The sequence below is a fragment of the Loxodonta africana genome, chromosome 6, assembly GCF_030014295.1.
Source record: "Loxodonta africana isolate mLoxAfr1 chromosome 6, mLoxAfr1.hap2, whole genome shotgun sequence".
In the NCBI taxonomy this organism is placed as follows: domain Eukaryota; kingdom Metazoa; phylum Chordata; class Mammalia; order Proboscidea; family Elephantidae; genus Loxodonta; species Loxodonta africana.
In genome coordinates, this window is record NC_087347.1 from 69,450,798 (window position 1) to 69,594,976 (window position 144,179).

The 144,179-nt window shown below is 39.9% G+C and overlaps 2 protein-coding genes across 8 annotated transcripts; one reads left to right on the forward strand and one right to left on the reverse strand.

Annotated features, from left to right (window-relative positions):
* The first annotated feature begins 14,662 nt into the window (after window positions 1-14,662).
* On the forward strand, window positions 14,663-59,368 carry NFE2L2 (NFE2 like bZIP transcription factor 2). Of its 4 annotated transcripts, XM_064286964.1 has the most exons (6): window positions 14,719-14,829; window positions 47,390-47,477; window positions 50,698-50,964; window positions 51,767-51,856; window positions 52,522-52,713; window positions 57,661-59,368. In XM_064286964.1, the coding sequence occupies exons 2-6, from the start codon at window positions 47,475-47,477 to the stop codon at window positions 58,888-58,890; spliced, it is 1,782 nt and encodes a 593-aa protein (XP_064143034.1). In that variant the 5' UTR covers window positions 14,719-14,829; window positions 47,390-47,474; the 3' UTR covers window positions 58,891-59,368. The 4 variants fall into 4 exon arrangements, with proteins under 4 accessions (XP_003406250.2, XP_010601104.1, XP_064143034.1 ...); XM_003406202.4 differs by lacking the exon at window positions 47,390-47,477 and having other exon boundaries at window positions 14,663-14,829; XM_010602801.3 differs by lacking the exons at window positions 14,719-14,829; window positions 47,390-47,477 and adding an exon at window positions 14,879-15,992.
* HNRNPA3 (heterogeneous nuclear ribonucleoprotein A3) lies at window positions 59,221-74,948 on the reverse strand. 4 transcript variants are annotated; one of them, XR_010322288.1, is made up of 12 exons: window positions 74,806-74,938; window positions 72,400-72,522; window positions 72,167-72,313; window positions 71,877-72,087; window positions 71,457-71,546; window positions 71,279-71,374; window positions 71,106-71,186; window positions 70,163-70,303; window positions 68,845-68,964; window positions 68,694-68,763; window positions 66,012-68,602; window positions 59,221-65,928 (listed from the first exon to the last, which is right to left on the reverse strand). XR_010322288.1 is itself a non-coding variant. In XM_064286968.1 (11 exons), the coding sequence occupies exons 1-10, from the start codon at window positions 74,875-74,877 to the stop codon at window positions 68,711-68,713; spliced, it is 1,068 nt and encodes a 355-aa protein (XP_064143038.1). In that variant the 5' UTR covers window positions 74,878-74,948; the 3' UTR covers window positions 59,221-68,602; window positions 68,694-68,710. The 4 variants fall into 4 exon arrangements, 3 of the variants coding, with proteins under 3 accessions (XP_064143038.1, XP_064143037.1, XP_064143036.1); XM_064286968.1 differs by having other exon boundaries at window positions 59,221-68,602; window positions 74,872-74,948; XM_064286967.1 differs by lacking the exon at window positions 66,012-68,602.
* Between the last annotated feature and the right edge of the window lie 69,231 nt (window positions 74,949-144,179).

The following is a 144,179-nucleotide window of genomic DNA, read 5'->3' on the forward strand; positions in this document are numbered from 1 at the left end:
AGATCTCACCTTAATAGATATTTTTACCTTATAAAATGTTTCGAAAATAATCATCCCTAATCCCACCATCCTAACACAGCGTCACACTTCTTGAGTGTTCTTTTGTGATCAAATTTGGTCCGTATGCAAACATTTTTACATAATCATGTCTAACTAGAGTTAGTAACACCAATCTCACAATTCCCACATAACCCTTAGATTTTTTTTTTTAATACTATTTTTTGAACATTTTATCGTGGATTAGGTGATAGTTTACAAAGCAAATTAGTTTCCCATTTAACGATTTATACACATTTGTTTTGTGACATTGGTTGCTATCTTTTAATAACATTTTGTTGTGTTTTAGGTGAAAGTTTACACAGCAAATTAGGCTCTCATTTAACAATTTCTACACAAATTGTTCGGTAATGTTTTTCACGAGGTATTAGCATTCTCGCATTTTCATTCTTGTTTCATTTCTAGTAATCTAATTTCTCTGCCCCGTTCTCATCTTTGCTTTAGAGTAATTGTTGACCCTTTGGTCTCAGATAGATGATTTTTTAAAGGAGTGCAGTACTCAACAGGTGATACTTTTTATTTTATGAGCCAACCTGTTATTTAGCTAAAAGGTGACCTCAGGGTATAGTTTCAGTCCAAGATTTAAAGGATATCTCAGTGCGATAGTCTCAGGGACTCCCGTAGTCTCAACCATTCCAGTTAGTCAAATTCAAACAGAATTTGAGTTCTGTTCCACATTTTTCTCCCATTTTGTTGGAATCCATGGATTGTGTCCCTGATCAGAAAGGTAGGTAGTGGTAGTCAGGCATTGTGTAGTTCTTCTGGTCGCAGGGTAGCTGAGGCCATGGTCTGTGTAGACTATTAGTTCTATAGACCAGTTCCTTCTCTGAATCTTGGGTTTCCTTCTTTCTCTTTTGCTCCAGATGAGTAGGGACCAATTCTTGTATCTTAAATGGCTGCTTACAAGCTTTTAAGGCCCCAGAAGTTACTCACCAGACTAGGATTTAGAGCATAAACTTTATGAACTATATTGTGTCAGTTGACCAAGTTGTCCCACGAGACTATGACTCTCAGTCTTCAAACCAAGAAAACTAGCCCCATGAAGTGATTGGTTATGTCTAAGAAGTATCAGATTTTGTGATCCTTATTTGTTTTATTATTCATATATATAAATATACACATACCCGTTGCCTTTGAGTGGATTCTGATTTATAGCAACTCTATAGGACACAGTAGAACTGCCCTATAGGGATTCCAAGGAGCAGCTGACGCATTTGAATTGCCGACCTTTTGCTTAGCAGCCAAACACTTAATCACTGCACAGTATACATGTTGTACCACTGTATATACATATATATATATAGAAATATATATATATACACATATGTTCATATATATATATAAAAAACCAAACCCATTGCCATCAAATAAATTCTGACTCATAGTGACCCTATAGGACAAAGTAGAACTGCCCTAAAAGGTTTCCGAGGAGCACCTGCTGGATTCGAACTACCGACCTTTCGCTTAGCAGCTGTAGCACTTAACCACTATACCACTAGGGTTCATATATATATATATGTATGTATGTATGTATATACATATACACACATACACATATATACGCATACCTACCTATTACACATATGTAGTTTGGTTGTTGTTGCAAAATTATGTATAACATAGCATTTACCAAAACAGCTTTGCGTGTGTGCGTGTGTGTGTAAACTAGTGGCATCAGTTGTCTTGGTTAAGCTGTGCACACTTCTCTTCTATGTGGCACTACCTTTCCCATCACCATAAAGTGACTACTGTCTAAAGAATAAATTCCTCTCTTCCTCCCCACCCCTGTCCCTGATAACCACCAATGACCGTTAATCTCTGTATATATAGTTGTTCTTGCAATTTGATATAAGTGAGATCACACATTATTTGTGATTGACTCATCTCACTCAGTATAATGTCTTCTAGGGTTTTCCGTTTTCCAGGAAGTTTCAGGAACTCATCTTTTGTTTTGGCTGTGTATGTTGTGTGTGTGTGTATACATGCATACATAAATACATATATATAAATACATATTGCTTGTCATTCATCTGTTGATGGGGACTTAGGTTGTTTACATCAGTGGATAAGGGTTCCAATCTTCCGACGTCCTCACCAGTTGTTGTTTTCTGTTTTTTTTTTTTTTTTAATTAATGCCATTTTAGCAGAGATGAGATGGTATCTCACTGTAGTTTCAAGTTGCATCTCTCTAACGGCTAATGATCTTGAGCATCTTTTCATGTGTTTCTTGGCTGCTCGAATGTCCTCCTTGAAGAAGTGTCTGTTCATGCTTTTTGCCCATTTTTTAATTGGGTTGTCTTTTTATTGCTGAGCCATTGAAGTTTTATGTATATTTTAGAAGTTAGACCCTTATTGGATATGTTGTACCCAAAGATTTTTTTCCCAGTCTGTAGATTGTCTTTTTACTATTTTGATACAGTCTTTTGATGAGATTAAGTGTTTAATTTTTATGAGGCTCCAGTTAGCTAATTTGGCTTCTGTTGTTTGTGTATTTGTAGTTGTATCTGATAATCTGTCTTTACAAAAAATTAGGTCCCATAGTTTTATCCCTGTCTTTTCTTCCAGAAACTTTAGCTTTAGCATTTAATTCTTTAATCCATTTTGAGTTAGTTCTTGTGTATGGTGTGAGTTATGGGTCCTATTTCATTTTTCTGCAAGTGGATATCCAATTTTGCCAGCACCATTTGTTAAAGAGACTGTTTCTTCCCCATCGAATGGAGTTTGATCCCTTATTGAAAATCAGCTGTCCATAGGTGGGTGGATTTATTTCTGTGCTCTCAATTCTGTTCCACTGGTCAATGTATCTATCAAGTTTTAGGCCATTTTGATTTCTGTACCTGTATAGTTATGTTTTGAGATCAGGGAGTGTGAGGCCTCCTACTTTGTTCTCCCTCTTCAATGTTGCTTTGCCTATTTGGGGCCTCTTTCCTTTCCATATGAAGTTGGTGATGTTTTTCCATTTCAGTAAAGAATGCTGTTGGAATTTTGATCAGGATTTCATTGCATTTATAGATTGCTTTGGGAAATATTGACATTTTCATAATATTAATTCTTCCAGTGCATGAGCATGGCGTGTCCTTTCATTTATGTAGGTCTCTTTTAGTCTCTTGTAGTAGTGTTTTATGGTTTTCATTGTATAAGCATTTTACATCCCTGGTTAGGTTTATTCCTAGGTATTTTATCTTTTTGTGTGCTATCGTAAATGGTATTGCTTTTTCGATTTCCTTTCGGATTTCTCCTTGTTAGTGTAAAAGAATTTAACAGATTTTTGTGTGTTGGTCTTGTACCCTGCAACATTGCAGAATTCTTCTATCAATTGTTTTTTAAATGAATAAACTGCCTGGATGTATTTTGGCAAAACATTTCAGGACAAGGCAAGGTCATGGAAGTTTCATAGACACATCCAAACTCCCTGAGGGACCGAACTACTGGGCTGAGGGCTGGAGACAATGGTCTCGGGGGACATCTAGCTCAACTGGCATAACATAGTTTATAAAGAAAATATTCTACACCCTACTTTGGTGAATAGCGTCTGGGGTCTTAAAAGCTTGTGAGTGGCCATCTAAGATACTCCACTCATCCCGCTCCATCTGGAGCAAGAGAGAATGAAGGAAATCAAAGACACAAGGGAAAGGTTAGTCCAAAGGACTAATGGACCACAACTACCACAGCCTCCACCAGACTGAGTCCAGCACAACTAGATGGTGCCCGGTTACAACCACTGACTGCTCTGACAGGGATCACAGTAGAGGGTCTCAGACAGAGCTGGAGAAGAGTGTAGAACAAAATTCTAACTCACACACACACAAAAAAAACCCAGACTTACTGGTCTGACAGAGACTGGAGAAACTCTTAAGAGTAGGGCCCCTGGACATCCTTTTTTTTTTTTTTTTTCACATACCTTTAAATTTAATCTGCATTATTAACATTTTCTTTGTCACTTTTTAAAAAAATTGTGCTTTAAGTGAAAGTTTACAAATCAAGTCAGTCTCTCATACAAAAACTTAGACACACCTTGCTATGTATTCCTAGCTGTTCACCCCCTAATGAGACAGCACTCTCCTTTTCTCCACCCTGTATTTCCTGTGTCCTTTCAACCAGCTCCTGTTCCCCTCTGCCTTCACATCTCGCCTCCAAACAGGAGTTGCCCACACGGTCTCATGTGTCTACTTGAGCCGAGAAGCTCACTCCTCACCAGTCTCATTTTCTGTCTTACCGTCCAGTCCAATCCCTGTCTGAAGAGTTGGCTTCAGGAATGGTTCCAGGCTAACAAAGGGTCCAGGGACCATGACCTCTGGGGTCCCTCTTGTCTCAGTCAGACCACTAAGTCTGGTCTTTTTTATGAGAATTTGAGGTCTGCATCCCAGTGTTCTCCTGCTCCATCAAGGGTTCTCTGTTGTGTCCCCTGGCAGGGCAGTCATCGGTGGTAGCTGGACACCACCTAGTTCTTCCAGTCTGAAGCTGATGTAGCCTCTGATTTATGTGGCCCTTTCTGTCTCTTGGGCTCTTCTTTACCTTATGTCTTTGGAATTCTTCATTCTCCTTTGCTCCAGGTGGGTTGAGACCAATTGATGCATCTTAGATGACCGCTTGCTAGTATTTAAGACCCCCACCTTTGTTACTTTTTTGGGGCCCTGGCGGCGCAGTGGTTGAACAGTCAGCTGCTAAACAAAAGGTTGGCAGTTTAAGTCCACCAGCCGCTCCTTGGAAACCCTGGGGAGCAGTTCTACTCTGTCCCATAGGGTCACTAGGAGTTGCAATGGGTTTTTTTTGTTTTAGTTGGTCATTTTTTTTTTTTATTGACTTTTATTGAGCTTCAAGTGAACGTTTACAAATCAAGTCAGTCTGTCACATATAAGTTTATATACATCTTACTCCTTACTCCCACTTGCTCTCCCCCTAATGAGTCAGCCCTTCAGTCTCTCCTTTCGTGACAATTTTGCCGGCTTCCAACTCTCTCTATCCTCCATCCCCCCTCCAGACAGGAGATGCCAACACAGTCTAAAGTGTCCACCTGATATAATTAGCTCACTCTTCATCAGCATCTCTCTCCTACCCACTGTCCAGTCCCTTTCATGTCTGATGAGTTGTCTTCGGGAATGGTTCCTGTCCTGTGCTGACAAAAGGTTTGGGGACCATGCCCGCCGGGATTCCTCTAGTCACAGTCAGACCATTAAGTATGGTATTTTTATGAGAATTTGGGGTCTGCATCCCACTGATCTCCTGCTCCCTCAGGGGTTCTCTATTGTGCTCCCTGTCAGGGCAGTCGTCGATTGTGGCCGGGCACCAACTAGTTCTTCTGGTCTCAGGATGATGTAGGTCTCTGGTTCATGTGGCCCTTTCTGTCTCTTGGGCTTTTAGTTGTCGTGTGACCTTGGTGTTCTTCATTCTCCTTTGATCCAGGTGGGTTGAGACCAATTGATGCATCTTAGATGGCCGCTTGTTAGCATTTAAGACCCCAGACGCCACATTTCAAAGTGGGATGCAGAATGTTTTCATAATAGCATTATTTTGCCAATTGACTTAGAAGTCCCCTTAGAGCATGGTTCCCAAACCCCCGCCCTTGCTCCGCTGACCTTTGAAGCATTCATTTTATCCTGGATATTTCTTTTATTTTGGTACAGTCCAATTGGCCTGACCTTCCATGTATTGAGTGTTGTCCTTCCCTTCACCTAAAGCAGTTCTTATCTACTAATTAATCAGTAAAAAACTCTCTCCCTCCCTCTCTCCCTCCCCCCCTCATAACCACAAAAGTATGTGTTCTTCTCAGTTTATACTATTTCTCAAGATCTTATAATAGTGGTCTTATACAATATTTGTCCTTTTGCCTCTGACTGATTTCGCTCAGCATAATGCCTTCCAGGTTCCTCCATGTTATGAAATGTTTCACAGATTCGTCACTATTTTTTATCGATGCGTAGTATTCCATTGTGTGAATATACCACAGTTTATTTACCCATTCATCAGTTGATGGACACCTTGGTTGCTTCCAGCTTTTTGCTATTGTAAACAGAGCTGCAATAAACATGGGTGTGCATATATCTGTTTGTGTGAAGCCTCTTGTTTCTCTAGGGTATATTCCGAGGAGTGGGGTTTCTGGGTTGTATGGTAGTTCTATTTCTAACTGTTTAAGATAACGCCAGATAGATTTCCAAAGTGGTTGTACCATTTTACATTCCCACCAGCAGTGTATAAGAGTGGACATCCTTTTAAATCAGTACTGAAGTCACTCCTAAGGTTCACCCTTCAGCCAAAGATTAGACAGGCACATAAAAGAAAATGGGACTAAATGGGCACAACAGCTCAGGGGCAAGGACGAGAAGCCAGGAGTGGATAGGAAAGCTGGTAGCGGGGAACCCAAGATTGAGAAGGGGAGAGTGTTGACATGTCGTGGGGTTGGCAACCAATGTCACAAAATAATATGTGCATTAATTGTTTAATGAGAAACTAATTTGCTCTGTAAACCTTCATTTAAAGTATGATAAAAATAAAAATTTCAAGAAACATTTCTACCCAAATTCCCTAATTAACCCTCACCATTTTTTTTTGAAACATTGTGAGAAGCAGTTTATCTCCATGCTTAAAAATTTCAAAGTCAGAATAACATGCTCAGCTATTTAGTGTTTGAACTTAGATAAAATTACATACCTTCTGTAAGCCTCAGTTTCCTTATCTGAAAAGTGGGGTAGTAATGAAGTTATGTCATTGATTTTCTGAGGGGACTCAACAAAATAATTCATATAAAGTACATGGCCCATAAACCAAAAACAAAACCAAACCCGTTGCTGTCGATTCCAACTCGTGGTGACCCTACAGGGCAGAGTAGAACTGCCCCATAGGGTTTCCAAGGAGTGCTTGGTGGATTCAAACTGCTAACCTTGTGGTTAGCAGCCGTAGCTTTTAACCACTAGGCAACCAGGGTTTACACATGGCCCATAGTCAGCACTCAGTAAATATTTGTTGTTTTTCTTTTGGTGCTATTGTTATTCATATCCCTAATGTGTTATAGAAGGAACCCTGGCATTGCAGTCATTAAGTACTTGGCTGCTAAGCAAGAGGTCAACTGTTTGAACCCACCCAGCGACCTCATGAGAGAAAAGACCTGGAAACTTGCTCCCATAAAGATTACAGCCTAGGAAACCTATGGGGCAGTTCTACTCTGTCATATAAGGTTGTTAGGAGTTGGAATTAACTCAACAACAAATGTGTTATAGACAAATAAAGAATCTAAAAACTAGGGTTATGATACAACATAATAAATGTTGGAAGGAAAAAAAAGACGAGTGAGTTCATGCATTTACCTTCACGAACTTGAAAATTTATGAACACCAATGAATGAAATATTCTATCTTCCATCAGGAGAGAGAAAATGTGATGAATGGGTGCCTGAGTCTTAAGAGAAAGGATAGCTTTAAACTGGTTCTTAATAAATTCGAGGACTTGTTCACTGCCTTTAAAGTTACCTGCTTGTTTGATTTTTTGGAAGCATATTACTAGAGGAATTTTATTTATTGAAAGAAGTGTGGGGTTGCAATAGCTTATAGTCTTTTCAGTATATTTTATATGTAGTTCATAGACCTTTTCATTAAGGAAAAAAAAAACCCTGCCACTAGATGAAGAGACCAAAGTTGCAAAACAGCCCATTTAGTTTCTCTCCAGCCTTTACTTTGAGTTTTTTTTTTTTAAACAGCGTTACAGGCCTTGAAAACCCTATAGAGTAGTTCTATTCCACACACATGGGGTTGCAATGAGTAAGAATTGACTCAACAGCAACAAACAACAACATTGAGATATAATTCGCATACTATAAAATTCATCCATTTAGAGTGTACAATTCAATGGTTTTCAGTATATTCACAGATACGTGCAACCATACCAAAGTCAATTTTAGAACATTTTCATCACCTCAAAAAGAAACCCTGTACCCTTTAGCTATCACCCTCCTAGTCCTTCATCCTCCCCATCCCCAGCTCTAAGAAACCACTAATCTACTTTCTGTCCCTATAGTTCTCCCTGTTCTCGACATTCCATATAAATGGAATCATATAATATGTGGTCTTTTGTGACTGACTTCTTTCACTTAGTATGGTGTTTTCACAGATCATTCATGTTGTAGCGTGTATTAATACTTCATTCCTTTTCATGGCCAAATAATATTTCATTGTATATATGTACCATGTCTTGTATATCTATTTATCAGTTGATGGACATTTGGTCTGTTTCTACCTTTCAGCTGTTATGAATAATGCTTCTTTAACACCTTGAAGTTCTTATATGTAGAAATCTTGTTCTCATATTTGTTTGCAAGTTTTCTCTCTAGTGAGAAATACTTTATCATTCTCTCTATGGGGAATTAATTAAACAGAATGTGGAAAAACGTAACCTTCCGGGAGCTTTGCTGTGAGTATTCTCAGTACATACAGCACAAGCCAGGGGACTCTACAGAGACCTGACCTAGAGTGGACTGAACATAGACTTTGGAATTGGCCTTTTTCAAATAATAATTTTTTTTTAAGCTTTGAGCAAGTCACTTAATCGTTTTGTAGCTCTCTGATTTATGATATTGGGCCTAATTGTATCACCTTAATTTATAGAAGATGTTTACAAAATACACGCAAAAATTATCATTAATAGACCAGATCACTAATCCCCTCCAAAAATAATGCGCTATTGTGTGAATAAAATTTACACTTGCACCTTTAGGTCTGGCTTAGTGCTATATTTGTGTTTAAAAGCCTGAGTCAATTTGCTGTGTGGGAAAAACATAATACCAGGAGTCAGGAACTGTTAACTCTATTCCTGGTTCTGCCAATAACTAGCTCTGTGATCATTGTAACCACTTTACCTATCTGTTTCCTCAAATATAAAATTAGAGGTTTGGACTAGATCAGGAAGGGAAAACAACTGATGATATATGCTATCACTTCCATAGCTCTGGGCCCAGGGCAGGCATTGGTAGTCAATCACTGAACTTTTTGTATCAAACTGCGCAACTGCTTCTGACTACATCTTAGCAAAGCATTGTATGTAGGTAGCCACTATCAATCAGAATTGGCAATCAAAGTGAAGCCTACTTGTCATCTCTGGGTCAGAAGACCTCTAAGGTTTCTTTTATTTCTAAATATTACTCAAAGAGAAAAATGAGAGCCTGCAGAATAACAAATGTCAGAAGACAACTATCTTGCCAAGTCTTACCTCCCTTTTTTACTTCCAGCCTCAGAGAGTGTTATATATAGACTTTGTCTGCAAGGCCTGTCCAGGAGGATGCTCTGCTCTCCCATTCACTGCATTCTACCTTTTATTTGTCCAAAATGAGAAGAGTTCGTTTGTTTTTTCCAATCGTAAAAATGCTTGCCATAAAAACGTGAATACAAAAAAAGTACAAAGATGAAAGTGAAAATTATCTTCTCTCTCACCCCCCATTATTAATATTTGGTAACCAGCCTTGTAGACACAGGTCTAGGCATAAGTGGTTTTCTGAACCCACGCAGCAATGTTATATATGGACATCTTTGCAAGCACTTAGAAGCTGCAGTTCTTAGGTCGCTATACAATGTGCTCTTAACATTTGGTCTTCATCTGGGGGCTCCTATTCTGCTGAGTGAAACTTTGAAAATACAGAGGATTGAAAGAGAAATGGATCTTCAGACTGTTCTCCCAACCATATTAAAAAGGTGTGGTGAAATTCTCCAGGCTTCACTCAGGTCATGTAAATACAGAATGGAAAGATTTACAAAGCTTGTGGTTAAAATTCAATTGGAAAATGAAATGGAGAAAAGCAAGGGCTCCTCCCTGACCCCTGGCTCCCCCACTTTTTCCCCCTCTTATTATAAAAGTAATATATGTTCATTTAGGAAAATACAGACCAGCAAAAATGAGCAAGATAAAAATCATTGCTAATGCAAATAATCAGAATAATTATGGTTGACATTTTAGAGCCCCTACTTTCCGTCTTTCTATCCTGTGTTTATGTATTTATATAGATATAGATTTATATAGACATACAGCCCATAATTCAAAACCGCTGTTGTAAATCTCTGTTTTTCCCCTTTGCTCATTGTATTGCTGTTCCTGCTGGGCACTATTTCTACCATGAGGAGAATACCGCAAGGGTTAAAACTGGCTTTGTACACATATAGTTCTTCATAGCAGTAGTTTGCATAATGAGGTGTGTACACCAAGGAACCAGGGTTATGGGTGTGTTTTGAAACTAATACACCAATTATTTTGAACACTGCTGAATGGGAGTTCAGTTTCTCTGCTGGGCAGGTCGCTCTTCAAGTTCAAACTCCCTGAGCAGATATTCAGCAAGCATCTGACATAACTGATATAAATGAGGTCATGCTAGGGCCAGAATCTCTATATGCATTTATACCTCCATCTACTTAACTGGTGAAGTGTCTGTGTTCTTTAATTGTATTTTGATAAAGAAAATATTTTTTATCATCTAAGTAATGGCATAGGGAGGAGTGGTAGCTCCGTGGTAGAATTCTCGTCTCGACAGTGCGCTTTAAGCACAGCCACTACCTATCTGTCAGAGGCCTGTGTGTTGCTATCATGCCAAATAGGTTTCAGCAGAGCTTCCAGACTAAGACAGTCTAGGAAGCAAAACTTGGCAATCTGCTTCTGAAAATTAGCCAATGAAAACCCTATGGGTCACAAAATTCCGATCTGCAATTGATTATGGGTATGGCACAGGAAGGACTAAGCAGCATTTTGTTCCATCGTGCGTGGGGTCGCCATGAGTCGGAGAGTCCATACAATGGCAGCTAACAACATGTAATGGTATGGGAGCTGAAGCTTGGTGTGATGAAGTTATTCACTCTGTATGTGGCAACAGAGTTCCTGTCATCATTTCCAGGAAGGCCAGTTAGCTTCTACCTTATCTACTGAAGCACTGTTTCTGTACTTGTGCTCCTGGTGATGGTTAAAAAAACTTAGCCAACAAAAAAGCAGCCAGAAGAAACCTGCCTTTGATATTCAGTATATGCTGTTTTGCTTATCTATTACTGCGAAACAAACCACCCTAATATTTAGTAGCTGAAAACAGTTTGCTATAGTTTCTCACAATTCTTTCGATTGACTGGTTTCAGCCAGGCAGTCTTTTCCAGGTCTTGCTTGAAGTCTCTCATGTGGCTGCAGTTAGACAGCAGCTGAGGTTGGAGTTTTTTGGGAGCTTGACTACCAGTAAATAGTCTGGAAGGGCCAAGATGGTTTCTTCATTCACCAGATGGTGCCTTGGTTCGTGTGGCCTTTCTCCACTTGGAATCTCATCCTCCAAGGCTTCTCCTGTGGCCTCTCTCTTCATGAAGGTAGTCAAACTCTTACATGATGGCTGACTTTCAAGAGTGGAAAATTGAAAGCTACCAGGCCTTCTTAAGGCTCAATCATGGGCCTGGCACAGTGTCACTTGCAGCCTCCTTCCATAAAGTAAAGCAAGTCACAGGGCCAGCCATGACTCAGCATTGGGGGCTGGGGGGTTACACAAGCACATCACTATCAGGAGGGGCAGTTTACCGGGTGCCGTCTTTGGAAACTAGCTACCCCCTATGCTCCAACTAAGCTGAACAAAGTAGAATTTCAACTATAATCCCAAGAGATTCTGAATATTTTTTCTGACTCAAACACTGAGTATAGCTGAGGGAAAGAGAGAAGGGGGAAGAAACCTCAAAGTAAATGTTGGAGGATTTTGAAACAGTTGTTACTTTCTAGGGTTTTGCAAATTGGCAGATGAGAGCATGCAGAAGAAGGTGAAATAAATGGATTAAGGCATCACCATTACCCAAATTTTGTGTACACAGAAAGCTTACTCGAGGAGAGTTTTGGAGCAAGGTACTATTCTGGCACAAACACATATGGAGGTCTGTCTTTCCAAAGTCAGTAAAGAATTCAGACATCAATGGAAATGTACAAAGATCAGTTAAATTTAAAACCAATCGGGGAAAAAATAAAATAATAAGCTAGGAGAGGTTGGCAGTGAGAAGAGCTTCTGGGTTTTTATGGAGCCTGAACAGAGGAGATAACCAGCACCTCTTTTTTCCTGCTCCCCTGGAGTTTCTCGACGTGTCCCATCTGTGCCCCATAGCATAATATATAAATTTGGGAGACAAGGCAATTTAGGAAAGGGCCCAGGCTCAAATGAAGACAATCTATCTCATTTTAGTGTCTTTAAAGACACTCTTTGATATGGGTGATCTCAGATTGAGGTTCCCTTTTCTTGCACTGAACAGCTTTCCCTTGGTGTTTATATTTCTTAAACATGTTCAGACTGTTATCATATTGTTCTCCTCCCTTTGAAAACATGTACTCTGCAGGTACCTGAAACAATACACTCCCAGAAAATTGCAGTTCTGTAAAAGTAAACATTATTTCTATTCAGTCTAAACTCAATGGAAATTTTGTTGCTTAACAATACCAAGTACTTCATAAATTCCTTGAGGGCAACAACCGTGTCATATATGATTTTTGTTATCTCCCACCTGCTGGACTCATCGTCTACCTCCGCCAATGTAGTAGTTTTAATAAGTAACTTGAATCGTTAACAATACACTCTTGTCTCCTTTGAATCAGAAATTTCATTTCATTGTTATGTCTCTGCATGTTTCATGTCCAGTTCTTTGTAAATAATTTCTCCTAAGCTTCTTTTCAAAGTGCAGATCATTTTGCAGGCTTTTTACATAACCGTTGAAAGGGTTTAATTTAGGTTGAAGAAGCTTGCTTCAACTACAATTAATTAATTTAGGCTTCATTTATCTCAAGTATTTGAAGATATTAATTTACAGGTAAATCCTGTGAGTGTCAAATTATGCAACCAAGAGAAAACAGTTCTTTACAGTTTATTTGGCATCGACGTGCTGTAAAAAACCAGACCTGTTGCCATCCAGTAGATGCAGACTCATAGCCATCCTATAGGACAGAGCAGAACTGCCCTTTAGGGTTTCTAAGGCTGTAATCTTTAAAGGAAGCAGACTGCCACATCTTTCTCCCGCAGGGCAGCTGGTAGGTTCTAACTGCCCATCTTTTGGTTAGCAGCCCAGCACTTAACCACTGTGCCACCAGGGCTGCTTTGATGTGCTATAGTCGGCCTTTTTTTTTTTTTTTTGTGGTGAGGTTTTCGAATGAAATAGTAAAACCACAGTGGCACCACTTCACCTGGTTTTGAATAATTCCAAGAAGCTAGAAACCGAAAACCAGATTTGTTAAAGAGTTATTGTTAATACCTAAGTGAAAAAAAAAAGAAATACAATTTCTCTATTTCCTTTTAAATCCTGTAAGACTTTACAATACTGCCGTTTTTAAAAACTTGGAAGTTTTCTGTAGGGAATGATTTTTAAATAATTGTTTTCTAATGGAAAAATGATATATATTCATTGTGGATTTAAAACATACTTAAAATAACCCTACCCCCCCCCCCCAAACAAACAAACAAAAAACCTAACCCGTTGCAAACCAGTCGATTCCAACTCATAGTGACCCTCTGGGACAGGGTAGAACTGCCCCACAGGGTTTCCAAGGAGCGGCTGGTGGATTAGAACTGCCAACCTTTTGGTTAGCTGCCCAGCTCTTAACCACTTAGCCACCAGGGCTCCTAAAATAAAAAAGGAAGGTAAAATTCATTCATGATCCTGCAACTATTAATATTTTGGTATCCTTCCTTTTTGCTTTTCCCCTAGGACTTTTTTTTCAAAGAACGGGCCCATTACTATACATTTTGTAACTTTGTTCTCCCCCCCCCCCCTTAACTATGTCGTGAATAAATGAAAAACTTTTACGGATTATGGCATGTTGTAGTCAAAGGACGCCATCTGTGGTGTGGTGAGTGTGCTTTGGGGAAAAGAAAAAGCTTTTGGGGAAGAGAAAGTCTTTGGTGGACAATATTGACCATTCTGAACAAATGAGACCTCTCCATTTGACCTTGGCGATGTGACCCCAGCGAGAGTGCGAGCGCGTGGGAGTAAATGGAGGGCGTTCAGGGTGACTGTGAGCACGAGTTCCCGGCGCGGTTCCCATGTCCCCTGGGAAGGGCCGACTGGGCCCAGCCCGGAAGAGAACCGAGGGCGAAAGGGCAGTTTGTGGTGTGCACACTGTGGGTCCAAGCCTGTTGCTCCCGCCCCCGGGCTGGCGCCACCCTTGAGCGGTGAGTGAGATAAGCCCGGACAAGGTTCTGCAACTTCAGATCCGGGAGGCGCACCTCCGATATCCGCGCCTTTGCCTAGTCTCCGGGCGTGTTTGTTCCAAGTGTTTAAACTGTCTCAAAGCGCCCGAACCCGAAAGACCCTCTGCAAACAACTCTTTTATCTGTCGGGCGGAGGGCGCTGGTTTTATTTGCGAGGGAAGGCCAGTTGAGCGCGAGGACCGCGGAGCTAAAGGACCCCTCTTCTCTGCATCCCGCCTTCCCGCCTGCGGCCTCCCACTGGGCCCCCCAGTCCGCCGCCCTCCGCGCCCCCGGACCGCAAGCTTCTTGCGTCAGCCGGGGCGGAGGTGGGGGATTTTCCGCTGCTCTGCTCGCGCGGCCAGCGGGAGAAGGAAGGGCCCGTGCTCTTGCCCCGCCCTCGCAGGGCGGGAGGCGGAGCGGGGCAAGAGCACCGCCGGCGACTCCGGTCGGGTTGCCCAGCAGCGAGTGCCGGGGAGCCGGGAGGAGCCGCTGCCAGTGCCGCCCTGTCCGCACTTCGGCAGCCGGGACAGGGCCGCCGTCGGGGAGCCCCAGCGCACAGTCCCCAGCTCAACATGATGGATCTGGAGCTGCCGTCGCCGGAACTACCGTCCCAGCAGGTGCCGTCCCGATCTTCCGAGACCCGCGGTGGCTCCAGGACTGGGGCAGGGTCGTCAGGGGACCGCGGCCCGCTCCTCCTCCAGTCTGTGGCCAGAGTCGGAACTGCAGCGGCCGCGGACTGGAGCCGCTGCGCGTGCGCTGGAGCCGGCGGAGAGGAGGAGCGGGGACCCTAGGGGCCGGGATGGGTGTGGGGACGAGGCCGGGTGGCCAGACCGACTACGAGCCCGCGGCCCCCGAGGGGCACTGTGGGGAGAGTTTCTAAGCTGCCCCCGCGCGGGTGGGGCAGAGAACGTCACCGGCCGCACCCTGGCCGCCGAAGCTGGCACCGGGGAGCCCAAGCCGGCTCCCGGGGTGTGAGGGACGCTGAGGCGGCAGAGCAGGAGGGGGCGGACGGCCGCAGTCGGAGCCGGTCCGACCCGGCCCTTCCGCTGCTGCGCGGTTCCCCCGCCTAGGAAAAGGAGCGGGCAAAAATGTGCCTAGTCACGGGGCTGCTCTCGGGGGAGCTGAGGTCTTCGCTGGGGTGCGTTCCAGAGCCCCTCCTCTGTCGCTGCCCCTCCCCGGGTCCTGCGACCTCCGCGCCGAGGGCCTTTGCGGGGCTTGCAGACCCCACCAGGCCGTCTATGGGTTCTCGGTTACGAAATAATCAGCTGTCAATCCATGAAATCACTCTTTGGTCAGCCTTGAGCTAGAAAGCCCAGCCCCCAGGGGAGGGAGGAAGTCCTGACGGCCCGTCGTGCTTGGAGCCTCGACGTGCGGCTGCCGGGCCGAGGGAGAGGTTGGGGCTCGTGGACCTTGGGCCGGACCCGGCAGCCCCTCGAGGGAGGTGGGAGAGAGGGCAGCGGACACTGAAGTCGGAGTGCGCGGCGCCCGGGGCTTCCCTTTCCGGACGAGGTGCCTCCCGGTGTTGCACGCCGCGTGCGTGGCCTCGGCCGCCTCAGCCTCCGTGACAGTGGCCGGTTGGTTGTCACGGCGGCCCTCGGTTGGCCCTTTCCTGCTTATAGCGTGCAAACCTCGCCGCGCCGGGGCCAAGGGACAAGTTGGAGCTGTTGATCTGTTGCGCAATCGTTATTTTCCCCAGAGCGGCTTTGTCTTTGGATTTAGCGTTTCAGAATTGCAATTCCAAAATGTGTAAGGCAGGATATTCTGTTCTGTGCTGTCAAGGGTAAGAGTTTCGACTGTAGATTAGAATTTCTACTGCTTTTAGGCTGCTATTCAGTTATTTGCTTTCAGCTATTATTCTCCCTTGGGTGCTTACATATTTTTCCTTTTTTGTTTAAGGATTTGCCTCAGTTTCTTACCATGTTGCCTTTTTTTTTTTTTTTGCAAGGGCAGAGGGTGGGACACTTGTGTTTCATAATGCTTTGCTCACAAGTTCTGTAAATTGTCGTAAAAGTGAAAACAAGTTTCTCTTTAAACTTTGTGGGAAAATTTAAAGGAATACGTATTTATATTTGCAGAATTTTTTGTGTGTGTAATTGGGTTTTTAGAAAAATATTTGGTTTAAGGAAATGTGTTACATGATAAAAAAGTAATAGTAAATGTGTTTATGCTTGGAAATGTGAAATTTTAGGCTGACCCTGAAGATCTAATGTAAGCTTTCAAGTTTTTGACGATGATTCATTGTGCTGTTTTTTTTTTTAAGTTGTTTGTGTTGAGCTTCCCCCAGTACTGATTGGGATTGTATCCTCCAGGTTCCCACCAGTAGGAAGAAGTAAAATCCTTCCTATTTAGATGCTGTTCATTAGTAGTCTGTAGGAGCTCTTGTTTGTCCAAGGGATATATGAGCTAATGGACTTTAGTTTTCCTAAATTCAGGAATTGTAGTCGAAAGTCCTCTCTTATTTTTAAATTTTTTTCCTTTATTGTGAACTTTAACATTCCGTATATGAAAGTGCATAAAGCGCATGTACTGCTTTCCCCTTTAAAGTGAATTTTTCAGTTATGTTTGATAAAATTGCTGCTTTTCCATCTTTGTAATTATAAATCAGTTTGCATATTTGAAGACTGTGAAAAGTAAATGGAGTTAAATTTTAGAATGGATTTCATGTCTATAGCTATGAAGTAAATTCATGCAAATTACAATTTGTAGTCCAGAAAGATTTAAACAGAGTCAAAAGTGGATTCTGACCTTTTGTCAGAGAAACTCCAGGTGTGAAGTCATACTGGGGATGCAGTCTTTCACTCTCTGTATAAGAGAAGGTGTTAACAGGACTTATAGCTCTATTATATAGCTCTATTAGAGGAAGGATCCATCCATTACTCTTTTCAAGGGTGTCTTGGAGAAATGAAGTACTTTTGTAGATGAGGGATGGAGTTGATCTTGGACTAGACCAATAAGGCTATTTTTAAAAGTCAAACACAAAGAAGAAAACGGGCCTCTCATCTCCTGAATTAATGTTAAGCAAAGAACGACTTGACTTTTTAGATATGTGAAAAATCTCTGAGATTGTTCAAGCAGCATGTAGGAGGATAAATGCATAACTCAGTCTTTCTGCATTAAAAATAACTTAGGCCATTATAAACTCTTTCTTGCAAACTTGAGTTCTTCTAAACAATGTAGGGGAGAAAAAAATAAACAAACAAAAAACCCGTCTTTCTTTAGGATTACCAGGAATAGTTGAAAGTCCAATACATTACTTTTCCTAGTATTTATTTTTATTCAGGATGAATTATACTTACAAAGATGTATGTGAAAAGGAACTGTCTGTGGTCTACAAGCATATTCCGCCCCCCGCCCCAGGAATTTCCTCTGTCCTGAAAAAACATATTTAAAGAAGGTATTTTTTTTTATTGCATAAATATAAATAATACTTCTTTAATTTCTTCTTGAACCTCGGTTAACGTTTCAGTGTAAACTCTTGGTTGCAGAAAGAATTTGGCACTACGATGATAATAGTTAAGTTATTGGGCATTACCATGATGCCAGGCAGTGTGATAATTGCTTCTCATGCATAAGTTCACAGTAACTCCATGGGAATACAGTTATCTCAGATTTCCAGGTGAGGAAAGGGACAGAAAGGGAGAGAGGCCTGCTTAAAGTGACCCAGCTTATTGAGTGGCAGAGGTAGAATTTAAATGTAGGCAGTCTGTCTCCAAACCAAAAACCCATTGTCGTTGAGTTGATTCCAACTCATAGCAACCCTATAGGACAGAGTAGAACTGCTCTTTAAGGTTTCCAAGGAGCACCTGGTGGATTTGAACTGCCGAACTTTTTGGTTAACAGCTGTAGCTCTTAACCACTGCACTATCAGGGTTTCCAGTCTGTCACCTGTGGCTCTTAATCACTTCAGAACTGGACCGTGCCTTGTTGTGTGCCATCAAGTAGATTCTGACTCATAGTGACCACCCTATAGAACAGGGTAGAACTACTCCGTAGGGTTTCCTAGGCTGTAATCTTTATAGGACCAGATCACCAGGTCTTTTCTCCCTCAGAGCTGCTGGTGGGTTCAAACCACCGACCTTTCAGTTAGCAACTGAGTGTTCAACCACTGCACCCCCATGACTCCTTGACCATGCCTTAAAAAGTGGATAAATTGAGAAAAACTGGGGGGAGGAGATACAGGAATTAAAAAGATTAATGTCTGCACCTTTTTCCAGTTACGAAGAAATTCGATAACTGGGTATGTGATGGAGGAGGTAGGCCTTGTTAGATAATACGGCTTGTCAGTGGAATTACCACACGTAGTCCTTCTAAGGAAGATATAGAGGCCTAACTGGATTTAATTTAGGGAGGCAGGACCATTTCTTAATATAATAATAGTTTTTTAAATGTCTGGAATTCAGCACTGTCCGATATTGCTTCACATTTTCCAGGGGCCATTTTTCTTTTCTTAATTAAATGTCCTAGTTACTGGCGTTTTTGTTTATCTTTGTTCGCCTTGTTAGTTGGTACGTTCTCCTATTCCATTGGCTCTTTTCATTTTGAAGTAGTAATCTAAGATAAGTTTGGTAGTGAGGATATGGTGAAGAGTAGAACAAACTAAACCAAACCCATTGCGGTAGAATTGATTCCAGCTGAAAGCAACCCTGTGTGTTACAGAGTGTAACTGCTTCATAGGGTTTTCTTGGCTGTGATCTTTATGGGAGGAATCCCTGGGTAATGCATACGGTTGGTTAAGTGCTCGATTACTAGCTGAAAGCTTGGTGGCTGGAACCCACCCAGAGGCACCTTGGAAGAAGGGCCTGGCCATCTGCTTCCAAAAGCTCACAGCCTATGAAGCAGTTCTACTCTGCACCCATGGGGTCACCATGAGCTGAAATCAACTCGATGGCAACTAACAAAATCAACAATCTTTATGGAAGCAGATGGCCAGGCCTTTCTTTTTTGGCACCACTGGGTGGGTTCGAACAGCCAACCTTTGGGTTAGTAGTCAAGCACAAACTAGGTTAAACCAGGTTGAAGGAAAGTGGGTGGAATGGGAAGAATTTGAGTTGAATACAGCTAGCAGAAACCTGTTGGCTCAAATTAAACACTAATCCCCTGTTTTGGCACTTCTCAGTTGAAGCAAGTTATAAGGGCTCAAGTCTATCAAATTGAAGCTTATTGGGTTTTTGAGAATAGTACATTTCAAAATTAAATACTTTATTTCTTAGTCCTTATCATTGAACAGTTTGTATTCAGAATTATTGTTTTATTTGTCTGAGTTAAGTATGCTACAGGACATTTAGGATCCAATGGATGAGTTGATCCAGGGTTTTTAGATAAATGCCTGGCTGAGCCACTTCTGAAAGTTTTTTGAAATTTGTTGCACAATAGGATGTAGAACAAATTTACTAAATGGAATATTTAACCTGCTTCTTTTCATCCGTGGCTGTAGAGATGTATGTTGACGTGTACCGTAAGATAGGGAATAGAGTTTATATTTTGATCGTTTGGTATCTAGCAGTTGTTGAAATTGCATTACCACCTGCTTTTAACAAAACCTTCACTATTTATTAGAAGGGTTTTATGATATATACTGAGACTTCCTCACCTGATAACAGTTTCTTTTCTGGAAATGAAAGCACAAATATGTTCAAGAGTATCATACTTATACTCCCATTCAGTATTGGAAGAATGTGGATGGTGTTCTTACATTCACCTCCCTCCCCCCACCCCACCCCCCAAAAGAACAAAACTTGTTACTAGACTGCTAAACAAAATCCTACGCCACCTAAAGCAGGAGTTTTCTACGTGTCAGCCATTGTCGCAGTAACTATTAGTATTAAGAATATTAGGAACTCTAAAGGTGGAAAGCACTCTTAACTAGTTGTTTTCATGATATGTGTATTATAATACCTGTGTGTTTTGAAGTTAGTAGTTGAAAGTCCGTGTGTGTATGTTCATGTGTGCACACTTGGAGTTTATTTGGCTCAAACTCTGGTACTAGTAAAGACCAATCCAGAGCATATGAAGAGTTTAGAGCACCAAGTCCATCTTTCAAAGGCCCTGTTGATATTTGACTCTTTAGAGTCTTTATAATCCATCAGCAGCCTGTATTCTGAAGGATTGAAAAAATTCCCTTGACAATGCTGAGTAGTCATTTCTTTTTCACAAGCTTGGAAATTGAGACTTGGGGGCAGTAGCATTGGCAGTACACTGACGAGATCTAAACTCTCCATTGCTTTTTAACATTGAAGAAGAAAAAATGATTGGGGTAAGAAATGAAAAATACCGGGTCACTTTAGCTTTGATACTTCCTTCTGAGTCTATAATTTTATATTTTGTATTACTGAGGCCAGTCTCTCTAATTGCCTTTTAAAATCTTTATTGCTATTTAGCATTAGAGCATTTTTTCACCATCCCCAAAAGAAATGCCATACTCTGTTAACAGTTAACGTCCAGCCTTCAGCCCTAGACAACCACTAATCCACTTTATGTCTCTAGATTTGCCTATTCTGGACGTTTCATATAAATGGAATCATACAATATGTTGTCTTTTATGACTGACTTCTTTCACTTAGCATAATGTTCTCAAGTTTCATCCATGTAGTAGCATAAGTCAGTACTTACTATGTTAAAACCTATGAAAGACTGAACCTGTGTAAGGCAAAAACCTGTCAGAGAAGGGAAACTCAAACACTTTCCACTAAAACAGGTAGTAGAAAAGTGGTAAGAGTGCAGGCACCCTGTCAAAGACAGAAAACTTGTGAGACCTGGGGAAAACAAGGCAGTCCAGTTTTGAGTTCTGGCTCTCACAGGTTTCACTGTATTGATTTAGAAAATCTAGTAAGGGTGTCTTACCTAAATCATGTAAGGATGTATTTTTTTTTTTTTAATAATTTTTATTGTGCTTTAAGTGAAAGTTTACAAATCAAGTCAGTCTGTCACACAAAAAGTAAGGATGTATTTTTATGTTTGGCTGCTGACTTTCACAACTTTAAGAGTAACACCTACATCTGGGAACTGTGTTTCAAGGTGTCAGGCGCATGTCTCAAATTCAGCAAATATAACTTGAGGTCTTTAATTCCTTTGGAGATTTGGGAAATAACTTTGTGTTCAAAAGGCGTTTCCCCGAGTGAGTCGTAGATTTTTTCCATGTCTTGTTAGGAATGTAGACTGATAATCTGCAACCTAGATTACTTGGGAATAACATAGAAAAGGCAGCAATGACAGAATGCACAGAATGTTCTAGATAGGTGTGCTAGACCCCTGTTCCTCTGAGGCCAACTTTGTTTTCAAGCTAGACAAAGCCTGGAGGCTAGGAAAGAAGACTGACTAGGAAGCTCTGGGCTCTGCACTAACTTCCCTGTAACTTAATTCCCTGCATTCCTAGGTCTCATTAGCTTTCTCCATTAAAAACCAAAACCAAAAAAACCTGTTGGTAGTGAGTTGATTCTGGCTCATAGCTTTTTCATAGCTACCCTATACAACAGAAAGAACTGTTCCACAAGATTTCCGAGGCTATAATCTGTACGGGAGTCCTGGTGACGCAGTGGCTAAAGTGTTTGGCCTCTAACCAAAAGTTTGGTAGTTCGAACCCTCTGGCCACTTCACGAGAGAAAGATGTGGCAGTTTGCTTCTGTAAAGATTTTGTTGGAGTTGCTAGGTGCCATCGAGTCAGTTCCACCTGATAGCAACCCTGTGTAGAACAGAACGAAACACTGCCCGGGCCTGCGCCATCCTCACAGTCATTCTATGTTTGAGCCCATTATTGCAGATACCGTGTCAGTCCATCTCATCAAGGGTCTTCCTGCTTTTCGTTGACCTTCTACTTTACCAAGCACGATGTCCTTGTCCAGGGACCGAACCTCCTGATAACATGTCCCAAGTATGTGAGAAGAAGTCTTGCCATCCTCACTTCTAAAGAGCATTCTGGCTGTACTTCTTGCAAGACAGATTTATTCATTCTTCTGGCAGTCCATGGTATATTTAGTATTCTTTGCCAACACCATAATTCAAAGGCATCAATTCTTCGGTCTTCCTTATTCATTGTCCAGCATTCGTATGCACGTGAGGCGATTGAAAATACCATGGCTTGGGTCAGGTGCATCTTAATCCTCAAAGTGACATCTTTGCTTTTTAACACTTTAAAGAGGTCTTTTGCAGCGGGATTGCCCAATGTGTTATGTAATTTGATATCTTGACTGCTGCTTCCATGGGTGTTGATCATGGATCCAAGTAAAATCCTTAACAACATCAGACTTTTTTTCATTTATCATGATGTTGCTTATTGGTCCAGTTGTAGGGATCTTTATTTTTTTTATGTGAGGTGTAATCTATACTGAAGGCTGTAGTCTTTGATCTTCATCAGTAAGTGCTTCAAAGTCCTCTTAACTTTCAGCAAGCAAGATTGTGTCATCTGGATAATGCCGGTTACTATTGAGTCTGCTAATACTGATGCTGCATTCTTCATACAGCCCACCTTCTGGGCTTGTCAGTGGAATTACCACACGTAGTCCTTCTAAGGAAGATATAGAGGCCTAACTGGATTTAATTTAGGGAGGCAGGACCATTTCTTAATATAATAATAGTTTTTTAAATGTCTGGAATTCAGCACTGTCCGATATTGCTTCACATTTTCCAGGGGCCATTTTTCTTAATTAAATGTCCTAGTTACTGGCGTTTTTGTTTATCTTTGTTTGCCTTGTTAGTTGGTACGTTCTCCTATTCCATTGGCTCTTTTCATTTTGAAGTAGTAATCTAAGATAAGTTTGGTAGTGAGGATATGGTGAAGAGTAGAACAAACTAAACCAGCTTCTGGGATGATTTGCTGAGCATACAGATTGAATAAGTATGGTGAAAGGTTACAACCCTGACACACACCTTTCCTTATTTTAAACCTCTCAGTATCCCCTTGTGCTGTTTGAATGACTGCCTCTTGGGCTATGTATAGGTTCCTCATGTGCCCAATTAAGTGTTCTGGAATTGCCATTCTTTGCAATGTTATCCATAATTTGTTATGATCTACACAGTTGAATGCCTTTGCATAGTTAATAAAACACAGGTAACATCTTTCTGGTATTGTCTGCTTTCATCCAAAATCCATCCGACATCAGCAGTGATATCTGTGGTTCATGTCCTCTTCTGAATCCAGCTTGAATTTCTGGCAGTTCCCTGTCCATGTACTGTGCAACCACTTTTGAATGACCTTCAGCAAAATTTTACTTGCATGTGATATTAATGATATTGTTCAATTCTGTTGGATCACCTTTCTTACAAATATGGATGTCTTCCAGTTGGTTGGCCAGGTAGCTGTCTTCCAAATTTCTTGGCATAGACGAGTGAGCGCTTCCAGCACTGCATCCCTTTGTCAAAACATCTCAGTTGATATTCTGTCAATTCTTGGAGCCTTGCATTTTGCCCACTGCCTTCAGTGCGGCTTGGACTTTTCTTCCTTCAGTACCATTGAATCTCAGTCATATGCTGCCTTCTGAAATGGTTGAATTCTGTTTGGTATAGTGATTCTGTGCATTCCTTCTATCTGCTTTTGAAACTTTCTGTGTTGTTCAGTATTTTGCCAATAGAATTGTTCAGTATTGCAACTCGAGGTTTGAATTTTTTCTTCCGTTCTTTCAGCTTGAGAAATGCCAAGCAGGAGAAAGATGTGGCAGTCTGCATCCGTAAAGATTGACAACCTCGGAAACCTCATGCGGCTGATCTACTCTGTCCTGCAGGGTTGCTGTGAGTCAGAATTGTCTTGATGGAAGTAGGTTTGGTTTGGTTTGGAATTTTTATGGAAGCAGACGGCCACATTTTTCTCCCGTGGAATGGCTGATGGGTTCAAACCACCAACCTTTCAGTTAGCTGAGTGCCTAACCACTGCACCAGCCCAAACCAAACCAGTTGCCATTGAGTTGATCCCAACTTATAGTGACCTTATAGGACAGAACAGAACTGACCCATTGGGTTTCCAAGGCTGTAACTTTTAGGGAAGCAAAATGCCACATCTTTGTTCTGCGGAGTGGCTGGTGGGTTCGAACTGCCGACCTGTGGTTAGCAGCCAAGTGCTTAACCACTGTGCCACCAGGGCTCTGTAACCATTGTGTCACCAGCCCTAAAAACAAAGCATTCAAATCTTGAAGGGGTCTTTTAGTGACTTAATTTTTTGGTTCTCTACACCTGCCTGATAAAGTCCAACTTTATATCCTGACCACCAAATCAAAAACCAAACCAGTTGCCATGGAGTTGATTCTGACTCATGGTGATCCCATGTGTTTCTGAAGAGAGCTGTGCTCCATATGGTTTTAATGGCTGTGATCTTGCGGAAGTAGATCACCAGGCCTTTTCTTCCAGGGTGCCTCTGGGTAGATTCAAGCCTCCAACCTTTTGGCTAGCAGATGAGTACTTAACTGCTTATGCCACCCAGGGACACCATATCCCGACCACAGTGGTTACTATTTGTACTTAACTGTAGGGTTTTCTGGTTTACAAATTTGAATACGGGGCTAGCTTCCAGACTTTTGCAGGATATATGTGTGTCTGTCTGTCTCATAAAAAACAGTAGTCTCGCTTAAGAGACTTGAGGGTGTGGTGGGGGGCCCCTCTGAAGCTGGCTTAGCTCCTGTCCTATAGACCTGCCTGGCAAACAAGGTGGGAACAGGTTCAGGAGGGAGTGGGCACCTCCTTCCCCACCCCGGTCTGCCCACCCAGTGTTGTCAGGTAAAGCATATGTGGCCCCACTCAGACCTGCCCCTACCCTCACTCCTTTGGAAACTGCATGCTTTTCTAACTCAAGTCTTGAGTAGTTTGGAATTCTGTTGTATTAAGATTTAAAAACAATGTCTTATTCATTTACTTGTTCTGAATGATATACATAATATGAGTTTATTTACCTCAAAACAGAAGAGTTTCAGTGTTAACATTTAGGCTACATGCAGTGCATACTTGTTGGTATTTTACTGAATCATTTCATCCATTAGACGGCCTTTCCCTTCTTTATAAGAATGTAGCCAGCATTCAGAGTGGGTTGTACCCATCTCTCACCCCCTTTTGTCTGTGGGAGAGAACGGAACTGACCATTGGGACAGTATTGACTGTGTACCTAGGTGACCTGCTTATAAAGGGTATAGAATTTTGCTTTATTTCAGACCTGATGGTCTTTTGTCTGCTCAGGCTCAGTACAAAATTATAATATTTCACGTGAATACAGAAACCCAACCTAGTCCCAGCCTAAGGGATTACAATAGAGGGAAAACTAAACACAGTGACATGTTGCCTTCTGGGAACAGAAGAGACACAGATATGATACATGGTGCTAGCATGGTGCTACTTCTTCAGGAGGCTGAGGGTCAACTAAGAGCCTGTGTGTTTTCTTTGTTTTGCGGTACTGGAACCAGGGAGCCTTGCTGCTGTGTTTAGTGTGTTGAAGAACTAAGAATTTTTCATCTAAAACAAACAAAAACTTTTTAAACCATTAAGATACTGGTGTAAAAAGCACTAAAAAAGTTTTAAAAAAACTATCATTTTTTACTTGCCATAGGAAAAATTGTCAGTTTCTTTAAGAAGTTGTTTTATTCTTGGTGATTTTCAATGACGAATAATTGAAAAACCAACCCCAAAGGACTGCAATAGGGCTGGTGTACTTTGTGCTAGCTGGGAAAAGCCGCCAGAAGCCAGTTGGGCGTGGAGCCTAGAAACAAAGGGGCAGGATGGGGGATGGATATAGAAGCCACAGGCAAATGACCACCATGGTCACAGAGCTGGCAAGCTGGTGAGCACTGGAGCCAGAATTGGAGCCTCTTTTGCTATCAAAGTCCTTCCACCTTTCTGTAAACCACTATCTCCTTTTTAGAAATCTCAGGCCTGGTGATTTGTCTTAGGGACACATATCACTCCTGCTTTTGAGAGTGAATGTGTTGTGTAGCAGCATGGGATTCACATGTTGCCCCATTTGCAGAAGGAATGAGACCACAACGATGACTTTATTCTGATTTTCACAGAACATTTGATAGTTACATATTCCTTTTAGTTAATGGAGCTCACATATATAATGATAGGCTAATTTAATAATGTAATCCTAGGAATTCCTCCAAAGAGTGGGGTGTAAATGGCTCCATCAGGGGAGTTCCTGATTTAGGTGAGTATTCCTGTCGTTGGTAGGTTCTGTGTACTCCCTAGAGCTGCCCGTTTGGATGCCAGGGTAGGATCGGTTTTATATGGATACATGTGGTGTTAATGAAAGACTAGGGTCTCGGGATTTTGAATTTAGGGTTCAGAAAGGAGGAGAGAGGCATTTTAGACAGAGCTGGGGAAACCTCAGCTCTCACTGATCCTGATAAATAAAGCCTTATCTCCCCAGAGAAATGTGGGTAGCAGTGACTCCCAGAGATAGAAACTCATTCATCTCACTTCCTTTTGCACCTGCCAGACTCTTGGAAGTCTGGGGCTCAGGAAGTATACAGCTCTTGCCCTGTGCCCCACATTTCCAAAGTTCACTTGATAACAGTACAATTGTGCTATAAAGCTTCAATGATGATTGTGTGTGCGCTGGAGAAAATAAAAACGGAGAAAGAGGAAACAATTAGTCTTTCATTTCAGCTCGTGTTACCGACTCACTTCTTAAGTTTTGAAGAGAACTGAACTAGCCTTTTGGTGTCACAAGACATCTAAATACAAACCGAAAAAACAAAACCCATTGTCATCAAGCCGATTCTGACTTACAGAGACCCTATAGGACAGAGTAGCACTGCCCCGTAGAGTTTCCAAGGAGCAGCTGGTGGATTCAAACTGCTGGCCTTTGGGTTAACAGCCAAGCTCTTAACCATTGTGCAGCCAGGGCCCCAAATACAAACAGAACTGTTAATTTCATGGAAGAAAAGGGTAAAGAAACTTAAGATTTACTGAAAACCTGCTCTACTGTGGTAGACCCTTGGCATGTTCCCTTACTTAATTTGACAATCTAGGGCTATGATCTCCATTTTACAAATGAAAAAAACTCATTCATGGAGGTTAAATAACTTGTCCAGGGCCATACTACCTGCAAGTGTAGAACAGAGATAAATTTTGAATGTCTGTAACCCCTATTCTCTCCCATCTCTCCCTCCCTCCTTCCTTCCTGTCATTTTTTATGTTTCTCTTTCCTCCCTCCTCCTTCTTTTCCCTCTCGCCCTTTTCCCCCTTCCCTTCTTCCCTAATGACTGTGGTCATTTTGCTAGATGTTAAAGGCAGACACCTTTACAAAGATTAATAAGTCAGGATCCTTACCTCAAGAAGCTCCCCTTGTTTATCAAAGAGGGTACATTGGCTGGGCTTCTCTGGTGCGGAGGACAGTCATTAATGCCCCATGTCTTGGTGACAGCCAGAATGCTGCCCACCCCAAATATAATTCCAAATGCTCCTGGGTGGTGGTGCCATCCCCAGTGGACTACTGTGATACACAGACTTCTAGAGATAATTTGAAGCCAGGGTATTACTGTTGACCTTGTTCTTTGCAGGGAGGCCCACAATGTCCCCAGATGGCAGCCTGTTTACATCTTTCATTCTAAACTGAAAGAGGTTAATGGAAGAGAGATCATGGAAAGTGATGAAAGCTCTAGAAACCAGAGGGACCAGGTACATTTCATTTACTCAGGTGGTCTAGGCCAGTTCCCTTAACAGAGAGCAACATTATTTGATGCATTCATTGTTGCTGCTAATATTTGCCATTTCTCAGGCCTCCAGCTGCAAGGAAATTGGTCCCAAAAAGATAAACATTATTACTAGTTTTTTAAAAATTTCAAGGAGATGAAGTTAAAAGTTATTTGCCATACCTCTCTGGGTCTTCACTGCCTTTTCTTCTGGGTATTTATTGATGAAGTCTGAAGGCTGAAGTAAGAGAGTAAGGGCAACTGGAGAATAGCTGAAGAGGTTGACATATGATAGTAATAGCTTGATGCTTTAGAAAAAAGTCTAGAAAATGGAGGGAAAGTGAGGCTGCCCACTTCCTTGTCCTTTTTTTGACAGTTAGCCTGGGGGAAATAACTACTACTCTCTAAGAAAATCAACTTAATCAACATTTATATTAATTGTTATATTATCCAGATGGCAAAATTCTTTAATGGATATTTAAGGATACTATCACATTCCTCTTCCTAAAAATCAGTTTTATTGTTAACTGGAAGGTGGGTATGTGCTCATAGTTCTTAAGATAAAATATTTTTTATACAGTGCCCAGTGATTAATTTTGAAGTATTGTTAGTGTGAGTTAGGTTAAATAATTTTCCTATGATGAGTAGTTGGATCTTAAGTGATAAAAACATGATACTTTTTGTTATCTAAGTAATTAGAACTCTTTAACCCCAGTCACCTTAGATAATACGATGAAAATACTGAATTCTGAACCTGAATACTGTACACTTATCCATTCAACAGATATTTATTAGGTGTCTATATAAGCTCGGGAGCTTTCAAGACATGAAGTTGTTTTAATCTTCTAAGATGGCAGCACAGGTGCTGTTCTCCTTGAAGGACATTTGTTTTTCAGATTTGTCTCCTAATTAACCAATCCCTTTGCTCTTTATAAGGTATGTTCCATTATATCAAAATTAATAGAAATTAGTTTACACCTTTGTCTCCTTGGCTTCAGATATGAGTTCTAGGGTTGTTGTTGCTGTGTGCCACTGAGTCAATTCTGACACATAGCGACACTATATGACAGTAGAACTGCCCCATAGTGTTCCCTAGGCTGTAATCTTTACAGGAGCAGATTGCCAGGTCTTTTCTCCTATAGAGCCGGTGATGGGTTCGAACTGCCAACCTTTTGGTTAGCAGCCAAATGCTTAACCATTGCGCTACCAGAGCCCCTTCTCCTTTAGGGTGGGCACTGTAATTTGTTCTTTTTTGTAAGACTATTATCTAGCCCTATGCTTGGTTGGTGCTTACTTTGTAGGAGCTCAGTAAATGTGAGAGTGAGTCAGTAATGGTGCTCAAGGAGATCAGTATTTAATAGAAGAAGCACCTCAGAAGACTGGCCTGGCGATCTGCTTCTGAAAACCCCGTGGAGCAGTCCTGCTCTGTACACGTGGGGTAACCATGAGTTGGAATCGACTTAACAACAACTAACAATACTGTGTGATATGTGACAGTACCCAGGAGAAAATGTCATTTCCAACTGGGGTGTTCGGAGAAGGCATCCTGGAGGAGGTGGCATTTTAACTGGTAGGATTTGGATTGGCCTTGGCTTCAGTTGGAAGCCCAAGAAATGGTGCAGGCATGAGCTGGACTGTTGCAGAGTGCTGAGTCGATAGGGCTGAAAAGGTTAACTTGGGGCTGGACATAGAGGGCCTTTAGTGCCTGTTGGAAGTGTTTCAGTTTTATGCAAGACATCTGGAAACCACAGAAGGTTTTGGAAAGGGAAAGCCCAGGAGCTGTAGGAAGTTGTTGTAGAGGGCGAATGGGAAGAAGGACAAGTTAGAAGCAGGGAGAAAGTGAGGGGGCTCCTGCTGTAGTGTGGGGGTGAGTGGTGGTGTGATGGCTTCGTAGGTGTGGCATCAGCACACGTATTAAGGATCTGTAATTATAACCCTAAGTTATACCTCTGTCGGCCATTTAGAAAGAAATTTTAAAAAGTGGATTTCCTGCCTCTGTTGGCCCCACCATGAAAACATTTGTGCTCAAGCTAATACATTTGTATGTTTTAACAAAACTCATCTACCAGTGTTTTCATTACACTGATGAGAGCAGAGAAAAAAAGCCAGCGAAAAGTTGCTGTTTTGCTTTACGGGTAAATTCTTTACTTCCCCAAGGTGGCACAGAGGGCGTTCTTTCTTGTTGCCCTTCTCTAAGATAGATTTACTGTCTTCAGTCTTCAGTTGTGACAGTCTGACCTTGGCGTCCAGTCAGAATGATTAGCAGCATTCAACTGAGAAAAGAAAAAAACTAGGACCGTATCTTTTCTCTACTGTGAACTTTGCTAGTGAGCCCCAAGCTAATCTGATGGGGTATCTAACAATGTTGACAGTGGCAGCTGCCATCTCTTGGGGTCTTCCCAATTCCTGGCATGACCCTGAGTGCTTTAACAAACTACTTTTGCCACATGCAAGCCTTACTATGTCCCGCAAAGTAAGGAGCATTATCCCTGTTGTATAGATGAAGAACTGCAACCCAGAGAAATTAAGCTGATAGATTTTACAGTGAGATGTACCTCTGTTTCATCGTCTTTGGAATGTGGGTAAAATCTGTGTCACAGGGTTGTTGGAATTAAATAAGATAAAGACCTGGGCACAGGCTCTAGCATGCAATACACATTCAACAAATGTGGGCTTTTATGGTTTGAATCTTGCCCCCAAAAATATGTGTCGTAAATCCTAACCCCTATGCATGTGGTTATAATCCCATTTGGGAATGGGTTGTCTTTGTTATGTTAGTGAGACAGGATTAGTATAGGGTGTGTCTTAAGTCAGTCTCTTTTAAGATATAAAAAAGATGAAACAAACAAGCTAGAAGCAGAGGTGGGGGAAGAGAGATACCAACCAAAATGAAGAGTGCCCACCAGCAGAAGCTCGGAAGAGACAAGGACCTGCCTCCAGAGCCAACAAAGACAGAAAGCCTTCCCCTAAAGCCTGCACTCGGAATTCAGACTTCTAGCCTCTTAAGCTGTGAGAAATTAAGTATCTGTTTGTTAAAGCCACCTATTTGTGATACTTCTGTTATAGCAGCACTAGATAACTAATTGTTATCATAATTCTATCTCTTCTTCTTCAGGGATGTTGAATATGTAGGGAGCTAGGATTTCCATGTCTCACTTGAAAAAATCCCTCCTTGAATTCTAGCTAAACATTCATGCCATTTTTGCTCTTTGCTGTAAATTTCTCATTCTCTTGTGGTCTTCCCTATGCATGTCCCTGGCCTTATGTGAGGACCTAATGATCACGGAGACTGAAGCCACATAAGAGAGAAAGCTGACCCATGGTAGGGCCTTAGAAGTGCCCTAGAACAGAGAGCACCCACATGCTGCACCTGTCTTGCTTGTGGGACCTCGAGCCTGCCCACTGGATTTCTTATAACTATGGCTATTATTAAACCATCTCATAGAGCTCTTTCCCAGACCTGGTCCTTCACCTGTGGTGGAATGTCTTAGTCTGGGGTTGTGGGCCTGGAAGTGGAAGAGCATCCACAGGCAAGTTATTAGGACAGAGGGAACTCGGGGAGTAGAAGTGCCTTTGTGGAGGGCAAACTCCAAGCATGATCTGAGTTGATGGGACATGGCCTTGTCCTCTTCCCACCCCTCTCCCCATCTTTTAGTTATTGTTGTTATTGGGTACTGTTGAGTGGGTTTTGACTCATAGCAAACTTATGTACAACAGAACAGAACACTGCCTGCTCCTGCGCTGTGCTCATAATCGTTGTTATGTTTGAGCCCATTGTTGCAGCCACTGTGTCAGTCCATCTCATTGGGCATCCTCCTCTATTTTGCTGACCCTCTACTTTACCAAGCGTGGTGTTCTTCTCCAGGGACTGATCCCTCCTGAGAGCATGTTCAAAGTACATGAGAGGAAGTCTCGCCATCCTCACTTCCAAGGAGTACTCTGGCTGTACTTTTTCCAACACAGGCTTGTTTTCTTCTGGCAGTCCGTGGTATATTCAATATTCTTCACCAACACCAAAGATTTCTTTGTGATAACTACCCCTAAGAAACTTTGGCCTTAAAATAAAAAGCAGAGTGTAAAGGAAAGGAAAGCCTTCTGAGACCCTTCAGGGAGATGACATGGTTCAAAATTTTTATGTTTATTATTCTTTGTTATTGCCATGCAAATGATTGAAACATAAACAAGTTGTGACCTCATAGTTTATTTTTTATGTAGTGGTTAGACCCAGAAGGTTAAAATTTAAATGCTTGTCATGTTCATTTGATGTCTTCAATAGGAATTGAATTTATTAATTATATTAATACCTATTAATTGTATTAATATAATACTTTATCCTTTATCCTTTATATGGATATATATCCTTTCTATCCTTTTATATGTATTACATTCTTTATGTGGATTATATCCTTCATATTTTCCACTCGCCTGTCAGTTTGTCTTACTGTGGTGGCTTGTGTGTTGCTTTGGAAGGATAATATCCATATGCCTAAAAGGAAGACCAGTTAATACAACTGTTACTCAAATTTATGCACCAACCGTTGAGGCCAAAGATAAAGAAATTGAAGATTTTTTTACCAACTTCTTTTTTTTCTGAAATCTGAAATTGATTAAACATGCAATCAAGATGCATTGATAATTACTGGTGATTGGAATGTGAATGTTGGAAACAAGAAGGATCGGTAGTTGGAAAATATGGCCTCAGTGACAGAAATGACACCAGAGATTACGTGATAGAATTTTACAAGACCAGTGACTTATTTCTTGCTAATACCTTTTTCAACAACATAAACGGTGACTATAAACATGTACCTCACCAGCTGGAATACACAGGAATCAAATTGACTGTATCTGTGGAAAGAGGAAATGGAGAAGCTTACTATTATCAGAGCAAGGTCAGGAGCTGATTGCAAAACGGACCATCAGTTGCTCATCTATCAGTTCAAATTGAAGCCGAAGAAAATTAAAACAAGTCCACGAGAGCTAAAGTATGACCTTGAGTATATCCCACCTGAATTTAGAGACCATCTCAAGAATAGATTTGACACACTGAGCACTAATGACCAAAGACCAGATGCGTTGTGGAATGATACTAAGAATATTATGCATGAAGAAAGCAATAGGTCATTAAAAAGACAGGAAAGAAAGAAAAGAGCAAAACGGATGTTGGAAGGGACTCTGAAACAGGCTTTGGAATGTAGAGTAGTAAAGTGAATGGAAGAAACGATGAAGTAAAAGAGCCGAAGAGAAGATTTCAAAGGACGGCTTGAGAAGACAGTATTAGAATAAAATGTGCAAAGAACTGGAGTTAGAAAACCAAGAGGGAAGAACATGCTGTACATTTCCGAAGCCGAAAGAACTGAAGAAAAAATTCAGGCCTCAAGTTGCAATAGGGATGGATTCTATGGGCAAAATGTTGAACGGCACAGGAAGCATCAAAAGCAGATGGAAGAAATACACAGAGTCACTGTACCAAAAAGAATTGGTCGATGTTTCACCATTTCAAGAGCTAGCATTTGATCAAGAACCTGTGGAATTGAAAGAAGTCCAAGCTGCACTGAAGGCATTGGTAAAAAAAAAAAGGCTCCAGGAATTGACAGAATACCAGTTGAGATGTTTCAACAAACGGATGCAACGCTGGACGTGCTCACTCATCTATGCCAAGAAATTTGGAAGACAGCTACCTGGCCAACTGACTGGAAGAGATCCATATTTGTGCCCATTCCAAAGAAAGATGATCCAACAGAATGCAGAAGTTATTGAGCAATTTCATTAATACCACATACAAGTAAAATTTTGCTGAAGATCATTCAAAAATGGTTGCAGCAGTACATCGACAGGGAACTGCCAGGAATTTAAGTCAGATTCAGAAGAGGACATGGAATGAGGGATATCATTGCTGATGTCAGATGGATCTTGGTTGAAAGCAGAGAATACCAGAAAGATGTTTACTTGTGTTTTACTGACTATGCAAAGGCATTCACCTGTGTGAATCATAACAAATTATGGATAACATTGCGAAGAATGGGAATTCCAGAACTCTTAAATTGTGTTCATGTGGAACCTGTACATAGACCAAGAGGCAGATATTTGAACAGAACAAGGGGATACTGCATGGTTTAAAATCAGGAAAGGTGTGCATCAGGGTTGTATCTTTTCACCATACTTATTCAGTCTGTATGCTGAGCATATAATGCAAGAAGCTGGACTATATGAAGAAGAATGGGGCATTAAGATTGGAGGAAGACTCATGAACAACCTGCAGTATGCAGCTAACAACCTTGCTAGCAGAAAGCGAAGAGGACTTGAAGCACTTACTGATGAAGATCAAAGACTACAGCCTTCAGCATGGATTACAGCTCAATATAAAGAAAACAAAAATCCTCACGATTGGACCAGTAAGCAACATCATGATAAATGGAGAAGAGATTGAAGTTGTCAAGCATTTCATTTTACTGGATTCACAATCAATGCCCATGGAAGCAGCAGTCAAGAAAACAACGTTTTGCATTGGGCAAATCTCCTGTGAAAGACCTGTTTAAAGGGTTAAAAAGCAAAGATGTCACTTTGAGGACTAAGGTGTGCCTGACCCAAACCATGGTATTTTCAGTCGCCTCACATGCATACAAAAGCTGATCAATGAATAAGGAAGATGGAAGAAGAATTGATTCCTTCAAGTTATGGTGTTGGCATAGAATATTGAATATACCATGGACTGCCAGAAGAACAAGTCTGTCTTGGAAGAAGTGCAGCCAGAATGCTGTACTTAGAAGCGAGGAAGGTGAGACTCCTAATAAGAGGGACCAGTCCCTGGAGAAGAATGCTATGCTTGGTAGAGTGTCAGCAAAAGAACGGAAGATCCTCAACAAGATTGGTTGACACAGTAGCTGCAACAATGGGCTCAACCATAACAATGATTGAGAGGATGGCACAGGACCTGGCAGTGTTTTGTTTTGTTGTACATGGATAGGGTCGTTACGAGTCGGAATCAACTCGACTGCACGTAACAACAACATCATTTCTATTTTTAAGGACTATTCACGTACATTTTTTTCAAATGAAAAACAGTTCTGTGAGGAAAGGTGCTTTAGTCTAAGTTTTCTATTACAGGAACAACACAGTGAGGTTAGCTGGCTAGGCCAAAGCTACCCCTTACGGACTAGTTAGTGAGAGAGCCCCAGCTGGCACCCACATGTTTTCTTTCTACCACACCATGCAATCTCCTGAAAGAAGCCTAGGTTATTCTGAAGTAAGAGCTTGTGTTATTTGAGTGGATAAGAACTCTGGTTCTCGAAAATGAACCTGGGTTGGATCTAGCTGTCACCATTTGTTCGATGGAGGTCTTCAGGCAAAAATACTTAACCTCTCCATGGTTCACTTTCCTTACTCCAGCATGGGGATAATGATATAACCCACCTTACAAGATAATGGATGCAAGTGCTTGGAATAGTGCTGAGTACATAGACGTGCGATATATGGTGTCTATTACTTAGAATGCATCGTGCTTTCCTTTATCTCGACTTAGAAACTTGACACTGATCTTTCACTCTTAAATCTTGATGTGAAGGCTCAGCAGGTAGCCACTGTCCTTGAATATTTCTTTAGTTGCTTAATTGAAAAGATTCATATTAAGGACAAATAGATTCATTTTTCATACTGATTTTAAGAGAATGAAATAGATATATGTATTTGTGTGTGTATGTGTGTGTGTGCGTGCGCACAGTTGTGCACAACATCGAGTCGATTCTGACTCATAATGACCCTATAGGACAGAGTAGACCTGCCCTGTAGGGTTTCCAAGGCTGTAATCTTTACAGAAGCAGACTCTTGTTTTAGAAGACTTCTTCCAAATCTCAGGAGAAAATCATGTTCTTAGTTGGACCAGATAATATTTTTCCTGTCTCATCATCTAAGTGCTCTTATTTCTACCCATTCTTCAGATGACCTTTGCAACAATCACAGAAATTGTATGGGGTCTAGACAGTAACATTGTTGATTAACACAGGATGATCCAATTAGTCCGTAGGAGCCCTCTTAGTAATTCAGACTCACACAAGTTCTCTCAGGTCATTGAGGTAGCATTTTACAAATAATTGGTAACACTATAAGTACTACCTGGTGTAGCGCGACAGCATTAATATTCTCAGTATATTCAGTGTATGCTTAAGGAGTTATTTCCAAAATGGAAGAAGTTGGTTCAATAGAATTCACCTGTAAGGGGTGTGGAAGGCTCATTTTCCGTAGGCTCACACACAGCTGCACTCCCAGTACTGTAGCTACTAGGCCACTTGTGGCTCTTGAGTACTTGAAATATGGCTAGTGTAACTGAGAAACTGAATTTTTAATTTTAAAGAGTTCTGACTTAAATTTAAAGACGGAAGCAGTGTAAAATATTTTTCTGTTATGTACGACTTTGTTTTGATAGGACTACATTTCATGTTATCAAATCATATACTATTGTAGTGTATGTTGGGTGTGTATGTCATTTCTAATACCTCATTAATAATTTTTATATTGGTTACATGTTAAAATAATCTTTTGGATATATTGGCTTAAATATATTATTAAAGTTAATTTCATCTGTTTTTTTAATAAGACTGCTAAACTATTTAAAATAACGTATGTGGCTTACGTTGTATTTCTATTGGAGAGTGCTGCTTTAGCGCATGTATCTGTTCAGTTAGCTGAAATTAGCCAATATTTTTAAAATTCAAAATTAGTTTTCAAGGTTTACATATAAAAAGAAACAATCTTTGATGGTTACAAGGGAGGGGAGGGGTGGGATGGAAAAACACTAAATAGACAATAGATAAGTGGTAACTTTGGTGAAGGGTAAGACAGTACACAATACTGGGAAAGCCAGTACACAGTACTTGGGAAGCCAGCACAACTTGTACAAGGAAAGGTCGTGAAGCTCTATAGATACATCCAGACTCCCTGAGGGACCGAATTGCTGGGCTGAGGACTGTGGGGACCATGGTCTCAGGGAACATCTAGCTCAATTGGCATAACATAGTTTATAAAGAAAATGTTCTACATTCTACTTCGGTGAGTAGCATTTGGGGTCTTAAAATCCTGTGAGCAGCCATCTAAGATACTCCACTGGTCTCACCCCTTCAGGGGCAAGGGAGAATGAAGAAAACAAAAGACACAAGGGAAAGATTACTTCAAAAGACTAATGGACCACAACTACCATGGCCTTCACCAGACTGAGTCCAGTACAACTATATGGTGCCCGGCTACCGCCATTGACTGCTCTGTCAAGGGTCACAGTAGAGGGTCCTGGATAGAACTAGAGAAGAATGTAGAACAAAATCCTAACTCCCAAAAAATGATGAGACTTAGTGGCCTGGCAGAAGCTGGAAAAACCCCAAGAGTGTGGCCCCCAGAAACCCTTTTAGCTGAGTAATGAAGACATTCCTGAGGCTCATCCTTCATCCGAAGATTAGACAGGCCCATAAAACAAAATGAGACTAAAGTGGCACACCAGCCCAGGGGCAAGGACTAGAAGGCAGAAGAGGACAGGAAAGCTGGCAATAGGGAACCCAAGATTGAGAAGGGAGAGTTTTTGACATATCGTGGTGTTAACCAATGTCATAAAACAATATGTGTACTAACTGTTTAATAAGAAGCTAGTTGTATAAACCTTCATCTGAAGTACAATAAAAAATAAATTCCCAAAAAAGTTACTTTTCAGACTTATATTTTGGACTTCATAGAATCAGGCAGGGACTTTCAGGGTCACCTAACCGAACCCCGACCTTTTGCAGGTAAAGAAACCAAGGCAGAAGTTACTGTAAAATGATGTCACCTAATCTTAGTGTTCTTTATAGTCTGCCACTTAGAGGGTCGCCATGAGTTGGAGTCGGCCCACCGGCGGCGGGTGTGGTTTTGGGGTTTGGGTGGAGCGCTGGGAATGTAGTGGACGACAGGGATGAAAAGGGATTAAACTTCCATCAGATCCGGACTGAAGACAATGCCTTTGAAAAGAAGGAATCTCAGATGGTAAGGAAAAAGAGTTTGTGCTGTGCCTTCCAGTCAGTGGGCCGTGTGATCGGGTAGGGTTGGACATGGATTTTTGTTAGGCAGTGTAATGATACTTTCATGGGTAAGAGTAATGAGGTAAAAACAACTCACACTCTGTGTGAGCATTTATTTTAGAAAACTTCATACATCTGGCTTCCATATTTTAAGAAGTCATTTTCTCAAAACCAGCGGTTTTAAACCATTCCTACAGTGTTTGTCCTTTGAGGAAAACACTGAGAACTTGATTTCATGTGTTCATTACTTAGTTGAGGTGTCTGGTGAAATGCAGGCCTGTTTTCTGGTATTGTTTTCTTTTAAGTGTAGCAAAACCGATTTAAAAGACATCAATAACTTCATCGAACACCCTTGGAGCAACCCAGTATTTTATTTATTTTTTGAAGATTTGGGGATGGGAGGCAAGGGGAGGCATTAGGGTCGACCTGGTTGGACTTATTTTCTCTTTAAAAAGGTTTCATTGTGTATTAGAAATGCTGAGGTTGCTGATTTTGCCTGTTGTGCTTTGTTTCCCTATTGCAGCTTTGCCTGAACTCTGTCTTAACTGTGTTCACCGGGGCCTCTACATTTTTTGCCCCTGCAAACATGCTGCCAGCTCCTCATGTTAGACCTGAAGGCCCAAACCAAGGTTAGCTTGGCTGGAACAAGGCTGGGCATAGGCTGGTGGTTAAAGAAATGCTGGTTGCTGAACAACTGACACTTCTGGATGTGACATTTATTCTCTTGTTCAGCCTCAATTTATAGTTAGGAGATAATGGGAGGCCTCGATTTTGAAAGGATTCTGGAATTAATATACGAGACCATGCAAACAATGTGTTTTATCGAGTGAGTACCACGTGCTAGTAAGATGCCAAGTGGGAAGGACATAAATGAGCTGGGAAAGGTGTGAGGACATGAAGGAGTAGGGAAAGGGACATTCTCTCACAGTGCTGAGAGTGTAAAAGACACAACACCTCTGGCTAGGGCTGTTTGGCAATATTTATTCAGAATTAAAAATGCATGTACTCTTTGACCCAGCAATTCCACTTTGAAGTATTTATTCTACAGATATCTTCACAAGTTTATAAATGGTTTATATACAAGGATATTCATTATAGCATTATTTGTGATAGCAGAAGCTTACAAACAAAAATCCATCAATGGGGGGCTGATAAATAATTATATTATTAAATAATATATTATTATTGTTATGCTACATCCTTATACGGAATCCCTGGGTGGCACAAATGGTTAAGCACTCGGCTACTAACCGAAAAGTTGCTGGTTCGAATCCACCCAGAGGCCTCGGGAGATAAGCCTGGCGATCTGCTTCTGAAAGGTCACAGCCTTGAAAACCTTATGGAGCAGCTCTACTCCGCACACATGGGGTTGCTGTGAGTCAGAACTGTCTCAGTGGCAACTAACAACAACAATATCCTTGTAGTGAAATGATGTTCAGCCGTTAAAAATAATAAGGCGACTCTATGCCCTGATGTGGAACTATCCGTAACACAGATTAAATGGAGGGAAATAAGCAAAATGTGGAACACTGATTATTAGTCTCTGTGTGTGTGTGTGTTTAATAGAGTATCTTTCTAAGAAGACACAAAAAATCTGATTCTAGTTGTTGCCTTGGGGAAGGGTAACTGGGAGATTACTTCTGCAGCATTAAAATTTTGTACTGTGACTGTGTTGTCTATTCAGAAAAGACATTGTTATGCCCTGAAGTAGTTCATAGTCTAGTCAGACCATTGTAAGAAAACCCAAATAAGATGTATAAAATGGGTAAATATCGATTTTATGGGAAGATTAATTTAAATCCTAAGATTTGCCTGTCAGTGGTCAAGGTCAGCGATCTTAGTGTTTATAGGTAGACAATAGACTTCCAAGCCCTTCATCTCTGGGAGAGGGCACAGGGGCTAAAGCCATTTGCAGAGCTTGCCCTGTTTTTGTGTGAGCATCAAGGAGTGTTACCGTTGTGTGTTGGGAAGAGCCTCCCAGGCTTGGAATGGGAAGTTTTGGGTTATAGTCCTAGCTCTGCTGCTTGCCGAGCGTGAAATTTGGGGCAGTTACGCTAGATCCCCAAAGCCTAAATTTGCCCATCTGTAGATGAAAAAAACTATATCTGGTCGACTTCCCTTGCACTGCTACAGTGAGCCTCGAGTACCACCCATGAACAGTCCTGTAAACCATAAAGTGCTTTGCAAATGCTGGGTGTTAATAGAAGCTGTTAGATGCCTGTGTAGCTGGCAGGCTAGGGCAAGAGATGCTTTTGACCTTTGACCCTGGGCAAATCATTTCATCCTCTAGACTTCAGTTTCCCTATTGAAAAAACGAAATGGTCTGTCTCAGTGATCCCTAGAGTCCCTTCCCATTGTAGCATTTCCGTGACAGTGTGGTATTAGCAGTAATTCCCATCTCGATTAAGATGAGTCATACTGACCGAACAGTCCAAATGCGAGGAAGAAGTCTCTGTGTATGAGATGGAAAATCTGAACCTCTGTGTCGGGTATGAAAACATTGCCATCATCGAGACGGGAGAACAAAGGAATAGGAGGAGGAAATGGAGTGTGTGGCTAATTGCTTCCATGAACAACTTATCACTTTTGCCATGAGTCCAGAAAAACTGGATGGTGCCCGGCTACCTTACTGAACAAGTTTGATCAAAGATTCTGTAGAAGAATCCTGATCTGAAGGGGAAAATGCAGAACAGAATTTCAAATTCTCATGGACTCCAAACTTTCTGGAGCCGTGGAGGGTGGATAAACCCCTGAAACTGTTGCCCTGAAAAAAAAAAGAGGTAACCTTTAAACCTTAAACCAGAAATATCCCCTGAAAATCTTCTTAAAAACCGAACAGTAGTTTAACTTAACTAGTAAAAAATGTCTGCCTTGAGCATTATGCTCTTTTAAGAGCTATCTATATGGGATCAAATTAACAACAGCAACTTGGAAGATTAGATATGAATCTTAGGGGACAATAAGTTTATGTTAATGGGAGAGGAACAACTCAGAAAAGGAGGGTGAGTGAGTACACAACTTGAAGTATGTAATCAGTGTCACTGGATTGTACATGTAGAAACTATTGAATTGGTGTATGTCTAGCTGCATATGTTCCAAACAACATCAATAAACTAAAATTAAAAAAAATAAAAATATAAAATTTTGATTGAAAATCTCCAAAGAGATAAATAAAGGGAGACCAAGAATGCATAAAATGAGTGGAGATATAGTTTGTTTGTGTTCTTTATGCCTCCACAGCCTCCTTGCTTTCAAGTATGCAATTGGGCGAGACCTTTGGAAACCAGGTTTGGCCCTTGTTTATTAGGTGGGGTATTTGGACAATCTATGACAGATGTCACCTCCTCTGTGAGGTCTTTCTGTGCAGATTTAGTGATACTTCCCCCATGCTGCCTTAGCTCCTACATGCTCCTCATCACGCTGTCTGAGAACTGAGATCAGAGATGGTCCCTTATTTACCTTTGTGTCCCCAGCCCCTAGTACGGTTCCTGGCTCCTGAGAGATGGCTATATTAGATGGATAAGTGGACTAATGATCCTTGTAGGGCACTAGGTACACTAATCTTTTTGGTCTTGACCAGCAGCTTTATAACTATCACCATTCCAGTAAAACAAAATTTTAGACATTAGTAACTCTTTTAAACACACCTTGGAATACATGTTAATAGAATCTGCATTTTAAAAAAAAGCTAAATGTTTTGGACAATCTCTCTCCCTCTCTTTGTATATATGTATAATAATATATAAACATATATATTAAATAACAAGTATATATGCATAATATATAAATATACTTAAAATTCATCACCACCACCATGGGCACACTAGCCTAACAAACAGCATATTGTACTTAACTCAGCCCCCAACCCTGGATAACCGTCCTGATTTTTTTTTTTTTTTTAGCTAATCATACCAAACCCTTCTGCTGACTCACAGAAACCCTAAGGCGATTAAAAATGGAAAGGGCCCTGAAGAATGAACTGTATCATCTCTTTGACAACTGCAGGACCCAAAGCCTAGAGCGAGTAAAGGACCAAGGACCACTCAGGGAGTTTAGTGGCAGAAGTGGCTGTACAGAACCCATGGGGTTGGAGTATATTGGAGCAATCCCCCTCCTTTGTGGAGGGTGCCCTGTGGGATCATTCTAACAGTAGTGGAAGGACCTACTTATAGAGGCAAAAAGTTCCTTTCATGTGTGGAGGACAGCATCTGGAACTGAATACCCACATGGCTTGTTCAAAAACGGGGAAGAGATTAGAAAAATGTGTCCTAACGTGTGCTTATAAACCAAGGCATTTTGTCTTGGCAAAGTAATCATAACCCTTGAGTATGTCCTCTGAGGCCTGACAGTAGCACTCTGCTCAAATACAATAAAAAAAAAAAAAAAACATCCTATTGAAACCTAGCTATAAAACCTCATGGAAAAGACAGAGCAATATACTTTTCATAGCAGGTGGAGTCACCTACTGTTTTGGAAATTAACTGTCCTTCTAATTTCAAGCCAAGCTACATATGTGCCTCTTAAGAAAAAAAATCCAACTCACTGCCTGCTTTGCTTTCCAGTTTTGCTTTATCTTTGCATCATGCTTCATAGTTTACAGACCAGCATAATGGACGAGAGTTCCAGTAAACTGGCTGGATCACATTTCTTAGATTGAGTCATTGCTGAGAAACTTGTTTGTGAACAGGAAGCAGCTCATGAAAATGTCTGTAGATGCCAGACTGTGAGGAAACTGAACCACTTTCTAGTTGAAAGATAAAAAGGGTAGAAGGATGGTACTGCTACCCAGGGAATAGCCAATTTGTGATTTGGGGTTTTAACTTTTTGAACAATTTCTCTCTTGTTGGTGTATGGTTAAGAAATTTTATGTTATTAAAAAGTGTTAGTTCTTCAAGATGGAGGAGGTAATCCTTTGTAAAACTTCTCCAGAAAGAAAATTTGGATTAGTATAACAGTTACTACCTATGGAGCCCTGGTGGTACAGTAGTTAAATGCTCAACTAACCAAAAGGTCAAGAGGATTCCAACCTACCAGCCGCCCTGTGAAAGACATGGCTGTCTGCAGTTTGCTTCCGTTAAGATTACAGCCTTGGAAACTCTCTGGGGCAGTTCTGTAGGGTAGCTCTGAGTCAGAATCGACTCAATGGCAACAATTTTTTTTTTTTCTTCTTTACTGCCTATTAGGAATCTCTACTAGGCCAGTTATTTTTTAAAATGGAGCTGTAGTTACACGGAAATAAACCTGGCAACATTTAGACTTGGCCTAGATGAGTGTAAGGGCCCTTTCATCTCCAATATTCTGTGATTTAAAATTTTTAATCACCTACTTCACAATTATTGTCCAATTTGCTTACTTGGGATGTGTCATCAGGAGAGATTAGTCACTAGAGGAGGATATCATGTTTTACGAAGTAGAGGGGCAGTGAGGGGTGTGGGAGACCCTTGGTGAGATGGACTAACACGTTAGCTACAGCGATGGACTCTAACATGCTGGCAGTTGTGAGGATGACACAGAACCTGGCGACGTTTTGTTCGGTTGTACGTAAGGTTGCCATGATTTAGAGGCCTCTTGTCAGCAGGTAGCAATAACAGCTTCACAATTACTGTAGCAATATAGTCAAGAGCTATCAAGTTGGTCCTTCAGAACCAAAGTACTTAAATGTGGGAAAACTGTAGAAAATGACTTGTCTCCCTTCTCTAGAGTTGTTGGAAAACAGTTGGCATTGTGGTGGATTTATCTTTTTGTATGGAGAAGTAGGAAAGAAGCCATAAAGAAGTAAATAGGTAGAAGAATATTTGTGAAATACAGTCATCATTAGTGGGATTTATTTTAACAACAGACTTGCTTGGAGTTATCTTACTTTGGTTATTTAGTAAGGATTGCGTACGTACTGCTGAAGCAAGCACAATTTAGTAAGGATTGTGACTGCAAAGGAGTAGAGCTCTGTGAATCAAGGAGGGGATGTTTTGTTGTTTTATCAATTCTTCAAAATTCAAACACACCCTCAATTGGTTTTATAGCCTCCTGCAGTTCTTAATTTGGTTTATACTCATCCAGATGGTAGGATCTGACTCATGTTCCATCCGGTTTTGTTCAAAAATATTTGGGCAGCTTCTATGGGGGAAAAACTTAAACTAAATTTAGCTTTTAGGTAAATAATATAATTACCTGGGCGTAATATAAGAATAAAATGTGTAAAAGAAAAACATTACCAGACTCTGAATGCTATTGACCAGTATTTGGATGGAGAGATTCCCAGGGGAATAAACTATAAGATGTATCGTTTTCTTAATGGAAATAACTGATTTTAAGAAGGAAAAACTTGAGATACTGTCTTACCTGTGTTACTGTAAAATTGGAAGCCAGTAACAGTTTTCATCTTGTTTACACAGTTAGTAATCTGTGCAGTTTTACTTAGAGAGTTTGTTGGTGACATGTTATTTTTAGGAGGAAGCCTCCCACCACCTTTGCATCATTGTTGGGGCAAAATAGAGAATGGTTTGAGGAAGGGAGTTACAGGTCTCATTTATACATCGGATTGTGTAAAAGAAACCATTTTATTTTTCATTTCAATTGCTTTTCCAAAGCCTCAGTTTACTGAATAGCTTTAATTTAGAAGAGGGATTGTGTTATCGTTGCTGTATCTTTTCCTGACTTTTTGGCTCATCTGAACATGGTAAGTGCTGATCTGTTCAGAGGACTAAAATTGGCTTGCAAAAGACTTCTTTAATATGGATTCTGTGTTCAAGGCTTTTCTTCTTTGTTTATCCTGGTGCCAAGATGTTTGTTTTAAAGTGGTAGAGCTAACAGTCCAACTTCAAATTTCCCATAAAATGTGTAACAGATTACCCAGATGGCAAATGATGATATATACATTTTAAACATGAATATTTCCATTGGGCCAGATGGTGATTTAACACGAATTGTTCAACATTTATGTTTCTTATTAAGCTGTCTTCTTTTGTCTAAGCCAAGCTAGCAGTATAATTTGGAACACATTCAGGAATCACTAAAGGACAACGACAACAAAAAACCCAGACACTAAGTGGCATTTGGCATTTGCTCCGTATGGCACGTGAAGGCACAGAGCCGGTGCCTGCATTGCCTTCAAGAAGCTTTGTCCCTAGTCTTAAGGAACACCTTACAAACCATCCCTCTGCTTTCGTCTCCCTTCCCAAGCCCTACTTATCTGACATTTTGCATTGCAGCCTTCCTCTTGGGGGACTTGCGGGAGATTAGGCAGCTGTACTTCCTCGATGCCCTGCATTTATGTGCAGAAAAGCAGTTTTAGTTCTTCCTTAGGCCCTTCCCTTCCCTGCTCTTGTTTGTTTTGGACTCCACCCAGACTATTATTTCCTCTTAGATGATGATGCCTCAGCTTGGCAGAGAGACGGGTCATTTGTGGAATAAGTCATGTGCTCACACAGCTCCTTGCAGGAAATGCTCCCTGCCTGCCTGTTAGGTCAACACAGAACACAGTAACTGAGCCTGTGGGGCCCCCCCAACAGCGAAGCTTGGGTTGACATACCGTCACAGTTCTCATTTTAACACGAAGCTTTGAATGTTTCATACAGTATCAAATCTCTGCAGGTTTCCTTCTTCTGAAACTTACGTGAAAATCTGAGTAACACAGAATATGACGTATTGAGGCCATGGCAGGAAACCCATTGTTGCTGCATCCTAAATTTGGCTAGAACATTAGTTTTTAGAAATTCCAAAAAGTTGCTTAAAATTCAAGCCTTTTTTTTTTTTTTTTGAAGTGTAAGCTTTCTTACACTTAATTGTGCTCATGAGGAACCTTTACATAGATCAAGAGGCAGTTGTTCGGACAGAACAAGGGGATACTGATTGGTTTAAAGTCAGGAAAGGTGTGCGTCAGGGTTCTATTCTTCCACCATACCTATTCAATCTGTATGCTGAGCAGATAATATGAGAAGCTGGACTATATGAAGAAGAACCAGGCATCAGGATTGGAGGAAGACTCATTAACAACCTGCGTTATGCAGATGACACAACCTTGCTTGCTGAAAGTGAAGAGGACTTGAAGCACTTACTGATGAAGATCAAAGACTACAGCCTTCAGTATGGATTGCACCTCAACATAAAACAAAAATCCTCACAACTGGACCAACGAGCAACATCATGATAAACAGAGAAAAGATTGACGTTGTCAAGGATTTCATTTTACTTGGATCCACAATCAACAGCCATGGAAGCAGCAGTCAAGAAATCAAAAGATGCATTGCATTGGGTAAGTCTGCTGCAAAGGATCTCTTTAAAGTGCTGAAGAACAAAGATGTCACCTTGAAGACTAAGGTGCGCCTGACCCAAGTCATGGTATTTTCAATCGCATCATATGCATGTGAAAGCTGGACAATGAATAAGAAGACTGAAGAAGAATTGACGCCTTTGAATTGTTGTGTTGGAGAAGAATATTGAATATACCGTGGACTGCCAAAAGAACGAACAAATCTGTCTTGGAAGAAGTACAACCAGAATGCTCCTTAGAAGCAAGGATGGCGAGACTGCATGTTACATACTTTGGACATGTTGTCAGGAGGGATCAGTCCCTGGAGAAGGACACCATGCTTGGCAGAGTACAGGGTCAGTGGAAAAGAGGAAGACCCTCAATGAGGTGGATTGACACAGTGGCTGCAACAGTGAGCTCAAGCATAACAAGGATTGTAAGGATGGCGCAGAACCAGGCAGTGTTTCTTTCTGTTGTTCATAGGGTCGCTATGAGTCGGAACCGACTCGGCGGCACCTAACAACAAAACAACAACAAGGTTTCTTTTAGAGACCTCTCATAACAAGAATAAATATTACATAAACAAAAAGATACAAAAGTAGACACCTAGGACACTTAACAAACCTGGTTTGGTGCCAGTATGATCACATTGAATGCTGCCCAGTGTACATTAAGAACGATTAGATGTTGTCACTTAAGACACCCTTTGTTGGCCTTCCTGGTGGAGACAGTAAGCTAGGGCAGTAGGAGCCACTTCTTGTTTCACATCAGATAATGAGACTGGAATGCTCAGGAGCTGAACCTAGACCATGCTTCCTATTTTATTTTTCCTATTTGTTGGTAAGAATTCATCAAGGTGTTCTTTTCTGATCATGTTATGAGAAATTTAACAACAACAAATTGAGTTTGTTTGTAACCGTGCATTGAAGGGTAGTCATAATAGGAATTCAGTGGCAATTGAATGGTGGGTGTATGTGTGTATGTAAACATACGTGAAAGTGTATGTAAAAGTATGTGGGAGTCCCCACTGCCATCACCACCACAGCCACTGCCGCATCATTCACAGAAATTACGTCTTCTAATTTGCTCCTTCTTAAGGTTGCTTTATAAATAATTTTAGAGTCAATCTTAAACCCAAATCCTTTCATTTTTATTTACATTGTATATTGCACATGGCTAGTAAGTTTCAAACGTACTGTGACAAAGAACTTAGCAGCTCCCTTGTTTTAATGAAGGTGTACATGACTTTAGAAAAAAGTTAACTGGTTCATTCTTTCTGCCTATCTAGGTGGTCCCAACATTAGCTCCCACTACGGTTAGGCCCACAACTGCATTCTTACCCACTGGCCTGGAATTCAGTCTCAAGCATAGCAATGGTAAGGCCCATTGCCATCAACATGCATAACAATATGTACATTCTTGACATTTATAGGGATCTCTTTCACACATCTCACTTCACTACCAACATCTGTATGATAGTAGTAAGATGGAATAATTATACTAAATTTATAAATACACCGTCTAAACCTCTTAGATATGATCATCTGATGGGAAGGAAGAACAAGAATTATATCAACTGTTGATGCCACTGTATTGGATTATTTTAAACTGAATTCCACTAGAGAATTTCTTCCCATCCGTGAGGACTGTGGGTTCTAAGGCTACTTGGCAACAGTCAGATTTGTGAGCAGTTGTTCCACCGTAAATTGCTTCAGTGCTCTTTCAATTCTTATATGAAAAAGACAGCTAGATATTTTTTTTTAAGCCAGGATCTCGTATCTTAACAAGGAAGAAGCCTCAGCCCCAGGCAGGCAGCAGAAAGTGAGGGGGGCAGTGGGTGTCAGGGTGGCATCAGGGTGCAGAGACACTTGGGTTTCTCTTACTGATCTTCTGTACTTTCCACACCAGTTCTTAAAAGGGGTTGGAATAGGTACTGCCTATTTTATGTTAACCATTTGCTGTAACTGAAATGTTGGAGGTTCGAATCTACCTAGAGGCACCTTGATCTACTTCTGAAAAATCAGCCATCGAAAACCCTATACACACAGCTCTACTCTGGCACGCATGAGGTTGCCACTAGTCGAAGTAGACTCAATAGCAACTGGTAACTTAAAGAGAGAAACTAGAATTTGATTAAGATTGTGTGATCATGTATCCCTTTAATTTTTAGTGCTGGCATTTAGTAAATGTGACTGCATTAAGCACCTCTTCAATTCCTTGGTCAGATAGCTCCAGTTTGATGAAAAGTCTAGAAAGGACACTCTACTGTATCTAAATTCACTGAAAAGAAATACCCTTATCTTTGAAATAGGGATATTTTAACTTTATATCGTTGTTTTGAGGATCAGTTTGTATACATAGAACAGTGCCTGGCAGAGAGGAAGCCCTTAATAGATGTTGGCTTAAAAATAATTATGTAAGAGCCACAGGTGCTGTTTTTACTGTACCTGCCTGTGTGCTTTACACTATGTATTATACTCTTCAAGGCTACGATAATGAATAGGAACCCCATGAGCAAGGGTTCACAGCATTTGAGACTCCAACACCAGCCTTTAGTCAAGGTTAGAGGCGGCCTTTGCCATCTAACTAGCTGTACTCCTTCCAGGCTGGGTTGCCTTCTACTACTTTGTTGGGTAAAAATAGTTCAGTTGCTCACTGAAGCAACAACCGTGTTATTTTTACCCTTGGGAGGCTGAAAGTAGTAGAACTGTACAAATACTGGGCGGTCTAGCACTGTAAGCCGCAGCAGAACCAAAAGACAAAGTTTTTAATTTGTGCCCACTGTCTCTATTGGCCGTCAAGTTCCAACTGCCATTCTCCCTACATCTTGATCTTCCCAGAGTCTCCATTTCATCTTACTATTTTCAGTGTAGGTGATTTGTTAAGTGAAAACTGTTACAGATTGAATTGTGTCCCCCAAAATATGTGTTGTAAACCTGTGGATGAAATACCATTTGGAAATAGGGTTTTCTGTGTTATGTTAATGATGTCATACCAGTGTAGGGTATGTTTTAAGCCAGTCACTTTTGAGATATAAAAGAGCAGATTAGGCACAGAAAAAAGCAAGCACAGATGGGGGAGACAGATGCCACGCCACATGAAAATTGCTGAGGAACCCAGAAACAGAAGCTGAAACGAGACAAGGACCTTCTGTCAGAGCTGACAGGGAGAGAAAGACTTCCCCTAGAGCTACTACCCTGAATTTGGACTTTTAGCTTCCTAAACTGTGAGGAAAAAAAAAAAATCTTTTTGGTGAAGCCACTCACCTGTGGTATTTCTATAGCAGCAGCACTAGATAATTAGGAATTTGACTTAAATTTCCTACGTCTGTTTAGACTTTTCCAAAAATTGAAGTTACAAATCAGAAAAATTGCTTTTGACACATTTTTGTTTAGGAAGGTCTGGATGTGGTATCAACCCTGGTCACATAGGCCAAAATTCTCATGTCTTTTATTAAATCAAAATAATAGTGTTAGGTGTAATTGAGTCAGTTTCAACTCACGCAATCCCATGTGACAGAGTAGAACTATACCTTGGGATTTTCTTGGCTGTAATTTCATGGAAGCCAATAGCCAATATCCAGGTCTTTCCCCCATGGAGCTACTCGGTGGGTGCAAACTGTCAACCTGTTAGCAGCTGAGCACTTAACAGTTTGCACCACTAAGATTCCATATAGATATTCACAGAGATCTAAATATAAATATATATGGCCTTGGTCCAGTGTTGAGATTGTAAGATTTCCATTATAAGACCATAAGATTCTCCCATATCTTAAAATGTTAATACCTTCAATCCTTCCCCACCCCCCGCCCTTGTTTTTTTAAAGAGGATCATTTATGACTTCTCAGGAATGAACCTGGTGGGCACTAATGTTGGGGGTAGAGCCCCTTCCCCAACTCTTCTAGTACGCAGCCACTCGTGTCACGTGTTACAAGATTACTGCTAGCTAGAATTTCTCATTACCAATTTGCCTGTGCCTCAGGAGCTGAAACTCAAGTTAAGAGGAAATTGTTCTAATAAGTGAGCCACTGAGAGACCAGAGTAGGAATTAATGATGGGAGGAGCTAATCAGTCCAATGTAGGAAAAACTAAAAGAACGGTGATATTTCATAATGGCCAGATTGACAATTTACTTAGGGGTTTTCCCTGTTGTAAACTAGAAACTTGCTAAGTTTAGAAAAAAGTCTGTTTTCAAGACCCCCATTTCTCACAATAAACAAGTGACTTGTAGTGCTCGCTCCAATTTTTATATTCCATTAAACAAGTGTTGGGTTTCTTTCAATGCGTAACCTTTGTTACTTTGCCCTTTAGTGACCTCTGCCATCATCCAATCATTAATCTAAGTAGTAAGTGATTAGTTGGATGGCTGTATGTTTTAGGTTGTTTTGTTTTTGTTTCTTTAATGAATAGATTCATTGAGTGGAATTAATTGCTTCTTTCTTGAACGTTGGATCGGTGTTCCCATTCAGATTTGGTTTGTAATCCCCTCCCCCATCAACAATGGCATAGTATGAATTAATTTATGTGATATCTGCCACTCAAAAACCATCTTAACCATGGTCTCTCTTGCTCTCCTTTTTTGTGTTTTTAACATAGGACATGGAGTTGATTGACATACTTTGGAGGCAAGATATAGATCTTGGGGTAAGTCGTGAAGTATTTGACTTCAGTCAGCGGCGCAAGGAGTATGAGCTGGAAAAACAGAAAAAACTTGAAAAGGAAAGACAAGAACAACTCCAAAAGGAGCAAGAGGAAGCCTTTTTCGCTCAGCTACAACTAGATGAAGAGACAGGTGAATTCCTCCCAGTTCAGCCAGCCCAACACATCCAGTCAGAAACCAGTGAATCTGCCAACTACTCCCAGGTACAGAGTACTCAGTTCTTGGAAAGGTGTATGACAGGGTTTAAGGAAAGAATATTGATTTAGGAGTTAAAACTTCTGGATTTGAGTTACAGCTTTGCCTCTTACTGTGTCGTGACCTTGTCAACTTCCCAACCTCAGCCTCCTTATCAGTTCAGTACCCGGGCTTCCTTACCTCACAGTTATTATGTGAATTAAAACCCACTGACCTTGAGTCATTTCCAACTCGTAGCAACCCCATAGACTTTCCAAAGCTATAAATCTCTATGGAAGGAGACTGCCATGTCTTTCTTCTGTGGAACCACTGGTGGTTTCAAACCACCGACCTTTCAGTTAACAGTTGATCACTGTAGCTACTGCACCACAAATTACGTAAGAGTTTTGTAAGCTATAGCAACATCATGTAAAGATCCAGCAGCAACTACAGTAGTAGTGAGTGGCAGTAGCAGAACTAGTGATAGGGTTTACTTATGGCACAATGCTGCAGGCACTTGACATTTATCAACTGATTTAATAACTATATGAATTAGGTACTGTGTTCCTCATCTTATGTGTAGATGAGCAGTTGAAGCTCAAACAGGTTAAATAACATGCCAGATCACTCGAGAAATTGAGGGAGCTAGGATTTGAACTCAGGTAGTCTGGTTTGATTCTGTGCTGTACGACATCAGACTGATTTCTGAAATCAGAAATATATTTGATTAACTACACTGTAAGCATTTCATGAGCGTCAACCACGAACCTTTAGCTTGGCAATAATACATTTAACATTCTTTTTTTCTTTATGTCTTTCCTTCTTATCCAGGTTGCTCACATTCCCAAACCAAATGCTTTGTACTTTGATGACTGCATGCAGCTTTCGGCAGAGACATTCCCGTTTGTAGATGACAATGAGGTATGAAACGTTTGGTTAACAGCAAAACTTTACAGCTAAATCTCATATGCCCTATATAGGCCCTGTTAATGTCTCTCCATTTAAAAGAATGAGAAAAAAAAAAAAAACCTTATTTTAGGAAGAAATTTTGTCAAGGAAACTTTACAATTAAGAAAAAAAAAAAAGGACCCCCACACAGTACAAAACCAAAAACCTTTACTACTGCATAGCCAGAAACATGGCTCAATATAACCATGGATACAAGTAACTCATTTGTTTCAGGTACCTGAAAATAAGTTTTTGGTGAGTAAAGAGCAAGATGGGTAATAAACCAGAACTTGTTAACAATTTCAGTAAACCTATTGTGTTTGAAGCGTTGTACTAGATATTATATGGAGGGATATATGTTAAATCCTAAAAGATTGTTCTTACCCATTTTGAAGTTTACATTAAATGCATAGGATCAAACAAGTAATTAGGTAAGTAAATTAAGGAGTAAATTTGGAGTCAGTTGGGTAAAAAAAGAGTTGTTTCATTTTATAGAAATAGGGGTCATTAGTAGTTAATTAATAGAGAACTAGTGAATTGAAGCTGATTCCAGTTAAAGGTATTGTGATGGTGCCTTAGAGCTCACTATCTGTTGGTAGCAGACTCAGGTAGATAAATACCTCATTTGTCAATTTTAGGTTACTTTGGCTACATTTCAATCACTTGTTCCCGATATTCCCAGCAACATTGAGAGCCCAGTCTTCGTTGCTCCTAGTCAGACTCAGTCACCTCAAATTCATGACCCTCAGGCAGCTGTTGCCCATATAAACGATATGCTGCAGGACGTTGATCAAGTTTGGGAGGAGCTATTATCCATTCCAGAATTACAGGTAACTAAGATTTAGTATATCTTAGACTCTGTTTCTGTTTTATATTCAGTGCCTTTAAATTAGTCATTCACATCATTTATCATTTATACGCATCCTACTTAGAGGAAGGATTGGAGGATATTTTTTAATTAGCTATGAGAGCTGTCTTAATGTGAACTTTTGTTGGTTAAATGGGCTGGATGTTGAGGATAGATCAGATTGTACACCTGAAGTCTGATCTAGGATCTCTGAAAATAATACATATACTTTTTGTTGTTAGGTGCCGTCAAGTCAGTACCAACTCATAGCAACCCTGTGTACAACAGAATGAAACACTGCCTGGTCCTGCGCCATCCTTACAATCTTTGTTATGCTTGAGCCCATTGTTGCAGCCGCTGTGTCGGTCCACCTTGTTCAGGGTCTTCCTCTTTTCCGCCGACCCTCTACTTTACCAAGCATGACGTCCTTCTCCAGGGACTGATCCCTCCTGACAACATGTCCAAAGTATGTAAGACGCAGTCTTACCATCCTTGCTTCTAAGGAGCATTCTGGTTGTACTTCTTCCAAGACAGATTTGTTCGTTCTTTTGACAGTCCATAGTATATTCTTCACCAACACCACAATTCAAAGGCATCCGTTCTTCTTCGGTCTTATTCATTGTCCAGCTTTCACATGCATACAATGCGATTGAAAATACCATGGCTTGGGTCAGGCGCACCTTAGTCTTCAGGGTGACATCTTTGCTTTTCAACACTGTAAAGAGGTCCTTTGCAGCGGATTTGCCCAGTGCAGCACGTCTTTTGATTGCTTGACTGCGGCTTCCATGGGTGTTAATTGTGGATCCAAGAAAAATGAAATCCTTGACAACTTCAGTCTTTTCTCTGTTTATCATGATGTTGCTTACTGGTCCAGTTGTGAGGATTTTTGTTTTCTTTATGTTGAGCTGTAATCCATACTAAAGGCTGTGGTCTTTGATCTTCATTAGTAAGTGCTTCAAGTCCTCTTCACTTTCAGCAAGCAAGGTTGTGTCATCTGCGTAACGCAGGTTGTTAATGAGTCTTCCTCCAATCCTGATGCCCCGTTCCTCTTCATGTAGTCCAGCTTCTCGGATTATTTGCTCAGCATACAGATTGAATAGGTATGGTGAAAGGATACAACCCTGACGCACACCTTTCCTGACTTTAAACTGATCAGTACACCAAGGTCACACAATAACCGTGAGCCCAAGAGACAGAAAGGGCCACATGAACCAGAGACTTACGTCATCCTGAGACCAGAAAAACTAGATGGTGCCCAGCCACAACCAATGACTGCCCTGACAGGGAGCACAACAGAGAACCCCTGAGGGAGCAGGAGATCAGTGGGATGCAGACCCCAAATTCTCATAAGAAGACCAGACTTAATGGTCTGACTGAGACTAGAGGAATCCCGGTGGTCATGGTCCCCAAACCTTCTGTTGGCCCAGGACAGGAACCATTCCCGAAGACAACGCATCAGACATGGAAGGGACTGGATAATGGGTAGGAGAGAGATGCTGATGAAGAGTGAGCTACTTGTATCAGGTGGACACTTGAGACTATGTTGGCATCTCCTGTCTGGAGGGGAGATAGGAGGGTAGAGAGGGTTAGAAACTGGCAAAACTGTCACGAAAGGAGAGACTGGAAGGGCTGACTCATTAGGGGGAGAGTAAGTGGGAGTATGGAGTAAGGTGTATATAAGCTTATATGTGACAGACTGACTTGATTTGTAAACATTCACTTAAAGCTCAATAAAAATTATTTAAAAAAAAAAAGGTGGTACAGGCCACACTCCAGGGAACCTCCCTTTATACTAGATCAGGGATGTGACCTTAGTAAGGGTGTTACAATCCCACTCTAATCCTCTTTAACATAAAATTACAATCACAAAATGGAGGACAGTCATACAATACTGGGAACCATGACCCAGGCAAATTGATACACACATTTTTGGGGGGACATAATTCAATCCATGACAGATGGTGAGATGGGAAGCTTATCTTGGATTTTCCAGTGGGCCCAATGGAATCACAAGGATCCTTGTAAGAGGAAGGCAGGAGGGTGAGGGTCAGAAAATAGGATGACAGAAGCAGATGTTGGAGAACTGTATTTAGAAAATAGAGGGAGAGACCACATGCCAAAGACTGCAGGTAGCTTCCAGAAGCTGGAAAAGGCAAGAAAATGGATCTCTCTAGAACCTCCAGAAGGAATGCAGCTCCGCTGACACTTTGATTTTAGCCCACAACACCCATTTCGAACCTTGGACCTCCAGAATTGTAAAATTAATAAATTTGTGTTGTTTTGGGGAAAAAAAAAAAAGAAACGATCAGTATCCCCTTGTTCTGTCCAAATGACTGCCTCTTGATCTACGTCAAGATTCCTCACAAGCACAATTAAGTGTTCTGGAATCCCCATTCTTTGCAACGTTATCCATCGTTTGTCATGATCCATACAGTTAAACGCCTTGGCATAGTCAGTAAAACACCGGTAAACATCCTTCTGGTATTCTCTGCTTTTAGCCAGGATCCATCTGACATCAGCAATGATATCCCTGGTTCCACGTCCTCTTCTGAATCCAGCCTGAATTTCTGGCAGTTCTCTGTTGATATACTGCTGCAGGTGCTTTTGAATGATCTTCAACAATATTTTGCTTGCGTGTGACATTAATGATATTGTTTGATTATTTCTGCATTCACCTTGATCACCTTTCTTGGGAATAGGCATAAACATGGATCTCTTCCAGTCGGTTGGCCAGGAAGCTGTCTTCCATATTTCTTGGCATAGATGAGTGAGCAGTTCCAGCACTGCATCCATTTGTTGAAACATCTCAATCGATATTCCATCAATTCCTGGAGCCTTGTTTTTCGCCAGTGCCTTCAGAGCAGCTTGGACTTCTTCCTTCAGTACCATCGGTTCCTGATCATATGCTACCTCTTGAAATGGTTAAACAGCGACTAATTCTTTTTGGTATAATGACCCTATGTATTCCATCTTCTTTTGATGCTTCCTGTGTCGTTTAGTATTTTCCCCGTAGAATCCTTCGCTATTGCAACTTGAGGCTTGAATTTTTTCTTCAATTCTTTCAGCTTGAGAAACACCGAGCGTGTTCTTCCCTTTTTTCTATCTCCAGCTCTTTGCACATGTCATTATAATACTTTGTCTTCTCAAGCCACCCTTTGAAATCTTCTGTTCAGTTCTTTTACTTCATCATTTCTTCCTTTTACATTAGCTGCTTGACATTTGTGAGCAAGTTTCAGAGTCTTTTCTGACATCCATCTTGATCTTTCCTGTCTTTTCAATGACTTCTTACTTTCTTCACATATGATGTCCTTGATGTCATTCCACAGCTCATCTGGTCTTTGGTCATTAGTGTTCAACACATCAAATCTATTCTTAAGACGGTCTCTAAATTCAGGTAGGATATACTTAAGGTCATATTTTGGCTCTTGTGGACTTGCTCTGCTTTTCTTCAGTTTCAGCTTGAACTTGCACATGAGCAATTGACGGTCTGTTCCACAGTCGGCCCTGGCCTTGTTCTGAATGATATTGAGCTTTTGCATCGTCTGTTTCCACAGATGCAGTCGATTTAATTCCTGTGTGTTCCATGTAGTGAGGTCCATATGTATAGTCACCGTTTATGTTGGTGAAAAAAGGTATTTGCATTGAAGCCGCTGGTCTTACAAAATTCTATCATTTGATCTCCGGCATTGTTTCTGTCACCAAGGCCATATTTTCCAACTACCAATCCTTCTTTGCTTCCAGCTTTTGAATTCCAGTCGCCAGTAATTATCAGTGCATGCTGATTGCATGTTCTATCAATTTCAGACTGCAGCAGCTGATAAAAATCTTCAGTTTCTTCATCTTTGGTCCTAGTGGTCGGTGCATAAATTTGAATAATGGTCATATGAATTGGTCTTCCTTTTAGGTGTATGGATATTATCCTATCACTGACAGTGTAGTACTTCAGGATAGATGCTGAAATGTTTGACGGTGAATGCAACACCATTCAAATTGTCATTCCCGGCATAGCAGACTATATGATTGTCTGATTCAGAATGGCCAATACCAGTCCATTTCAGCTCACTAATACCTCGAATATCGTTCTTTATGCGTTCCATTTCATTTTTGAGGATTTCCAATTTTCCTAGATTCATACTTCGTACAATCCAGGTTCCAATTATTAATGAATGTTAGCATCTGTGTCACCTCATTTTGAGTCACGCCACATCAGCAAATGAAAGTCCTCAAAGCTTGACTCCATCCATGTCATTAAGGTCGACTGTACTTTGAGGAGGCCCCTCTTCCCCAGTCGTCTTTTGAGTGCCTTCCAACCTGGGGGGCTCATCTTCCAGCACTATATCAGACAATGTTCTGCTGCTATTCATAAGGTTTTCACTGGTTAATGCTTTTCAGAAGTAGACTGCCAGGTCCTTCTTCCTAGTCTGTCTTAGTCTGGAAACTCAGCTGAAACCTGTCCTCCGTGGGTGACCCTGCTGGTATCTGAATACCGGTGGCGTAGCTTCCAGCATCACAGCAACACGCAAGCCCCCACAGTAGGACAAATGGACAGACACATGGGGAGAATACATATATTTAGGCATAAAATTACAGAAGAGAACTGCTTGGAGAGAAAAGGGGTAGGGAAAGAGAGTTTACCTAAGCTTACAATCAGGTATGATTAAAAAAAAAAAAATTTTTTTTTTTTTTTTTTACTATTAAATGGTTTATGGAACCCTGGTGGCATAGTGATTAAGAGCTCGGCTGCTAACCAAAAGGTTAGTTATTCCAATCCACCAGGCACTCGGTGGAAACCCCACGGGGCTGTTCTACTCTGTCCTGTAGGGTCGCTATGAGTTGGAATTGACGTGACGGCAATGGGGTTGGTTTTTGTTAGTTTCAAAATACTTAACCTTTATATAGTTTATATAGTCTAAACTTTTTTTCCATGCAGTGTCTTAATATTCAAAATGAAAAGCTAGTTGAGACTAGCACTGTTGCAAGTCCAGACACTAAACTGACAGAAATTGACGACAATTATCATTTCTACTCGTCGATCCCGTCACTGGAAAAAGAAGTGGGTGACTGCAGTCCACATTTTCTCAATGCTTTTGAGGATTTCTTTGGCAGCATCCTACCCACAGACGACCCCAACCAGTTGACAGTGAACTCATTAAATTCAGATGCCACAATAAACCCTGATTTTGGTGATGAATTTTATTCTGCTTTTGTAGCAGAGCCCAGTATCAGCAACAGCACGCCCTCTTCTGCTACTTTAAGCCAGTCACTCTCCGAACTTCTAAACGGGCCCATTGATGTTTCTGATCTATCACTTTGTAAAGCTTTCAACCAAAACCACCCTGAAAGCACAGCAGAATTCAATGATTCTGACTCTGGCATTTCATTGAACACAAGTCCCAGCATGGCATCACCAGAACACTCAGTAGAATCTTCCATCTATGGAGATACACCGCTTGGCTTCAGTGATTCTGAAATGGAAGAGAGAGAGAGTGCCCCTGAAAGTGTCAAACAGAATGGTTCTAAAACACAGCCAGTACAGTCTTCTGGAGATACAGTCCAACCCCTGTCACCGTCTCCGGGGCACAGTGCTTCAGTGCATGATGCCCAGTGTGGAAACACCCCAAAGAAAGAATTGCCTGTAAGTCCTGGTCATCGAAAAACCCCATTCACAAAAGACAAACATTCAAACCGCTTGGAGGCTCATCTCACAAGAGATGAAATAAGGGCAAAAGCTCTCCATATTCCATTCCCTGTGGAAAAAATCATTAACCTCCCTGTGGATGATTTCAGTGAAATGATGTCCAAGGAGCAATTCAATGAAGCTCAACTTGCACTAATTCGAGATATACGTAGGAGGGGTAAAAATAAAGTGGCTGCTCAGAATTGCAGAAAAAGAAAACTGGAAAATATAGTAGAACTAGAGCAAGATTTGGATCATTTAAAAGATGAAAAAGAAAAATTGCTCAAAGAAAAAGGAGAAAATGACAAAAGCCTCCACTTACTGAAAAAACAACTCAGCACCTTGTATCTTGAGGTATTCAGCATGCTACGTGATGAAAATGGAAAACCTTATTCTCCTAGTGAATACTCCCTGCAGCAAACTAGAGACGGCAATGTATTCCTTGTTCCCAAAAGTAAGAAGCCAGATGTTAAGAAAAACTAGATTTGGCAGGATTTGACCTTTTCTGAGTTAGTGGGGTTTTTTTTTTTTTTAAACTGTTATACTAAAAACTACTGTGACAGGAAATGCAGAAATATGTAATTCTATGCAAGATTATAAGCAAAACTAGTATAGGAAATAATATAAAACTTTAAAAAACATTAAAATGAAAGTTACCAGTATGTTGAATCAGTAGTTTCACTTTAACTGCAAACTTAATTTCTTAGAACACCATTTGGGCTAGTTTCTGTGTAAGTGTAAATACTAGAAAACTTCTTATTTATACTGTTCTTATTCAATACATTCACAGATTTATATGATATGACATCTGGCTAAAAGCAAATTGTTGCAAAACTAACCACTATCTTTTTTTTTTACAAATACATTATGAACAAAAAAAGGCATTTTTTATATTAAATTGTTTAACTCTGGCAAAAAAAATTAAAAAGCTGGTACTAATAAAGGAATATTATGACTGTTAGTTCTTCATGATTCATTGTAATTGAGTTTAATCCACACACTGTGCTCCACAAGACACCAAATAATACATTCAACACATTTAAGTTGTTTTGCATTTTCCTTAGTTTTATTTGAAAATATAAAAAGCATTTTATACTAAACTTACAGCACCAGTGATATATATGTACAGCAGGCATATCTCAAGAAGAAAATGTTATACTTTGATGTGAAAACATTCATTTATTCACAGCAATAGATGCCTGCGTACTATGTGCCAGGCATTGTTCAAAGTACAGCCGTCCTAACAGAAATCAGGGCTTCACACTGGTTTGTTCCAGTTCAAACCCCTGCTGAGACTTTGCTTTTCCACCAGATACACTGAACCAGAATCTACATTTTAACAAGATCCCCAAGTGATTCTTATGTATAATAAATTTAAGAACCACTGCTCTACTAGTGTTTCTCAAGAATTGGTCCCTAACCAGCAACACTAGCATCACTTGGGAACGAACCAGTTCAAAGCCCTGACAGAAATACCTGCCTTCCTGGAACTTAAACACTCCAGTCAGGGGAGACAACATACTACAGTATGTTTGGGAACCCTGGTGGTGTAGTGGTTAAGTGCTACAGCTGCTAACCAGAGGGTCGGCAGTTCGAATCTGCCAGGCACTCCTTGGAAACCGTATGGGGCGGTTCTACTCTGTCCTACAGGGTCGCTGTGAGTTGGAATCAAATCGACAGCATTGGGTTTGGCTTTTGGTTTTATAGTATGTTTTAAGAGAAACGAGGATTGGGAAAGCCAGTGAAAAGTAGTGCAGTTTAAATTAGGGTTGTAAATAGGAAAATCCTTATTGAGGTGGCAACATTTGGAGGTGTGGGAGAATAAGCCACTCTGTTAGCTAAGAGCATTGCAGACAGGACACATGAAGTGCAAAGGCTCTAAGGCCTGTTTCACAAAGAACAAAGATATAATGTAGCTGAAGAGAAGGAAAAATGGAGCCAGAGGGGGCACAGGTGCCACGGCACAGATCCTTATAAGACTTAATTCTTGTTAGGTGCCCTCCAAGTCAATTTTCTACTCAGTGATCCCATGTGACAGCAGACGTGCCCCATAGAGTTTCCTAGGCTCCAGGTCCTTCATAACGACTTCGTAAGTGGAAAACGATTAGAGGTGGTAAGAAATAACACCATACAACTGGTTTTTGACAGTTCCCTCTGGTTTGTGTTGAGCATACTCAACAGAAACACAAACACGTGAACAGGGAGACCAACTGGAAGGCTCTGCCGTATTCGCACGCGAAATGGTGGCTCATGTCGCAGTGGTACCACAGATTGTGAAACAGCACGAATTCTGTATGTCCCCAAGTAGAAGGGATTTCTTGCCATAATGGATGTGGAGTGTGAGAAAAAGTCCAGCTGGAGGGAAGATGTTTACTTTTGGACACAGTTTGAGAGATTATTAAACATCTAAATAAACCAGTTGCTGCAGAGTTGATTCTGATTCGTGTCAACCCCACATAAGTCTGAACAGAACTCTGCTCTATTTCCAATGGCTCATATTTTGAAGATCACCAGACCCTTCTTCCAAGGCACCTGAGTGGACCCAAACCTCCCTGTTGGTTAGCAGCCACCCAGGGGTTTGATATAGAGCCTACAAAATCAGAGCTCCTCAAAATTTGCCAAAAACCTGCATATTCTATTACAATAACCACTCACTGCTTAAGCAACTGTTTGTTCATAGGTTTTAGAGTTTCCCACCCCTTTTACCTCACGGAAATTGAGACTCAACTGCAGGTTATGTTTAGAATAGGTACTACAGGCAAGTAACTCATGAAAAGTCCCAGGTTGGGTTTAATGCGTTACTTAACTGTGCCTCAGAGGGGATTTTCTCAAAATTCCTTTAGCCTTGTATTAGGATGCTTTTTGGTGTCTATAAAAACCAATGTCAAATTAACGTAGTAAAATAATTTGACTCAAATCAACGAAGTCCAGGGTTGGAAATAACTTCGAGGGTACAGAGATTCAAACATAAAGATTGTTTCCTGAATATTTTGCTGCTGACCTCTTCCTTCCTCATGCTGTTGAAGAATTTCCTCCTATGCTGGTAGTGGTAGGGGAAGAAAACATCATTTTTCCAACTTCAGGACATAAAAATCACAAATCTCTAAGATCTCACCCTTAGGCAAAATCATGGGGTGGTGGTAAGAATTCCTTATCAGCAGCCCTACCTGGAGCACCTGGAACTGGCTGGTACATACAGGGAATGAGCATCGCCAGGCAGATCAAAGCCCTGACAGCTGACACCTGCACCTGTGTGCAGAATTACTCATATTCCAAAGGATTTTGCCCAGTTCATACAAGATAGCTGACGATAGAACCAACACTCTTTGAACTACTAACCTATTATGTAACTTTAAACTTGTTACAAATCTTATCTAAAAAGGCTCATTTCTCTTGATCTGGGTTTGAAATATTCCAGGTAATAGAGCTTGTTATACCAGCCTTTGGAATAAATTTAGCTATTCAACTGATATAAACCTTATCTGAGCTGTGCCTAACTTGTTCGATTCTGTAGTTTCAAAATATGTACCTTATGCCTTTTATGTTGAGAAGCTGTCAAGCATTGTATCAGAAATCTTAACTGCATGATACTGCACGTTACATAAAACCCATTTTCTTACATAGATTTCTTCTCAGGCCCATGCTTTTGAGGGAATCGGGGGCACTGTTCAAATGTACCTGCCATTAAGCCTCAGGAACATAATACAAGAAACAGTAATTCTCTTTTCCAAATGTATTTATCAGGCCAGTTTCACTTTTCAGTTGATGAACTGAAATTCTTGAGAACTGGAAAAAAATTTAAAGACCATAAAACTTCAATCCTATCTGTCGAAAAGGAAAAAACAAAAAAAGATATTGGCATAAATAACATACCCATTAAAATATTTGGTTTGCTTCAGCATACCAAGACCCATCTTTATTACCAAATATACTATTTTTAGAGACTCTAGGACAGGCAGGCACTAAGCTAAGCTCCAATTGAGGGTTGGCATTATCTCCATTTTACAAAAAAGGAAATGGGTATAAACAGTTGCTACCTGGGCAGAACTTAGAATTTTGATGAGAAAGTTACATCTTTATTTTCACTGAAAATCAGCATTATAAGCAAACAAGTAGTATTCACAGTACTTGTGACTACCATTAAACCATCATCAGCATTGTAAATCATCTCAAAATTGTCATTTATGCATCACAACTTTGAAGTTAGACCCACCATTATTAGTTGCTGTCAGCTGACTCACAGCAACCTTGTGTAGATCAAAAAGTTGCCCAGTCCTGCCTCATTTAATGTTTAAAAGCACATTACTAAACCAAAACTTTTCATTTTGATGTCTTAATAACTGTACACATTTTATGCATATACAATCACTATTCTAAGGGGTGTGTTGGTGTCACCAAATGGCCAAAAGGGGAACATAGCATGTAAGAACCCAAGTAACTTGCTCAAGATCACAAACTACTAAAACCTTGTATGTACGTTTCTCACTGACAGGCAAAACCCTGTATGAAGAATGAAGAGACCAACTAAAACCTAATTGCATCTTCTTCCTCTACCTATTAAATGAGGGCATAAAAGATGATTATCTGACCAGAGACACAACAGATAAAAAGACAGATAAAAAAGTAGAAGACTCAAATTCCAAAAAATGGCCAGACTTACCGGACCAACAACTAGAAATACCGTTTAAACTTGGAATTGAGGCCACTCCCAGCGGTCACCTTTCATTAAAATAATTAGCTTATAAAATATGTATCACCCATTCACTATTAACCATGAGACCAGTCAACATTTACCCTAAACATGGAGGGCAAGGAAGCTAGATAAATGGAAACGGGACAGAATGAGAATGCTGACATACGTGAAAAATATAAGCAATGCTACAGTACAAGCTGCATAAAAAATGTTAAACAAGAACCTAACTTGCTATGTAAACTTTCACCTAAAACAATATTTTTTTAAAGATATTGTTTGGGTCAGGCACCTTAGTCATAGTGACATTTTTGTTAACACTTTAAAGAGGTCATTTACAGCAGATTTAAAAATTAGTGAGCAAAAATTTAGTACATTCTGAATTGCTACTATGAAGTTGGAAAGAGGAGAGCATAATGAAGACAGTCCATGTTAAAGAAAAATAAGTTATTTGGGTGAGACCTAATGATGGGAGCACTCGAAACTCAGAAAAAAAGCTTGGTGGGAGCACAACCTTGGCAGTCATTCTCAAGAAAATGTCTACTTGTAGGTATGCTTGAGAAACTGCTGACAATCATAAGACACTGTCTAGAAAATGGAGACCTAAAGAACTCCTACAAGTTATTTTCTATGACAGGAAATCATTGAACTGTGGTTAGTTGCGTAATACAGTAAAGGGCAGTGAGTTCGCTCAGGTTAAGGGTTTTTTTAACCTGGAAGTGGTAACAAGTGGCTTCATATTGTTTGATACTACTCTGCTTCAGTGTTATCACAATCATCCTGAAGTACATCCAATAAAGGGCAAACTGAAATGACTGAACTTTCCCCTCTCAATGTCTGGAATCCCCTTTCACCTTTTTCCCAACTTGTTTCACTGTTTCTCCTGCTTAATTATCCTAACTACTCTTTCCCTCCAAAGGATTCATGTCACCCAAGTATCTCATATATTCTTTCAAGACCCAAATCCTTTTAAGCAACAAATGCTAAGTGATTCTAAACTTTCAACTGTTCCATAGTACCCATTATTCTTCCACGCCTATTTCCCATGGCAACTATGTTTTCTACCAAATGGAATTGACATATCTTTTTAAATGACTGATACGTAAGGCTCACTCCAAGTTCCCTTTTATTTCACTGCTTGCTAATAATGTATTTAATATTCACCTATAGCATTTATATCACATGAACATTGTGAAGTGACAAAACACACACATTTCTAAAAATATTTTAATGAAAAAGTTATCTTTCTGTAAACATTTCATTATACTACAAACGAAACATTTGAATCCATTACAGACCACCTCTTACGTCTTAAAAAAATCAGTAAACATCCTCAAGTTTTAAAAGGAATTTAGGTATTCAGATAGGCTAACGACCCTTAATTACCCCTCCACACTAGCATGCTTAGTCACTACTTTGTGACATTACTGGAACTCCAGCGATGCCTCTTTAGAAATGTTTCAGATTGCAACTAGTATATACCCATAAAAACCAAGCCTATTTAAATTATTCAATCCCTTAACAAAGTCTTTATTACCACACGAAAATATTCTCCTTTAGAATGGGTGTAAATTGAGCTTTTAAAAATGAAATGTATTAGAAGTGGTAACCTACAACTTGGATTAACATTAAAATGTTTACCTTGATCATTTTCCCCTCATAGCTTTGTTTTCTGATGCTACCAACTTAAAGGATTTAAGACATCGGATTTTTCAGAAATGACAATGGAACTACATTCATATAAAATCATTTTATTCCATAAAGAAAAGAGACAGACAGGAAAGAACACCACCTTTAAAAGAAAAATGTTCCGTATCTTAGGAAATTTGCTTCACTAAAATGTCATGTGTTTGTCATTAAAAGGCCTTATCCAACACACTTCGTTCTATGGTGATGTGAAAGAAATCAGTCCTGATTTTGACACAGAAACAAAACCAACCAGTCATTTTCTGAGAATAAATTCTGTGGCAAATTGATACAATTTTATGTAGGAACCTAACCTGTAATTTAGAAACTATATTTTGAACATTTGTTCTCCAAGAGTGTTAATTAAAAGAGGTGAGTTATATTAAGCCTAAATTTTTAACATGCCCTTTTGGGCAGCAAAAATAGCCCTTATGAAAATCAGCAATTGATTTGAATGGTAATTAATACTTTCATTATCCTTTGGAAAAGGGTATTAAAATGGAACATTTGTGTAATTAGACTTGACTGTTTCTGGTTAACATGTTAAAAAAAAAAAAAAAAAGAACCAAAAATTCATCCTATTGGTCCAAATAGTCCCTTGAATTTAATTCAAGAGTATGTATGTATGAGGCCACTTGACAAAAGATCCTCTTTGTATTTACATAAACTGACAATTTTCTAAGTTCATTCCAAGATGTTTTCCTAGAATGGGGATTGACAACTTAATATTTTTGTTAAAAGTCACTCTTACTAAACTTTTCACAAAATTGGAGGTCACTCTATCTTTCCCTTACCAAAACTGAGTATACCCTAAAGCTATGAACTTAAGAAAAAGGGCCACATCTGACTCAAGATGAACCCTCATGGCAACTGCAGGGGAATTAAAAAAACCCATTTAAGATTTTCATGTTTGAGATTGTTCAAAAAAAAAAAAAAAATTCAGCTGATGAATTTTTGCCAATGCATCTACTGCAGAGGGACGAATTAAATTTCAAAATATGTAATATAGATTAAATTTGTAGGTAAACAAATGGTGTCATCAGGTTTTACTGTAAGCTACAAACCTTACCCAGCCAGAAACCTTCGTATATAAGATGGTAGGAAAGACATTCCTCATATAGGCAAGTAGGGTTTTCTCATTCAACCTGCAAATCAAAAAAATTACTCTTACCTTGCTTTACAAAAAATTACTCTTTAATTAGTGAAAAAAATCAAATTCAAGCCTTACCTAATGCTTATTGCCCTTCCTTGCAGGTCTAAATGCTAGACCTAGTGACTGTTGGAACTATCTCTCATTGATGCTCCAAAAGGCGAAGAGCTCCTGCTAGACCTTCTTCGTTATTTCAGTTGTAATAAGCAGATTTAACTAGCCTTTGGAAAGTTGCTCACTATCACCATAGTATCTTATGCCTTCACTTCTCTGTAGTTGAAGCTCTTGCTGCTGCCTTGTCATTCTTTATTTATGCTGACTTGTCCATACTCAAAAGGCTGCTGAAGTCCTGTCTTAGTGAGTTTCCTTTGATCCACACTGTGCTTAAAAAGCATGTCTTAGGTCCTTTAAAGCTGGTTAAATCGCTCTCCTCATGGCTTACTTTTCCACTCTTCACAAGAACTAAGCTAAATACAACTTATAAACAGGTCACATACACAGACTTCACCTGCTTATAGGTCGCAAACATCGACTTACTAAAAACGTTTTCACTATTCCACTAGTTCCAGAACAGAAAGTTTGTTAACAATTAACCTCATATGCCATGAAAGGATACTGTCAAGGTTGTGTCAAACAATTTCACAAACATCAAAACAGGAAATGTTCATCCCTTCCCCTCATTCCTTCAACCTTTATTGTACGAATAAAAGAACTTGAGACAATTTAGCTTAATTTTAATAAAATGCTTCCCAAGCATTATTTTGACCAGGTACCCAGGTTTATGTTATGAACATTGACAGTGTCCAATTATAAAAACACACTTAGAGTTGTTAAGGACTTAACCATTTTCTAATATCAGCCTATTTTCTACACTGCTTATTCACATTATGCCCATTAACAAATGGAATGTTGTCTGTTACATTTATTGGTTTGTGAGTGTTTTCTGGAAAACTGTAGTATCTGTGAAGACCGATTTCCATGCTGACATTGCATGCATCCAAGTATTAATAATGCACAGAGGCACAGAATTAGAGCAATAAGATAGAGCATATTCAAACACTAGCACGCCCCATTCCCCTTTTTATTGCTTGTTTTGCTTAGTACTTCTTAAAAGAATCTGAATTCGTTGTTCAACTGTCAAAGAAAAAATAACAGCAGGGCACATACTTAGGGCTCAAATGAAATTGTTAAGCACTAACTGGTGCAAAACAGACATTGGTTTTTGTATATATGACCTTGTTACCTAAAACCCTTCTCAACCAGGGTCTTCCAACACATACCAACATGATTTAGGTTGAAATATACATGTGGAATAACAGTGTGTTCCTTGGGAATTTACGTGAGAGTAAAAACTCAGATTATCCAAATTTGAATTCAGGTCTTTCGGAAGTGAGAAGCTTGTACTAAGCAACTGTGCTACATTTCTGCTGCAGTAAGTTATTTTGGATTATACCTAGACTATCCTTGATTTCATCCAGTAAGATGCATTACGTATAGAGTGCAAACAGGAAAACATACCAGCCAGTAAAGGGTTCAACAACGCATGATTTTTATTCTCTTGCTCTGAGAGCTGGTATCAATTTAAAAAAAAAAAAAAATCAAACCAATGAAAAGAACTGAAGATTCATAAGCCTCTTGTGCTTCAAAAAGAATTTTTTAAAAAAGGCAGCCACTAATTTGCTTGGGTAAAGCAGGCTTAGTGGTCTGTATTAATTTTTAGAATGGTTTTTAAAGTAGGAAGAAAGGGTAAAAAATCCACTACCCCATTCCGGAATTTAAGCAGAGGGCAGCAGACATTTTTTGCACCCAAATAAAATTATGGCAGCAGTTCAAATGTGACCAAAGTAAATGTATATCTTCTAAACACAACTAGGACTCTTAGCAATGCTAACACACTAAACCGTATCTGATTACATTTTTAAAGAAAATGCACAAAAACCAAATAGGAATTTTGAGTTTTTTCATTGAAGGTAAAACTTAATACTATTAAATTCACAAATATACTAATTTAAATACCCAATCCTAGTTGTTATCTAAAACACACATTGCAAACATACAAATATCTATTCTCTCCACATGTCAGCGCCCATTCGTATCATGGTTTGGAAATGAGGAGAATAGATTCCCCTTAAATTGCAAGTCAGCAGGTGTTTCTTTACAGTTAACTTTAGCAAAATTCATACAAAATAGTAATTAACAATGATCTTCTTTACTTGTTAACTCACAAGGAAACACCTTCGAAACTGCATTTTGTTAAAGTTTCTGTACTAAAATGTAGAAAAACTGAACTACACAAATATTGAAAAGTTAAAAATTCCTTAATTTTTTATTCCTGGTACCACTACCACAATTTACAGGGCAATATACCTGATGTAATGAAAAGAAAAAGAAAAAGACAAAGCTACAACAGATAGAAGACCTCAGGAATGTACATCTAATTGACACTACATTGCATTAATCAATAGCTGCACTTTTGCAAACTGTGGCTATGACAGTCCTGAACAAGAAGGGTTTCCTGTTTAAGCTGCAGTAACTTTTCTGACTATGGATCATCGTTCCTTCTGTGGCAGATTTTTACAGTTCCTCTAATGCATTTGGGACGACTGTCTCAAAGTAACCTGCAGCTTTCCTGACAACTCCTCGCTCTCTCTCCTGCTAAGAACTGTAGCCTGTTGAATAATACAGGATAAAAAAATTATTACACTCAGTGAACAAATCCACATATTTTTTACATCATTATAAATATTGAAAGATACCTACCCTTTTCTGTTGAATTTTTAGAACCTCCTGCTACCATATCCACCACTTCCACCACCAGATCCATAACCACCTGGAAATACACATGGAGTTTTTAAACACACACTTTTAAATTAAAAAGCCTCTGAAAATTTTTGATGGAAGAACTACTTACCTCCATAAGGACTGCCCGAGCTTCTTCCACCAAAACTGCCCCCCTTCATGGGTCCATAATTTGATTGTTGTTGTCCACTATAATTTCCAAAATCATTATAGTTTCCACCACCATAGTTACCTGAAATTACAAAGCTTTTTATTTGTGGCTGACCTACACAATAATTATCTCTCCTTTTTAAATTTACGTTAATATTACATTATCTTTTGATAAATCCGGTAGCGTGCTCTACCATGTGCAAACCTTTGAGAAGATTTTAGAGCTACCATATTTCCTCCACCACACACCTACAGGCACACTAGCAGACCTAAGGCTCAAGTGGGAGAGGAGGAAACAAACAAACAAAAGAGGTGGTGAGGCTAGCACATTTCTAGATAAATGTCAGATGCCAGGTTATTAGAGAAACATCAATATCTTGCTTAGATTAGACTCTACACCTTAGCACGTTCTCTCCTTCACACCACTGAATTATTTAGTCCATAGTAACAGCATCAAAATTGTCACTACTGATTCATGATAACTACCATTTTAAATCAATGATAGAGAAGGTATTCCAGATCTATTATATACCATCAGTTTTGATATGACTCAACAAAAATGTATTCATAGCAAGGCTTTTTAATCTACACCTCCAACCCCACTGCAGTGGATCAATTCTGACTTGTAACAACCCTATAAGACAGAGTAGAACTGCCTCACAGGGTTTCAAAAATGTAAATCTTTACATCTTTACAAGAACAGACTGCCACATCTCTTTCCTGGGGAATGGCTGGTGGGTTTAAACTGCTGATCTTGGGGCTAGCAGCCAAGCACTTAACACCGTGCCACCATGGTTTCTTATCTATAATTCCATGGAGTAACGCCTCAGAGTTGCTTATATCCTGCAACATCAAGTATTAAAATCCAAAGTACTTCCGCACCAATGTAAACCAAACTCCAGCTAGCACACACGGCACACCGTATGAGTAAGTCTTAGTATTCAGCTTTCAGTTCCTACTTGTCCAGATTAAAACTGCCTAGAGTTATGTAAAATTCTGGCAACGAATACATCATTGATTAAAAATAATGTAATGTATGTATTAAAAAATGCTTAAGTGTCCACTGCATAAAAATACTAACAGTTGAATGTTTTACCAATAAGAGCAAAATTAAGAAAATTCCTTTTATAATTATCCAACAGGTGAATACTTTTCCTAATTATATACTACATAAAATCTGACCAAACGTTAACTCTTATGCACTTTTCTCCAAACATTTGTAATGGAATTATAAAAAATACTTAGCATTTAACATTTAAATAAAACTTTGAGTAACTTACCACCGCCAAAATTTCCTCCTTCATTGTAACCATCATATCCTCCACCACCGCCACCATATCCACCACCTTGGTTTCCATATCCTGGTCCACCACCATAGCCCCCTCTACTACTATAACCAGGACCACCGCCATAGTTGCCACCTAAAAAAGTGAGATGACACGAAAACATTATAAATGCAGCCTGCTGACACGTCGTAAACAGAACAAGAATACTGGCTAGTAAGAATGTAAATCCTTAAACGTCTTGATATTAAAATCTATTGCTTTCATTTTCACACTGGGAAAGACAGTCTCCTCCACAACAACTACAGCTCAACTACTAATACCCTAAATCTTATTTGTCAGTACACTGTTAAAAAATTAGTAATTACCACTCATGGCAATTCCAAGTGTGTCAGAGTGTAACTATGCTCCACAGGGTTTATCAATGGCCGAGTTTTCCAGAAGTAAATCACCAGGCCTTTCTCCTGAGGTGCCTCGTGGTGAACTCAAACCTCCAACCTTACCCGTTTGCACTACCCCAACAAAAAAACCCCATTGCCGTCAAGTCGATTTGACTCACAGTGACCCTAAAGGACAGAACAGAACTGCCCCACAGGATTTCCAAAGCTGTACTCCTTACAGAAGTAGGCTGCCACATCTTTCTCCCACCCATCAGCTGGTGGGTTCAAACCATGACCTTCTGATCAGCAGCCAAGTATTTAGCCACTCACTGAGCCACCATGGCTCCTTCGCACCACCCAGGAACTCCTAATTATCCAACAAGGACTAGCTAATGTCAAATCTTCAGGGGGAAAAAAAAATCTACTCTCATCAGCAATTACAAGTTACAGACATACTTTAACTGTAAAGTCTAACAAGTTTTGACTAAAACTAGAAAAGTGTAAACAAATACTAAATTTTCAGTAAGTTATGGAAACAAACATCAATTTAAAAAACTTACCATCACCTCCAAATCCATTATATCCCCCATCGCCTCCTCCATAACTACCTCTGCTGCCACCACCTCCACCACCATAGCCTCCTGAAAAAAAACAAGATATTGTTTAAATTTATTCAAGTTACCCATGAGTTTTAGACAGGCATATACTTAACGATATCAGATAACCATCCTACCTCTTCCACCAAAGTTTCCACCACGGCCAAAGTTCCCTCCACCACCTCCAAAGTTTCCTCCACGACCCATAAAGTTGCCAGATCCACCTCCACGACCTTGTAACACAGATAAGATAACTTTAAGAACCTTACAAACACCACTCGCATCTATTGTGTATGTGTATATAGTCCTACTCACCTCGTTGTGATCCAGCAGACTGCATCTCTTGTTTAGAAAGGGCCTTTTTCACTTCACAATTGTGCCCATTAATAGTGTGGTATTTCTGAACTAAAAATTTTTCAATGAAACAAACAAGTTATGTTTATGCTGTCTGAAAATCACACATGATATCCTTTATCACTGCATAACCAACTACAACATTATCAAGGTAATGACTGAGCATGAGGCAATGTTCTGGGATGTTAGTAACATTTGTCTTGATCCAGATGTTGGTTACACATACCTCATCACTTTGTGAAAACTAAACTAAGGGCTTTATATGTGCTATTATGCTTAATGTACTATTATACACGTTAAAAGATTAGGAACAATTCAGTACAGAGAAGCCATTTCTGCTACTTCATTCCAATTCCAATAAATGGCTAAACTGCTACTTACCAACAATTTTATCAACTGTATCATGATCATCAAAAGTTACAAAAGCAAATCCTCTCTTTTTTCCACTCTGCCTGTCTTCCATTACTTCTATGGTTTCAATCTTGCCATACTTTTCAAAGTAGTCTCTCAAATTATATTCTTCTGTATCTTCTTTAATGCCACCAACAAAAATCTTCTTCACTGTTAGATGGGCACCAGGCTTTACAGAATCCTACAAATAAAAAATACGAAAGTCAAAAAACAACTTTTCACACCAATTCCACACGTTACACAGCATGTTATTAAAATACCTCTCTAGAAACAGCTCTCTTTGGTTCCACTACACGACCATCAACCTTGTGTGGTCGCGCACACATTGCTGCATCCACCTCTTCAACACAAGAGTAAGTCACAAAACCAAAGCCTCTGGAACGTTTTGTTTGGGGGTCTCTCATCACCTACAGAACAAAAATTTTAAACCATTACAACACACCCCAGGTCACTCTTTACCCCTCAGAGCCTTTTGGTTCCTTTAGTAACTTACCACACAATCTGTGAGTGTGCCCCATTTCTCAAAATGTTCTCTTAAACTATCATCTGTAGTTTCAAAGCTCAGGCCACCAATAAACAGTTTTCGCAACTGCTCTGGTTCCTTTGGATCATGGCCCTGAAGAAAAGAACCAATGTTTCAATAGGCCCCATTATTTCACAGAACCAATTAATTGCTTAAGCACACAAACCAAAAATTATACATTCAACATGAAATTCCTGTAACAGTTACACATTGTCCAGATAAAAACTGGAATACGAATACAAAAGGCAACCTATTAAGTTAAAGGAACTAAATGGTACCAAATACCTATAACGATCCTTCCAAATGTGAACATCACTTCAACTAAATTGAAATCCAAGAGAATTCCAGAACCAAAAATCCCTTAATTTTTTTTAAGCTACAAGTTAGTCTTGGGACAGATTTTAAGTTGTGACTAATAACACCCCTTTCTAAGAAACAAAAGTGTTATAGAAACAGTGCTATATCCACATTTCTTTTCATATCCTCCCTCTTTAGTCTACATGCCAACAAGCATTTAATTTTAAACCACGAATCTAAGAATACAACTAAAAAGTTCTGAATGGCAAATTTAGAGAAATTCAATAATTTCTAGTAAATGAATGATGATGTTAAAACAGGCATTAGGTAGTCAATAGGGTCGCTATGAGTCAGAATCAACTCGATAGCACTGAGTTTGGAAACCCTGGTGGCATAGTGGTTAAGTGTTACCGATGCTAACCAAAGGGTCAGCAGTTTGAATCCACCAGGTGCTCCCTGGGAACTCTATGGGGCAGTTCTACTCTGTCCTATAGGGTCGCTATGAGTTGGAATCAATTTGATGGCACTGGGTTTGGTTTGGTTTTTTAAAAGGCCAAATTGGCCCTTTCCCTAAAACAAAGAAAAAAATCTCCCCCTCCTATTTGATAACTTTCTGTTCCAAAGTATGTTATTTGCTGCAAAAACTGTCTTTCTGTACTTTTATCATATGTTAACAATTTCAAGTACAACACATTTTTTATGGAGTCACAACAAATTGGCTTTACAAAGGACTTACATTAAGTATACTACTACCTGACCAGAAGAGTGGAGGACAATAAAGCAGAAACTGATTTTTTTTTTTTTTTTGAAAATCAAGATGTGGACTGAACTGTTTTACAATTTGACTAGTCAAAAGTTCTTTAATAAATTAATGAACTGCCATTAAATGTATGCATTAAAATCTCATTCATCTGAAGTCTTTAAACAAACTGGCTCACATTCACATTGTAAGACCTTCCTGCTGTATCTTCCAGTAGTGAAAACGTTAAGACGTTTATTTAATCAAAAAGACTCACGTGCTGAAGAAAAATGTTGAATGATTAACAGCCTCCAGCATGAATTCACTATTAATCTCATGTTAAGTCTGTTACATCTTGACGTTACACGTTTTAATTATGACGCTTTATTTTAAATATAATAAAGAAATTAAAATCCACATAAAAGCACCGTAAACACATGAAAATTTTAACTGTGGTTGCAATTTTCTAAAACAAAAAGCCAAAAAACTACAGCCAGAGCCAAATCATCAGAGAACCAGAAAACTAGGAGTTGACTTTTTTTTAAGTTCCTCCTACACATCTACACTCAGACAGTCGAGTACTTAACCCACATGGCCAGTTGTGAAGATAAGGATAATCCCAAGTATTTTAACAAGAATAGCAGGATCAGGAAGTATTTTAAGGCACCAAACTTTTAAAAAACCTCATTTTCAACTGGGTGCTGCGAAGAAAAGAGCAGGCCAGAGAATTAAATTCTCCACGCCGATGAAAAGATCTCTAAGGCCTAGAAACGCGGCCGTAGAACTTCAGCAAAAGCACTACGCTTGAAGCTCTGAGGCCATCTGCTGCACTTTCTGCCGGGCCGCCTTCTCCATCTCCTCCAATCCCACGCTCTCGCTGCCGGCGGCGGAGCGAGGCGGCGGCCATTGCGGGCCAATGCGCCATTTCGTAACGCGGCGGCGGATCAATGTCAATGTGGCCGCCGCCCGCCTGCTCGCTCGCCCGGATGTGCCTGCCTGTCCCCTCCCCTCCCCTCCCCCCACCTCCTCCCAACCGCTCCCGCCGAGGCCCGCCATACCGCCTTCGGCCTCCGATCCGAGTCCGCACGGCCGGCTCCCCTCCCGAGGCCCCCTCAGCCATGCCACGCCTCCAAGGGGCCGCTTGTGCGGCCGAAAGAGGCAGCGAGGCAGGCCAGGGGCCCCGAGGAGGCCTCCGAGGCCTGCTCCCCTCCCCCTCCCACCGCCTGTCTCCGCGCAGAGCGCGGGACGGCCGACCCCATCCACCCGACCTCCCCGCTCCCACTGAGCCCGGCTCTCCACGCCGGCCACTACCCAGCAACCCCCCGCTCTCCCCCTAATACCTCCTCCCCCCGGCGGCGACGGCGACGGCCGGAGTCGGGCTGGGGGCGACCGGGCGGCGGTTTTACCTCCATTTTGAGACCGGACTCGCCTCTTCCAACTCGGGTTCAATATGAGACCGAGAGGAAGAGGCGGGGCTAGTCGTCACGTGACGCACTTTCCGCGCGCCGCCGTGCTTGTGGGGGGGCGAGCTGGGAAAGGGGCGGGGCCAAGCTGGCGCGAATTGGGACTGGATGATCGGATTGGCCGGCGGAGGGCGGGGGCGCGGCGGACCGCGGGAGCGCGCGCGCTTTCCCAGCCTACAGAGCGGCACCGCCCTTGCCGCTGTTCGCGCCGGGGCGGCTCTTGGGACGTCAGCTTGAGCTCCTCCAATGCGGGAAGCCCACGTCGGGAGAACGCCTCATGACCGCTCGTCACCAGAGAGAAAGGCCTTTTTCCTTTCTTCTCGCGCCTGTTCCCCCTCCCCCACACAGGCCTTTTGGTCTCCATTTCCGATTCCATTCCGGTTCCTCACAAAACGAAAACCACAGACTTTACTGTCCTGCACTTCAAGATTACAAGAAGGCCCTCACAGCCCCTTGGCATCTCCTCGCACGTTTCCAAATGTTAGGGACCAGTTTCTGAGATGTCCACCTGAGAGAGCTCATACTGAAAATTCCTGCAGTATCCACGTGCATGAATTATGGGCACCTTGGAAAGGCCTCGAAACTTTGCAGACGCACTGTATTTTTACCCTTAACGAGCTGAGGCAGGACCGGTCGAGGTCAGTTCGTTAGGTACTCACTGATCTCAAGAAATCTGTCGGCACCATTTCCTAACACTTTTCTAGTTAGTGTTGAAAGAGCTGATGCATGTGTCCTAGTGCATGGAATTGAAGAAATTGAGTAATCTAGAAGATTAATAAGTAGGTTCGCCAGATATGCTACTGTTTCGGAGTGATTTTTTTTATTTTAATGTGATCATTGTTTCCAGTTGTGTTGTGACATATGATAAACAGTGGAAGAGTCAGAAAACTGGGGCCTAAGCCTTTCTTGGTCACTAACTGGCCACGTGGTTTTGAATCATTTAACCTTACTGAGCTTTAGTGTTTTGGTTTTTGATGAGAATGGGTATGGGGTTAGATGATCTTCAACACACAGCTGTAAATTCGTGATCTACGGATCCACATTTAAAGTTACACATGAAAATAACCACAATTGGGAAGTCTTCCTACCCAACTGGAAAATGCCCTACATTTTAATTTGGCAATCCATGTAAGCAACTGCTTTAGAATTGGTTTGGCTCTCACTTGCAAAGATTGAAAACCTAATCAATTATATTGCAAATTCTTTTTTAAAAAGTTTGTGTTAACAAATGGGGAGTGGTTACTTGGAATTTAGAAAAAGGGAGGGCAAAGAGAAGAATTTATTGATTTTTATCTAATATTGCTCCAGGGGACAGGAGTTGTATTTGACAAAGGGTTTTTACTCTGTTCTGGGAAACGCTGGTGGCATAGTGGTTAAGTGCTGTGGCTGCTAACCAAAGGGTTGGCAGTTTGAATCTGTCAGGCGCTCCTTGGAAACTATGGGGCAGTTCTACTCTGTCCTATAGGGTCACTAAGAGTTGGGCTCCACTTGATGGCACTGGGTTTTTTTTTTTTTTTTTTGGTATTCTGTTCTGGGGCAGAAACCAGTCACCTGGTGTAAAAATGGTGTGGAGGGGGCATCTGACCTACTCTAACTTCACAAGGAGAAGGAGAATCAAGATCAACAGCCTGAGATTCCAGTGAGGTGGAAGATAGTTGTATCTCCACCTCCAACTTTTTTTTTTTTACCAATTCTGACACTAGCTGTCTCTCCCATAGCACTCTCTGCTTCTCTGCTGGGTTTGATACTTCATCACAATGGCCACACAGAACTCACAGACAGTACTCACAATTGTGAGGTTTAGTAGGTCACAATTCAGGTTCAGTAGCACCCAGGATACAGTTCTTCAATCCGGACAGCCTCTTCTCAGCTGTGCCTACAGGCACACTTTTCAAAGTGGCCCTGGGCGAGTGTTGCAAAGCTCTTTTAGCTTCGAGGATAAGTGCCTAGAGGCACCCCCACTCTGTCAGTAAGCCTTGGCTGGTAGGTGCTCAGCTCTCCTGCTAGGTGGATTAGCACACCCACTATAATCACCTTCCTCCATGGGCCTCCTGGCCCACACTCTGTCTCATCTTCTGGTTCAGCTGCCTCTGCTGCCACCGTTCCTCTGCCACTATTTCTTATTGTCTTTCACAGCCTCTGGTGTTATAGCTGCCTCTCTATCTCCTGTGTGTAGGAGGTCTTAGCCCAGGGATCCCAGGTCCAATAGATGTGCTCCACTCCTAGTTCTTCTTTCTTGGTGGTAGTAGTCCATCCCCCCCCCCCCCCCCCCGGCTCTGGGCTCGACTGCTCTTTTAAACCTTGCACAATGGCAAAACTGACCAATTCCCTTGTTAGGGTTCCATATATCTTGTTTGTATGGCCTCACCCCTGCAAGGATGCCATGCACCTTATTTACATTATTAGCAAGCTATCCAATCCTGATCGTGGGCCCCATGCACCTTATTTCCATAGTCCCACTTAGTCATTTAACTGGAGTTATGAGACTATGGCTAGAAAGGGCATATTAAGTAATTCATTGCACTGCAGCAGGCCTTAATGTAATTTGGAAGAAATAACCCTCCAAGCTAGACTCCTCCTGTTACTCTGATTTCATTATTACAAACAAAATTTTGTTTATGTATTCAACTTACCACAACACTTCTGGTACCTAATGACAGTAATTTAGACATTGGAAAAGTGTATACTCTTAGTGTCTGGTTAACATATCAAGGTTTGGTGAGCTCGATTCCTATGAAACAGTCCCAAATAACTTGATCAATTCTGGGTTCATAGAAAAATACAAAGTTAAGGACTTTAGGAAGATGATATTCACACCAAGGTGCCCTGTGAGACATTGCAAGAGTGATCAAGTAGAGTGATTACCTGGCTTCACTTTTGGGCATGTCTAGGTGTTTGCCACCACCAGTAACTTTTATTGTTCTTATTCTTTCTTCTTTGAATTCTACATATTTATATTAATTTGAGAAATGACATAGGATGCAATACTAAGTTTTTCCATCTAGAACATGGTATGTCAGTCCATTTATTTAGGTCTTGCTTTTTGTCCTTTAGTAAAACGTGGATTCCATCCTTTTGATTCGTCCAGATTTGTTGTGTATCTAGACTGTGTGTGGGTTTTTTTAGACATTAGCTGTTTTTTATGTTTTTGCTTAAGCTTACACTCCATCCCTGGAGCCACATGGTACCTCAGATATAAAAATCCCTGCTCTAGTTCTTGATCCTGTGTGACATGGACTTGATCCTTGGTTGCTGTCTAGCCTTGCAGTCCTGACTGTCCTTGAAATGAGAGAGAAGAGAGAGTGTATAGAGTGGAGAGGAAGGAATGTGAGTCCTAGAGTAGGCTGTAGTGGCAGTCGTTTTTATAAGTAATCAACATAAGGGCTTCCCAACTTCTTTCTTATCATGGCACATATAGAAATTGATAATTTTATAATACGCTAGAGTAAACCAGACTTACTGCATTGGGCAAATCTGCTGCAAAAGACCTCTTTAAAGTGTTAAAAAGCAAAGATGTCACTTTGAGGATTAGGTGTGCCTGACCTAGACCATGGTATTTTCAATTGCTTCATATGCATGCAAAACCTGGACAATGAATAAGGAAGACCAAAGAAGAATCGATGCATTTGAATTATGGTGTTGGCAAAGAGTATCAAACATAGCATGGACTACCAAAAGAATGAACAAATCTGTCTTGGAAGAAGTACAGCCAGAATGCTTCTTAGAAGCTAGGATGGTGAGACTTCGTCTCACGTGCTTTGAACATGTTATCAGGAAGGCTCAGTCCCTAGAGAAGGACATCATGCTTGGTAAAGTAGAGGGGCAGCGAAAAAGAGGAAGACCCTCAATGAGATGGACTGACAAAGTGGCTGCAACATAACAATGATGATGGCACAGGACCAGGCAGTGTTTCATTTTGTTGTACATAGGGCTGCTATGAGTCAGAATCGACTCAACGGCAACAGGTTTTTGATTTTAAATGATGGTTGGTAAAAAAATTCATAACGTTTTCTTTAAGTTACGTAATCATGATAAAAAAAATACAGAGTATTAGGAAAGACATTAAATATTGAATTTGCATCAAACTTTCAAATACATTTTTTTCATTTTTTTTAATAATCAACTTAAGCTTGTTCCTGTGAATATAATGTTTTGATATTAGGCTACAGTTGAAATGGCTTTACCCAGTTTCTGTTGCAGACTTTTTAATGATGAATTCTTCATATTCTGAGTAGTCATTATCAGTGAGGGATGCTGATCACATATGTAGGTGATAAAATATTTAAAACCATTTATACAACTATTCAAAATTTACAATTTTAATGATATTTAAAAAATCTAATAATTCTTCCTTCTCTTTTATTGACAAATGTAATTGCAATTTCATATAATAATGCAAATGAATTTCAAACCCAATAGTACAATTGTGTATCAAGATTTGCACATTGAAGCTCTAGTTTGAGAATATGAATGCCTTGTCAGCACCTAGCCTGGGCACCATTAAAAGGGCACATCAAATGCAAAGAATAAAAATAGCCTCTATATGTTAAGACAAATATTAATGGCCGCTGCCTGGGGCTGAGCCTACCAGGAACCCTGCTCAGTCCAGGCTCCTCTCTCACCCCATGACAGACCACCTCTGGGGCTGTGTGCTGTGCCCTTGGGCACCTGGATCACAAATACCTGTAGCAGCCCCAGGGTCTCTGGTCCATCATGGGCAGTGGGTTGCTTAGCAGATGCCCATGTGGCAGGCGCCTCCTTGGCCACACACACACACAACAGAACTTCAAGTGCTGCTTAATGTCCATTGTGCTTACTACTTGTTTGGCATGCACCCCAGGCCTTGCTCTGCACAGGCTCCTCTGAGGAGCCCTGAACAAGGCTACTCATGGCCAGAGGTATTAGGCCAGAGGGCTGTGGTTGCCCCAGATCCCTTTCAACTGCCCTACTGCAGAAGGAGTCAATTTCTCATCACCATTCAGGGCACAAGTGTGCAAAAGTTAACCAGCTGGGAAGAACTGTCTGGATTGTGTGTCTCATTTTGTGAATGAAGAAGCTGTTATGCAAAGCAGGTAGTTGATTTTTCCAAGATCTTATAGCAAATTATGATAGGATCAGGGTTGAAGAAAGAGAATGGGAATTGAATGAAGACATTTTGGACATGAGGAAGGTAATCCTTAGAATAGAGGAATAAACTATAAGCTTTGTTAACCAATACAAGCTGTCACTATATTCAGAATATGCCAATAGCTTTATTTTTCTTAAATCTGAGTTTTTAAATAATAAGAATATAAAGTAAAAAACAAAACAAAATAAAAATCTCTTCCCCCTCAAATCTTATTACACAGATTTGACCCCAGTCAATAGCTTAGTATATATCCTTTTACATTTTCTTCTAGGCTTAATCAATAATTTAAGTATATGTTGTTGTTAGGTGCCATCAAGTGGGTTCCAACTCAGTGGCCCCATGTAGTAAGTACATATGAGTCTGTATGTATAGCCACCTTTGTTTCATTTATACAAAAATATATCTATATCATATATAGATTTATATGAAATATTCTCCCTTCCCCTCAATCTTAACAAGCCAGTCATTCATTAAATGTACCAGGATATGCTGTTGTTAGCTGCCATGGAGTTGGCTCTCGACTCAAAGCAACCTCATGTGCAACAGAAGGAAATGCTGCCTGGTCCGGCGCTATTCCTTTGATGGTTTGCTGATTGGACAATTGTGATCCATAGGGCTTTCACTGGTTGATTTTCAGAAGTAGATCACCAGGCCTCTGTTTTTGTCTGGAAGCTCTGCTGAATCCTGTTCAGCATCATAGTCACATGCAAGCCTCCGCTGGCAAACCAGTGGTGCATTGGCAAACGTGAGGTGCCTGGCCCAGGAATTGAACCTGGGTCTCACACAAGGAAGGTAAGGATTATACCACTGAGCCACCACTGACTCTTTCCAGGCAATGCTAGGTGCTGTAAATTAATCATGGTCACTAACAATGTCACATCTACAAAAATTAATAATAATTCTCTGATGTCATTTGATATCTAGTCCATACTCAAAGTTTCCCGGTTGTACCTCAAATTTCTTTCATAACTAGTTAACCCAGGACTCAAACAGAGATTACATGTAGCATTTGTTATTATGTCTCCTTAGTTTTGTTTTGTTTTAACCTAGAATAGTCTTCCACTTTCCTCCCATGGAACTGACTCTTTGAAGAGATCATGCCAAATGAATTGTAGAAAGTTTCACATTTTGGGTTTGTCTGATTGTTTTCTCCAGGGCCCATTTGATTTGTTTCTATATCCCCTGCATTTCCTGTAAACTAGAAGATAAATCCAAGAATTTGTTTAGATTCAGATTAAACATTTTTGGCAAGAATACATCACAGGTACTTCAGATTGCATTACATTACCAGTAGCTGAGATACCATGTACGTCAGAGTAGAACTGTGCTCCACATGCTGATTTTCTGGAAGTAGATCAACCAGCCTTTCTTCTGAGGTTCCTCTGGATGGACTCAAACCTCTAACCTTTCAGTTAGCAGCCAAGCGCATTCACCTTTTGCACCCTACCCCAAAGGGTTAATTGGGGGGAAATTTGCTTAATTATGAAGGGGGGAAAATATACTACCTCTAACAAGAGAGAATTGGCAATCACCACCTTAACTAAGTGATGAAACCTAGCGTCACTAATATTGGGACAACCTGACATTACATGCCTCCCAATTGTGATAAAGGAGAACACGGTGGCTTAGTGATAGAATTCTTGCCTTCTATTTGGGATACGTGGGTTCGAGACTGGGGTTCAACCTGGCCAATGTACCTCTTGTGCAGCCACTACCCTTGTGCCAGTGGAGGCTTTCAAGTTGCTATGATAGTGAACAGGTTTCAGCAAAGCTTCCAGACTAAGACAGACTAGGAAAAAATGTCTGGGTGTCAACTTCTAAGAGTCAGCCAATGAAAACCCTATGAATAAAGGTGAGGCCAAGACAGCAGAGTAGTCGGATGCTGCCTGTGGTCCCTCTTAAGACAAAGACCTTCCAAAACAAGTGAATCAATTATATATGACAATCTAGGAGCTTTGAACATCGAGAACAATGTTGAGAACCTAGACTGAGTGGCAGGGGGAAGGAGAGACAGTTCAGAAGCAGGGAAGATTTGCCAGACCTGACCTGGCTGGCACCCTGCAGGCCAGATCAATCAGCATCTGTGGGCTGAAGCAAGCAGTAGTGCTTGGGATGCGTTTTCCGCTTCAGGAGAAACCAAGAAGCAGAGTTAGTTCAAACCTCCGGAAGCAGTGAGAAGTGGCGCTGAATTGGTGAGAGGTAAGTACAAGCATCTAACCTACAGAGCAGATCAAAAAAACCTTTCCTCTCCTTGGGAAGTACCTCTCTCTCATTTACCTGCCCTTTGCCTGCTCTGCTTCGGTCCCAGGCCAACTTCAGTGAATGCTGCACCCACTGGGCCAGAAATAGGACCTGTCACACATCCTGTGCCATTCTCCCAGCTTTGGAGAACGAAAGAATTAACAAATGGGAAAAAATAATCTGCCAGCTCCCCTAAGCCAGGAGCTCAGGGCAGGCACAGCCCCTTTGCCTAGACACAGACATAAGGGGCTCAAGGACTTTGAATGCCTTTCACCCTGCCTAGACATGTATGGCCAATTTCAACAGTGTAGGCCCTCATTAGCACAGTATGACATGGTATGCAACTGAAGTCTATTTTCAACTGCAACAGTAAGGGGAAGTGGCAGATTCATGATATTTGACACCACCCTGCCCATCAAGCAGGGTCCTCACCTACCCACATCAGGGGCCTGGGGACTGGTGGCTCCACCCACTGCACCTAGCCACCCATGACAGGGGTCCGAGAATAAGTGATGCCTCTCAGTCCTTACAGTCAACAGCATTGGGTACTCAAAGTCTGGCTACAAAACCCACCCACCCATGTGCTCCAGGGAACAGGGACATGCCTTCTACCCAGGTATTCAAGGGCAGCTGTCAGCCCCCTGCCTTGCTCAGCACATGAACCCCTACTGCAACTAGATACCTGTGCCTACTCCAGTCACCCCCACACATCTAGGACTATGGTGAGAGCCTGTACCATGAACTTGGTGACCAAAGACCTGGACACCAAAGCTGAATCCACATGAGAAAAGTAAATGGACTCCTGGGCTCACATACCTAGTAACAGCTCTAACTACCTGGTGACAGGATATGAGAGCTTCAAAGATGCCAATAATCAAAGTAGCTCACACGACCAGCCTATGTCGGTATATCAAAACAAAACAAGAAGCTAGGACACGGTAAGCAAGCATAAAATAAATAAATACAATAACTTACTAATGGCTTGGAGGCAATAGTCAATATCAAATCTTGTAAAGAGGCAGACCATGATGGCTTCAGCACGTGACCAAAACAAAGAACCAAGAAACTTCCCAGAGGAAGATAAAGTCTTGAAATTAACAGAGGTAGAATTCAAAAGATTAATATAAGAGTTGTTCAAGGGTTCAGGAAGGTGATCAGGCAAACACAGACCAAGCCGAGGAACACATAGACAAAGCAACAAAGGAACTTAAGAAGGTTATACAAGAGCAGCAAACAGAAATCCAAAAGATTATCAATAAAGTTTCAGATTTAGACAAGTCAATAGAAAGTCATAGGGGCAGAACTGAGGCAATGGAAGTCGGAATCAGTGAGATTAAAGATAAAGCACTTGACACCAACTTATTTGAGGAAAAATCAGATAAAAGAATTTTAAAAAATGAAGAAACCCGAAGAATTATGTAAGACTCTATCAAGAAGAATAACGTATGTGTGGTTGGAGTACAAGAACAAGGGGGGATAACAGAAAATACAGAGAGAATTGTTAAAGCTTTGTTGACAGAACACTTCCCTGATATGAAAAATGAGAAGATATCTATCCAAGAAGGTCATCGAACCCCACATAAAGTAGAGCTCAAAGAAAGTCACAAAGATATAATCAAACTTGCCAAAACCAAAGATGAAGAGAGAATTTTAAGAGTAGCCAGGGATAAAGTCATCTACAAAGAAGAGTCGATAAGACTGAGCTCTGACTACTCAGCAGAAACCATACAGGCAAGAAGGCAATGGGTCCACATATATAAAGCCTTGAAGGAAAAAAAATTGCCAGCTAAGAATTATATGTTCAGCAAAACTGTCTCTCAAATATTATGGTGAAATTAGGGCATTTCCAGATAAACAGAAGTTTAAGAAGTTTGTAAAAACCAATCTAAAATTACAAAAAATACTAAAGGGAGTCCTCTGGTTAGAAAATCAATATCATCAGGTAACAACCCAAGACTAGAACACAGGACAGAACAACTAGATATCAACCCAGAAAGGGAAGTCACAAAAGTAAATCAAAGCTAAAATGCTGAAAATAAGGAAACGGAGACATCAATATGTAAAAAATGACAACATTAAAACAAACCAAAAAAAGGGACTGGAAAATGTAGTCATAGAACTTTCATATGGAGAGGAAGTCAAGGTGATATCAAGAAATAAAAGATTGGTTTAAACTTAGACAAACAAGGGTAAATATTAAGATAACCACAAAGGAAACTAAAAATCTTACATATCACAATAAAAAAAAGTCTCAGCAAATACAAAATCAACAGCAATGAAAAAGATGAAAAGAAAATACATAAAGAAAAATGACTCAGTACAGAAAATTAAGTGGAACAAAGAAACTGTCAACAACACACACAAAGATACATCAAAATGACAGCACTAAACTCATACCTATCAATAATTATGCTGAATGTAAATGGGCTAAATGCACCAATAAAGAGACAGAGAGTGGCAGACTGAATTAAAAGACACAACCCGTCTATATATATTCTGCCTACAAGAGACACACCTTAGACTCAAAGACACAAACAAACTAACACTCAAAGGATGGAAAAAGTATATCAAGCAAACAACAATGAAAAAAGAGCAAGAGTGGCAATATTAATCTCTGACAAAATAGACTTTAAAGCAAAATCCACCACAAAGGATAAGGAAGGACACTATATAATGATTAAAGGGTCAACACACCAGGAGGGCATAACCATAAGAAATACTTACCCACCCAACAACAGGGCTCCAAAATACATAAAACAAACTCCAACAGCATTAGAAAGAGAAATAAATAGCTCCACAGTAATAGAAGGAGGCTTCAACACACCACTTTCAGTGAAGGACAGAGCATCCAGAAAGAAGTTAGTAAAGACATGGAAGATCTAAATGCCACAATCAACCAACTTGATCTCATAAATATATACAGAACACTTCACTCAACAGCCGCCAAGTATACTTACTTTTCCAGTGCACATGGAACATTCTCCAGAATAGACCACATATTAGGCCACAAAGCAAGCCTTAGCAGAATCCAAAACAACAAAATATTACAAACCAACTTTTCTGACCATAAAACCATAAAAGTAGAAATCAATAACAGAAAAAGCAAGGGGAAAAAAAATCAAATACATGGAAACTAAACACCTTGCTCAAAAACTACTGGGTTATAGAAGACATTAATGATGAAATAAATTTGCAGAATCAAATGAGAATGAAAACACATCCTACCAGAACTTCTGGGACACAGCAAAAGCAGTGCTCAGAGGTCAATTTATAGCAATAAATACACACACTCAAAAAGAAGAAAGGGCCAAAATCAAAGAACTATCCCTACAACTCAAACAAATAGAGAGCAGCAAAAGAAGCCCATGGGCACCAGAAGAAAGGAAATAATAAAAATTAGAGCATAAATAAATGAAATAGATAATAGAAAAACAATTGAAAGAGTTAACAAGACCAAAAGCTGATTCTTTGAAAAGATCAACAAAATCGGTAAATCATTTGCCAAACTGACAAATGAAAAACAGGAGAGGAAGAAAATAACCCAAATAAGAAATGAGATGGGCAATATCACAACCGAAATTAGAAGAATCAGAATACTATAAAGAATTATACTCCAAAAAATTTGAAAACCTAGAGGGAATGGACAAATTTTTAGAAACATGCTACCTACCTAAACTAACACAAACAGAGATAGAACAACTAAATAAACCTATGACAAAAGAAGAGATTGAACAGGTAATTAAAAAACTCCCAACAAAAACTCTGGCCCTGACAGCTTCACTGCAGAATTCTACCAAACTATCAGAGTTATCAGAGAAGAGTTAACACCACTACTACTACTAAAGGTATTTCAGAGCATAGAAAAGGTTGGAATACTCCCAAATTCATTCTACGAAGCCAGCATAACCCTGATACCAAAACCAGGTAAAGATACCACAAAAAAAGAAAATTACAGACCAATATCCCTTATGAACATAGACACAAAAATCCTCAACAAAATTCGAGCCTATAGAATTTGACAACATACCAAAAAAAGAATCCACCACGACCACATGGGATTCATACCAGGTATGCAGGGATGGTTCAACATTAGAACAACAATCAATGTAATCCATCACATAAATAAAACAGGTAGGAACCACAGGATCTTATCAATCGGTACAGAAAAGGCATTTGACAAAGTTGAACAACCAGTTATGATAAAAACTCTCAGCAAACTAGGAATAGAAGGGAAATACCTCAACATAGTAAAGGGCATTTATGCAAAGTCAACAGCCAACATCATCCTAAATGGAGAGAGTCTGAAAGCATTCCCTTTGAGATCAGGAACCAGACAAGGACGCTCTTTATCACCACTCTAATTCAACATTGTGCTGGAGGTCCTTGCTGGAGCAATTAGGCAAGAAAAAGAAATAAAGGACATCCAAATTGGTAAGGAAGAAGTAAAATATCCCTATTTGCAGGTGATGTAATCTTATACACAGAAAACCCCAAAGAATTCACAAGAAAACTACTGGAACTAATAGAAGACTTCAGCCAAGGATCAGATTACAAGATAAACATACAAAAATCAGTTGGATTCCTCTATGCCAACAAAGAGAACTTTGAAGAGGAAATCACCAAATCAATACCAGAGTATTGTAATAGCCCCCAAGAAGATAAAATACTTAGGAATAAATCTAACCAGAGAAATAAAAGACCTATACAAAGAAAACTACAAGACACTGCTGCAAGAAACCAGAAGAGACTTACGTAAGTGGAAAGACATGCCTTGATCATGGATAGAAAGGCTCAACATTGTGAAAATGTCAATTCTACCCATAGTGATCTACAGGTACAATGCTACAGGATCCAAATTCCAACGACATTTTTCAATGAGACGGAGAAACAAATCACCAACTTCATATGGAAAGGGAAGAGGCCCTGGATTACTGAAGAAGAAGAACAAAGTGGGAGGCCTCACACTACCTGATATTAGAATCCATTATACCACCATTGTAGTCAAAACGCCAGGTACTGGTACGACAACAGATACATAGACTAATGGAACAGAATTGAGAATCCAGAGGCAAATTTATCCACCTATGAGCAGCTGATACATAACAAAGATCCAGAGTCCATTAAATGGGGAAGAGACGATTTCTTTAACAAACAGTACTGGCATAACTGGATACCCATCTGCAAAAAAATGAAACAAGACCCATAACTCACACCATTCTCAAAAACTAACTCGAAATGGATCAAAGACCTAAATATAAAATCTAAAACAATAAAGATCATGGAATAAAAAATAGGGACAATGTTAGAAGCCCTAATACATGGCATAAACAGTATACAAAGCATTACTAACAATGCACAAACACCAGAAGAGAAACTAGATAACTGGGAGCTACTAAAAATCAAACACTTATGCTCATCAAAAGACCACCAAAAGAGTAAAAAGACAACCTACAGACTGGGAAACCATTTCTGACATGACATATCTGATCAGGGTCTAATCTCTAAAATCTACAAGATACTGCAAAACTTCAACAACAAAAAGACAAATAACCCAATTAAAAACAGGCAAAGGATATGAACAGACACTTCGCCAAAGAAGACTTTCAGGCAGCTAGCAGATACATGAGGAAACGTTCAGGTTAGCCATTACAGAAATGCAAATCAAAACTGCAATGAGATACCATCTCACCCCAACGAGGTTAGCATTAATCCAAAAAATGCAAAATAATAAATGTTGGAGAGGCTGTGGGGAGGCTGGAACACTTATACACTGCTAGTGGTAATGTAAAATGGTGCAACCACTTTGGAAATTCATTTGGTGCTTCCTTAAAAAGCTAGAAATAGAAGTACCATATGATCCAGCAACCCCACTCCTTAGAATATATCCTAGAGAAGTAAGAGCCTTCAGACAAATGTATATATGCATATTCGTGTTCATTGCAGCACTGTTCACAATAGCAAAAAGAGGGGAAAAACCTAGGTGCCCATCAATGGATGAATGGATAACAAATTATGGCATATTCACACAGTGGAATACTACAAAACAGTAAAGAACGATGATAAATCCTCAAAACATCTCACAACAGGAATGAATCTGGAAGGCATTATGCTGAGTGTAATCAGTCAGTAGCAAAGGACAAATATTGTAGGACACCACTATTATAAGAACTCAAGAAAAGGTTTAACCACAGAAGAAAACATTCTTTGATAGCTACGAGGGTGGGGAGGGAGGGAGAGGGGAATTCATTAACTAAATAATAGATGAGAATTATTTTAGGTAAAGGGAAGGACAACACACAACACAGGGGAAGTCAGCACCACTGGACTAAACCAAAAGCTAAGAAGTTTTCTGAATATAACCTAACACTTCAAGGGACAGAGTAGAAGGGGCGGGGGTCTGGATACCATGGTTTTGGGGGACATTTAGGTCAAGTGGCATTACAAAGTTTATTAAGAAAATGTTCTGCATCCCACTTTGGTGAGTGGCGTCTGGGGTCTTAAAAGCTATTGAGCGGCCATCTAAAATGCACCAGTTGGTCCCAACCCACCTGGAGCAAAGGAGAATGAAGAACCCCAAAGGTGCAAGGAAAATGTGAGCCCAAGAGACAGAAAGGGCTACGTAAACCAGAGACTCCATCAGCCTGAGACCAGAAGAACTAGATGGTGCCCGGCTACCACCAATGACCACCGTGACAGGGGACACAGTAGAGAATCCCTGATGGAGCAGGAGAAAAGGGGTGCAGAACTCGAATTCACATAAAAAGACCAGACTTAATGGTCTGACTGAGATTAGATGAACCCCAGAAGATATGGCCCCTGGCATCTCTGTTAACCCAGAACTAAAACCATTCCCGAAGCCAACTCTTCAGACAAAGATTAGATAGAATTAAAAAACATAAAATAATACTTGTGAAGAGTGTGCTTCTTAGTTCAAGTAGATACATGAGACAAAATGGGCAGCTCCTGTCCAGAGGTGAGACGAGAAGACAGAAAGGCATAGGAGCTGGCTGAATGGACACGGGAAACCTGGATTGGAAAGGGGGAGTGTGCTGTCAGATTATAGGGATAGCAACTAGAGTTACATAACAATACGTGTATAAATTTTTGTATGAGAAATTAATCTGAGCTGTAAATTTTCACCTAAAGCACAATAAAAAAAGAAAACCCTATGAATCACAACAGTCTGATTCACAACCAGACATGGGATGGCACAGGGCCAGGCAGCATTTAGTTGTGTTGTACATGGGGTTGCCATGAGTCAAGGGCGACTCTGTGGCAGCTAACGTTAATAACATCTAATTGCCAGTGAGATTGTCCTTGGAATCAGCCCTCCTAGGCCCATCTTGACTTTGGGAGTCTTTTCTTCCCTTATTTTTGAACACCAGATTCCCCAAAAGCCCCATTGTTTTTTCAGGATTCAAAGGCAGTGGAAGGCTGAAATTATTATATATATGCTTTGCGGTTGTTTGCAAATTATGAACTCTCTGCTTATCTGCGTACGAAATGGGAAGATTACTATGACTCAAATACAAGTTATTAAAATTAAAGGGAAATACTTATCGGTAGGATTTAATAACCTGCAGCCATCGAGTCGATTCCGACTCATAGCGACACTATAGGACAGAGTAGAACTGCCTAAATGGAGAAAGCATGTTAATATGAATGTGTATAGATAATGTGTATGAGGCTTCTGACTGAGACGCTGGGAGAGAGTAGACCCCTGGGACCCTCCAATGAGGAAACAGCTTTTCTGCACCTTGTTACTTCATGGCTTCTGAGCTCACTTTGTTAAATAAATGAATTCCACAGCTCTGGGTTATTTTAGTTCTCCTAGGGGATCTTCTTCTTTTTTTTTTCCAAGAAAACTTCTTCTGACAATAATTCTTTACCCCAAAGCAAACATTTTCAAATGCTGGGAATTTGGGTCACTGGGGCAAGTCATATAGGGTCGCTATGAGTCGGAATCGACTCGATGGCAGTGGGTTTGGTGTTTTGGTTTGGTTTGGGGCAAGCCAGTGAAGGAATTTGATTTCGGACAGGGACTTTCAAAGTCAGTTTAATAGGTGTTTCCTTTTGGAAACCCCGGTAGCGTAGTAGTTAAGTGCTACGGCTGCTGACCAAGAGGTCGGCAGTTCGAATCCTCCAGGCGCTCTTTGGGAACTCTATGGGGCAGTTCTACTCTCTCCTATAGGGTCTCTATGAGTCGGAATCGACTCGACAGAAGTTTTTTTTTTTTTTTTTTGTATTCTGCTAAAGGGAAACCCCGGTGGTGTAGTGGTTAAGTGCTACGGCTGCCAATTAAAAGGTTGACAGTTCGAATCCTCCAGGCACTCCTTGGAAACTCTACGGGGCAGTTCTACTCTGTCCTATAGGGTCACTATGAGTCGGAATCCGATCGACGGCAGTGGGTTTGGTTTTGGTTTATTCTGCTAAAGGAGCCCTAGCAGTGCAGTGGTTAAGAGTTTAGCTGCTAATCAAAAAGTCGACAGTTCAGGTCCACCAGCCGCTCCACGGAAACCCATGGGCGTGTTCTACTCTGTCCTGTCGGGCCGCTGTGAGTCAAAATCTACTCTGCCTTATAGGGCCGCTATGAGTGAGAATTGATTGGACAGCAAAGGGTTTTTGTTTTTTTTTTTAATTTTTTTTATTCTGCTAAACAGACCTCTAGCCCTGGCTTCAATCTTACTGCTATATAGTTGTAAATGATATAGAAGGTAGAGAAGATTAAATAATCCTGAGTGGCAATTATGAAATATCCTTCATTAGTGCTTTCAGACAAGTGCTTTCATATTGCTTTGAATATAGTAGCGCTCAAGAAATAGTTGATGTAGGGAATTGAAATAACACTGTGACTTTAAAAAAGGAAGACTCTTCAGATTACCATTTTTCCCGGTAACCCTTAGCCCCTTTTCCTTCTACTCACTTAGGTCTCCGCTTAGATTTTAAAATACTTTTTGCTTCATTTCCTGATTTTAATTTCTTTGTATTTCCCTTTTTGATGATTCCTTTGATGGTCCTTCTACTACATTATTGCCTTAGTTCTTTTCCTGGGATATGTTGTTATTTTGCTTCACATCAAGAACTTTTTACTTTGATACTTCAGTTTTCCTAGACAATATTTGGGGTTTCTCAATTTAGTTAAATCTTTCTTTGGGATAAAAATATGAAGGGAAATCTGCCAGCCCTAGAAGCACAATGGTTGAGAGCTATGGCTGTTAACCAAAAGACCAGCAGTTCGAATTCACCAGCTGCTCCCTGGAAACCCTATCGGGCAGCTCTACTCTGTCCTATAGAGTAGCTATAGAGTCAGAATAGACTCGATGGCAAAGAGTTTGTTTTTTTTTTCCCTTGATTAATCAAGGATCTGGGATTGACAACCTTAAATGTGATTCAGGCACAGTATTTCCTCTCCCCTTTGTTATGCAGAGTAGCATCCTTTCCCTGCTGAAATTCCTTTTACCTCAAACCGAAAACAACCAAACTCGGTACCCTTGAGTAGAGCCCTACTCAGACTCATACCAACCCTATAGGACAGAGTTGAACTTCCCCTTAGAGCTTCCAAGGAGTGCCTGGGGGATCTGAACTGCTGAACTTTCGGTTAGTTGCCATAGCTCTTAACCACTATGCCACAAGGGTTTCCAAGCTCTGTTCAAATACCCTGTACAAGAAATCTTGATATCACTGTTGAAGAAGTTAGTTCCCCAGCCCCATGTCATTAAGTATAAATGGAAGAAACTATGTACTAAGAAAAGTGGTCTTATTTACGAATTTTCAGCTGAGCAAACGAAATTTGCTAGTTGCTGTTGCAGCATATAATAGGCATACTCTTTAACCTCCAAACGTTTACATAAAAATTAGAAAGAAGAATAAAAAGAAGTAGGTGTAGGAAGAGATAGGGGTTATTGTAGACTTTAGGAGTGGGCATCATTTTCTCTACTCCTTTAATAGGCATTTTTTCTGGTATTTTTTTTAAAGAGTCTTTGGTTGCTGTGTGAATGAGAAACAGCTTATGGATGCAAAGAAATGAGACTTAGCTATTTTCCTTCAGGTTATTGTAACTGAATAATATTTTGAAAACCATTATCGTGATTTTCTCTTTTGATTTTCTTAGTACACAATCTTTTCTTTAGTTGGCATAGGTGTCAATCTGAATGGCAGAACTGGGAAATTAGGATTTAAAACAGAAAGGATGCAAGAAGAAAAAGCTAGATGATATACAGCTTCTGAAACCAAAATAGCACATGTAAGTCAGTAACCTTGCAAGCTGAGTTCTTATCATAGGCAAGAATTTTCCAAATTCCTTTCCCTCTTTAATACACACTGGCTGAGCCACGAGGGTCCAGCTCACAATGGTCCCTAGTGTACAGAGGATAGATACGCTTCTGTTCATGTTAGCAAAACCATAGTTTTGCTGCTCAAGGGCAGAAAAGGAAAATAGTTAGGTTAAATTTGTCTGAAGGTAACAAAACACTCCATACAATAGTGACTTATTCCTCTGTCATATTCAGGAAGTCTTTTCCCTCCATGAGATTGTCAGTCCAGGGTAGGTACAGTGAAATCTATGAGAGTGGGAACTCTCTACGACTGCCTTGTTTTTTCAGGTCTTGCAAGTTTTCTGCCTTGAACAGGGTGCAGTCATACCACTTTTCTGTTGCTCTCTATTAGTGAAAAATATTTAAATTTTCCTTCTCTGACAGGTTTCCTTCTTACACAGGTTCTGTCTTTCGCAGGTTTTACTGTATAATATTCCATGGTGTTAAAGACTCAATTAAGCTTCTTTATCTTGCCTGTTGTGCTGTATTCCTAAGGACACTTCATTATCCAAAACCGCTGCCAAAATGTTGAGTGCCAACGATTAAGTCTACATTCTAGCCAGCAGGAAGGAGGAAAGGGGAAATTAAGGGCACATCACCTTTCTTTAAGGACACTTCCTGCAAACTGCACACACAATATATGTTTACATCCCATTGGCCAAAATTTAGTCACATGGCCATATCTAACTGGAAAACAAAACAAAACAAGAAAACCTCAAGCCCATTGCTGTCCAGTCTATCCCCACTCATAGCAACCCTATAGGACAGGGAAGAACTGCCGCGTAGAGCTTCCAAGGCAGACTGCTACATCTTTCTCCCTTGGAGTGGCTGGTAGGTTTGAACCACTAACCTTTTGGTTAGCAGCCAAGTGCTTTGACCACTTCGCCACCAGAGCTCCTTTTTAACCACAAAGAAATTTTTAAATTTTTGATTAAAAGAGTAGGTTGAATTCTGAGTACATCAGGAGGCTGGGAAATGGGTTCTGGGAGCTGAGAAAGTAAAAAAGAAATGTTCTCTATTTTGTAATTTTGGCTAAGATTGGTCCTATCCTCTCTATAACACAAACTATGTAGGAAATGGCTTCTTCCTTCAGTAGATGACTCCTAAAAGGGAAGAGAATCTGACTGATATCTCTCTTCTTCATGTTGCTTTAAGAGTCTGAAGGGTAAGCCTAAGGAAAAAAAAAAGAGGAACCAGGAAAGGCCTTAACCAGAACCTTTACCGTGGACATGTCGCCTGCTGAGGGGTCTGGCTCTGAGGGGTAGCAGCCTGTAAAGGTGTGTACTTTGGGACTGGCACAGCTCTGATGCCTTTGTCAATTTACACCACATGGACACAGGGGCTATATAATACAGTGGTTTAGAACAAGGTTTTGGGAGCCAGACTGTCCAGATTATGGACCCCAGGACTAGCCCCTTGCTATCTCTGAAACCTGGGGGCAAGTTACTTAATCTCTCATGTATAAAAGAGGGCAACAATAATTATACCTTCCTCATAGGTATTTCTAAGGATTAAATGAATTAAAACATGACACAGAGTAAAAACGCAAAAAAGTTAGCAATTGTGTATTATTATTGTTATTATGACTCATAGAACGAAGTGGAGAAAATGGCTGAAAAAAATGAAATTACAAGGGGTTTGCTTGGGCTCAAAACATAGGCATTTAGTGGTCCTTTGTAGATGTAAAGGTAGCCTGAAGTAGATGGGATAATTTACAATCCTTTCAGAAGTTAAAGATGAACGCCTGGCTTTCAGTTTGTTATCAGTTCGTGAAATGAAAATAACCTTAAGTCCATAGGAAATGACAGGCATAAATGGGGTGAAGGCTGAGTTAATGAATTACTTTGTTTTTTACAATAGAGCAATATTAAATCCAAACAATGTTATTCTGTTGCTTTATATGACAGGACTATTCTTTTGGTTAGTTCCTTGCAGTAATGATGGCAATCACAGAACTGCAAGCAGGAAAACAAAGTGCAATTCAGATTATTCTTGGAAGTAAACACTTAAGAACAAAACGGGGCTACTAGTAAGAAACCTGACATAATAGGAGAGATAATATACAAGGTTATTGGGACAAAGTAGATAGAATCTCCAATGTCTTTTTTTTTTTTTTTTTAAATAAATACAGGCAAACAATCTCCATTTGGTAGGGTTAACTACATTGAACTTTATAACGATAATAAACCTCTGGTTTTGTTTACATCCCATAGCTTATTCATAGAGTGTGCTAACTAGCATATGCTGTGTGTTTGCTACAAGCTTAGAATATCAACTGCGAACTCTGTTCAGTTCGATATTGCTATGGTCTTTTAAAATTGTAGTTATATTTTAAATAATGTATACTAGTAAAACCAGATTAATTCTTTTCCATTTATATCCATTTCTTCAATTTTTTTGTTTTAATTATCTACATGTTGTAATTATATTCCTACTGTATTTTTTTAAGCAAATTAATTATTTCTTGCTGAAATGTTCCTTAAATCAGATATCATAGGAACCCTATAAAAAAGGTAATTATAAATATTCTAATATGCAGTGATTTAGGTTTAAAGCAGTTTTAATGACTTCTGGAAATAAAATTTATATATTACTCATTAGTGTTTTTTTACATTCAAATTCATCTTTAATTACTAACTGTTATGACTATCAGGTATAAGATAATTTAAAAAGCTGAAAGTATTGTTCTTAAAAAATAGAGCAGTGTAAGTACATCTAAGTAGTGACCCAAGAATCCTATATAAAAAAAAATCATTTGGCATTAAATACCCCAAAGTGTACCTGTTTCTACATGTCTTTTCCTCCTTATTTTCACTCAAACAAATGTAAACACTGAATTTCTAATTGTAGCTGGAGATTTGCCAGAGATGCATTTGATCCAAAGCAAAACTTTTGAAAATACTTGAGAAATTTCAAAAGACTAAAACCCTCAGTGGTGACTGTAGAATGTTAGAGCTGGAAGGAGCTTCCCAGGTAATTTACTTCAGTCCCATACTTTTACAGAAGTGTGACAACAGAAGTGAGTGATTCAAGGCCACACAGCTCACTGGAGACGGAACTGGACATCCTGTCACTGTCCTTCTTAATTCACTTATTTCTCAAAAATGCTTTTTAGCAAACAGCTTGCATTAACAGAAAAGACAAATCTAATGAGGTTATTTAAAGATTTTTATCTGTTGACATTTGATAATTTCAACAAATTTGCACTGGATTGCCATGTAACCTTGAGCATGCTGCTTATTCTCTTAGGGACCTTTTTTTTTTTTTTAATCAATTTTTATAGTGCTTTAAGTGAAAGTTTACAAATCAGGTCAGCCTCTCATACGAAAATTTACATATACCTTGCCATATACTTCTAATTGCTCTCCCTCTGATGAGATAGCACAGTTCTTCCCTCCACTCTTTCTCCTTGTGTCCATTTGGGTAGCTTCTGGCCCCCTCTGCCCTCTCATCTCCCCTACAGACAGGAGATGCCAACATAGTCTCATGAATTCAGGGACATTTTGAGTTACTATAATTCACTTTACAGTAATGAAATTCCACATAAATTCAAATTCACCAAAGAATTGCCTGGTTGAATTACCAGAAAGAATTCTATACTTTAGGTATTTCATTGTTGCTATGATGTTGTTTTTCTCCTTCAACACCCTTTATATTATTTGTGAATTTTTATTATAATAGAATTTCAATTATTCGATCTGGAAGGAACCTCAAATTATGGAACCCAAATGCCTTATTAATTTATACTATATTTTATTCTTCTAATTATTGGTATAGTATAGTTTCGAGGTGACAAAAAGGAATAAGCGAATCTGGGACTATATAAAATGAAGCACTTTTTAGACAGAAAATGAAACCCAAATGAAGCTTCATCTTTATCAGTGAAGCTTTATATTTACACAATAATTTTTACTTGAATATTTGTTCAGGATAGATTTTTGTTTTAATTTTGCATTACCAGGCCCCATCTTCATAGATATGAAATGAAAACATGGCCATATTTGTGGTTTCTATTACAGCAAATGAAACCAACTTTGAGGTGATTTTCCTTCATTCATAATTAGCAGAGTATCAAATATATACAGATGATATCACTGATGTTGGGATTTTCTCTTGTAGAAAAATCTGAAATCTTCCTTAAAACTCGTAACAATAAAATTTAGACATTCTTTATGCTATTTGATAACAAAAGGTTTATTGCTACAGTGTCTTCATTAAATATTTATAGTGCTCCGATTATCAAAGCACCGCGTCAACTCTGAAGTCCTTGGTCTAAAGCTCTATGTTGAACACTTCGGGTTTGTTCATGTGTCAGTGGCCACACACCTTTGAGAACTGAAAGGAGTCTTTCAGCCTAGTGATGGAAGGCTATTTTTAGTTGTCAAGAACATCATATTTTAGCCAATACATTCCTTTATAGGATAGAATGAGCTGAGTCCCAGGGTGTCATTAAAGTAATTGTATATATGTGGAACAAAGGTTTCTTCTAAAATGTGTTCATAACATCAGATTTCTAAGTAGTTAAAAAAAAAAAAAAAAGGTATCTAAAATTGAAATTCCTTGCTCATTCCTCTGAAACCTTGTTTCCACAGAGTCAAAGAACTGCCAGGTTAGGAACACAGCGTCTATCGTCTCATTCCTGGCGCACTAATCTAATTCCACTGTTACATTCTGGGCTATTTCCTGTGCTGTGAGCTTGAATTTCTAGGCAACAAAGATAACTAACAAGGTAGGAACAGTGTGCCCTTCCACTTCTACCTATATTTAGAAGGTAGGAGGTGGTATGAAAACGTAGATTAAGAGCCCACTAGTTGCCAAAAGGAAACCCTGGTGGTGTAGTGGTTAAGAGCTATGACTACTAACCAAAAGGTGGGCAGTTTAAATCCATTAGGCGCTCCTTGGAAACCCTGTGGAGCAGTTAGTTCTACTCTGTTTGATAGAGTCGCTATGAGTTGGCTATGAGTCGGCATCGACTCTACGGCAATAGGTTTTTGGTTTTTTTAGTTGCCAAAGGAGTCCCTAGGTGGTGCAAATGGTTAAGCACTCTACTGTCTGAAAGGTTGGTGGTTCGAACCCACTCAGAGGCAATTCAGAAGACAGGCCTGGCAATCTGCCTTGAAAACCCTGTGGAGCAGTTCTATTCTTCACATATGGAGTCACCTTAAGTCAGAATAAACTGGACGGCAACTAACAATAACAACAAATTGTCAAAGGTGTTTGCATACATTGTTTCAGTTAATCCTCTCATTGATCATCCTGTTGCCAAACTGATTCAGACTTATGGCTACCCCATGTGTTTCAGAGTAGAATTGCACTCCATAGGGTTTTCAATGGCTGTAATCTTAGGGAAGTAGATGGCCAGACCTTTCTTCTGTGGTGCCACTGGGTGGATTTGAACTGCTAACCAAAAATTAGTAGCCAAGCCCAAACCACATGCACCACCCAGGGACCTTTTATTGACTATAAACCCATTGCTGTCGCCTTCATTCCAACTCATAGTGACCTTATAGGACGGAGTAGAATTGCCTCATAGGGTTTCCAAGGCTGCAAATCCATATGGAAGCAGACTGCCACATCTTTCTCTAGCGGAGCATGTCTTTCTCCAGCGGATCGGCGGGTGGGTTCGAACCTCCAACCTTCAGGTTAGCAGCCCAGTGTTTAACCACTGCACAACCAAGGTTCCTTTCATTGACCATAAATAGGTTTTATTATCTCCATTGTAGAGGTCAGAACACTGTGAGTCAGAGAAGCTAAGTCATTTGCTTATGGCTAATAGGAAAAGATCAAAATGGATATCAGAAGAGACCCTGAAAGTTGGTCTTGAATTTAGAATAGTTAAAGCTAATGGAAGAAATGAAGTAAAAGAGCTGAAAAGAAGTTTTCAAAGAATAGCTTGAGAAGACAAAATAAAGTGTTATAATGACATGGGCAAAGACCTGGAGTTAGAAAACCAAAAGGGAAGAACACACTCAAGCATTTCTCAAACTGAAAGAAGTGAAGAAAAAACTCAAGCCCCGAGTTGCAATAGTGAAGGATTAATGGGCAAAAAATACTGAACGATGCAGGAAGCATCCAAAGAAGACGAAAAGAATACACAGAATCACTGTAAAAACAATAAAAAAGAATTGGTTGATGTTTAATCATTTCAGTAGGTAGCATATGATCAAGAACCAGCGGTACTGAAGGAAGAAGTCCAAACTGCACTGAAGACATTAGTGAAAAACAAGGCTTCAGGAATTGACAGAATACCAACTGAGATGTTTTGACAAAGGGATGCAGTGCTGGAGATGCTCACTTGTCTATGCCAAGAAATTTGGAAGACAGCTATCTGGCCAGCCGACGGCAAGAGATCTATATTTGTGCTCATGCCAAAAAAAGGTGATCCAACAGAATGTGAAAAATCTTGAGCAATATCATTAATATCACACACAAGTAAAATTTTGCTGAAGATCATTCAAAAGCAGTTGCAGCAGTACATGGACAGGGAACTGCCAGAAATTCAAGCTGGATTCAGAAGAGGATGTGGGACCAGGGATATCATTGCTGATGTCAGATGGATCTTGGCTCAAAGTAGAGAATACCAGAAAGATGTTTACCTTTGTTTTATTGACTATGCAAAGGCACTTGACTGTGTAGACCACAACAAATTATAGATAACTTTTCGAAGAACGGGAATTCTAGAACACTTAATTGTGCTCACGAGGAACCTGTACATAGAACAAGAGGCAGTCATTCAGACAGAACAAGAGGCTACTGCATTGTTTTTAGTCAGGAAAGGTGTGCCTCAGGGTTGTATCTTTTCACCATACTTATTCAATCTGTATGCCAGCAAATAATCCAAGAACCTGGACTATATGAAGAAGAATGGGGCATCGAAATTGGAGAAAGACTCGTTAACAACCTGCGTTATGCAGATGATGCTTGCTGAAAGTGAAGAGGACTTGAAGCACTTACTGATGAAGATCAAAAGTCACAGCCTTCAGTATGAATTACACTTCAACATAAAGAAAACAAAAATCCTCACAACTGGACCAATAAGCAACATCATGATAAATGATGAAAATAGTGAATTTGTAAAGGATTTCATTGTACTTGGATCCACAATGAACACCCATAGATGCAGCAGCCAAGAAATCAGAAGATGCATTGCATTGGGCAAATTTGCTGCAAAAGACTTCTTTAAAGTATTAAAAAGCAAAGATGACACCATAAGGACTAAGTTGGGCCTGACCCAAGCCATGGTATTTTCGATCACCTCATATGCATGCGAAATCTGGGCCATGAATAAGGAAGACAGAAGAAGATTTGATACCTTTAAATTGTGATGGTGGCAAATATTGAATATACTATGGACTGCCAAAAGACCGAACGAATCTGCTTGGAAGAAGTGCAGCCAGAGCGCTCCTTAGAGGCAAAGATGACAAGATTTTGTCTCACATATTTTGGACATATTATCAGGAGGGACCAGACCCTGGAGAAGGACATCATGCTCGGTAAGTTAGAGGGTCAGTGAAAGAGAGGAAGACTCTCAATGGGATAGACTGACACAGTGGCTGCAGCAATGGACTCAAGCATAACAATGATTATAAAGATGGTACAGGACTGGTCAGTGTTTCCTTCTGTTGTACAGAGGATCACAATGATTTGGAGCTGACTCGATGGCACCTAGCAACAATAAGAGTAAGACTGGGAAGAGAATGTTAGGTCTGACCAGGAACTCATCAACTGTGTCTTTCTTTTTGGTCCTGCCATAGCAACAGCTTAGGCCATACTCTACCTTTGCAAAGGAAGGATAAAAGTCACTGCTACCCCATGGAAACTTCAGTTTTCTGAAATGAAGGCCATAACCCGCCCAGCGTACTTTGAGTAAAATTTAAGGTATAGTTTTGAATTCCTTATTTTATTAGGAGTTTCCCAGTGAAATTTCCCACATGGAGTTGGTATAGTATTGGGGCACCTGTGCTGTTTTCTCTCCCAGTGAGTTCGAAGCTTATTTTTTTGCTTTCAAACCTTTTCCCCATTTGGTTCTTTCAAATAATGAGACAATCAGTTTTGGAAGACTCAGAGCTGGCTTTTAGTACAGATTTTTTTTTTTTTTTCCAGAGTCGTGTGAAATTTAGATGTTAATTGGATTTTGCCCATCTTATTAGATGTGTGAGTTAAGGAGTATAAAATAAGCCACTACCTACTTCCTTGCAAGATATAATAAATCTCTCGGATCGAAGAGCAGGATTGCATAAATTGTAATCAAAATAGTATATGATATCATTTCATGCTGGAAGAATGAATTATTTCTAAGGACTTTACCTGAGAAATTGGCTAAATCCTCAAATCCCTCCTGCCTTCCCTTCCACAAGAGAAACAAAGCAGGTATTACAATATACAATTTAAAATGAAACTATAATTATCACCTAGTAATCTCTCACCATGTCATTCCTAACATCTTGACACCATTCTGCTTTGGTTTTTCTCTGCTCAAAAGAAGCTCTGTGGTATAAGGTATTAAATATTGATAATCAGGTCCTTGGCTAGGTTACACAATAAAATGACAAAATAAAACCTTTGATCTCTCATAAGAAATATTTGCAGGCACCCACACCCAAATGCCAATATATCATCTACAGCCAGCAAGCAGTGCTGACATTGCCCCTAGAAACTCATGGAAAGGCCTCCAGGCCTAAACAGAGCAGAGCCAGCCAATTGCCTTCAACTACCTACAGTAAGAAATACAATTTTGTGATTTTTCTTAGAGTAACTCCCTTTCCGACTATGCTCCAGCTTCCGGGGGCCCCTGAATTCCTTGCCCAAACAGTCCAAAACACACACCCGAGTCTGCAGGTGTCCCTTCCCTACATTTGTCCTCCCTAAGATGTACTATTTCCCAGGTGAGGTCCTCTTAGATGAGTAGGCTGGTATTTTCAACCTGAGCACTCCTGAAATTCCTCCTCCTGGGGGTCATAGCAGGAGACCTAAAGAGAAGATGGGGGGGCGGGCAGCCTATAGGCAGCAACCTCCTATTGTATTCTTACCCCAGGCTGTGCAATTATCACCCGTGCCCCTGAATAGGACAAATGTGGGCTTGCTCCACCTCAGAAGGGCCAGACCTACAATAGACAGGTGTTATAGGTAGAAACTGAAAGTGTTGCTTTCTTTTAAACAAACAAAAAATTTGCCGTTGAGTTGACCCCAACTCGTGGCAAACCCAGGCATGTCAGAGTAGAAATTTGCTTCATTGGGTTTTCAGAGGCTGATTTTTGGGAAGTATATCACCAGGACTCTCTTCTGAGTCACGCCTGGGTAGACTCAAACCTCCAATCTTCCAGTTAGCAGGCGAGCATGTTAACAACTTTACCAGCTCTGGATTTATACCTACCGAATAAAGCAACAGTACTCAGTATGCCTCAGACTTTGTTTTCTAGTAAACTAGGCTAAAACATGGGCCCACTTTATGAATAAGAAAAGAATAAATACTGAGAAGTATGTGGGGTACAAACCAGGTGGTTTTAGGAATCACTGATAAAGACCTATTTTTATACTAACATCTTCAGATTACATGCATAATAAATAAATGTTTCAATATGACTTTGGAGGCACTATAGTGCTTAGCAGAAACCCTGGTGGTGTAGTGGTTAAGAGCTACAGCTGCTAACCAAAAGGTTGGCGGTTCGCATCTACCAGGTACTCCTCGGAAACCCTATAGGGCAGGTATGCTCTACACTTTAGGGTCGCTGTGAGTCGGAATTGACTCGAAGGCAAAGGGTTTTTTTTTTTTTTAATAGTGCTTAGGAGACCTGGTGGTGTAGTAGTTAAGAGTTCAGCTGCTAACCAAAAGGTCGGCAGTTCGAATCCACCAGCTGCTCCTTGGAAACCCTGTGGGGCAATTCTTCTCTGTCCTATAGGGTCACTATGAGTCGGAACAGACTCAATGGCAACGGATATAGTGCTTGGATATGAATTTTATTTCTTCTCCCTCAGGCTTCTATGACTCTTCCCCCATATCATAATTAATCAAGAATTTATTCAGAATATAGTTTATGTTCATGTCATCATGAGAGGGAGTTAACTGGACAGCAACTGGTTTTATGGAAAGCTTTGGAAACACTAAAAGAGATTAAGAGCTCTCATAGAGCAAGAAGATGACATATAAATACTGAATTGTGGTTTATATTAAAGTGCTGTGTTAGAGGGAAGTAGGGAAATAAATGAAGGTCTCAAATATCTAGAAAGATCCATGATGGAGGTGAGACTTCTAAATGCAGCTTTAAAGAATGGAAAATTTTTGAGTTGATAGAATAGAGACAGAAAGGTGCTCCTGGTGTCAAATTTGAGTGAAGGCCTGGAGATGTGGCTGAACATCGTGCTTGGAATGGGCTCGCTATCCCTACATTCATCTTCTTCTTTTTTTTTTTTTAAATATTTTGTTGTGATTTTGGAGACAATTTATATAGCAAATTAGGCTCTCATTTAACAGTTTCTATACATAGTATTCAGTGACATTGATTATACTTTTCACAGAGTGTCAGAGTTCTTGTTATTTCCATGCTGGTTGTTCTGTTTTCTTTAATCTGGCTTCCTTGTCCTCACTTACCTTCTCAGCTTTGGTTTGGGGTAAATGTTGACAGTTCGGTCTCATTTAGATGATAATTTAGAGGAACACAGTGCTCATGGGTGATGTTATTTATGAGCCACTCTGTCTTTTGGCTGATAGGTGACCACTGGGAGTGGTTTGAGTTCCAAGTTTAAAGAGTATCCCAGAGTGATGTTCTCAGGAGTTCCTCTAGTCTCTACTGGTCCTGTAAGTCTGGGTCTGGACTTTTTTAGGAATTTGAGTTTTGTTCTATATTTTTCTCCCATTCTATCCAGGGCCACCTATTATGTCCCTGGTTGGAACTGTTCATAGTAGTAGCTGGGCACCATCTAGTTCTTCTGGTCTCAAGGTAGGTTGAGACTGTGGTTCTTGCAGACTAACAGCCTTGTAGACTATTTTCTTCTTTGAGTGTTTGGCTTCCTTCTTTCTCTTTTGCTCTGAATGAGTAGAGACCAATAGATGTATCTTAGGCTATATCCTTCATCTTAACAGAATCCCAGTTTTGACATAACTTCAAGAGGGCCACCTAAAAAAAAACAAAACCAAACCCAGTGCCATTGAGTCGATTCTGACTCATAGCGACCCTATAGGACAGAGTAGAACTGCCCCATAGAGTTTCCAAGGAGCGCCTGGCAGATTCGAACTGCTGACCCTTTGGTTAGCAGCTGTAGCACTTAACCACTATGCCACAAGGGTTTCAGCTCACTAAAATACATAATTTGTCAATTTTCTTAAAAAAGAAGCTGAACGTAAACTAAAATTTCAAAGATTCATTATATGAAGCATATTCTGGTGTTGTTAGCTGCTGTCGAGTTGACCCCTGACTCCTGGCCACCCCATGCACAACAGAACAAAACACTATGCCATCCCCATGATCAGTTGTGGATCAGAATTGTGATCTGTAGGATTTTTGTGGGCTGATTTTCTAAGTAGATTGCCAGGCCTTTTTTCTTAGTCTGTCTTAGCCTGGAAGCTCCTGCGTAAGCCTCCAATGACCCATGGGTGGTGGCTGTGTATGACGCGCATCGGCTGGAAATAAAATCTGAATCTGTGGTGTAGGAAGCAGAGGATTCTACCAGTGAACCACGAATGCCCCCTACCTGTTTCAAATATTCCAAGAAAATGAATTAGAAGAAGATTAGACAAGAGGATGAATGATAAGACATAGATCATGGAAGTTTATTATTCTCTTTTTCGCTCATATTTGAAATTTTCAAAATACAAAGTTTTTACAAAATCCAGTATATTTTTAGGAAGGAGCCCTGCTGGCCAATGGTTACATCCTCGGCTGCTAAATGAGAGGTCCATAGTTCAAACCCACCAGAGGCTCTGAATGAGAAAAGACCTGATGATCTGCTTCTGTAAAGATTACAGCCTATGAAACGCTATGAGCAGTTCTACTCTGTCCTACAGGGTCGCTATGAGTCAGAATCAAGTCGACGGCATACAACATATTTTTAGTAGGTGGTAAATTATAAATCAGATAGAAATTTCTGTTTTCTTCAAAGCGTTTATAAATATATGCTAATCATTTATTCCAGCTAAATGTGTTTTGTTTTTAGGGATGAGGGATAGAGGGGAGCCAGGGCAGGAGTTGGATGTAAGGAAAACATGAATCAGACGTTTTGAGACAAACAGCGTATAGGAGTCAGCAACTGATTAAATTAAGAGAGGTAGGAGTTGATGTCTTTGAATAATGTGAGTAGATGATGACATCATTAACTTACAATGTAGGAATAAGATAGGGCTAGGGTAGCTACAGAGTCGCTGTAGGGTCCCTATGAGTCGGAATCAACTCAACAGCACTGGGTTTGGGTTTTTTTTGGTGGGGTTTGTAGGGATGATAAGAGATAAAAAATAACAGTTTGACATGGGCTGAGTTTGAGGCATCTGAAGGATATTCAGCCTAAGGAACATTGAAAACATTTTTTACTTTGAAATAAGATATTACAATCCTTTTAGTAAGAAATACACTTTGATATTTTCAGAAGCATCCTTTCTTTAAATGGGTTTGTCTGCACAGTCTGTTATGGGTAGGCTCAGGAAGGCTCAGGAGACCCTTGGTTAGCATCGTATTGCTGAGAATAGATTATGTTTCCAGCCTTAAGAAATTAAACATTGAATTTACATTTAGTTTTACAAAAACAAAAATAAAAACTACCAAACTTTGATTTTGTTGCTATTTAATGGAGTGCTTTGTTGTTAGGTGCTGTCGAATCAAATTGAACTCATCATGACCACATGTGACAGAGTAGAACTGCCCCATAGGGTTTTCTAGGCAGTGATCTTTACTGAAGCAGAAAGCCAGGTCTTTCCCCTGTGGAGCTGCTGGGTGAGTTCGAACCATCAGTAATTAGCAGCCAAGTGCTTAACCGTTGTGCCACCAGGGCTCTTTTATGGGTTGCTTTACAACCATTTATTATCACTTCTTCACAACTGAGTCAAAAGTGCTGTCTCTCCTCATTATAGGTTAAGTAATTCGACCAAAGTCTAATTGCTAAACCCCGGCAAAGTCCAGGTTAAAATTTCTTGTCTTTGATTTCTTACGCCTTTTGTTTTATCTTTTTATTTTCACAGCAGTTATAAAATAACAAAAACATATTTCATAAAGACCCAGTAGCATATTCCTGGAATGGTGTTTCTCTAACTTCCTGTAACGAATGGGAGCTACCTTCCCCTCCCATTGTACATTCCCTGAATTCTTCTAGTTACTCTAGTGCTCCCTTTTTCTCTTCAGCTCACTGGACCATCATCTTCTAGGTTAAACAAAGACATTTCAGTAGATCATTTTTATATATGTTTGTAGGTATGGTGGCTTCCTCTATACACCTTCCCAGGACAGATTTCCAGCTCTAACCAGGTATCTTTACTGCCTCCTCTACTGAGAGATTTTTGTGAATATTTGATTTGCTAGTATTTTTTTTTTTTTTTTTAGTATTAGGTAAAACATAAAATTTGACCTTTTGCATTTATTTCCTTTTTTAGTTTTTAGTAATTTAGCGTTCATGGAAAAACGTAGATTAGTGTCCTTGAATAACTAAATTTGTTCTTTATCTAAAGAGCTGATGCCCCAAGAATGGAGTTCCCTCAGTTTTCCAATTCACTTCTGACCTAAATGGGTCACTCCTAAAAGTAAAGAGAGCTCATTTGTTTTTGCATTTGTTTTGCCTTAGGTCCTTCTGAGACTACTGGTTAAGGGTCCAATCAAAACCAATTTAAGATTAGATTCTTTTTAGATTGTGGACAATTCTATTCTTCAACCTTTTTTTTTTTTTTTAAACTGTGGTGAATAAATATGTACCAAAATATTTGACATTTCACTAATCTTCATATGTACAGTTCAGTGACATTTATCATGTTCATCATGTTACTTGAAGTTATCTTTGATGTCTTATCTTCCTTTTGGTCACATGGAAGAATTTGGCTGGGAACCTGAATCATTAGTCTGGTGTCATGGGAAAGAGAGAGGAGAGCATGGCCTTAAAACACACAGTGAATCTGCTCAACAGTAAACTTGGCCAACTGGATCTCTTGGGCTTTGCAATCATATGGACATTTCCTACTTTGGTTTGGGTTGGAAGCAAGCAAGATGGGAAAATGAGGAGAAAGGAGCAGAGGTCTCATCTGTCCTACACCTAAGAAAACAAAATGCAATAAGGTTTTGGTGAGGGTGGAAGCCTATAGATGACAGTGTCAGGGATAAAGTTGGAATGACAAGCCTGGGTAGGGCAATGTAGTGGGACTCCTAAACATCAAGAACCATGATGAACGGGATCTCTGGTAGAAAGGAGTGCTGAAAGGGAGAAAAGGGACACCAAAGACAAGTGTTACCTAGGGTAGGTCCTAAAACACTCATTATCTTTGGCTTAAGTAGTAAACAGCAATGTGAGATACAGACCTGCTGCACTCCAATGACATTTTTAGTTATTGTGAAATCTGATTATGAAGCACTCAGGAAGCAAAAATGCAAAATAGATCAAATTATATTTTATTCTACTTGATGCCTTAACTTTTTTTAAGAGCCAAGATACTGGGATGGTTGAAGATAAGCTTTTAAAGGAGAAAATGATCTAAGAGATAAAAGAGCATCTTTATACATAATCTACTATAAAGGACTTAAACAAGATTAACTTTACCCAAAGAATTTTGCCTTTGTCCTTGGTTCCTGAGAGATAACCTATAAAACCTTGGAATTTCCCTAGTGATTGAATTGTCTCTGATGAGGTCTTCACACCACATCTGGAGATTTATGGTAGTGACTTCCTTCTTGGGTGGGGGCTGGCCAGGCCAGAAAGACCCCTTGTGTGATCCCAGGGGAGGAAGGCTGAAGGTTGAGTTCAAACAATCATGCTTAGTAATGACCAAAAAATGAAACTCATTGTCCTCGAGTAGATCCATGTAGGACAGAGTAGAACCGCCCCATATGGTTTCCAAGGCTGTAATCTTCGCAGAAGCTGATTGCCACATCTTTCTCCTGTGGAGCAGCTTGAGGGTTCCAACCACCAACCAAGTACTTTAACCATTGTGCCACCAGGGCTCCTTTTGTCTATGTAATGAGGCCCCAATAAAGGCTCTGGAAGCTCCGTGGGCTTCCTGGTTGGGGACAGACATCTTTACACGTGGGAGGGTAGGACATCTCTTTTTGGGACACGGAAGTTCTGAGTTAGGAACCCTCCCAGACCTTGCCCTATACCCCTCTTCGTTCAGATCTTTTTGCTAGAGTAAAACTGTAAGCTACTATAGCACTTCCTGTGAGTTGTTCCACTGAATTATCGAACCTGGGGGAGTAGTGGGAGCCGGTAGGTCGGAGTGAGGGGAACGGTGGGAGACCCCTGAGCTTATGCCTGGTATCCTTAGACAGTAGTGGGAAAACCCCAAATTTATAGCCAGCAGGTCAGAAGTGATAGTGTTATGGGGATTCCAAGCTTGCAGCTGGCGTCTGAGGGCTTGTGCAGTCTTGCCGGTCTGGAAAGTTGTGCCCTTTCAACTTGTGAGATCTGACGTAGCTCTCCAGGTGATTAGGATCAGAGGAAGATCCACTGCAAAGTTGGTATAAGTAGTGGAATTAATAAATGGATTGCATTCATTTGATCTACACATTTGGTGTCAGGTAAGTGGGATTTGATTTCCCAGGAAGTATTGATCAATCAACAAAATGGGTATATGGATCAAACTCCACAGGATTTTTGCCTCAATTATAATTCTGTGCTTGTGATCAATTTTTTTTGGGGGGGGGTAAGTGTTCAAAAATCATCTATTTAACTAATTGCATTGTTGATTTGCCCAACATTAGTATTAAAATCATACATCTTTAGCAGTGGTCACCTTTTAATTTTGTTCTCTTTACATTTTCCTGATCTGCCTGCTTCTAATCATGTTTTTGTTAAAAGATCTTATTTTAAAGCAATTGACTTGGTTTCTTCTTTTCCACACCCAAATGGAAATTACTTGATGGGTACATTTTTCTTATTCAAATTAGGAAAAATTAGATTTATTACAAAACTGTTATCTGCTTAAAAGTGGAATTATATTTTTTATAATTAAAACTTTGAACTTGCTGACATATGAACCAATAAGTTGGTTTAGAAATATCAACAGTATTTCCAAACATCAACATCAAAACTATAATTTTCAAAAAGTTAAAAACATTTTCATGCAAATATAAAGTGAAGATGTATCAACTTGTTAATTAACGAGAGAACCAATAAGATAGTAAGACCAATTTAAAGATGAATTTGAAGAACACATTTATATCGATAAATATCAGTGTTGTATTGATGAATATATACAGACACTTGTAGTCAGGAATGCTGAAATGAATTTTGAATAGATAAAAAACTGGTTAATATCTTATGGGGCAATACAATACAATGTTTGTTCTATCCCTGGTCATCTACCATGGTACTTTACCTAGGTCCTTTACCTGGGAAAAAGATGTCTCCACACAGTTCCCTTTAGTAACATCTCACTAAACATGCTCTCTCATCCCCTCCTACACATACCATATAGAATGTATCAGATTGGGGAGGGTCAAACATATATAGTTTGATGAAAGCCTCTCTCCCACCCTCTTTCCTGTGGGCCTCCATAGAAGAATGTGATTTACCCTATCCTTGAAAATCATTCAACCACCTCCTAAACCCTTCAATAAAACTTAGTTTTCCTTTGTCCTATTCCTGCTGCGTTTTATAAGAAGGTAGACTTGCTATTTTGATAAATTAAGGTGTTAAATTGTTATGGATTGAATTGTATCCTCCCAAAATATGTGATGTAAATCCTAAACACTATACTCGTTGATGTAATCCCATTTGGAAATAAGGTTTTCTTTGTTACGTTAATGAAAAATGTGTTAGTGTATGGTTTGTTTTAAGCCTATCACCTTTGAGATATAAAAAGAGCAGATAAGCACAAATCCAGGAAGCATAAATGAAGAAAGATTAGTGTCACTTGGAGATCACCAAGGAACCAAGGAGGAGAAATGGTAAGAGACAAGGTTTTTCCCCTAGAGTAGAAAGGGAGAGCTTTCCCCTGGAGCGGGTGCCCTGACTGAACTTCTAGCATCCTCAACTGTGAGAAAATATATTCCTGTTCATTAAAAGCCACACACTTGTGGTATTTCTGTTATAAAAGCACTAAGAAACTAAGACTAAAGTGTATTACATTTCCTGGAAAGCATATTTTTGGTTTATCAGGAGCCTTCTTTGCTTTAATCCAAAGAAGTTACAAGTGCAAGAATTTCAAGCGGAATGGCAAGTGATGAAGGAGCTAACTTTTGACACTTAAATATTTCTTGAGTATCTGATAAGGCCAAAAGTCTGACCCTTAAGCCCATTTTGTGTATTAGGAGCCAAGAAAGAAATCCAGTTGCACAAGACTTGATCCTTGCTTTCACAAATTGGAAAATGAAATAGAACATTTGTATAGATATCGATAATGTAAGACATGTCCTCTCTCTTAAATATTATTAAATTTTTAGATAATAAAAGTGGTGGATGAGCAATACAATTTTGAACAAGAGAAAAGGAGAAAAGAACATTATCCAGAGTCACTCTGTCCAAACATAACCATTATTACTGTTTCAGAGAAATTTCTTCTAGTCCTTTCGGTGCTGACCTTTTTCCTGAGGTTTTTTTTTTTTTTTTGACCTTGGCTGTACACTAAAATCAACTGGGGAGCTTTTAAAAGTCCTGATGTCAAGGCTGAAGTCCTGATGGTGCTGTGGTTAAGAGCTTGGCTACTAATTAAAAGGTCGGCAGTTCAAATCTAACAGCCACTCCTTGGAAACCCCATGGGGCACTTCTACTCTGTCCTATAGGGTTGCTGTGAATCAGGATCAACTCGACGGCAATGAGTTTGGTTTTGGTTTGATAATGTCCAAGGCCCCAGACCAACTAAAATCACAGTTTTTGAGGGGGGGACTCAAGCATCAGTATTTTTAAAAGCTCCCCAGGTGATTCCAATATACAGCCAAGGTTGAGAATCATGGCATTAGAACCTAAATTCCAACAAAACCAAAAACCAAAAAAACCCATTGCCGTTGAGTCGATGTTGACTCATAGTGACCCTATAGGACCAAGCAGAACAGCCCCATAGGGCTTCTAGTGAGCTGCTGGTGGGTTCGAACTACTAACCTGTTACTTAGCAGCCAAACACTTAATCACAGCCGTATTATAATCCAGTTGTAACACCTAACTTTTTTTTTTAAAGATCTATTTAAAAAAACCAAACCCATTGCTGTCGAGTTGATTCCGACTCATAGTGACGCCATAGGACAGAGTAGAACTGCCCCGTAGCGTTTCCAAAGAGTGTCTGCTGAATTTGATCTGCCCACCTTTTGTTAGCAGCCTTAGCTCTTAATCCCTACGCCACCAGGGTTTCCTTAAAGATCTATAGGCTTCAGTTATTTTAGGGGACTCAGTGGTGACCAAAAAAAGCCCATTTACCAAGTGGCATTTGCCTGGAGGATTCCAGAGAGATTATTTTGGGGGCTCCTTATGAAGATCTCATATCTTTTTTATTTTTCATTTCTTGTTATTTTGTTTCTGTGCTTATTCTCACTTTTCACTCTTCTTGGGGTGTGTTTACACATGGCCACTGTCATGTAACGTATAAGGGTATGTGTGTTGAGAGAGAATTAAGCAATCTTGAGGATAGTTACTCCAGGACAAAGTGCCACCATTATTCGCTGTGGGTTGCTCTGTATTTCTACCAAAACACGAGTCAGTATGGGGAAGTCACAATTTAAACTGGGATCTCCAGATTTTCAAACCACAGCTGTTCTCAATGCCCCAAATTCTTCCACAATCTGTAGGGGAAGAGGGTTGAGGTCAGTTTGCCAACCAACAGCTTCCTAATAGAAATGCAAAGTAGGTTATGGTAAAAACCCATTGCCATAGAGTGGATTTCAACTCATAGTGACCCTATAGAACAGATTAGAACTGCCCCGTAGAATTTCCAAGGAACAGCTGCTGGATTCGAACTGCTGACCTTTTTGTTAGCAGCCAAGCTCTTAACCACTGTGCCTCCAAGGCTCCTTTCACAGTCTAGTAGGCTCAAAGTCTGAATTTAGGGCGTCGGTTCCAGGAGAAGACTTTCTCTCTCTGTCAGCTCTGGAGGAAGGCCCTTGTCATCAGTCTTCTCTTGGACTAGGCACTTTTCAGGGCAGGGACCCTGGGTCCAAAGGATGTGTGCTCCTGGCTTTTCTTGCTTGGTGGTGATGAGCCCCATCCTTCTCCCTTCTTGCTTCTCTTTTTTATATCTCAAAAGAGATTGACTTAAAATACAACCTAATCTCATAGACTGTCCTGTCCATTAACAAAACTGCCTCTAATCCTGCCTCATTAACATCCTAGAGGTAGCATGTACAACACATAGGAAAATCACATCAAATGAAAAAATGGTGGACAATTACACAATACAGGGAATCATGGCCTAGCCAAGCTGACATGCATTTATAGGGACACAATTCAATTCATAACAATAGTGTTTAATATTAAAGTGTTTATTTTTTTTTTAAACCTAAGGATTCTTCTCCATCTTATATTCTCTAGTAATAATTCATCACCATTGAGCTCTTGCATTTAACTGTAAGCTCCATGAGAGCAGGAATTCCTATTATCTAGCCAAGGGCCTGCAGTGAGGGAGGTGCTTAATAAAGGTTTGTTGAATGTATGCGTCTGTTGCACAACATGCACAAAATCTGTCACACGAACAAATATCTTTACGGTAAATATGCAAGAATTTTGGGACACATGCTACTGATGAATGAGGTAAGTCATAATAATACAGTTTCATGTTACTCATTTGAAAACATCAACCTATTCTTCTCAGTTATATTCTGTTATTCTTTGGGTTAGTGCTATCGCATAGTGATTAAGAGCACAGATTCTGGGCTTATGCTACCTGGCTTTGAATCTAGACTTCATTACTTACTGACCGTGCAGAGATAAATATTGTGTTCCTCGGTTTCCTCATCTGGAAAAGGAGGATGATAATAATACCCATCCCACAGAGCTATTGCGATGGTTAAATGAGCTGGTACCTGTAAAGTGTTTACAAAAGTGCCTGGCCCACAGTATGGGTATTAGTTCTTCTAGCTTCTCCTCTGTACTGGTTATTCTATTGTTCTTCTATTCCCAGGCTTAGGATGAATCCTCTTCTGACCTCTCGGCTCCTGGAGAAGTGGGCTTTTCCTGACTTTGCTGAAGTTCGCCAGGCTTGCCTTGCAATGTTGAGATACTCTTTTCCTAGGACCCTTCCTCACCAGCATATCCTGGGCTCTGGTCACCTGAATCCCTCACATGTATGAATATGTTATAGTTATGAATATTCACCCTCTGATCAGTTTCCCTGAGGTGAGCTTCCCCTGAGCAAATGTTCTCTTTCTGTCCTCTCCTGCGCTTGCTCCTTGCTGGAGCCCTTCTATCCCAAATTAGGGCATTTGGTTGTTGTACGTTCTGACTCATAGTGACCCTATATACATCAGAGTGAAACATTGCCCTGTGCTGTGCCATCCTTGTTGCTGGGAACTCTGGGTTCTGCTCAGCACAACCAGAAAGGCAGAGACCAAGATGGGGAGAATGAAAGGCAACTTTATTGATTGGCCAAGCAAGGAGACAGTAGTGACTTAAGTCCCTTCGAAGATTGCTCTCAGGCAGCTTGTTGAGACTCTATATGCAGTTTATATAGGCAGGATCAGTTTCAGAATATAAAACAGTGCGTGCACATGCGCAGTGTTCTAGAATGAGTAAGCATTTTCAAAGGTCTGGGTTCGATTCCCAGGGAAAGAGGAAGTTAGCCATTTTTGTTTATTAGTTTTAGTGTGTTAGCTCTCCGCCTAGGGGTGGAGAATTTGCTATGCATGAGTCAGTTAATGAGCTAAAGGTTATCTGGAGTGCTAAGATGGAGGGCAGGACAAGTTTCAGCCAGTTTTGGCTAGCCATTGACTGTTTCTTTTCAAAGTTCTAAGGAGAAGAACAACTTCAGGAAATGGGCTGGGCAAGGGGCTGTCCTGAGAAGACAAGGATTTTAAGCAAATGGCTCTAGCCCTGTCTTATTCTCACAATCATTGCTATATTTGAGCCCCTTGTTTCAGCCACTGTGTCAGTCAATCTCAATGAGGATCTTGCTCTTTTTCTCTGACTCTCTACCAAGCATGATATTCTTCTCCAGAGACTGGTCCCTCCTGATAACAGGTCCAAAGCATGTGAAATGAAATCTCGCCATCCTTGTTTCTAAGGAGCATTCTGGCTGTATGTCTTCTAAGACAGATTTATTTGTTCTTCTGGCGGTCCATAGTATATTCAATATTCTTTGCCAACACCAAAATGACATTCTAGATTCTCTATATTTCCTCTCTAAAGCTATGGTTCCCGTGAAAGCTTTTACTCACTCACAATTCCCTCTCCGCATGTCCTCAACATGCCTGGCCTGCTCCAGGGGACACATTCTGCCTCCCTTTTTCACCTTCCTTTCCCAGCGTCGCCACCCCTCACCCCTGCCCAGACAGAGGGTACAGCCCCTCAAATGTGCTGTGGACATTTGCTTTGGATCTCAGATACTTCCCTGCTGGATGTGTGCAAAGGACTTAAATACAGCCTGGAATGAGTATAGACCACTGACTTCCTGCCCCCACAAAAACAAACACCAAAAACCGTCAACTGAGGGCACACTGGGGCTCTTGGTTGGCAGAACTAGTGTCCAGGCCCTCCAGAACCTCTCTAAATATGTGTGGACTCATTTTTTTTTTAAGTGATGGCCCAGCCTCTTTGGCCAGGCTGTAGTTTAGAAGGACAGCCAGCTAGGCCCCTTGTCTTCACTTAACTCCGTGTATCAGTTCCCACCCGTCCTACTATTCCCTTAACTTTATCTTCCCATAGAGAGACTGGCGAGCATTTCACTGTGGATCCCTGGCATGTGTGAGAAAATGTTTGTCTCCTGTCCCTGATAGCATAATACAGCAACATTTTAAAAAAGAAAGAGGCTAAAGAAAGCCATGAAAGGAAGAAAAATGAAGTGAATATTTGCTAACTAGAGCACAAACATAAAAATAGGGAAGAAAACACGGACAGTGCCTAGTGGCAAAAGCTGGAATTCCTTATCAGTTCCTCCCTTTTTCCTTCACCTTTTCATCACCGTATGTGACTGCCATCCTGCCTGGCAGTCGTCTCTAACTGGGCCTTTATCACCTTTTGCTTCCTCAGGCAGACCCAGTAAATGGAAGGTACGTTGCTCCTGGCTTTTTCTCTAGACCTGTTGCCCTGGAGTCGTTTACCAACTCATACCGACCCTATAGGACAGAGTAGAACTGCCCCATAGGGTTTTCAAGATCGAGCCATGGTGTTTTCAATCATTTCATGTGCATGCAAAAGCTGGGCAATGAATATGAAAGACAGAAGAAGAATCAATGCCTTTGAATTGTGGTGTTGGTGAAGAATATTGAATATATCATGGTCTGCCAAGAGAATGAACAAATTTGTCTTGGAAGAAGTACAGCCAGAATGCTCCTTAGAAGCAAGGATGGTGAGACTACATCTCACATACTTTGGACATATCATCAGGAGGAATCAATCCCTGTAGAAGGACATCATGCTTGGTAAAGTAGAGGGTCAGCGAAAAAGAGGAAGACCCTCAAGGAGAGTGATTGACGTGGGGGCCACAACAATGGGCTCAAGTGTAACACTGATTGCGAGGATGGTGCAGGACCAGGCAGTGTTTTGTTCTATTGTACATAGGGTTGCCATAAGTTGGAACCAACTTAATGGCACCTAATAACAACAACAACAATCTTGAGGGGAGCAAACTGCCATATTTTTCTCCTGCAGAGCAGATGGGTTCGAACCGCCAATCTTTACAATTAGCAACTGAGAGCTTAAGCACAGCACCACCAGGGCTCCTTGGCTTTCTCTCGTTGTTAGGTGCTGTAATCAGGTCTTCTCAGCGCAGCCATAAAGACATGGAATGGGTGAAAGTGAAAAAAGGAGCTTTATTTGGTTGGCCAAGCAAAGTAGCACACTGGGACTTGCTTCTCCAAGATGGTTCCTGGAAAAATGGCTGAAATAGTATTTATTAGAGGGAAGGTCCTGGTGGAAAGGAGCAAGGCCGTTGATTGGTCTGGCTCACAAAAGATGTTTCTGGGACGGTTCCATCATCTGTGCTTATACTCAGTCCAAAAGGGAGGGGTCTCTCAAACTGGATCTTAGGCTTGGACCCCTCTCTTCTGAAAGTCTTCCCCTAATCTCGGGCTGCTAAAATTTGGTTCTGTCTGGTGGGAGAAAATTTTGGGGTCACCCAGAGATTGGGGTTGATGGTTCTGTGCATGTCGGGTGGGCCAGATTTGGTCTTAACTTGTTCTGTGGTCTGCAGACCCCAGCCTCTTGTTTTGCTTATCTTGGACAGGAAGTTGGACAATTGACTAAAAAAAATCAGGAGAAACCAGTTAGAAGGGGAGGTGGCTTATGCTACTCTACTTATAAGTTGAGGTTTGGTAATGGTGCCCGGAGGCTGTGGTCTCAGTGCCATCAAATCAGTTCCATCTGACTCATAGTGACCCTATGTACAATGGAATGAAATACTGCTTGGCCCTGTGCCATCCTCACAACTGAGGCTCATCGGACAATGTTTTGCTGCTATCCATAAGATTTCCACTGGCCTTTTTTTTAGGAAGTCACTGGGTCCTTCTTTTTAGTCTTAGTTTGGAAACTCCACTGAAACCTATTCACCAAGGGTGACCCTGCTGGTGGTTGAAATACCAGTGCATAGCTTCCAGGATCATAGCAACACACAAGTCCCCACAGTGTGACCAACTAACAGACGTGTGGGGGTTTCCCTAGGTTCCCCGTAATCAAAAGGTCCATGTCCTTGAATTTTAAGCTTCTGTTCAAATTACTTATACAACCAGGCTAAATACCTCCAAATTTGTTACGACTTTTGGAAGGAAAAGGAGAGGGAGGGAAAGAAGCAGGGAGGAAGTTAATGTGTAGGTATGCTTTGATTTTTATAATTTTAAGAGCAAGCTTTTAAGAATTTGTGTGACTCCTTTGGAATTCCATGTAATCCTAAATTTGAGGAAAATGTGTCCAGTATATATACAGGGTATTTCTTTTGATGAAAGTCAAAAGGTTATTTCAGTTAAGAAGGAAAAATTGTTATTGGTTATTAAATTTCTACTATGTATTTTTAAAAATCTTTCATTCAATCATAAGTGTAGAAAAATGGAGTTTCTAAGACCCTCAAAAACATGAATTGACACAGTGGCTGCAACAATGGGCTCAAAATAGCAACGATTGTGAGGATTTCATTCTGTTATACATAGGGTCACTATGAGTCAAAATCAACTCGATGGCACCTAACAAGTATTGATAAAGAGCAATATGCCAGCTGAAGGTCATAAAGGTTCCATATACAAAGTTATTTCATTATCAGTTTTTAGACTGTGCCCTTTGTGGCATCAAGGTAGAGGTGAAAAGTGCTGGGTGGCAAGGTTTCAGAGGCGTGCTGCTCTCAAGAACAGATTGTGCTCATATCTTCCCAACTTCATGGTAGGAACATTTCCACCACAGGAATCAGCAAACATTACAAATCAGTTTTTCTCAGAGAGCTGGTTGTTAAATGTTTACCAGCACAGCACTGGAGCAGATCTGCTTGTACTTGCTGTATTTATAGAGAATGTCTGTGTAAAGGAAACCCTGGTGGCGTAGTGTTTAAGTGCTACGGCGGCAAACCAAAGGGTTGGCAGTTTGAATCCGCCAGGGGCTCCTTGGAAACTCTATGGGGCAGTTCTACTCTCTCCTATAGGGTTGCTATGAGTCAGAACCGACCCAACGGCACTGGGTTTTTTTTGGGTCTGTGTAAAGCATAGCTTTCAAAAAAGGTGTTATGACTACAAAGAAGTTTACAGAACATGCTTCCATTGGATATTTTCTTTCTTTCCAACAAAAATACATAATAAATATTATAATTTGAAGAATTTTTAATCATTTTATTATTTCACATAACTATTTGTTTTAAGAGACTACATTAATTTTATTATTTACTAAAACTATAACAATTATATTACATACCATTAGCCACCTAATAAATCTATATGAAATGACAGTTTAAAGTACTTTAAAATGTTTTAGGATATATCAAAAGCAAGAAAAACACTTGGTTGTGAGCTTGAAGTTTAATAAATTTAGCATTTTTTGATTAGTCAGTTATGCAGTACAGAAATGGACATGGTCATGGACTGAATTATGTCTCCCTCAAAATTTATGTATCAGTTTGGCTGGGTCATAATTCCCCATATTGTGTGGCTGTCTGCTACTTTGTGATTGTAATTTTATGTTAGAGAGGATTAGGGTGGGATTGTAACACTCTTATCAGGTCCATCCCTGCTCAAGAGATAAAAGGAAAAGGAAAAGGAAGCGAGCAGAGAATGGTGACCTCATACCACTAAGAAAGCAGTGCTGGGAGCGGAGATGATCCTTTGGACCTGACGTTCCTGCGCTGAGATGCTCCCAGACCAAGGGAAGACTGATGACAAGGACCTTCCTCCAGTGCAGACAGAGAGAGAACGGCTTCCCCTGGAGCTGATGCCCTGAATTTGGACTTGTAGCCTACTAGACTGTGAGAGACTAAACTTCTCTTTGTTAAGGCCATCCACTTGTGATATTTCTCTTACAGCAGCACTAGATAACTAAGACAGACGTGTTCCAGAAAAACACCATACCTCTTTGTTTTATGTGCCAGAGAGCAGTGCTAATATTTCTTCACCTTTAATTTCTTATTAGAATTTTGGTTCCTTTTAGGTTACAGTATTGGAATACTGTATTGATTTATTTCCCATTACTTTTGGTTCCCCAATTTTTATTTTCCTCACCTGCTTGCTGTATGACTTCCTAAAATTGTACTTTGAGAACTAATATGGTCGCCTACATTACTGACACACATGGGGTGCCATGAGAATCGACTCATGTTTGGTGAAATGCCTCTTTCAGCTTCTCACAACCTTCTCTCTGCCCAGGATCTAACCAGGTGCCATCGAGTGGATTCTGACTCACGGTGGCCCCATGTGTGTCAGAATAGAACTTTGGTCCATAGGGTTTCAATGGCTGATTTTTCTAAAGTAAATCTCCAGACCTTTCTTCTGAGGCACCTCTGTGTGGACTCGAGCCTCCAACATTTTGGTGAGCTGCTGAGTGCTTAACCATTTGCACCAACCAGGGACTCATCATCCCAGGATCTGCCAAAAACAAAAAACAAAAAACCAACCCCATTGCCATCAAGTTGATTCCAACTCACGGTGGCCCTATATGACAGAGTAGAACTAACTGCCCCATAGGGTTTCCAAGGAGTGGCTGGTGGATTCACACTGCCTACCTTTTGATTAGCAGCCTGAGCTCTTCACCACTGCACCACATCAAGCTCCTCACAGCTGATTCTCTCTTTCCTGAAGATAAGTTCTTTTGTCGGGAGACCTCTGAATCTCACACATATGCCCTTCACCAGCTCCCAATCAAATTGCCAGACTTGCTGGGGTGCATTTGAGCAGGAGTAGTAGACCCTGTTAGAATCCACTGCCAGGGGCCCCTCAGGCCTCCTGCAGATCGTCCCGTCAAGCCTGCCCCACCGGTTTGACAAACATGCCCAAGCATGCTTGAACCCCAGTGATGGACAATACATTTCCTATTAAATAAGTCAAGTATGGAAGCATGAAAAGTAGTAAAAAGGAAAGAATAGAGAACAAGAGGACAGAACAATACTGCGCTGCTCCCTGTCACAGGTCCTCTTTTAATTTACATTATGATGATTAATTTTGGAAAAAAAGGGGCAGTAAAACTCACTGGTTTGCCTTTCTTATGTCCACATCTTGAACCATAAGTACTTTGGGGCTTAGGCTCTATTCAAATCTCTTTCTAGCCTAGGTGTAGTGTACACCAAAAATGCTTAAATATATATGTAACAAAACATTTGCCATTTTGACATTCTTCATAAGTACAATTCAGTAAAGAATGGTGACCAGATGTGAACTTAGATGGGAAACAAAAACAAACAAAAGGCTTTTCACTTTGCTTTGAACTGAGTACACTATTAAAAGAAAGGGGCTCTTCCTATAGTGTATGGCCAGTTTCACCAAGTCTGTCAAGGACTGTCTTGGGAATCAGATCAATTGTGGTCTGCCCTTTAAAGGAGGCAACACTAATTCTTGCTGCCAGCTTCAGCTCAGACTCAATGGAAAATCAGCTCCCTAAGTTAGAATTGATCACATTGATCTATTTTCCTTCAGTTCTGGTCTTTTCAAGAAGCAATGACTGGACAGCCAAACTCACTTGAACGTAATTCCCAGATTATGCCAACCTTTCTATCCCTGTGACATAGTTGATAAAATAAATTTGATTTTTGTGGTGTTTCTTTAAAAGTACCCAGTGAACAAGTATATGGAATTCTTTAGGTACAGATAGAATCACTTCAAATCTTGTTGAAAGTTATAATGAGGACTGTTGTCTCATAATCTCTTACAACGGAGATTTGGAGGGAAGAAAAAACTCTTCCCCAACAACAAAAAAAAGAAAGTGGATTCAATCTCTTATCATTCACATTAATCAATATTCTAACTACTTCTCCATTTTTATAAAAAAATTGGGAGGGCAGGGAAATGCTATCACCAGCCTCCACATTTACAAAGAGTTTTGAGGGTTAAAAGCAGGGTGACAGTTCTCTGCCTCTCTTTCCATAGTGAAACAGCTCACATTTTTTTGTCTGGGCCTCACCCAGCCTTCATTCACTCCCTTCTTCTTGCAGTGCTAGGTGTAGTCACGTGACCAAGTCTGACCAAAGGAATCGCATTGGAAGTGAGGCAGTTTACAGCCTTTCTTAAGAGATGGAACACCCTTAACCTCGTCATCCCTTCCTAATTCCCGCTCCTTGGAACAGCGCTGTAATCATGGATCATGACACCACGGCTATGCATGGCTGAATAGCAAAATAGAAGGAGCGTGAGTCCCTAAAACCATGTATCACTATATCAGTCCTGGTCCTCACACCCAGACTTTTATGTGAGAAAGAAGTATAATCACTTTTATGTGGCTTAACATAACAAACTTTTGATCACACTACATGCCCAATTCTAGTCAGCAAGGGAACTCTGCTCCTCATGGGAACTCAGGGACCCAGGCTGACAGCACTCCCTCTCAACCCATGCTTCGCCTATCGCTGAGGCAGGCAAACGGAGTGTACTGTTAAAGGTTCCACCAGGATGCATCACTTTGTTGAGTAATACAAGTCACGTGACCAAACCTAACTTCAAAAGTGAAAGGGAAGTACAGTCCTACTACGTGCCCCAGAGAGGAGAACCAGAATATGAGGGCTGTCTTCAAGACCTTTTTAAATTTTCAAAAGCAAAAATGTCCCTCGGGTTAGGTGTGCCTAACTCAAGCTGTGGTTTTTTTTAATCTCTTGATACACATGTGAAAGCTGAACAATGAAAAGGGAACATGGAAGAAGAACTGATGCATTTGAACTGTAATGTTGGTGAAGAATATGAATATACTGTGGACTGTGAGATGAACAAATCAGTTTTAGAAGAAATATAACCAGAATGCTCCTTAGAATCGAGGATGGCAAGGCTTTGGCTTGCTTACTTTGGACATGTTGTCAGGAAAAACCAATAGTTAGAAAAGGACATTATGGTTGGTAAAGTAGAGAGTCAGTGAAATGAGGGAAACCCGTAATGAGATGGATTGACACAGTAGCCAGAATAACGGACTCAAACATAGCAATGATCATGAAGATGGCCCCGGACTGGGCCACATTTTGTTCTGTTATCCATAAGATGCTGTGAGTTGGAGCTGACTGAAGGGCACCTAACAACAACAACCTCATGACTACTACAGTTCCTACCTTGTTGGAGCCACTGTTATTTTGCACTTTCAGCCACTTGCAGCTACACTAAATCCTGATAATGGAATGATCATATCAGTGCTGTGATCAATAGGTTAAAAACCAGTCCTTTAAGGAAGGCTGTCATTGAGTGAATCCCTCACACTCTGCAGGATTTGCAGGGGTAGTTTTCTCCCAGGGGTGGTTCTGGAGGAAGAAGACATGTCTTTGTGGATGTTCCCAGTTTTCCCCAACACCTCATTTGTAGACATTCCTGAATTACTGAGACCTGGTACACCAAAGGCACATCTCTAGGAGTCCCTGTTCTTGTAGTTGGCGTCGCCAGCTCTAGCTCCTCCTAAGTGGAGGAAATGCTGCCTCTTCTTTTAAAAACACAAGTCCAGTCCTGCCCTATTCTGCTTTGTTTCCACATTCAAACCTTAGTCCTTGAAAATCTGCTCCCTTCCCTAGTGGCTGTAATCTGTCCTTACCTCCCTCAATTTGGTAAACATCTTCACTTGATTGTACTACCCACTAACCCACTGCCGTGCAGTCGGTTCCGACTCATAGCAACCCTATAGGACAGAGTAGAACTGCCCCCATAGAGTTTCCAAGGAGCGCCTGGCGGATTTGAACTGACGTACTACACCTTCCAAATACACAAACAAATGGGTTGTCTATATCTGCGGTCTTTATTCTCTCCCTGTTCCTCTGTTTTGAAACCTGAACGATGAGGCTTCTCTGTTCAAACTGCTCCACTGAAACTGTTCTACAGCCATTAATGACCTTTACCAAGAAGCATTTGCCTAAAACTCTGGAATTCCCGGGAAACCTGCTTTCGTATATTTCATCTAATGGGATAAGCTGTAACAGGTTAAAAAAAAAAAAAAACCCATATATTTAGTAATAAACAATAGAACCCTGTTAGCATTTGAGCAGTTTAGGAATGGATTCTGATCTGCCATAGGCAAAATCGTGTCTGTCTGCCCCCGCCCCCAAACCCAGGAACCACCTGCAATAAAGACTGACATATTCATTTTGTTAAACCAGCCCTATCCTGGGACACATGCAGTAGATCTGTAACCCGGAATGCTTATTTATCGTGTGTAGGCATGGCCTAGAAGTGAGCAGAGTTCATTAAAAAAAAAAAAAAAAGAACAAAAATCTTTTAAATGTCAGATTGGTCTCGTAGATAAAAATTCTGTAGACTATCAGCAGAGGAAGTCCTTCCTGTTACTGGAGAGCTGGACCATCTGGAGAATGGACCATGATTGCTCTTTTGCGTTCCGATTCTTAAGCAGGAAAGCAGAGCTGTATTTGACTTGAATATGAAGAACAAAAGCAGCTCTGGAGATACTAAGCAACAGTCTATGTTACAGGTTTAACACACTCATTTAATATCATTGGAAAAAATAATGAAACTGGTGAAAAGTATTTATGGAACCAGAGGAGAGCATATTTTGCTGGTTTTACTTTATGTTTGAAGTTTTGGGTATAGCTCTGCCCATAAATACTGAAATGCCTAGCATAAAGAACGCAGCCTGGGGCATACCCCATAAAACTTACAGTGCAATTAAATGAGCAATTTCCACTGGAAATAAAACGGGCGTGTTGAGTGGAATATGAATTAAACTGCGCATATGACTCTGGCATGCAATAGGCTTTGGAGAGGGACCTGCTGGTTTCAGTAGCACCTGATGCAGTCCATTCTAGGTCAAGGCCAGCAGGGAACAAAAGGTAACTGGAGTTCGCATGAAGACCAGGGCATTCGAAATCGTGGCTTATGTAGTTTCCTTGTCATTATGTTTCCTGAAAAGGTCCAGCAAAATTATGACTGATAGCAAAGGATGAAATCTGGCCTTTTATTACACTGCAGACATTCCGAGCTTCTACATTACACTTATGCTATGCAGAAGTTTGGGAACTTGCCCTTAACTTTCCTTCATTTTCACCTTCTGAATGTCACTGGGCATCATTAGACAAGGGTTCATAAAGGAGATTTCGACTGAAAAACCTAAAAGCCATCGAAACAAACATTCGTTTGTATTACACACCACTCTCAGACCTTGCTCATTTCTGGGGCCTTATTTGGAGATTAAAGGACAATAGGTATAAAGGAAAACTCAGCTCAGGAAAGGATTTAGAACTCACAGCCTTTAAGGCACCACATGTATACATTTAGCTGATAGAGGAACTGGCTTGTAAGTGCAGATAAAAATGTTATCTCATTGGTAGTGTAGCGTTAAGCAAGTCTGCCCAAGACAAAGCTTAGCATTCTTTGAGGAACTAGAGTAAGGGTGAAAGGAGAGCTTGACATTTTTCTGCCAGTGAAAGTCAGCGGAAAGGTAGGGCATTCAGTCTCTTCCCTTCTTCTCTTCTCCCAAGCACCCTACCTCCAACTGTCCCGGGAGGAAATGAAGGGGTGGGAAACAATAGGCCACGTGATCCAAATGGGTATTATCAGCCTTTTAAAATACGCACAGCTTGAACTATAAAGTGCTTCTTTTAAAAATTATTTGGTATCACTGTAGTTTTGTCTGAATTCACCTTCTCTTGTCAAAACAATCTGCGTCTATAATTTTTCTAATTATAAAAATGTTCTTTCTCTAAAATATATGTGTATATACATAATATATATACATGTATTCTCCCGAAATGAAAAAGAATATTTTCCATGGCAACATATGCTTTGAATTTTTCACATTAGATTTTGTTCTATCCAGAGCTAAACCTCAACACATCTTACTTGCGTAACGACAATTTAGGCGGTGAAACAAACGCACTGTTACATGCGATTAGATTGCTGTTCGGCTCCTCCCACAAGAACCGACAGCCAAAGAAGAATCTGGAAGGGTTGCGTTGCTCCCTACAGGAGTGAAAGGCAGGGGGAGAGAACCGGAAGCTGCTCCCTTGGAGCTTATGTGAAGAAGGGGAAAGCCGAAGCTAGTTAGGAGAAAAAAAAAAAAGGCGGGTTAAAAAGTGATTCAGGAGCTAAAAGCTGTAAAGCAGCTTTCTGTGTGTGACCGTGAAGTGTCGGACATGGCTGTCTTAGACTAAAGGCATAATAAAAAAGGCACTTTATTTAGGCTAACAGAGCGTTATATAACCTGAAATTTTTACAGTTTTAGATGTATAGTGAATAGTTTGTGAGGAAAAAGTCTACTTGGTTTATTATTTGGATAAGATTTAAAAAAACTTTAATGATGTATTTATTTTTTGAAGACATAGGCTTGGATACATAAAATGGAGTAATTTCTATCGGAATGGCAACCTCTTTGCTGCTGCTTTACTACATGTTCGTAGTTAAAATCAATTCATGTTTCCTTCGGATAACTACCCTCAGTTAGAAAACAGCTTTGTTAATTAGCAAGATATGACGCAATATATCACTGCATCTTTAGAGCTCTGGCGCCAGCTAGTGGTGAGGGGTGGGAGCCAGGCTTGTCGCTCTCAAATCTGAGAAGGCTTTTTGTCTTCTTGTTTCCTCTTAGTATTCCTATTAAGTGCCTTCGAGTTGGTTGTGACTCACAACGACCACACAGGAGAGAGTGGAGCTGCCCCACAGGGTTTCCAAGGGGCCGCTGGTGGATTTGAACTGCTGACGTTTTGGTTAGCAGCCGAACTCTTAACCACTACGCCACCAGGGCTCCTTCTTTATCCCTGGTCCTCTCCATTTTTTTTCTCTCAACATAATGGGGGAGGGGCAGAAGGGATTATAAACGAAAGTAGAGAAGAAAGGCCAGACAAATGCAGTCGTTTCTCCAAAGGATTTGAGAAGAGATCATTTATTTGAAATATTCCTGCCGTGTTGATGGAGAAGCTCAATTTTTTGCCAGTGAATTTTTAGCTTTTTGTTTGAATATATTTAAATATATTTGAATATATACTTAGGACATGTAATAACTGTGGAACATCACCACAAATACAGCACTGAGGACATGTTGTAAGTCTAAATTTGTGTTCCTTTTTAAGTAGAAGATATTTCTACTGTGAACGGGCTCTGCTACCTCGTCACTGGTTCAGCTCTGAGTAACTCTCAAATGGTGAACAGAGCAGAAACCTCTTAAGATGATACTTGTAGCTGGTACGCTATGAAAAAAGTATAAAAATTCCTGGCAAAAGACACTTTATTTGGGATATATGCAATAGATTTAGGCTTTGAGCCAAATCTATCCTCAATTAGAAATAGGTTACGATGATTTGCAGTATTTATTTTAAGAACAAAGAATCTTTGGCAGGCCATTTTTCTCATATAATTAAGCCATAACTGATCTTACTAAGGTTATGGAGAGACTTCAGATTCTCATAAATAGAAGCTGAGGTTGAGACATTTCTTTCATTACATAGTGGGAGCTGTTTATAAATCTATTACTTATTTTTAAAATCAATTATTACTAATATTCTGTGTGGAATTTATTATGAAAAAAAGCTGAAGGTTGTGAAGAACTTTTGAAGTGTCATTCATGTGTTTGCATCTGTATATTAGTTACAGAGAATAAAGGTAATCTGAACTGAAATTTCTTGTAATACTGTTTTTGGAAGGTGGATCTAATCTAAGGGGAGGTTTCAGGCAGGAAGAATTGTCACAGTCTTATCACATGGTCTAATTTGTTACTCTGGTGTTGGGAAAATACATTTTAAATCTTACCTATGTGAGACATGAGATGGTAAAAATAGCTGGTGATGGTGTTGGTGTGTGAGATTTACATAAGCTACTATTTTAAGCTTATTTTACACTTATGCTAAAAATTGCATATTTTGTATTAAAAATTCACCTAATCCTGCTACCAACAAAGTTAAAATGTTGACATTTTCCCTTTAGTTTTAAGCATCTCCTAACCCATTGCTGTCAATTCATAGTGAACCTCTAGGACAGAGTAGAACTGCTCCATAGAGTTTCCAAGGAGTGGCCGGTAGATTTGAACTGCCAACCTTTTGGTTAGTAGCCAGACACGTAACCACTGTACCACCAGGGCTCCTGGTGTATAATAAACCAAAAAAACCCAGTGCCGTTGAGTTGATTCCGACTCATAGCGACCCTATAGGACAGAGTAGAACTGCCCATAGAGTTTCCAAGGAGCACCTGGCAGATTGGAACTGCCGACCCTTTGGTTAGCAGCTGTAGCACTTAACCACTATGCCACCAGAATTTCCGGTGCATAATAAGGCCCAATTAAATCATGACATCTTCATATGACCCAGTCTCCTGTGTGTTTCTTTTGAGATGAAAGCTGAGTTTATATAATTAAGAGTTTTAAATCAGAACCTGTAAAGGAGTATTTTTTTTTGAAAGATAAAATTCATTTAATTAAGGCTTTTTCAATGACAATGGATTAATTGGAACTGAAGTAAATGATAGAATTGAATTGCCATAAAATTTTGAAAATTACAGAGAAATAAAATAATTTATGGTCTTTTAAAACAGCTTTGTAGTATGTAAGTACTTATTTTAAAGGCTGAGTTTGTGATTAGGTGCTGTAGGTCTGTCTTTGAAAACATTTAATGATTGCTTTAAAATATTTTGATGCCTACTATAATCCTTTGGACTATAATCCTTACATAATTTCCCATATGTTATCAAGTAAATGCTTTGAAATGTCATTTCATCATGATTTGAAATATACTCATAAAGATTTGAAGATTTATCATTTGAGTGTAATTTCTTATTACTTTTTAATATTATAAAATTTGAAATTAACTGTATATTGCAAATGAACACATTGGAAGGAAGGAAGGAAGGGAGGGAGGGAGGAAGGGAGGAAGGAATGAAAACATACCTGAGCATATATATGTTTTTTCTTCTTTAGAGATTTCTCTAATGATTTTGAAATAGTCATGTCAGCAAATAACCAGTTCACTCAGTTTGAATCCCCCTTTCATTTGAGATGGAGCCTTGGTGGCACGGTGCGGTAATAAGTGATACGTCTGCTAACCAAAAGGTCGGCAGTTCAGATCAACCAGCCTCTCCTTGGAAACCCTATGGGGCAGTTCTACTCTGTCATGTACAGTCTCCATGGGCCAGAATCAACTCGATGGCAACGGGTTTGGTTTGCTCTTATTTCATTTGAAATAGTCCATAAAATTTTTACAACAGAAACTGTGGGATGTCATTTTTACTCATGAAAGGGTGGCAGGTACCCCTGAACATGACAACCTAAGAGCGAATTTATAGATAAAAATATACACACATTCACTTTGGTATTGACATTTGAAACGACAAAAAAAAAGAAACTACAAGGCATATAAAAATGCAGATATACGGATAATTAAATATTTGGCCCCTAAATTACACGGTTGCTAAATATCACAATCTTCCCTCACAGAGTGATACTGGAGCCCTCCACAGACCCTCCCATTAGGAGACGCTGGCACAGTATTGGGGTGGACACATCTGCCAGCAAAGTACTACAGATGGTTCTCCTCATTAGCCTACAGAACTCCAAGCAGCCATCACGGAGGAGGCCTGGGAGCTCACTTGGACAAGATGTTAGGCTAGCCTCCTGTTCAATGTCATTACGGTTTCTCCAAAATAATACCCTTAGTGAGCCCTGTTGGGCTCGGGCTGGCCTACGTGTCGCGTTTACAGAGATTAGAGACGGTGTCCAATTTGCCAAAGGGTATTACACGTTTCTCAGATTTGACAAAGTTCCACAGTCAATCAGACTTGGAAAACTTCTTAATCTAAACGTGGTCGCAGGACAGCCTGGATACTCCCCGGAAACTCATTAGCGTGGCTTTTGGAATTCCAGGCAATGTTCACCAATATGTGCACGCTTATTTTTTACTTATTATATTAAATGCATCTACAATCTCATTTCTCCTCTTCCCTTCGACCCATTGATTTATTGACATGATGGTATTTTAATTTTGTTTTGTTTACCCTTTGTTTATGAATCAGTCTTAAAATCAGGGCAGCAAGCCCTGGCAACCGGAAATGTTAGTTAAGTTTAGCTGTAGAAACAGCAGGGGGAGCCCATACTGTTTTATGGTCTGCAGTTTCTCTGGCTGGATTATTATTATAATAATTATTATAGTTGTTGTTTTGCATTTATAACATCGATGTTTAGAAATACAATCACTATGTGCTGGACCATTACAATTTTAAGTCACAGAGGGTCAATTTTTATTCTTTAATTATATGAAATTATCAGGATACCACTAAAATACTTGACAGGCAAGAATTTGGCAGTAAGAGTTTTCTTTCTTCTCTTGTAACTGAGGGAAAAATCCTGTCCCAAATTTTGTTATTTCTCGAAAAATGTTATCAGCCAAAATCCCTGTATAGTCTTGGCGACTTTTTGTTTGTATTACCAGCTGCAGTTTTTTTTTTTCCCCCTGAAATAAATAGTAGAATTTGAAATACACCATCTGACATATTTTCAAGATCCTAATAGTGAGGGGAGGTCCCATGAGAATCGCTGGGTGCTCTAAGACTTAGTTTTTTAATTTTGAAGTTCATAAAATGGAAAAGCCTGGTAGTATTTAATATTATTTTCTTATGCTTGACAAGGTCTTTGGGCCAGTAGGTTTTCACTACTGTAAAATAATTCAGAATATCTCAATTTGCTTTTTACTCTCTAAAGAAACAATTGCAATGTCTATGGGCATACATTTTATATATTGTGGCTCGTCCTAAATTATTCTGCTTCATTGGAGGAAGAAACTCTAGAGTGGTGCTCAGATGCCTGAATTGGAGACTTTTGTGGATAGTATCAGAAAAACTACCTCACAGTATGAGGATTCATGATTACAGATTTTATGAATTTAAATTTCCATTGAATAATGGACAAATACTGGTGTAAGACTTAATAATTCTGTGCATTAGCATTTCTGGTTCTATGTTGAAATAAAGAAAATGCAACCTCGGAGTGATCAAAAATCTTCAGGGAGGAGGTTTCGTTTGAGCAGTGCCTTGAAGGTTGAAAAGAACATTCTAGAAATGGCGGCGGGGGTAGGGTACATAGTTGTGGTGAGAGGGGAAGATACTTCAGGGCTGAAGATCATAAGCAAATGGGCAGTGATGGAAAAGTGCCCCAGCTGGACACTGGAACCTTGGGTACATAAAGTGGAGTAGGGGGCTATCTTTGAAGCTTTGATGTGCAGCTAAGCAGTTAGGAGTTTATTTTAAAGGCAGTGGGAGTCAGGGAAGGTTTTAGAGGAAGACATAATAGAAATATATTCCAGAGAGATTAATTTGGAGACAGGATCCAGCATTCTTGAAGATTTAATCAAATGTAGTTAGTATCAGCATAAGAAAGCAAAATGAAGTCATCATTTAAAAGTCAATATTCATATAATTTTAGAATATGATTTAAAGTATTACAAATTTTATTTGTATGGTATTCCTTGATTAATATAGCCAATGCTAAAATCCAGGAGAACAAATCCCAGCAGAGTTGTGTGTGAGTATCTTCTTTCCATGATCATTAATCATAACATATTTTGCTATTCCAATTACTAATATATTTTTATTTTGTTCTTCTGTCAAACCTGGTAAGGTTAACAGATGCTTTATGAAAATAACAGGTATTACAAGTCCACTCTCCCCTCCCTCCTGGACATGATCTCCTTTTGATAGCATGTGTAAACGTACGTTTATAGATAAGACTGGAAGTTGATGGCTGTTTCAGGTTTTCTGTGTGCTGTTGAGCTTATCATTCTATGGCTGCTTGTTTTGGATAAGCTTTGAATTTCATTTTGTAGGTGTCTTACACTGTAGTACCATGCTTGATTCAATTATACACTAATAGAAAACACTTTTTGGAGGGAAATAAATTCAAGCATCATCCAGTTATATGTAAGTGTTGTTCAGTAATATCTTTTTCTGAAAAGATTACAATTTGCCTACATGATATAATAATACTGTGCGCTACCTGATCCAGAGAGCAAGGGAAAAGGTATGATAACATGAAAAAAGTAAAAGAGGCTCTTAAACACAGACAGGGAGGAGATTTTTAAAAATTTTAGTAAAATACAAAATTTAAAAAATTTTTTGAAGGAAATGCAATTTATATAAATAAATTTGAAAACGGTATACTACACTTGTGAAAGTATCAGAATACATTGGAGGAAAAAAAGTCCCGTGAGACAATCATTTTTTTGTAAACCAGGAGAAAAAGTAGAAACTTTGAATAGTTAGCTGCCCAGCGTCAAACTCTTTAATATAGGACATCAGTTTATCTGTTGCACCGATAGTACCGCAATTCAAACAACACATCACGTCTGGCTTGTGTGGCAGTAACTGGCACCCTGACTTTCATGTCAATGCATGCATTCGTCTAACTTTATATAAATCTATAGGGCTCTGTAGACCCGGTGTTTGGCATTATCACAATTTTCGCTTGGCTCAGAGAGGGCAGGTTGATTATCATTAAAGTGTTATTTATTTCTATTTTATTAAGCCCCTTTTACATTCATGTTATAGGTTAATTTATACTTTTATTTCATGCACTACTTGGCTTTACTGATTAATATGCCCCATGGCATTCAATAAAGTCAGGCAGTGGAGGAAATAAGAGTGGTATTAATTTCTAACATTGCTATAAATTTGCCTTAATAAAACTAGCTCAATAACATTACAGAAGTAATACAATGGTGCTCCCAAATTGTTAACAAAGATGCAACTAAACAGTTTTCCTTCCTGGATTTAACATAACCCCACTGTCTTTTCTTTGAAGTGTTGAAATGAAACCTGCCATATATTTTTTTCACTCTTTAAAAGGCAACGTAATAGTTGCATAATACTATAGTACACGGATCTCTATTTGACTTATTTCATTATGCCTTATTTGGACTTTAGGTTACAACCTGCAAATTAACCAGGCCCACAGGCCTCTGGGGGAAAAAATCAAACCTTATTCATGTAAGAATTTTCATAAACATTAAAATTATGTTTCCAACATCCATATTTGTCCTTCTTAGTGTGTTAATGTTCACTGCCAAAAATAAATATTGTTACTGTGAAACCTGATAATATGGGAGGGCTAGTGAAAATCTCTGTGCTGGAATTATTTTTCACTAGTCACCCCTCCCTCCCAACTCCAATTGCTCAATGAAATAGTTAGAATTTTGGGTCACAAAATTTTGATGATAAAGAATTTTCTGATACGTGGATTTGGTCACTCAATTCATGTATTAGAAAAGAAAAATTATTCTTTCCTCTTAGTTTATTAGACTGTAGTCAAGCTCAAACCAAACCCGTTGCCCTCCAGTTGCTGACTCATAGTAATCCTATAAAAAAAAAAAAAATTGAGTAAAACTGCCCCAGAGGGTTTCCAAGGAGATGCTGGTGGATTTAAACTGTCAACACTTTGGTTATCAGCTGTAGCTTGCCGAAGCTTATAACCACTGTGCCACCAGGGCTTCAGATTGTAGCCAAGATGGCCCAAAAGTTGTTAAAAATCAGGCACTTGCTTTCATTCCCATTATTCAGAAAGAATAAATATGATTTATTCATCCTAAAGTTCTTCCTTTTCCTTAGCTTTTCAATAATTTCTTTGAGTTCTAGCATTTATGGACTGGAAAGAGATTTGATAAAAAGAAAAAAAAAGCAACAACAACAAAACAGTTAAAAAACCTCCTTTGCATAAAAATGCCAGGAAACATGTTCACACAGCAATAAGTATTGATCAGGTACTGTACCAGGCAGTGACCCCCTCCTGGGATTAGAACTGTAAATACAACAGGAATGGCCTCTTTTGTTTGATAGAATGGGCAAATTTTACACATTAGTAAGGAAGATATTTTAGGACAGATTTTTTTTGGTTTGTTTTGGTCTGTTTGTTTTTGGATGGAAGACAAATTCTGGATTCAGTAAGTCCTCCTCTAATCACACCAAAGTAACGGGTACCTTTGGCAATGAAACCATTCAAGAAACAGTGGAGGGATGAGTTATCTTTATAACCACACTGTTCAGGAGCACATTTCAACTTTTACTAAATCAATGGAGTCATTTTTTCCCCCAACTCAGCTCAGATGAATCCAAGTCTATTAAATAGGTGAACTTAATGTTACCGCGTCTTCTCTTGCCCAGCTTTTGGTTAAAATCACATTTGGTAATTCATGTAAAAAGATGCGCCTTTTCATGTTGATATATTTCACCCTTTACGAAAAAATTAAAATTCTATCTTTGCTATTTTTGCTAGCAAGACAAAACAGACCCTCTTTGCTCACAAAAATGAGATTTTAAGAATAAGCATTTCTAAATTGCTTCTCAAGCCAGTTTTTAGTAAAAAGTCATCTTCAAGGGAATAATCTGCATCCTGGATCCTGAGAATTCTGATTCAAAAGCAAAGCAACGGTTTTTGGAGCCTTGCGAGTGTCCCATCCTAGAAAGTTAGTTTTAGCAAGTAAAGTGTTCCCTTCCAGAAAAAAAAAAAAAAAAAATTCCAGAGACCTCCTTATATCCTGAGGGGCTTCAGTCAGGTTAACTGTCCTCAGGTAATGGTTCACTCATAAACATGCTGACTACTCAAGCAACTGAACCAACCCATGGAAGGAGTCATTTGTACTAACATTCATTTGCTCCAGGAAAGCTGCTCGTTAGCTACTTTGGAAAAAGATTTTGGGATATTTGACCCAAGCTCATCATTTATTTCGATGTGTTTTGATGGGTTTTATGAAGTGAACAGACAAAATCTAGTTTTTCAGGATGGATTCTGATAATGCGTTTGATTGGCCTAGTAGCTAGTCAACACATGAAGGAACTCAAAACAAATATATACACCTCTCCGTTAGGCTAAACCTCAGTAAAAGCTTTGCATTATAATCAAAAGGAGAAATTTTATTTAGGTAAGAATGGGAAAATCTGGCCTAATGGTGAAAAGAGTTAGGTAGTGAACTGAAACTGAATGTAAGGTTGTATTAATAGGAAATTAAAATGTACTGTTTGTCACCCCTGAGGTCTTTGGATCCACCCACATTTACACTGCTTGGAGTCTTCTCCCCCCATCAAGCCCGACTCTGAAGCCATTGCAAATAACATGCAAATTAAATGATGCAAAAAATGTTTCCATTTATATTCCTGTCTTATAAGTAAATCTAAAAACTTTAGGGGTCTGTTAAAATTGTATTATTTTAATAAGTCATTGTTTGCAGGGCTTTTTGCGGTGTGAATCTTAACAGAATAGATCCAACTGATGCTTAACAGAATGAATCAATTGCAAAAGTATGGTAAATACAGCGTTGCAAACGTAGTAAAAACAAACAAGCAAGCAAACACGTCTGTACAAAGCAGATAGAACTTCATTGATTGGTGAGAACAAGAGAATGTTGATGCAATTTAAAATTTCACATGGCCTCAGCCTAAACCCTTAGAGAAATACACTCACTTTTCAAATGATCAGAGCTCAGCAAAATGTACCTGAATGAGAAACGAAGGGTGACAAGGTTTTTCCCTCGTCCTGTATTTATTTTTTAAGGAACTATGTATGTTTTTTTTTTTTTTTTTTTATGTATGTTAGAGAATTACTACCCATTGAGGATAATGGTATTTATTTTCTCTCTGAAGGGAAATGTTGCACTCTATAGTATGACTTGTACGGTCTTTTGTGCCATTATTAATACATTTCCTGTTTAAGGAAATGACTTTTTTTTTTTTTTTTAACATGATAGCTTAAACTTCAAAATAAGTGCTATTGACTTTTAAAATGTATCTTACCAGTGTCACTCTGGGCATGAAGAATGAAGTGTGGAAAACACTTGTCATTATAATTGTATTGTCATGAAACTCCTTTTTAAGTAAAGTGGCTCATGTTTGGTATTTCTTTTTTGGCGTGCAATTGGAAGAGGGAAAGTAAGTTTTGCAGAAAAAAGCAAACAGACCCTTCACTTCTAGATTGGTGAAGGATAAAAATTCTCTCATATAAACATCGTGATTTTTTTTTTGAATATGTATAACCCAACCACTGCCGTCGAGTGGATTCCGACTCATAGCGACCCTGTAGGACAGAGTAGAACCGCCCCATACAGTTTCCAAGGAGCGCCTGGCGGATTCAAACTGCCAACTCTTAGGTTAGCAAGTTAGCAGCTGTAGCACTTAACCACTACACCACCAGGGTTTCCACAGAATCGACTAGACGGCACATAAATAACAACAAATCTTAAAACCAAGGTACCCCTTAATTTTGAAAAGTACAGAGCACTATAACAAATTGTAGTCTACAAAGTAACTATCCTAATTGTGCATTAATAATAATAGTATTTATTATGGAGCCCTGGTGGTGCAGTGGTTAAGAGCTCAGCTGCTAACCAAAAGGTCTGCAGTTCGAATCCATCAGCCTCTCCTTGGAAACCCTATGGGACAGTTCTACTCTGTCCTGTAGAGTCACTATGAGTCAGAATCAACGTGATGGCAACCAGTTTGGTTTTTAACATTTATTGCACACCCATTTGTGCTAGGCAATGTACTAAGTGCTTTACACATATTATGCATTGTATGGTGTACAAAGGTGAGAAAGAGACAGTACCTGTCTTTAAGGAGTTTACAGTTTTGTGGAGGACATAGACCATCACACAGACAGATAGTGCCATGATTCAAGAATGACCAGGCATTGTACTAATCACAAAAAAAAAAAAAAAAAAAAGGAGAACATTAATATAGAAAGGGGTAGGTGGTGGGTGGGAAGGAGGCTTATCCCAAATTTTGAAGATTTATAAGTGAGGCAGGCAATACAGTGAAGGGTAGGGTAGGAGGGTGGGGAATTTCAGGCAGAGAAAGCAAAAAACCCAAACCAAACCCATTGCTGTCTAGTTGTTCCTGACTCATAGCAACCCTATAGGGCAGAATAGAACTGCCCCCATAGGATTCGCAAGGCTGTAATTTTTACAGAAGCAGACTGCCACATCTTTTTACCACAGAGCAGTTGGTGGGTTCCAACCTCCCACCTTTCAGTTAGTAGCTGAGGTCTTAACCATTGTACCACCAGGGCTCTTGGAGAGAAAGCAGATGGTATAGAGCCAAGGAAGTCTAAATGAGTTCAGGTAATTTAGAGTGAAGATATGGAGACCAGACCTTTTAGGGCCTCTAGTGTGGGATAAGAAGAATAGACGTACCTATGAAGGCTATGGAAACCCTGGTGGTATAGTGGTTAAGTGCTATGGCTCCAAACCAGGCGCTCCTTGGAAACTCTATGGTGCAGTTCTACTCTGTCCTCTAGGGTCAGTATCAGTCGACATTGACTCAACGGCACTGGGTTTGGCTTTTTTTGGTTTATGAAGGCTGTGGGAACCCTGGTGGCTTAGTGGTTAAGTGTTACGACTGTTAACCAAAAGGTCAGAAGTTTGAATCCACCAGTCACTCTCTGGAAACTCTATGGAGCAGTTCTACTTTGTCCTATAGGGTCGCTATGAATTGGACTTGACGATGGCTTTTTTTTTTTTTTAATGAAGGCTGTGGAAAGGGATGTGATGTACTTTACCTGTTAGGACAATCACTCTGGCTGCCATGTGGGGAAAGGATTGGAGAAGGGCCATACTGGAGAGGACCAGCTAGGAGAGTGTTGCAGGAGAGGAGAGAGATGACAGGTGCCTGACTGAGGGCAGTGGTCTGGGATTTGGCAAGGCAAGGACAGCTAAGGGTATGGAGGAAACCAAGAGAAGAAAAATTTTAAGGGGGAGAGACTATTTAACAGTGTCAAGTGATGTAGAGAAAAGATGTTCATTGGCTGTCATAACAAGCAGGTCCCTGGAACTCTTGCCACAGTCTCAGGTGAGCGGTTCATGAAGAAACCAGTGGGGTTGAAGAATGACTCAAGGGTGAGTGGAAAGACAATGAGTGTAGTCTCTGAGTTATCTCTTTTTCTACTTCCTGTGGTGATTTCCCCCACTACATTCCAGGGTGGTACAAATGGTTAACTGCTCACCTGCTAACTGAAAAGTTGTGGGTCTGAGTCCACCTAAAGGTGTCTTGGAAGAAAGGCGTGGTCACCTACTTCTGAAAACTCACCCTTGAAGACCCTGTGGAGCACAGTTCCACCTGGCACACATAGGATCTCATTAGTCTGGGTCGATGCCATGGCCACTGTACTGGTACTTCCAAACTTAGGGAAAGAAAAGAACACTTATTGAGCAATAAAAACCAAGAGCTTTATGTAAAGCATACCTTCTTGTTTATAATGACCCTATGTTGTAGGGACTACTACGATCTTCGTCTTACAAGTGGAGATCAGAGGGTTTGAGATGTTCAAACTCCAGTCCAAGTTCCCACAATTCTTAGGTGGCAAGGCTCTCATTCCAGTTCAGGTCTGAGTCCAGCACTCCATTCTAACCACTATGCACTTCTAGAATTTAGAGTCTTCTTGCTTACTCTTTCCTCCTTTCCTCCCAAGTTGGCTTGGAATCATAGACCTAATAAACTAATTCTTACCAAGACGTAAATGATAGATAAATCTTAACGTGCTCTCTTCTCCTGATGCATTTTTGGATAACTGTTGGATGCACTTATTTTATATATTTTTTTGATAACATACAAACATAGAAGAGAATACAACATGTGTGTACAATCTGATGAAGCATTGCCAGCCCCTTAGGCGTTTCCATGCCTCCTTCCCTGTCTCATCCTCCCTCTTCTCAGAGGCGACCCCTGGACCTAATTTGTGGCATAATCTCCCTGCATTTCTCTGCAGTTTTCCCATTGGAGTTATGCATCCCTAAACAATATAGTTTTGTCTCTTTTGGCACATTATGTAAATAGAATTATGTGAAATCTTCCGTGCCTTTCGTCTTTTGCTCAAAATTATGTTTTGAGATATCGTGTGTGACACTAGTACATTCATTTTCAATGTTGAATAAATTTCACAGTATGAATTTACCATGGTTTATTTACCTATTTTATTGTTTTATGGACATACGGGTTTGGCTATTAGGACTGAAGTAGTTCCTTTTTAGATTAAGTCAAAGGCAAGAAGCTCCAAGTGAGGGAGTTATTGCTTAATGATTACAGAATTTCTGTTCGGTGTGAAGAAAAAGTTTTGAAAATAGTGGTGACGGTTGCGTAGCATTTTGAGTGTAATTAATGCCACTTAATTGTGTTCTTAAAATGGTAAATATAGCATATTTCATGTTATATCTATTTTACCATAATAAAATAATGATAAGAAGAAAACAAGCTCTAAGAATGTAATTTTAGACATCTTTAAATATTTAGGGGGTTGGAAGCCCTTTTCAATTCCCTGGGCGTGAAACCCCACAGGTGGTTCCTGATTTGCTTACTCCTGAGGCCAAGCCTGAGGACTGGGGGGAGCAATTCTAACTGAAAATATTTAAAGAGGTTAGGTGAACTGAAAAAACAAAGAAACAGTTATTACCAGATCTCCCGTTTCCCCTAGTTCTTCCACTTCATTGTTGCAAATTTAGCTAAATGCAGTCAGCTTGCATATTTTTCCTACATCGGTGCTTTGATCAGTAAAGTAATTTCTTTTCCTTCCTCTGTACAAATCTTTTGATTATAGTAAGCTTATTCTTTGAAGAAAACCTGGTAAAAAATATTAACAAGTTGAATAATTTTAGAACTATCTAAAATAACTGGTTTTGCATGGGATAAAATTATAACCTTTAAAACCCAGTAATAAGATCATAGTGGTAAAAAAAAAATTTTTTTTTTAGATCATAGTGTATCATATATTTAATAATATCATATAATATAAATACATTGTAGTGTAAGTGTAGTGGGTTCAAAGTATTGGCTCTGGAGACAGAAAGATTGGGTTCAGTTTTCAACTCTACCTCTTACTACTTGTGTAAACTGGGTGAATTTCTTAACTTTTTAGACTCAGTTTTCCTCAACTAAAAATAAGGAGAGAAGTAGTACTTGTTTCACAGGGTTGTTGTGGCATTCAGTAAGGAAATGTGTAGTACGTAACACAGGGACAGGTTCAGTAAGGCTCAATAAAAGTTAGTTTGATTTATTTAGCCCACCAAAGTGGCTGAATAACCAGAATATTTATTAACATATTTTGATAGGGACTGTCATTTACTTAGGTTATCACTATTTATTCGAAATACTTAGTAAGGCTCTTTGCTGAGGTAGAGGCTGTGGGTGATAACGAAAGCAGTATTTGTAGAAAATACAACAATTAGGAAATCATAAACAAGTGGCAGTGTAAAATAAAATATATTTGGAAATAAAAATTGAAATGATTGTGGATTGATAGGAGTTGTGTATTAAATTTAATTTTAAATGGAGTAACAGACACAACTTGCCAAGAAGAGAATTAGAGTCCTTTCACCCAGAAAGTACACAAGTACAAGGAAGAGAGGGAGATACAAGCAAGACTCCTTTTGGGCAGTGTTAAGAGTGGATGGTGTTGGGGCAATGAAGGGAGAAATAGCTGATGGAATATTCCATAAAAAAAAAAAAATTATTATTATTTTTTTTGCATCTTTAAGGCTCATGGCCCAAGGGCATTAGTCAAAAATGCAGTCAGTCAGATGGTAGGAAAAATTAGGATTCCATTCCATTTTGATTGGCTTACTGACTTGTAAACCTATTAAGGTAAAATATAACTGTACAATATTCATATTGTATGTGGAATATTATAGGAAAAATAGTAATATTTTAGCAAAATGGTATTTCTTTTCCTTAATAAAGACATAAATAATAATAAAGTACTTTTACAGTCAAAGACAAAATTCATGTTGAAAAACCAGTCTTGAAGTCCCTGTCAGAGTCATTTGAGTTTATATCTACTTTTTTTCCTTTTTCTTTAGATAAACCTCCTTCCCCTGTTACCGTTGCATTTTGAAGAAAAGTTTGTTCTATAGGCTGGCTGTAGGTATTGTTCCCAGAATCATACATAACTTTCAGCAACCTCTTCGAAGACTCCCCCAGATCAATAGCATCCACTAGATGGCGCCCATTCCCACTGCTGCGTATTCTCTTCCATTGGGCCCAGATCTCAGAACCGCGGTGAGTTTTAAGAGTGGCTGGAGATCAGTGTGATCCTTGGGGAGCAGTCACCCTAGGGTCTCCTCCAAAATGCTGTGAGCCTAGTGTTCCTTCAAACTGTTACAGTAATGGAGTCATCAAATATGATCAATTACAGTGTGGTTTTGAGTACGAGAAAGCCTGCTGTTTTGCTGCGACTGAGCGACAAGCAGTCAAGCAAGCGTTTAAGCTGCAGTTCAGAGCCTATTCATCGGGCAAGCAGCATGCTGAGGGCTGAGCAGCTCCGTGGAAGCTGTTCCTTAATGCCAAAACACTGATGAAGGCAACGACACTCTTATGTAGGGGAAAGAAAAAGAGACAAGAGGAAGGTATCCAAAAGGGAGGGATGGTTTTAATATTAGCTTTCATGTAGGTATAATTCTCATTTCTGCCAGACAATTGAACACTGCTTTGAAATGCAAAATTGAGGATGTACTCTGATGTAGATTTCAGATAGTAGGAAATGAAGCTATTTTGTGTTTCTTTTGAACAGTACTAGGCAATTTCCCCTTCTTTCTTATATGAAAAGCCGAAGGCTTTGTAAAATTATTTTGTGTTTTATTAATATTGTCCTAAAAGGCACAGATCTCTTCTTCCTAATTCAAAGTGGTGGATAATGACTTTGGCAGCATTTTCCTGCCTTTTTCAGGTTTGTGGAAGCCCATTTCTCATCATTAGGCTGAAGATGCAGGTAAGAAAGGAGGAGCCTTATTCTGGAGCTTGTCGCATCGGCGTTGCTTCTTACGTGATTAAAAAGAGGCCCGCTATCTCGGAAAAAACGTCTGACAAAAGGTAATGGAAACCCAGTAAAATCGGTGATAGATTAGGCATAACTAGGCTGGAAAATCCCCTCTACTAAATACACGTGTGCATTTCAGCTCAGGCACAAAAATAAGACCTTGTTCTTCTGAGGCTCTTAAAAAAGCTGACCTGGCATGGCCCCACAAACTAAGGTTTATTTGAAGCTCCTGGAAGGTGATTAGACCCAGGAGGAGGCGTTTTTTTCTGCAGCTTAGTGTGGGAGCTGAGCACTAGCCAAATGCTTAATGCAGCTACTTACTGGCAAGTTCAAAGGTATGGAGCATCTTTAATTAAAAATGGTCAGACTTACTTTGATTTTGGTCAAAATAGATTGTTATGTTTTGAACTTCCTGTGGGATAAAAAAATATATTCTTAGTTCCTTTTCTCTTACTTGCCCAGCATTCTTATTCCCATTTCCATCTTCTGCCATGGTAATAGTGGGAGAGTTCGATATGGCATTCTTAAAAATCCCCTCAGGGTTTTAATTTTGGTTCAGGGATATGCAATAGTTCAACATAAAAATTGTTAGAAAAAAAATGGCGGTGTATGGGAATTGTGTGGTAGTCACAGAGCCGTTTCCTAAACACTTTTTTTCCCCTAATAATTTGGATAGGCTAGAAGACCAGTGGGCATTATATTCAATTTTTGCCTGGTGTTTAGTTGGCTTGTTTATTGTCTTGAAACAGGGAAATTGATATACAGTTCAATCCAGAAGCAAAATACTTTCTCTAAAATAAAACTTTTTATCGGTTACAGCATGGTATTTCAATATGCAACTAAGAAAAAAAGATTTCTAATCGGTTACTAGAAAAAAGCTGGAAAGGATAAAAAGGAAGGCTGAAAAACAGGTTACGGTTAACCGTATCAATCTCTAGAAGTAATATACTTTTCACCTCTGGGTGCCACTGTTCAACTGTTCCTTGTTTTTATGAGTCTTGGAAAGCCTGATGCTTTCTGTAGCTGTATTCTTAAAAGAATCTGTTAAAGAGACATTTCCTCTATCTCTAGTTAGCTGCTAAATAACTTTTTGGCACACGAATGTAAACTCAGCATGGCTGTGATTTGCCATTTTAATTACCAAATGATGACCAAATAACATTGAAAATTGTTTATATGGGCGATTGGCCAGGTTAAAAGCCAGGTTTCATCCCCCATAGAAATGAATCTTGCATTTACCTTTTTTGGTAGGAGTTTAACAAGAGAAAGCCATTAAAACATGAAGGAATTTTAGTCAGGGCTTCAAACTGGTTCAGTCCACTTCAAACCCCTGCTGAGTATTTGAATTTCTAACAGCTTGCCTGCTGAGAATTTGCATTTCCACTCCAGATATACTGAATCAGAACCTGCCTTTTAACAAGCTCCCCAGGAGATTCTTATGTATAAAAAACCTGCCTTTTAACAAGCTCCCCAGGTGATTCTTATGTATAAGGTCCTGGGAATTGTTAGAAATGCAGAGTGTCAGCAGGGAGCTTTTGAGAAATGCAGATTCTCAGCAGAGTTCGAATGGGACCAAACCTGTTCAAAGCCATGGTTTTAGATTAAATTTGTAGCCATTTTATAAGCATGATTTTAGTTCTACACAAATATTTCTGTGGAAATCAATTTTATAAAGGGGAAATAATGGATAGATACTGGGAGGAATATATCAATTAAAATATAATTTTAAGAACCTAACATTAACTGAGGTATTATTTTTTGGTTTTAAAGCTTAGCTGCTTCAGGGTTTTCATTAAAAAACCCCACAGAAATCTGTCTATACATTTTCAGGTGTCTTAATCCTCAGATGTGATTATACTAATAAATAAAAATAATAAGAATATTTGTAATTTTGCAAAATGTATGAATAACATTTTCTTTTTGCAAACTAGGCAGTAATTGAGTATTCTGTACCAAGGAACAAATGCACATGTTTGTTTGGTTTTTTAATCGCCAATTCTTTATTTTAAACTTGGGGTTCATCTAAAATGCCAGAGGAAGGGCTTATGATGCCAAAGTTAATTTTGTTTTGTCATATACAAAGCAGTTAATCTAAAAATTATTGATTGACATTCTCCCTCTTTTAACTCTTTTAGGGCTCAATATTTAAAGCACAACTAATTTATCTAGGTGCTCTAAGGTATGAAATTAATTCTACTGGGACTGGGCCAGGCCAAGCCTCATTATGGAATGGTTCCCCTCGCTGAACCAGCCTGAGCCTGGTTCTTACTGGGGTCCTTTTGAAGAATTACTCACGGCATAGAACTTAACCCTTGAGATGCTACAGAGTTGATCTTCAATATCACATTTTTAGGCTATTTGATGGTAAATATGGGTATATTAAAGTGAGAGTATGCCTTATCCTTGTCGGTGTTGCCTGGGACCTTGAAATTAAGCAGTAGATTAGTGTGTACTGCAGGGATATTAGTTTTGTGATTCATACACCAGAGTTGACGTTTGCGTTTAAGAACTCTTCCCCCTTTTTTTTTCCCCTACTCTCGTCTGTGTCACCATAAGCATGTTGCTGACCCTGCCTCATTTCATTTATATCTAAGTGGAGGATCCAACTCTGCCTAAATGACCAGATGGTTGTTTAGGTCACACAGGAGGTTTGACTTTGTTTGCTCAAATGTGACTGAATAAATTGGTTATTTTGGTGTTTTCATATACACATAGGGCCCCAGTATAACTGAGAGAACGTGAGTTGTTTGTTTCAGCTGAGATAGCGCAGCACCATTTACATTTTTCTTTTCTTTTTTTTTAGTATTCTTTTAATTTATGGGCAAAATATTATTGGGGAATGGATTTTTTAAATGTCAGTTTTCAAGTTGACTTTTTTGCCTATTGTGTAAAAGGTTTGTAAGGGTTAGGCCTTTTTCCACCAAAGAATCTATTGTATTTCAAGGTTTTTTGCTTAGTTGTGGGCATTTCAGCATATTTTTTTCGTTAGTCTTCCTCACTCAAAATGCCTCCTTTCCCATTAGAACGTTATTAATTTGGCATCGTATATTTTCTTTTTATGGCTAGGAAGAAATAGTTGGTAGTTAGAGGGGGTACTGTGTCCAACACCAGTTAGGTCTTCCATGGAGAACAATATGGTAGTGAACTGAAGCAGGGCTGGGTATTCTTCTGTTGGAAAAATAATAATTTAGTCTTCACTTGGTTATTTGGTCTCTGTACTAACATACCACACCTTTCCTTATTTTTCCCCTAAAGAATTGATAGATTTCCATTAATTTGGTAAATTGGCTTGTTGCCTTAGCATCATAGAGATACACCACTAGAAGATGTTGCAATTATGTTGTGACACCCAATTCATCAATTTGAACTCGTTTTATCTGAAATGCAGTAATAATTGCTAAGTTTTCCTAATGTAAAAATAGTCTAAATAAATTATTCTAGGCTATAGTTAAATAACACTAAATGAGGATTAATAAGTAAACATTTAGGTAATTTTAGAGACACTTGATAAGGAAATCCTGTCGGTTCCCATAAAATTTAATTTTAAATTCACCTCTATGGGTCTTATTGTTTTAAATAGGAGTAAAGCAGAAGTAGGTGAAGAAAAAAAACTTTGAAAAGCATATATTGGACAGTGAATTTAGTTTCTCTGTTAAAATAATAGCTTTAATAGAAATTGCTGCCTTGTGAAACGGAATTCTCAATCTGTAATGTGAATTGTGCTTCTTCTGTTTTAGAAAGCATTACATTTTATAAAGTATTAACTACATAGATTTTTCTTGCCCATCTAGATGCTCTAAGAATTAAGCTGTGTACCTTGTGGACAATGAATGAGCATTAATATTTTTATTACCAATTTAAAGATAATCTCTAAAAAGATGCTGATCTATTTTAGTTCAAATTCTTTCACAGTAAATACCAAGGTACATGAAACTTTGGGAAGTGTCACGATTCTTCAC

Excerpts from the sequence above, each read along its gene's own strand:
- NFE2L2 (XM_003406202.4), top strand. The coding sequence starts at position 14,785 with ATGATGGATCTGGAGCTGCCGTCGCCGGAACTACCGTCCCAGCAG. Across the intron at positions 14,830-50,697 it reads CGGAACTACCGTCCCAGCAG|GACATGGAGTTGATTGACAT; the intron begins GTGCCGTCCCGA and ends TTTTTAACATAG. Across the intron at positions 52,714-57,660 it reads TATCCATTCCAGAATTACAG|TGTCTTAATATTCAAAATGA; the intron begins GTAACTAAGATT and ends TTTTCCATGCAG.
- HNRNPA3 (XM_064286967.1), bottom strand. The coding sequence starts at position 74,877 with ATGGAGGTAAAACCGCCGCCCGGTCGCCCCCAGCCCGACTCCGGCCGT. Across the intron at positions 71,547-71,876 it reads TACAGTTGATAAAATTGTTG|TTCAGAAATACCACACTATT; the intron begins GTAAGTAGCAGT and ends AAAAATTTTTAG. Across the intron at positions 68,764-68,844 it reads CTCGGGCAGTCCTTATGGAG|GTGGTTATGGATCTGGTGGT; the intron begins GTAAGTAGTTCT and ends GTGTATTTCCAG.